We start from the raw sequence: 144,179 nt of genomic DNA, 5'->3' as shown, positions 1-144,179 counted from the left end.
AATCAGGATGAAGTTATAACTCGTAACCGCTGCTTCCCTGTATTGTTTTTGGTGCATTTGCAGCACTGAAGGGACATCTCTGGGGTGCAAGCCTGGGCACTGTATGAAGGTCCTGGGCTGCCTAAACAACAAGATCCCTCTTGTCTCACTGATGTGGTCCAATGGAAAGCAAAGCCAGTTTTCCTTTGGTACCAGCTTGGCTGCAGGGCTCTTTTTGGGATTTGTGTAGGGTTGACTCACGAAGAGAAGGCAGTGGAGGTTTGGGTCAGAGTTTTCCTACTCCTAGACAGGCTACCTTCCCAGGTTGATGAGCCCCATCTGCCTCTCATTTCCCTCTACCAGCTCATGTGCCACTTTGACCATTGAACCCACTATGGGTCTTGTCCACTCAATCTACCGAAGCCTGTCTTTGCAAGTATGTAACTCACCAAGGGTTTTAGATCTATCAGCTACCCTCAACTGGATTAGCTGGCTAGTTGAAAATAAATGAAAAGGGCCCATCATTTTGCTCTGATGAAGTTTGCCATGAAATTAGCCCCCCCTCCATCTTCTATTTCAGTTTTGTGTCCAAGAAATCCCTGCTGGCAACCAGTAAGAAATATGTCTTTCACTCAAAAATAGTTCCACTGTGATTTGCTTGGATGATCTTTCCTGCTTTTTAGTTTACCAGCAGCGTCTTCCAGCCCCCCCCCCCCCAGCGCACTAGTCTCTGCAAAAGACAGACCGTTTTTCTTTGTTAACATCAGCCGTCTGGGAGTTCTGAACTCTGTAATTCATTGTTAATTCAAGAAGCAACCACTTGAAGTGTTAGAAGTTGGAAAACAAACATTCCGTGGGTTTTGATGATGGGTTAAACACATTGGCTATGTGACAAAAATAATCTATTCAACAACAGTGTAAAAAGAGGATCACATTCCAATAAGCAGTAAAGGCCTGCCTGTCGGTTTCCACTGAAGGCTCCAAAATTGCTTAGTTGCATCCACAGGGTATTATTTGAAAAGCCCGTGTCATTCTGTAGGTAATACTTATGCTGTTCGCTTTCCAGAATTGCTCGCTGGCCTGAGAATTTAAATGTTAAGGTCCACCCAGTCTCCCTTAGTTTTTAGATGCCTGGCTTTAGGTCCTGCAATTTCTTTGCAATGTTAGACAATAGGCAGCTAAAGTCGAACCATTTCCTGCCAAGTCCCATTATGCCATTAGGGGTGAGCAAACTCTGGCCCATGGGGCAGATGTGGCCCATAGGGTCTGCCTATCTGGACCACAGGGCCTTAACATCTGGACCATGGCTGTCTCCCCCTCCTTGTCCTGTCTCTGTGCTTGTTAAGAGCAAGCAATGGCAACAAGAGGGAGATGGTAGGTGTGGTAGAGGTAAGAAGCTGGGGAGGTGATTCCAAGGGTGAATAGATAAGAAGATGGAGAGGAAGGTGAACATCTGCTGAAGGAGGGCCAAAGGCGCTTGAACACGAGTCACTTCCATGAGATGCTTCTGCACACATGGATGGAGCCAGAGTCAGGAGCTGGCATCATTGGGCATCTATCATGGCTTACACCCCAAGCATGGTGCTCACTGTTGACTCTGAGGAGTCCATGGGCTCTGCTCCTCAGCCTTGCTGCCTCTTCAAGCCCATGAGCTGTGGCTATGCAATGTGAAGGAGTAGCAGCTGGAGGTAGAAGTAAGATGAATGGTCAGTGAAGGCAAAGGACAAGAGGATGTCAACGATGACAGTGGCAAGGAGGTAGTGGCAAGGAGGTGGGCCTACTCAGAGCACCTTTCCCAAAGGTTTGCTGAAATCTAGGGTTCATTCTACAGATAGGTTTGGGTTCTTGGGATCATAAAGCAAGTTGTCATCACATGATGGAGCTTTCCCAACTCCCTTCCTGCTGCAATCTCTTGTGGTCACGCTCAAATTCTGCAGAGGGGCAGAGTTGAAGTATGCGATGCTCCTCAAGGGTCCAGCTTCACAGAAATGGTGAAAAGGCTCATTGGATTCAAGCCAGCATACTATAACCTATTCCTATTGTTATGAGTTTGTGGGTGCTTGATAGACCTTTTAACCCCTGCAGGTGTTGGAATATAAACCAGGCTATCTTCTGGATGAGGTTATTGCCTAGAATGATGGGACATTAAGAAAACAAGGCAGCTCTGTGCCAGATGGCAAATGGAAGGAGGAGGAGTTTGAGTTTGGATTTGATATCCTGCTTTATCACTACCCGAAGGAGTCTCAAAGCAGCTAACATTCTCCTTTCCCTTCCTCCCCCACAACAAACACTCTGTGAGGTGAGTGGGGCTGGGAGACTTCAAAGAAGTGTGACTAGCCCAAGGTCACCCAGCAGCTACATTTGGAGGAGCGGAGACGCAAACCCGGTTCCCCAGATTAGGAGTCTACCGCTCTTAACCACTACACTACACTGGCCCCTCCTCCAGCTCTGAGATAGTTAGAAGGACAAAATACAGAGTTGTTACGAAAAAGGAGCAATGCTGCTGAGTGCTCCAGATGGCTGGAAAGCCAAACAGGAAGCTGATGTTATTGGATTGTACCGTGGGAACCAGGGACAGTCTGTAAAGTGCACTGAGTGCCGGATGTTAGCTCAGAGTGTCACATGACCCTGTACTGGAAGTACATGGGTGGAGTTATTCTCTCTCTCTGCAGCTGGGTATCAGAGGGTACAGACATGTTTCTCTGTACTGAGGAAAGACAGAAATAAAGGCATGTAAATACATTTCTGTCTGTCTCTTTCCCCTCCCTGGGGATGGCAGGGAGTGAGGGAGGAGGAGTGGCTGTGTTCTTCTTTCACGTTTGAAGAAGGATCGGCCGATAAAGACCTCGCCTTGTCTTGCCGGGAGTCGTTGACGGGGGGGTCAACAAGGATTCAAGCCGGGCACCTGGAGGGTGGCCAAATTCCTCTGAAGACAGGGCTTGATTCCAACATATGGTAGCAAAAGCTGCTGGTTATCTGATCCATGGGAATCAGCATGAGAGGTGAGAGGTTGATGGATCGTGTGCCATCCTCTGCACCAAGGAAAGAAGATAACGTCTGAAATTGCAGCCAGAAGCTGAACAGACGGCTGGCCCCAAGAGGGGGTGTTTTCCAAGCAACGGAGCCCCAAAAAGGTATGCTGAATATCGGGCTAAAAGTGTGAATGCAGATTGATTTATTCTCTGGTTCACGAGAGCTGCGTTTGGAAAAACAGCTCTGAAAGAAAGGCTTACATACCAGAAATTCCTGTGGTAGATAAGGATTCCCGTCCCGGGGAAGGTTGCTAAGCAACGACAGTCGGCAGTGGAAAACTACTGACACCTGGGGCTGGCTCAGTCAGAGCTGGGAAAGCGAAAGTTGTTTTGACTGTGAGACTGTGGAGATTGCCTGCCTGCCTGAGTGAGAGGCAGAAAAACAGCTCAAAGGAGCTTTTGGATTCTAACTAGCTCGAGAGTGAAGAGCTGAGACTTGAGTTCAGCATGGATGCCAAGAAGGGGGGAGTGCCCCTGAGTGCCGTGGTTCAGGATGAACACAGCCGGCATGCTGCACTGGAAGTAAAGCACAGGGGGAGGGAAGAACGGAGTTCTAATTCCCCCACTGATGTTGCTACTGGAGAGGATGCTGTAGCTTTGAACGTTGTCCGATGTTACAATTGCGGACAGGCTGGGCATCTTCAGCGGAGCTGCAAGAAGCCACGCCAGCCGAAAGGAGCGAAGGGCCGCTCAGCAAAGCCTGAGGCGTCAGGCAAAGGTCATACCAAGCCTATGGTGGAACCTGCAAGGGCTCTGATGGCGAAAGGAACCACGCCAGATGTTGGGAACTCGTTTGTAATTGACACTGGATGTAATTTTCATATGTCCCCGCACAGAGGACTCTTTTCGACGTTTAAGAAGCAAAGCTTCGCTGTGGAACAAGCCAACGGTCAGAAGCTGGAGGCGACTGGGGTTGGATCTGTGTATCTTAAGAGTCTGAACTTGACAATACACAATGTTTACTTGGTTCCTGAACTGAAGTTCAATCTGCTGAGTGTTTCGCAGATTGCAAAAAAAGGACTGAAACTGTCCTATGATGATAAGGGCTGCGAGATCTTCAAAGATGGAGAGTTATATCTTTCTGCCAGACAGAAAGGTGGACTGTATTTGTTGGACTTTGAGCAAAGTGATTACATGGAATGTAATTCTGAGTCTAACATGATTTCTCTTGCAGGTGTGACCAAAACGAGCGCCAAGAAGGTGGCCAGGGTCGACAGAGCGTTTCAGCGGGTGTATGCTGATGTGATTGGTCCTCTAGAACCATCTAGAGGCAATGCAAGATATTATCTTGTGTGTGTGGATCATTTCTCTAACTTTGTCTGGGTTTATGTGTTAAAAAAACCACAGGAAGCCTTGGAAAGGTTTCAGGAGTTTTGTGACAAAGTTAAAGATATGCATGATGCTAACATTGATTGTCTTTTGACAGATGAGAAGCAGATTTTTCTTTTACAGGATTTCCAGAGGTTCCTGCAGAAGAAGGGGATCAGACACAAGATTGCTGTTTCAGCGGAAGCGTGGAACAGGGGTGTCTGTGTAAAAGTGAACAAAGAATTGCAAAAGGGAATGAATGCGCAATTGCTTAGTTCACATCTGCCACATGAGTTCTGGGCGGAGTCACTCATGTCGTTTTGTCATGCATGGGTGAGAAAGGTTTCAAAAGAGTTGGGAAGTTCTCCTTTTGAGAAACTGTTCCTGAGAAAACCTTCTGTTGCCCATTTCAAGGTTTTTGGGTCTCATGTGAGGACAGAAGCTCCAGGTGGAGTAAAGAATGCCAGAGGCATTTTTGTGGGATATGAAAAGGGTCTCTACAGAGTAATTTTGTCTGAATCTGGTCAGGTGATTCTTACAAAATTTCTAGAGAGTGCTCCTGAAAAGGAGAGAGTCATAGTGCACACATTTCCCACAGAGGACGATTCAGATGATGATGATGATTTCACAGAGTACAGTGGTACTGAGAGTGATGACACTGATAGCTCGGAGAGCTCAGTTGTCACAGTCATTGAGAGGAAATCTCACACAATGGATAGACCTTCACAGGTGAAGGATGAACCACTGTTTGCTAGTGGAACTGGTTCTCCTAAGAGTCCTGAGACTGAACCAGTGAGCAGAGAGGATCAGCACCTCATACGTAGGTCTGAGAGAGTTACAAAGGGTCAACCACCTAAGAGGTACTCAAAAGAGTTTGCTAACTTAGCTGTTGCATGTGTTGCTGTTGTAAACAACCGAGGACAGGTTGGAGCTGTGTCTAAGTCAGAGACAAAGACACAACAGAGAGTTGCTAGCCAAGGTAACGCAGATGCACTCATTCCTTGGAAGCCAAACAACCAGAGAGGTACACTGGGGAAACCAGTGGCGGGTAGTTCCAAGGGTGGAACTGAAACAACAGGGGAGTGTTATGTGTATAACAACTGTTTGTTTTCTTCTCTGGATCACGCTTTGCTTGCCGCAACATGCATTGATTCTTTTGGGGGAGGTTGTTACGAAAAAGGAGCAATGCTGCTGAGTGCTCCAGATGGCTGGAAAGCCAAACAGGAAGCTGATGTTATTGGATTGTACCGTGGGAACCAGGGACAGTCTGTAAAGTGCACTGAGTGCCGGATGTTAGCTCAGAGTGTCACATGACCCTGTACTGGAAGTACATGGGTGGAGTTATTCTCTCTCTCTGCAGCTGGGTATCAGAGGGTACAGACATGTTTCTCTGTACTGAGGAAAGACAGAAATAAAGGCATGTAAATACATTTCTGTCTGTCTCTTTCCCCTCCCTGGGGATGGCAGGGAGTGAGGGAGGAGGAGTGGCTGTGTTCTTCTTTCACGTTTGAAGAAGGATCGGCCGATAAAGACCTCGCCTTGTCTTGCCGGGAGTCGTTGACGGGGGGGTCAACAAGGATTCAAGCCGGGCACCTGGAGGGTGGCCAAATTCCTCTGAAGACAGGGCTTGATTCCAACAAGAGTTCCATGTTAAAAATGAGTTTGAAAGAGTTAGAAGCAAGACAACAAGCAGAAAGAGATAACCGCGCCAGATCTCTGCTTGAATCCAAGGCTGTGGCTATGGGAGAAACTAGTCTCTTTTGAGGTGTTGATGCTGTTAACCCCTTAATTGCAGGCTCGGGTTGTATGTCTGTGTAAATAAACCATGTATCATAAAGACACTGCAGCCTGTGCTCTGCTTCATTTCCAAAAGGAAACATGAACCCTGGGTGAGCACCTGAAACTCTCATCACTCATCACTCATCACTCATCTCTCATCACTCAGAGATTGGGGTGGCATGCAACAATATGTAATAGGGGCTAATGATATTCACAACCAAGCTCAGTCAGAAGCTATTTTAAGGTGGCCCAATAGTTTATTTCCTTGGAAGAATTTTAATTAAGATCTGATTCACGTGGCCAACTTTAGACTGAGCTGGACTGCACTTTGGGGACATGAGGAAGTTTTAGAGGTCACTGCAACACTAGCACCTACAATTCAGACTGATGAACAATGTCAATCCAGTTAATCAGGGAGAAGCCAATCAGATGATTACATAGCACAGAAACCACTTCTGTGACTGCATAGTAACCACTCTGTAAGTGAAAAGCCGCGGCTGCTAAGTAGAGTGGGAGGGAAGGGGTGGAGTTTTGTTAGGTCAATGGAAGGGTGCCCCAATCAAACTTAAAATGGCTCAGAAACAAGCCAATATATTTCTCAAATTTTGACGGCAGGCATGAATAACTTGATTGGTTTCTGAGCCAATTCATTCCTATCCAGGGAGACCTTGCCCATGGCCTGTTCCAACTGCATTCTGTGAGTTTTGTAGCTGAGCAGAGATTTGAACGCTAGTCTGGCTCCCCAGTTCTAGAATCAATTAATTGGTACAATTTGTCAATTAAAAGTACTCATCACAAATTAAAATCCACCCCATGCCAAGTACTGGGAGACTTTATATGCAGCCTCTGCAAGACAGTTGGTTCTCATGAGGTCCTCCACATTTAACCCACAAGGCCATTTTGGCCAGTTCACATGTCTGCCGCAACCTATGTCATGGATGGTGTCATGTGTGGGGCAGATACAGCTGCAGCTCAGCCAAAAGGAGTTTGCAGGCATCAGCAGTCAGCTGACCAGTGGCACCTGCAAAGTCCTGTGCATAGTACTCCACAAAGCTCTTTGCAAGTCCCAATGATCAAATGTTTGGTGGTGCTAACTGAGAGCGGCACTTTGAAGTCCCATCTATCAGCTGCTTGTTGGGGCTTCAAAGCACCGTGCATCCCACTGGGTGAAAACTGGTCACCTGATGTCTCAGCGATGTCACTGTGATGTCAGGTAATTGACAGGTGGGTGATGCCACCAAGTTGTGAAGCTTGGCCCATGGGAGATAATTTGGAACCAATTCTTCAGCAATGGGCTAGCAGAAACGGATAGCAATGGGGAGCCAGGGAAATTTCTCTGGCTTCATTTGAGCCAAAAAGCAGTTCAGGGCTTTAAAAGCCTACCTGTCATTTGCAGGATGCTTTTATGAGCTGCTGCATAGTCCATTTCTGAGCCTGGCTAGTGAGAACTACACATCTACCCCTTTTAATAAAAAGGTAAAGGGACCCCTGACCATTAGGTCCAGTCGTGACCGACTCTGGGGTTGCGCGCTCATCTCGCTCTATAGGCCGAGGGAGCCGGTGTTTGTCCGCAGACAGCTTCTGGGTCATGTGGCCAGCATGACTAAGCCACTTCTGGTGAACCAGAGCAGCACACAGAAACATCGTTTACCTTCCCACTGGAGCGGTACCTATTTATCTACTTGCACTTTGACGTGCTTTCGAACTGTTAGGTTGGCAGGGGCAGGGACTGAACAATGGGAGCTCACCCCGGTGTGGGGATTTGAACTGCTGACCTTCTGATCGGCAAGTCCTAGGCTCTGTGGTTTAACACACAGTGCCACCCGTGTCCCACCCCTTTTAATACACACACTTAATTCCTCTGTAACTGATTACAGTGAGAAAGGATCTTTGAGTTAGCCCCTCCCATTGCTGTTTGCTGCTCATTTACTCCAGTCCTTCTTGGTAAACTAGGTAGTTTAATCATTTTTCCTCTCGCCAATTTTACGTCACTTAGGAAAAACATTATTACGCTCCACCTCTCTTTTATGTATTTCTAATTATTTTCCACCCCTCTGATTGCACCAATTAAGGAACGGCATCCTGATGGCTCTACGGTAGCCTGGGATTCTCATTCATCACGGCATTTGCTCTGCCTAGTTAGAGCCTGCGATTTCTTTTGCATTATGATTTGAAATAATTCAATACAAAAGTAATCTGAAGTGGGTAAGAATCAATAAGGATAGACATTGTATTAGTCAGCAGGGCAGCTGAGCGGCTCTCAAATCTACTTAGAAATGTTTTGCCGTGCGAGGAAAAGCCGCCACTAATTTAGCAGTCGTAACAAGGAAAGCCTGGAGACTCCAATTAGGGGATGTTGTCCCCTTGAGGGGGCGAGGGGCTGGAGGGGCTTTTGATCCCATCCAGCAGGGTTCCTCTTCTGACCTCTTGCAACCTTCTCCTGGGGTTTGCAAATATTTTGCTCTCGGAGCAGATCTGAGACAAATTTCATAAATATTCAGCAAAGTGCTCACATTTTCAATTTCAACCATTCAAAGTTGACTGGGAAATGGCAAACGCAAAGATCTGCCCTTGAATTTTTGAGTGCCCATTTTCAACTCAAGAAGTCTGAGTTCTATGCATGTTTGCTCAGAAGTAGAGAGATGGCCAGCTATGGATGGGGTTGCAGTCCCCTGAAGGAAGCATATGAGTAGCTGAAAATACTCATTAACCCATCTATGTTGCTTGAGGCACAGGTGGCCATGTTGTCTAAGAGTGTATATTTTCAGCTCTTGCTACAACCCCTCCTGCACAGCGATAGCCTAGACACAGTGATCCATGCTCTCGGAACCTCCATATCTGACCATTGCAATGCCTTCTACATGGGGCTTAGCTTAAAAATAGTACGGGAGCTACAACTGATGCAGAATACAGGACTGCAGCAAGGCTGCTGGTACGTGTCTTCTCCTTCTTCTTCTTCTTCTTCTTCTTCTTCTTCTTCTTCTTCTTCTTAAATTTTCATACTGCCCTTCAACCCTAGGTCGCAGGGAGGTTCAGATCAAAGAAAAACATGATAGAAGCACAAAATACACAACAAGAACAAAACAAACCAATACCTGCCCCCCCCCAAAAAAACCCCATGGGTGCCTAAATGGTGCCAGGCAGGCCTCCCTGGGGAGAGCACTCCACAAACAGGGAGCCACTGCCAAAAAGCCTGTTCTTGTGTTGCCAACCTCTGGACTCTCGTGAAGGAGGCACATGAGGAAGGGCCTCAGATGATGATCACAGGGTCCAGATAGGTTCACATGGAGAGAGGTGGTCCTTGAGGTATTGTGGTCTTGACTCATTTAGCACACATTATGCAGATCCATAAAGATCTGCACTAGTTTCCAGTTTGCTTCTGAGCCCAATTTAGGGGTGTGTGTGTGAGATTGACATATAAAGCCTTGAATGACTTGGGCCCCCAATATCTGAAAGAGTACCTCCTCCCATAATGAGCTGCCTCAATGTTTCATAGGGGAGTCCCTATTAGCCATACTGCTGCCCTATGAGGTTTGAGGTGCAGCAGATCATGAGAAGACTTCCTCCGTAGTGGCCCTCAGGTAGTGGAATGAACTTCCATGTGAGGTCCACACATTTTGACAAAATGCTACTTTAGCCTGCAATAGACCCTCCAAGTGTCCCTATTTTCCTGGGACATCCCTGATTTAGACAAGCTGTCCTGGTTTCTGATTTGATTCCAGAATGTCGCACTTTTCCTTAGGGTGTCCCTATTTTCATTGGAGAAATGTTGGAGGCTATGGAGTTATCCGACCCCTGAAGGCAATCCTGCATAGGGGAGATTTGTTAAATGTTGAATGTTTTATTATGTTTTTTATGTATGTTGGAATCTGCCCAGAGTGGCTGAAGCAACCCAATAAGATGTGTGGGGTATAAATAGTAAAATTATCATTATGGAATGGGACATCCCTATTTTCATCGGCGAAATGTTGGAGGGTATGCTGCAAGACATATGTCTTTATCCAAGCCTTTGGGTGACTGGCTGTTTCCTCACCTGCTGTATCTCTGCTCTGCTAATTTAGTTGTTATATTAAGCCAGCTATTTTTAATTTTGTGGTATTGAAGGAATGGGTTTCCAAAACCCAAAACTGACTGTGCAGGCAGTTTGAAACTGCACCAAAATCCCTATTTTTCCTTAGCTAAAATCCATTAACTTGAGCTCTGAGCTCAATGCATAAACAAAAGCCCGGCTGTATAGACAAGTGCTCAGAGCCCTCTCCTTTATCAGTTGTGACGGCAACTATGGCCTTCACTGTACCAGTAGTAGAACAGAACAGAGAGAAGACACGTCTGTGCTTTATCTTACGTCCTGGACACACTCTGACACACAGACCCAATCTGGGAACAGCGCCAGAGCGTGTTCCCGGAGATGATGACCTATTCTCCCAGATAAGAGTAGGAAGAGGAAGATCCTTTTATGGTCAGGAGTGCAGGAAGGAAATCCCTTTTATGGTTAAGAGTGCCAGAGCAAGAACATCTGTGATGTCAACCTGCGTATACAAGCTGACGTGACTGGGGAAGGGGGAGAGGGTGTCTGGAGGATATATATACTGCATGAAACTTCTCATTTCTTTGGACTTGCTGTGGACTTGATCATGCAAGTGCCTTCTGCTATCCGGAGAGCAGAATAAACTCTTTCTTTGAACCAACTCGGTGTCATTTGACTTCCTTCTTCCTGTCCTGGAGCAACGCAGACCCAATCGGTGAACTCCAATAAGGCTACAGTGTTGATGTTCATTCTTCTTTGCTTTTAATTGTCATCTTGGTAACCCAACATTTGGTGATGGGCGGAGCATAAGCACAAATAATAAAATAATAAAATTGCTCCATAAAGCATCCACCAAGTGTCCACAATAAAATCAGCTGATTGGACCTGTGCTCCTGGAATTTTTAGGACATTCTGGTCTTTTCTGTTTGTTTAAAATCCAGCAGACCAAAGGCTAGCATCCATAAGAGCATCAAGAAATGCCCTGCTGCTTCAGGCCATGGCCCATGGATTCCAGCATTCAGTTCTCACAGTGGCCAGTTGGATGCCCATGAGGAACAATAAACATTACCTGAGGGCATCAGCACTCTTCTCACGGGGTTCCCAGCAAGTGGTACCCACAGGTGTACTGCCTCTAAGAGTGGAAGCAGAACATTGCCATCATTGCTGGTAGCCATTGATAGCATGATCCTCCATGTGATGGCCTGGGATTTGGGCTCAGACTCGGAACCAGAGGGGTCTCAGTCTGCACCGAATCCTTTGCCTCAGGCATCACTTGAACCAAGTCTGGGGCCTGATCCTGAAGAGTCCCAGTCTGCACAGGTTCCCCTGCAGCAAACACCAGCTGGGCCGAGTCAGGGGCCTGAGCCTGCCCTGGCTCCAAATGTGGGGATTACCTCGTTGCCTTCAGCTGGGCCATCACTTACAGCTGAGGCAGCCCCTGGGTCTAGTAACCCACCGACGTCTCCTTAGCTGCAGAGACTAAGGTCTGAGAGAAGGAGAGACCTGAGTACTCGCAGGAGGAGTGCTCGCCTTCGGGCAAAACAGGGAGGTGAGTCACCGGGGGATCAGGACCAGCCATTACCCCGACAAAGATAAAAGGCTTTCGGACCCTGCCCCAGGTTGCGGGAGCAACATTGCTGTATGCCAGATCCTGCCTGAGATCCTGTACCTGTCCTTGCCTGGTTTCCTGTCTCGCGCTCTGCCTTGGCCCCATCAGACTGACTCCTAGCAGAACCTTCGGATTCTGACCAGGACCTGGACTGTGTTCCTCGGGTTACCCCCGGGGCCAGCACACTCCATGAGTTTGTCTCACCCTATTTTCTGCCTTCCAAGTCGGCACCCTCCACTACTGTGAATGTGGTAGTTTGACTATGTACAGTAGGATGTTGACTGGCATCCATCTGTCCCAGGAGACAATGGAGGAACATGCCTTTGGAGTTGACATCAAACTGTCCAAAGGTTACAGTGCCTGCTGTAGGGACTGATATGGGAGAGACACGTTATGTTGCAGCTGGGGCAGAGGAAGGCAATCGGTTGTGCTGATACAGACGCAGTGTGACATTTCTTTTCTCTGTGCTCCTCCCAGAGGTCATTCTACCTCTGGTCACTGCTAAGGATGCATTACCTGACTGTCTGTTTCCAGGCACTGTGGTCGTCTGCAAGGGATTCCCACACAGTGGGGTTGATGTTGCCAGCCAACAATTTCACAATCCCAGCATCTTTGTAATGCACAGCTGGTGTGCCAAAGGGCATGGTGCCTGAAGAGAACATGCCTGCGGTTCCTGGCATCTTCTGTAGACATGACCAAGCCAGCATAGAAGAAATACTTCAGTTTGTCTGCTGTGAATCTTCCAACATTCAACGTCATTGGATGTCCCTGAGTTCTAGTATTACAGGAAAATCCTTTGTAGCACACATGATGATGGGATCATAGTGCCCTTTATGCTTATTTACACATGGCCAGCTTGCTTCAGGGGTGATGCCTCAGTGCTCTCAAACAGCCTCCCTCTTATAAGGTTGCCTCCTGTCATTCCGCCGGCCCATAAAGCATTTCACTCCAGATGCTCATGTTCATCTGAAACTGCCGTGCAGACCAGTCCAACAGCCACCTAGATGCAAGGCTGAGCAGCGGCATAAGTACCATTTGTTTAATAGGCTGCAATGATGCTAAACAGAAGAAGATTACTTTTCAGTGAAAATGCTGACATGCAGGACTGGTCTAGTCAGCCGGGGGCAGGGGGGAGGGGGAAAAAGAAAATAGAAAGTGAGTGAGTTTCCAGCCTACAAATCTATAATATCTCTCCTGGTCCAGAGCTTAATCAATCCCCAACCCTCAGAACTAAAATAGCTGTGATTTATAAGTTTCCACCATCCTTTTCCTTTCTCTCCTTGCCACATGCCTCCATTGCCTTCTGAAGAACTCGTAGCTTTTGCATTTTTGACTGCTATTCTCCAGGAGTCTGAATATTTGTGAACCCACACCACCTCTCCCCACTTTATCCTAATTACATTCGCTGCCAAATTCCACATAAAGTAGAATTTTTTTGGGGGGGGGATTCAGGTGCGGTGTGTGGATGGAATATGGGATCAAAATCTAGGGGGATTTACAAGCATGCATAATGTTGGCAGCCTGGATAGCTCAGTTGATTCGAGCATGGGGCTGATAACACCAAGGTTGTGGGTTTGATCCCTGCATGGGACAGCTGCATCTTCCTGCATTGCAGAGGGTTGGACTACAAACAGGGGTCAGCAAACTTTTTCAGCAGGGGACCGGTCTACTCTCCCTCAGACCTTGACTACGTATATTTTTTTTTTGGGGGGGGTGAACAAATTCCTATGCCCCACAAATAACCAGAGATGCATTTAAACAAAAGGACACATTCTACTCATGTAAAAACACACTGATTCCCAGACCATCCACAGGCCGGATTTAGAAGGCGATTGGGCCAGATCCAGCCCCCGGGCCTTACTTTGCCTACCCAGGGACTAGACAATCCTCAGGGCCCCTTCACAACTCCACAATTCTATGATTCCATAACACTACTCAGGGATTCCAACTGGTCTTTGTGCTTCTATGTGTGTGGTTGGCCAGGTAGATGCAACCTGTGACCCCACAAAAGTGGTGAAATAACTGAGGTGGGACACAGGTGTTGGTTGAAATCAGGCCAAATCTTTATTGCAGGCTTCCTCAACCTCGGCCCTCCAGATGTTTTTGGCCTACAGCTCCCATGATCCCTAGCTAGTAGGACCAGTGGTCAGGGATGATGGGAATTGTAGTCTCAAAACATCTGGAGGGTTGAGGTTGAGGAAGCCTGCTTTATCGCCTACGGTGGGAAGCTGGGTTGCCATAATAATAAATAATAATAAATTTATTTATATCCCGCCCTCCCCAGCCAAGACCGGGCTCAGGGCGGCTAACACCAGATATAAAACAATTGATTGAAATACAACTAAAAAAAACAAGATTTAAATACAACATTAAAATGCAGCCTCATTTCAGCAGAAACTCAAAAACTTTTTTGGGGATGAAAATATCAAGTCTTCACCAAGGCTAGCTATCCAGACTGGTCCTACGTGGGCCAGAAAAAAGCCAGGGAAGTCCCCAAGTAGGAGTTCCATCACAGAAGGAAAAAGGAAAAAAGAAAGAGGGGGAGGGGATCAAGTTAATTCCAAGCCAAAAGCCAGGTGGAACAACTCTGTCTTATAGGCCCTGTGGAAAGAAATCAGAACCTGCAGGGCCCTGGTCTCATGAGACAGAGCCATGGCAGTAAAGCAAGGACCAATTCCTCATTCCTCTCAGTGCTTGCTATAGAATGGCCCTCCGTTGGGACTGGGAAATGCTCAAATACCCTCCATGGGAATCACCTGGCATTGAACCCTGACATGGTGCAAGAAGGGTGTCTAATAATAATAATAATAATAATAATAATAATAATAATAATTTATTATTTGTACCCCGCCCATCTGGCTGGGTTTCCCCAGCCACTCTGGGCGGCTTCCATAGAAACCAAAAATACACTAAACTGTCATGCATTAAATACTTCCCTGAACAGGGCTGCCTTAAGATGTCTTCTGAATGTCAGGTAGTTATTTATCGCTTTGACATCTGATGGGAGGGCGTTCCACAGGGCAGGCGCCACTACCGAGAAGGCCCTCTGCCTGGTTCCCTGTAGCTTTGCTTCTCGCAATGAGGGAACCGCCAGACGGCCCTCGGCGCTGGACCTCAGCATCCGGGCAGAACGATGGGAGTGGAGACGCTCCTTCAGGTATACTGGGCTGAGGCTGTTTAGGTCTTTAAAGGTCAACACCAACACTTTGAATTGTGCTCGGAAACGTACTGTCTAAGATGTCACTGTGTGACCAGAGTGAGAGATGCCAGCCAGCCAGAGACCCTAACACAAGCTTAAGACTTGCCTTAGCTGTGGCATACTAAGGACGAAGAAGTCAAATCAGTAATGATAAAATAGGCACAAGATATTGGGCATAATATTGGGAATAATCTTGGGGAAAATTATGGAGGGAAGACTTAAAATTGACAGCGTGCTGTGCATTGAAAGAAAACTACAAGGAAATGATGTATCGGTGGTATTTAACACCTGTAAAACTAGCAAAAATGTATAGAACTGCTTGCAATGTTTGCTGGAAATATAAGGAAAAAGAAGGCTCGTTCTACCATATGTGGTGGACGTGCAGGATAACAAAAGCAGACTGGGAAATGATTTACAATGAGTTGAAAAAAATGTTTAAAATTACATTTGTGGGGAAAAAACAGAGGCTTTTTGGTTAGGCATTTTAGGTACAGAGATTCCGAGGGAGCAGATACGACTATTCATGTATGCGATGACAGCAGTGAGGATACTACTGGCCCAGAGATGGAAAGAAGATAAAGTTCCAACCAGAGAGGAATGGCTGATGAAGATGATGGACTATGCCAAAATGGCAAAACTGACTGGGAAAATCAGAAACCAGGAAGAGAAGAATCTTAAGAAGGAATGGGAGAAATTTATAATGCACTTAAGAGAACACTGTAAACAACTAAAAACTTTGGCAGGATTTGAGTAATGCTTGTAATGTACGAAAAACTATGGAAAAATGGATTATTGTTGTTTTTAACAAATTAGAGAAAATAAGATAAGCAGGTGAAAAAACAAAAAAGGTTGACAATGGTAACCATGGAAGGGCAGAGGGAAGTCAAGGGATTCAGAGAATCCTAAATGAGGAGGTGAACGATGTGTTTGAATTTAAATTTGTTATGTAAAACTTAGTAAAAAAATATTTTTTTAAAAAAGATTTGCCTTACCAATCCTCCCCTTCGGCCCCCTTTCATGGTCCCCTTCACTATGCTGGTTCTGCCCAATGCCATTTCTGCCCAAAGCATTAGCAAAGTGCTCTCAAATACCACATGCAAGAATGAGCACTCACACTTTACATTGTGGGTGCACTTTGCAGGATTGCGCGTGGTGCTACAGTTCCCAGGGAGCTTACTGGCAAACAGGGGCTGGCTTGCCTCTCAGTGTTAATTTTTGGAGGTTCACGCCCAGCCTCAGTAATCAAGTTTCTTGCTGGGAGGTGGGGCCAGCCCCATTTATAAATAGGGGGTGGAGACAACCATAGGCAGGCAGTCGGCTCTGGAGATATACCCTCCCTACCCTCCCTTAGTTTAATGTTTCTTGTTTGCAGGTTAACTTTTTTCTTCCTGTTTAGCGGGAGCTGCTACGGTCTTTGACTGGTTGCTGTTGAAGGACTGGGAAGAAATTTTCCTGCATTGGCAGCTTTTGTCTTCCCTGTAGCAATTCATCACAACTTTGGCGGTTTATGGCCTTGGGTGGAATCCTTTGCAGTGGTACCTCGGGTTACAGACGCTTCAGGTTACGGACGCTTCATGTTACAGACTTATTAACTCCACAGCCAGGTCTTTGGAGTATAGGGAATGATGATCAATATGGATTTTTATTTTTTAGTTAGCCTCTCTGAATATACTTTGAGCGTCTCAAGACATAAATATATTTCCAGTGCATGCCACATTGTGATACATGAAAATGTCTTTCTTATTTTGCTTCGCCTGTGGCTCAGAAAAACTTGAGGAATTTAAGCAAATCCCAGAAGTTCTACATTTTCTATGCAAGTAAAACATTTTGGGCAAACGCAGGCATATATATATATATATTAGGAACTTGTATTATTCTATTGCGCTACTTCCCAACTTCAAAGAAAACAAAAACCAAGGAGCACATTGCAGCCAGCTCCTAGAGGGAATCAAGCTGTTCCAGCAAATAGCATTTAAATGACATGCCCAAAATAATAAGTAGACTTTTGAGATCAAATGTGAGGTTCACCTGTGCCTGATTATTTCCCTAACATCTCCCTATTCAAAGCCAATTCTGGGCGGTGAATATGACCTTTAGCCTAAAAGAGAATTTTCTGCACACAACATATCTCTTTTGGAAAAACATGTTGGATTCCCCCTCCCCATTCAGACAAAGAGCTGAATTCATATTGTGGAAAGGGAATGAATGGGGAAGCCAGCTTTAATAGCAAGCTTCAACAGGAGAATCTGCTTTTTTCATCTTCCCTTGGTGCCATCATGCCAATTCTTTCCCTAGAAGTCAAATCCTTCTCTTGCAGTTGTCTATGTGGAATACGTGTAGGATTTTCAGAACTGCTAATCTATTGCACAAACATGTTCAGCAGGGGAGGGGGCTTGTCTGACCTTAACTGGAAGGGGGTTCTGTAAAACTGGGCCCACAATACTAAATGCAAGTTTTCCAGGGGATATGAGCTATGCATCCAAGCTATGGGAGACCACCAGCATGAGAACCTAAGACAAGCCTGTTGGATCAGGCCAATTGCCCATGTGGTCCAGCATCCTGCTCTCACAGTGGTTGATCTGATGCCTGTGGGAAACCTGGAAGCAGGACCCGAGTACAAGAGCCATCCCCCACATTAGCTTCCAGCAACTGATATTCAGAAGTAGTACTGTTTCCAGATCATGACTAGTAGCCATGGTTAGCCTTCTTCTCCATGAATTGGTCCAATCCTCTTTTAAAGCTACCTTAGCTGTTGGCCACCACTGCTTCCGGTGGGAATGAATTCCATAGTTTATGTGCTGCATGAAGAAGTAAGTTCTTTCATCTGTTGTTCATTTTCCAACAGGCAATTTCATTGGCTGTCCATGAATTCTAATTTTATGAGCTGGAGAATCACAGAATCATAGAATTATAGAGTTGGAATTGACCCCATGGGTCATCTTGACCAACCCCCTGCGATGCAGGAATCTCAACTTATAGCATTCATGACAGATGGCCATCCAACCTCTGCTTAAAAATTTCCAAGGGAGAAGAGTCCACAACCTCCCGAGGGAGACTGTTCCTCTGTCAAACAGCTCTTAGTGTCTCCCTGATGTTCAGTTGAAATCTCCTTTCTTGTAACTCCTGAAAAGAGCAGAAGGAAACAAGCTTGCTCCCTCTTCAGTGGGACAGCCCTTGAGATATTTGAAGATGTCTATCATATCTCCTCCCAGTCTCCTCTTTTCCAGGCTAAACATACCCAGCTCCTTCAACCGTTGCTCATAAGGCTTGGTTTCCAGACCCTTGATCATCTTGTTTGCCCTCCTCTGCACATGTTCCAGCATCCAGAATTGAACACAGTACTCCAGGTGTGGTCCAATCAAGGCAGAATAGAGTGGGACTGTTACTTCCCTTGATCTGGACACTAGACTTCTGTTGATGCAGCTTAGAATAGCATGGCTCCATCTCCTTAATCAACAGTGGCTTCCCCAAAATACCTTAGGGATCAGGCAGGATATGAGAACATAAGAAGCACCTGCTGGATCAGGCCAGAGGTCCATCTAGTCCAGCTTCCTGTCCTCCCAGTGACCAACCAGATGCCTGTGAGGAGCCTGCAACAGGGTCCCATTTTCCCCACCAGAAAACCTTTAAGCTGGAGGTCTTGGGGACTAGACCTCAGCACTCTGCATGTACAAAGCTCTGTCACTGACAGTGAGCAACTGCATGAAAGGTAGAGAGCTCAACAATGTTCCCAGATGAAGTCTTGATGTAGCAACTCTTTACTCAGCGCTAGAGTTGTTTAACCACTGCACTGTGCAGCATTTGTTAATACTAATACTAATACTAATACTAATACTAATACTAATACTAATACTAATATTAGGGCGGCTAACACCAATAACACCAATAGGGACATGGGTGGCGCTTTGGGTTAAATCACAGAGCCTAGGACTTGCCGATCCGAAGGTTGGCGGTTCGAATCCCTGTGACGGGGTGAGCTCCCGTTGCTTGGTCCCTGCTCTTGCCAACCTAGCAGTTTGAAAGCACGTCAAAGTGCAAGTAGATAAATAGGTACTGCTCCGGCGGGAAGATAAACGGCATTTCTGTGCACTGCTCTGGTTCACCAGAAGCGGATTAGTGATGCTGGCCACATGACCCGGAAGCTGTATGCCGGCTCCCTCGGCCAATAAAGCGAGATGAGCACCGCAACCCCAGAGTAGGCCATGACTGGACCTAATGGTCAGGGGTCCCTTTACCTTTACCTTTACCACCAATAAAATCACAGTAAAAAACATAAGGGGGGGCAATTTAATATACAGGTTAAAATGCAATTTAAAATGCAGCCTCATTTTAAAAGTAGCCCATAAATCAAGACCATAAGGGGAGGGAAACATAAGGGTCAGACTGAGTCCAAACCAAAGGCCAGGCAGAACAGCTCTGTCTTGCAGGCCTTGCGGAAAGATGTCAAGTCCTGCAGGGCCCTTGTCTCTTGTGACAGAGTGTTCCACCAAGTCGGGGCCAGTACTGAAAAGGCCCTGGCCCTAGTTGAGACCAATCTAACCACCTTGCAACCTGTGACCTCCGAAATGTTGTCATTTGTGGACCTTAAGGTCCTCCATGAGGCATACCAGGAGAGGCAGTCCCGTAGGTACGTGGGTCCTAGATAGTTCCCATACCTTCCATTATACTGGGTGAGATTGTTTTGCAAAAATGGATATATTGGACAAAAATGCACATGGATATGCACGCATTAGAATTGTTTCATGCTACAACGCTGATGAAATTTCACAAGGACTCTTACAAAATATGTCACTAACTGGTGTAGGAATGTGGAGAAGTGTAAGATTGGAAAAAACGAGAGACTGAAATGGACAGATCCTCACCCTCCAATGTGGCTAGATTACTTGGGGCAGGGGAGTTCAGTTTGTTGCCAGTGGGCAACTATCTTCAGTGTGGCACATGGTGGCAAGGGAGGCTTTCTGGTACCATGACTCAGGAGCAAAAAGGCAAACTTTCCCTCCCTGCACTGCATTCCCAGTAAGAATCTTCCCAGCTTCTGCAAACCTCGGATGCCCCACACATTCAGTGCAACCTGCACTTTGGACAGCCTGGTGCCTGGGAATCTGCCACCCCAGGCAACCTATTGTACTGCCTATTAACAGCAGCAGGTCTTGAGCATGCTCAATATGAATAGATGACTGGAGTATGAGAGAGCGAAAGAATAGGGAAGATGAGAGAGAGAGAGTGTGTGCAGCCTTTAGAGTGTTTGATAATACGGCCCTTAAGAGTCTTTACACAGCTATCTACAAAGTAAAGGAAATTATATACATATACACACTCTCTTTCAAGGGGGTTGGATATGAAAATTTCCAGTGTTTTCCTTTTGTTGGTGGGTCATATATTTTGCAAGGGTTTTTTATAGCACTGTGTGGGATTAAAGAGGTTTAACTGCCTGTGACTGAGCACTGGGTTGTTTGGCTATTGTGTAGTGTTGCATAAGATCACAAAGCAAATATCATAGTACACCAAAGACGTGATTGCTTTGCACTTTGCATATTCCCTCTGTGTATAGGGCTGGGATTCTTCCTTCCTTCCTTTTTCTTCCCCTTTTTTCTCTCTCGTTTCCATGCATAATTCATAGCTTGCAGCAGGCTGTTCCAAGGAGCTGGTACAGACCTTTCAACTGGAAACGAAAGAGCTACAATGTGAACACACAAACCGATCCTTCTCATATGCCAAGTCTGAAAATAATACCCCATGCAAACGAACAATTTCAATGTATTTGTACATTACCATATTTTTCAGTGTATAAGACAAAGCTTTTTGCTAACAAAAAAAGAGAGAGGCAAAAATTGGGTGTCGTCTTATACACAGATAGTGAATGCAGAAGGGGGGGGACGTGTAATTAATGGCAGCAGCGCTTGGGCGGGTGATTGGTGGCTGCGGCAAGGCCTGCTGGCGATTGGCTGCGGCAATTGGGCAGGTGATTGGCGGCTGTGGCGAGGCAGGCAGGCGATTGGTGGCTGCGGCAAGTGGGCAGGTGGGCTGTTGGTGGCGGCGAGCGGGCAGACAATTGGCGGCTGCAGTGAGGTGTGTGATTGGCAGTGGCTGTGGCAAGTGATTGGCAGTGGTGGGCAGGTGGATGAGTGATTGGTGGAAGTGACCTTCCCTCCCCAAAGCTAAACAACTTAATTTCTTAATTTGGGGTTAAAAAAGGGGGGTCATCTTATACATGGGGGCGTCTTATACATGGAAAAATGTGGTAATTTTCTGATGCATTTTCCCCCTTTTTAAAAAAATCTGCAAAATATGAGATGGAACGGACTCATGACCAATAACTGAAACAGGCTGGTTCATCCCCCAGCTACTCTCTTATTGACAAATGCAAACTTTCTCCTGTATCTCTAAACACCAAATATATGATGTCATGTTCAAAGTCTCACTTCTCATTTTCTTTTCATGGAACAACCTGCTTTCCAATCTATTCCCATAAATTTCTTCTTCTTTCACAATCCAGTGTGCCCCCCTTCCCTTCCCCCCCTATCCTTTCCTTCCATAACATACACCCAAGAAAACTCAGTTTGTCAGAAACTAAATCGTTTTCTGCGAGATTAAAATGTAAATGGTTATACTCCACTTTTCAAATGGATGGTTTATGCTTCACTTTGGATAGTGGGAGGAAATAGAATTTTTACAACCCCCTTGAAACGGCTGCCACACAGGTGCTTCAGTAAGTTGCTAAAAACCTTGATGTATAAATCCTGTGTCAGCAAGGGCCATGGAGCAAGGTTGCTCCCCATTTATGGGGATATCTGGCATTTCAAAGACATTTCATGTGAAGGAGGACTTCAGAATTGCACAAGCACCTACCTGCTTTCAGCTTCGAAGCAGACACAAGAGTTTATGCAAACATTCTTTCAGCCAAACCAGAATCAATCCCTACAATTTTTATTTATTTATTTACTGCATTTGCTGTTGTTGTTTTTAAAAAAAATCAGCGGACATTGATTTTCAGTGGTTAGTGTGAGTGTCAAGTGAATCTGCAGGCTTAAATTTTCAAACAAGAGAAGCATGAAAGTAATTTGAGCCTAATATATGGAAACATTGGGGGGAAATAACTGTTTAGAGGATACACTGAGGCACAGAATATCTGCAAATAATAATGTGGTAGTGGTGGTGGAGGAGGAAAATTCTGGTTCTGGATACGGATTTCTAGCCAAGATGAATTGGGTTGTCTAGTTCACACATTCATGATCATCACTTGACTTCTCAGAATCTGTTAACTCAATACTTGGGCCAGATTCCCACATGGATGCCTCTCACTTGATGACTCCAGCCGTCATTAGCTGTTTCAATAGGCCACCACAGATCTAACATCACAGATGAGATGTGAAACCAATGAAGTTGGTCAATGGGCAATGAAGTTGGTGGTGAAGTTGGGAAGACCATTTCTCTGAACTTCTCAAGGGGTGGAGAAAGATGGCGGTCTGCTCACATGTAGCAGTGAAGTGAGCAGATTCGGTTTTTCAAATGAAAACCGAACCAATTTTCCCCTCCAACCAAAGTCTCCCCATTTTCTTCATCTTGGAATGCCCTGGTTGCAGCATCATTTTAGGGCTTTTGAGAGAGAGAGAGAGAGCTGTTTCCACAAAGCAATGGAGATCCCCACTGGTCTCTTAATTTAGGTCTAGTTTATGAGGTTCACTTTCCTTTTGCTTCTTCTAGTCCACTTGTCTCCCTGAATATATCTTCAATCAGATACCAGGGATGGACTTGGGTCTTTCAGACTTCAGCAGTGCCCTCTGGGAGGCCAAAATTTGGCACCCCTCCTGCCTCTCACCTTCCATTCTGCTCAATTCAGTATGTCATAGCTGCATCACCCTGCGGCTCCCCTTAGGCTCAATGCCCAGTGTGACGGAACTGGTTGCACTGCCCTAAATCTGCCTCTGCAGATATCTTGGCTTAGATTGCCACCGATAAATAACTTGATTGTATAACAATAACCCATCAGTTGAAGGCCAATGTACTAAATTGCTATGATCTCATTTCTTTGGAAGAAATTTCTAGAAGATCTTTGGAAGATTTCAGAACAGGTTTTTGGGTTTGTTTGTTTGTTTGTTTGTTTGTTTTGTTTTTTAAAAGGGTGGGATTATCACGGAACACATAACTGAGTGCTTATTGCTGAGACAAGCTTCAGAGAGGATGTTTTGTGGCACTTGATAGTAAGCAACGATCCAATCAACACACATTCCCTGTTTGCCACTCTTAGGTATCTATCTCCACAATTTTGCCATTTTGCCCATAATTAATTTTATGGCATACTGAGTACCCTGACAATGTTGTACTGCTTGCAGCCAATTAATTGGGGAATGATCTGCAAATTAGTAACGATTAACAGAAATTACAAGGTGAACCATCTTAACAGAACATCAGGCTAATAAGCCTCTGATGGGCAATTTCCATTCAGGTGGAAGCTGTGAGTTTCTTTTGTTTATCACAAATGACTTCTTTATTTATTCGCACTGTTATTTATAAAGCTGGTCAAAAATTCCTGTCCTAGTTTGCTCAAAATATTCTCCCCTTCCTGCAAATCATCAGATTGACTTTCTGCTACTTTCTGCTACTTTCTTCAGGACGGAAAAATAAATTTCTCAGGATTTTCAAAAGGGAGTTGGTAGTTTTCACTGGGGAGTTGTACCATCAACACTTATTGGAATGTACTGGGAAAGATGCAATTCAGTGTCATATGGCACCACTCCCAAGGCATTCCACCTCAGTCTACCCTCAACCAACCCAAGTCTGCCTGTGTCAGGGACTGACTAGATGATGAGGAGTGGTGGGAAGGAAAGCCTCAGAGGAAGAAGGACCAGAGCCAGGGGATTGGTGGTGGGACACTGAAGACAGGTCAGAGGATGAAGATGGGGCAGAATGGTTGGATGCTGGACAAGCAACAGGCTTAAGTGAGAGAGAGGAAGAAGAGGCAGAAAGCACTGCAGATGCAGAACAGGCAGCTAAGGAGGAGAAGGGGACAGAGATTGCAGCAGAGTTACAGGAGCCATCCGGTCCTACTGCATCAAACTATTCTCCTCCCTTGTCTCCAAAGGAATGGAGGACCTTGCATGTAGCATAACAAAGAGCACAGGGTCCCCCTCCTCAATGGAATTTAAAGCTGCTTGGAAAACATCTGGATGAGGAGGACATGTAGAGGGACGTGGGAGGCACAGATCATCAGTTCTGGCAACTGCTTTACTGGGAGCCAGTCTTGCTGGTAGGTTTTGCTGTTTGTATTCTGTTTCCTTGAATAAAGAACTAATTTGACTCTGAGTATCTGTGCTGACCTGCAGCTGAACAAGCCCTATCAGCCTGTCTTCTTATATTCAGCCAGCCCAGGGGCTGTCAGCATCTTCCTCCTCCTTAGTCTCAGGGTTGCCCTTGTAGAACTCAGCAGGGAAGAGAATGGGGATAAAACTAGAATTAGTTGGCTCTGCTTGGCTATTGGCTCTGGCTCCACTGACTGTTGGTCTCCCTCCTTCTACCCTGCCCACGGAGTCCGCCTGTTGGAAGCAAGCCCCACACTGCCATTTTGGGTAGCAAGGGGGTCCCAAGCTACCACATCACTCCCAGGAGAGACACGTGGCTTGGGCATGCTGCAGGACAGGCCCCATGGTAAGTGCCGTCCCCCGCGGTGCGCCATTTTGTCACCCCCTCAGGGATGGCACCCAGGGTGGGCTGCACCCCCCCTTCCTATGCCCCTGCCTGCTAGTCCCAATGGGTAAAAGTGACCACTGGTTGTTGGGAAGCTGTGCAGCCAGCCATCTACTACTGTGAGTGGAAATATTTAAGAGTTTTCAAAGCGGGGGGGGGGGGGGAATCAGAAAAAAAAACCTTGGCCACTTTGTGTGGTCAAGGAAGGTAAGTATGATGGCCTGGGACTCGGGTTCGGACTCAGTCTGCATCGGATCCTTTACCTCAGGCATCACTTGAACCAAGTCTGGGGCCTGATCCCGAAGAGTCCCAGTCTACACAGGTTCTCCTGCAACAAAGACCAGCTGAGCCAAGTCAGGGGCTGGAGCCTGCCCTGGCTCTAGATTACCTCATCGCCTCCAGCTGGGCCATCACTTACAGCTGCTCCACTACCGGTTTGGTTGGGGAGGCTGAGGCGGCCCCTGGGTCTAGTAGCCTACTGACTTCTCCCTAGCTGCAGAGACTAAGGTCTGAGAGAAGGAGAGACCTGAGTACTTGCAGGAGGAGTGCTCGCCTTCAGGCGAAACAGGGAGGTGAGTCACCGAGGATCAGGACAGGCCACTACCCCAACAAAGATAATAGGCTGTCGGACTCCGCCCCAGGTTGCGGGAGCAACATTGCTGTATGCTAGATCCTGCCTGAGATCCTGTACCTGTCCTTGCCTTGTGTCCTGCCTTGGCTCTGTCGGACTGACTCCTAGCAGAATCTTCAGATTCTGGACCAGTCCTGGACTGCGTTTCATGGGTTACGCCTGGGCCCAGCACAGTAAGCAATAACCCTCTACTGAAATATCCCAAAAAATTCTTTTCCATCTGCATGATTTTCCAGGAGGGTTTCATTCTCCACTACTCCACCCCCCTCCAAAAAAAACCCTGAATGGTTGAAAAAGACCATCTCTAGTTATTTAGAACTGGGATAGGAACTGGATTATTCAGTGTTAGTGGTGCATGAGTAAGTCCCTCTGTCCTACAACCCTTCACACCCAGTAGTAATGCAACATTTAAAAATAACACACAAACATCCCACCACCTCTAAGGTCCCTTTATTAGGAAAAAAATACTGGACAAAGGGAGTGGGTTATTTCCATTTCAGCTGATCACGGCAGTTTACAGACCGATCTCCACTATTATGAAAGCAAAACCAACAAGAAAACTGGGACACTTTCCATCCAAGATGGCGTCTTCATGGTTTCCATTCAAATCATTTGAGTTTCCATGGGGATCCAGCACAAGCCCCGTTGAAATGAATGAAATATGTGCAGTGCTTAATGGAATATTCCTTTGCTGAGTAACCCACCTGATAATACACTTGCAGATAAAAACAAAGCAGTTTGTTTTTCAGAAAATGGGCTTAAGATAGTGCTTTCTTGGCCTTGGTCCCAGTTTTAAGGTCAGCGACTGGGACAAGCTGAAGCCTTCAAACTCCCCTCAGCATCTTTAAATAGCCCATCTCTGTCCTGCACCTGAAACATCACTGGTCTTGTTTTGCTGCCATTTGCTTTCCCCCCTCACGTCGCCATCCAGTGATATATTCCTCCCTTAATGGTGCAGTGCTCATAAACCGCCTTGCCCCCATCCGCCAAGCAATGCTTTCGACGGGGATTGCAAATTACATATTGCCTTTTGCATTAAAACCAAATGAGTTCATCACCGTTTTTAAATAAGGATGTCATTTGTAAATGCTTTATTCATAATTAATGGAATTATTACTGGATGCAGACACATTTTTCATCTCTCTAATATCGGATACGTTGTAAAACGCATTAGTAGAAAGTTTTACTGACTCGTGCTAGGACAACTCTGCTGCAAGATGCATTATGCAACGTTCTGACATTGATCCTATTCTTAGGACAATGTACATGCACGGATGTAAAGTTATCATTCTGGCAATGAAGTGATAATTGGTGCCAAAGGTATTAACAGTTGGACAATGCTGGAAATGTACAAGTCAGCATTTCGAAAAAATAATATGGAGTCTTCTTGAATCATTAAAGGTAAGCTTGTTCTTCAGTGCCAATTCCAGTGTGTGTGTGTGTGGTTAAACCTCTTTTGTTGACCACCAGCATTATGCTTTTCATTTTAAGTTCAGAAAAGAGTAGTTGCTTTGGAAGACGATAATCAGGCACCCGCACAACATGAGCAGCCCAATGAAGGGTCAACTCCCACCCGGAATCCAATGTCCCCACTGTGGAAGGATATGTGGATCCAGAATTGGCCTCCACAGTCACTCGCGGACTCATTGTTAAAACCGTGTTTATGGAAGACAATCTTACCCAGCTACGAGTGATCACCAAAGACAAAAAAGAAGTGTGTGTGTGTGTGTGTGTGTGTAGGTGCTTGGATGGTTGGAAATAGCATAGGGGACATTGTATTCTGCCCCTCCAGCCTGCCAAATTAGGCCACAAAAACTACCCCTCCTAGGCACCATCTTAAATATGGAAACATTCAAGTTGCTCTCTAGAAGGCCTTCTGTGTGGATTTGCATCTCAAATGGTGCTTCAAATATGGAAGACGGAATGAGGCAGGGGGAGCGACCCCATTGTTTTTGTGACACTCTCTTAGTAGCTACTGTTTTGAGAAGACAATGACCAAAACTAGGGGGACTCAATGGATAGGGATTAATCCTTATCTTTTCCTCCTTGATATGAGCCATAGACCTTTCAGAAGATCCATATCCAAGATGGCGCTGGATGTAAGGGGTAAGGCTTTTAGGGAGCAAGTTGAATGGTCCCATTATCTTGACCATTTCCACAATGTTTTTTCCCCCTTAGAAATCTATGCATAGATTTGATAGAAGCCTGTGATGGTTGATGCTCAGGCACCATCTTGAATCTGGATCCATAAGGTGGGCAGACTTTCAGGTTTGTGCAATCTACTTCATTTTTTGCTAGAATCCCAAGATCCACCAACCAGGGCCAGGTGCAAAGACATAGAACTAAAGTGTCTGAGCCCAACACTTTGTTCTGAATACCAGAACTGGACTCCTAACCCTTCCATGCAAAAATCCAACAGTATAATTTGGAGCAGAGGAGTCATTTTGCTACTGCCCTTTTCAATTTTTTGGGAAACATTAATCCATGGATAAGCAAACTAAGGCCCGGGGGCAGAATCTGCCTTCTCAATCTGGCCCATGGATGGTCCAGGAATCAGTATGTTTTTACATGAGTAGAATGTGTCCATTTATTTTAAATGCATCTCTGGGTTATTTGTGGAGCCTGCCTGGTGTTTTTACATGAGTAGAGTGTGTGCTTTGGTTTAAAATGCATCTCTGGGTTATTTGTGGGGCATAGGAATTGGTTCTTTTTCTCTCTCCAAAATATAGACCATCCCACCACAAGGATGGTGGACCGGCCTCCTGCTGAAAAAGTTTGCTGACCCCTGCATTAATCACTCAAATATCTACCAGTGGATCCCAGTCTCACCAGCACTGTTCTAGGAAACTTAATTAAAATGGTACAAAGCACCAGATAACTTGTTGCAGTAACTCTGCCACACCTTCCCTTCCAGAGGATCCCTGAAATTACCCCGCATATCTTTAAGGGGAGAAAAACATGGTTGACTTGACCCAGCCTTCTGATTAGAACCAGGACAATGCTATGGAGATTCAGAATCACACCTGGAGTGTCCATTATCCAGTGAAGCAACTCTAAGAAGTTGCTAAAGAAGCTGGAGTTCTTTTAAGTAGGGTAAGGTCAAAATATAATCCACAAGTTTTTTTATGATTTATTCCCAGACATGTCATTCCAGAAGTTCATTTGGAACATCTGCCAATTGTAGTGACCAGCAGTGCCCAAATCTATTTACCATTTTTTTTTTTTGACCTTGTTCATTGTTTCCTCTGTCTGAAGCTTATTTGGCACTTCCTCTCCTCAGTGACATCTTCTTCTTTCTCTTTCCCAGAGAGAAATTCACCCCCATCAGGAATCACATAGCGAACAGGACAGCACCACAGTGCTAAATGGTCAATCAGATTTGATTGTGCAATGACTTCAGTGAGGGTGAATCAAGGCGATGGAGAGTGAGAGCATTTTCAACAAACAAATGTTTGTTCAGGAGTGCTGAAAAACCATTTAGAAAAGGAGGTTTTGGTTTTCTTGTCCTGCTGAGAATCTTCACAAAAAACAATCAGCTGGTTTGGGTCAGCCCAGATGAACACAATTTGTAACTAGGGGTCTGTGAATCTGTCATTTACAGTTTCTCATTAAATTCTCCCCATTTCTACAATGTGTGATTTTTTTTAATAATAAAAAATCCACATGCAAATTCAGAGTTTACTACAAATTCCTTGCAACATACAACTTTTGCATGCAATTTTACCGAATATACATTTTTTTGGCAGAGCAAATTTCCTTAATATAATACATCTGTTGTAGTTATTTTCACTAATACATACATTTTTATGCACACTTTGCCCCGGTATATACAGTTTTGTAAAAATTATTTGGCTGGAGGACCACACTGCCACATTCCAAAACATGTGAATTTTGAGAGATTCTGTGCTTTGGTCCCTGGAGTCTTTAGGATAGTGTGCATTAGCTAGGCTCTCCTTTAAATATAATGGTTGCCTTCTGTTTCAACTTTTTAATTCCTGCTGAAAACTTTCCTATTCCTTCAGGCTTTTGCAGACAATTAAGAATATACCTTTCCATAATCGTCAGTTGATTTTCATGGTTCTTACATGGTTTCTCTTGTATGGTTTTACATATAATTGTTGTAAACATGCCAATATTTTCATGATATATATATTAGTATAAAATAAAATAAAATAAAAGTTAACTAAATGCTTTTCCTCCCCCATCATGATTTGTGACTATCAGTCCCTCAATGCCAAGCAGTTCACAGCTGTGAGAAACTGAGTTTTATAGCCAAATACACATACTTCATCCTACTGGACTGGAGAATAAAGTCTACCCTTCTTATTTAATGATTGCATGGGAGAATAGCTGGGACTTATTCCTATATATGGGACGCGGGTGGTGCTGTGGGTTAAACCACAGAGCCTAGGACTTGTTGATCAGAAGGTCAGCGGTTCGAATCCCCACGACAGGGTGAGCTCCTGTTGCTCGGTCCCTGCTCCTGCCCACCTAGCAGTTTGAAAGCACGTCAAAGTGCAAGTAGATAAATAGGTACTGCTCCGGCGGGAAGGTAAACGGCGTTTCCGTGCGCTGCTCTGGTTCACCAGAAGCGGCTTACTCATGCTGGCCACATGAACCGGAAGCTGTACGCCGGCTTCCTCAGCCAATAAAGCACGATGAGCGCCGCAACCCCAGAGTCGGTCATGACTGGACCTAATGGTCAGGGGTCCCTTTACCTTATATTCCTATATATACACACAGTATATTAAATCTGGAAATGTGGAAAATACACCCCTCTTAGACTACTGCCTTGCTGTTGCAATGCCATCTTCTCCTCCACATTCACAAATGCATTTCTTTCCCTTTCCCGGCCTTGCATGTAAGATCAGCTGGTTCGATGGCTCTCCGATCCCAGCTCCATGCTTTCTGCTGCATTTCCTCCCTTCTGAGTGGAAAGATTGAGAAAGAAGCCTGCAGATGCTGATTGATGTTGGTTCAGAGGCTTATATATTATTATGAGAACACTGACAAGTCGTTTGACTGGGGGAACATGAATTAGTCAGATTTGTCATCCTCACTATGGACTGTGACAAGAAACCAATGCACTGAAGTGGCCTCCACGAGGAAATGCCTTAAACGCAGAAATTGCCTTCATACATTTTATTGGCAGCCTGCTGCAGTCATTGGCTCCCTCTCTCCCCCCCCCCCCCATTTCTTGTACCTCTGAAAAAAGAACAGCTTCTCATCCTTATATAACTATTTGCAAGAGTAAAGAGACGATTCAGAGATCCTCCTGCACTTTAAGGGCAATCAATTCCTTTCCCAAGGGAACTCTGGGAATTGTAGTTCTGCGAAGGGAACAGGGGAAGGTCTCCTAACAGCTCTCAGCACCCTTAACAAACTTCAGTTCCCAGGACTCCTTGGGAGAAGCCATGGCTTTTTGAAAGTGGTGTGATACTGCTTCAGGGGACAGTGCAGATGGGGTCCCGACCATGCAAAAGCCAGGTGTGTCTAAGAGCCTCACTACACACCCACCCAACTTTCTCCAGTCAGGCAAGTAAGCAGCATTACCACCGCTCAAGGACACCTTCCACCCAGGAAAATGTGTTTGAGATGCGTGTTGAGAAGAATCAGTGATGGAGGTGGTGTGGAGAGAGGGTCAGATGTCCTGGGGAAGGGTGCAGCTAGGAGAGAGTCCCAAGGACCAGAGAGAGAGGTTTGGAGGGCTGTATTCTGTCCCTGAGAGCTGGACCATAAAGAAGGCTGATTGCCGAAGAATTGATGCTTTTGAATTATGGTGCTGGAGGAGACTCTTGAGAGTCCCGTGGACTGCAAGAAGATCAAACCTATCCATTCTGAAGGAAATCAGCCCTGAATGCTCACTGGAAGGACAGATCCTGAAGCTGAGGCTCCAATACTTTGGCCACCTCATGAGAAGAGAAGACTCCCTGGAAAAGACCCTGATGCTGGGCAAGATGGAGGGCACAAGGATAAGGGGACGTCAGAGGACGAGATGGTTGGACAGTGTTCTCGAAGCTACTAACATGAATTTGACCAAACTGCGGGAGGCAGTGGAAGACAGGAGTGCCTGGCGTGCTCTGGTCTATGGGGTCAAGAAGAGTCGGACATGACTAAACAACTAAACAACAACAACATTCTGTCCCTGGACCTGAGGTTCCCCATCTCTTGCTTTAGAATAAGATAAGAAGACACACATACACACAGAGAGATGTACACAGATTCCTCTCTGTAAGGAGCTTACAACCTAAATGTCATTTGAGGACGAAAACACAAGGAGAAGACAGGCAGACACACGAGGAACAGATAAAGGATATGTGGAAATGGGCCTAGGCTCAGCTTCAGAAAGTGAATAGGACAAACATGCCTTTCACTGAGGGTAAACGTTTCTGTCAAAACAGAAAACTGGCAAGGAGTTCAGAGGTTGAAGCAACAGTTCACAAGAACCTCCATTCCAGTGACTCCCTAGAGCCCGGGCAGCAAGGCAGCCTTGCAGTTAACCGAAATGAGAGGATGATTTTGTGACATCTCCAGACAATGCCAAGATCAGTGGTCTATGAATCACCTCCTAAGTACCGGCGGGAGGGAGAGAATAAGCAAGAGGGAGAGGGAGCAAGCTCTTTAAAAGACAGTGTGTCCTTTTAAAACAAGACAATGTTTTCAGAATTTTCAGCTGACATTACACTTTCTGTGATTTGATATATGGCGCTGCATCTCTCCAGCCATTACATCATGTTGAGTGAAATGCACGTACATTTGCCCTTGGGTCTACGCAGCTGCCTTGCAGGAACAAGTGGCTGCATTTGAATGCAGCCTCCTGGACTTCATGCATTGATGGGGGAAAGCAATGGCGTAATGCTAACGAAGCAGTGCGTCGTTAAGCGGTGGCTTCTGCAGGAGGCAGTAATGGCCACCAACACAGATGGCTTAAAAAGAGGATTGAACAAATTCATGGACGAAAAGGCAATCAGTGGCTACTAGCCACAGTAGGTATGGTCTGCCTCTGCAGTTGGAGGCATCAAAGCTTCTGAAAACCTCTTGCAAGATTGAATGTATTGCCCTCGGCTGTACTTGAGGGACGACTGCTACAGATTCCACATGAAAAATGCTTATGTCCCTGTGGAGATAGCAGTACCGAATCAGTGGCGCATACCCTTCTGGCTTGCACTCTGTATAAAGACTTGAGAAATGAGATTATCACCCCTCTCTTATTGTCCATTCTGGGTCGCCCAACCACTGCCACAGTGTCCTTTCTTCTGGCAGATCAAGAGGAGGAGATGACAGAAAAGGTTGCAAGGCTTTTAGCTGGGGCAATCAGAATAAGGTCCATTATTTGACTGCTGATTCAGGACCCTAAAGTGCATTTATATATAATCAACTTTTTATTTCTGTCCTTTGTATACTACATTGCTGTTTTGTTGCTATGGCCGATGGCTGACGAAAATAAAGATTCATTCATTCATTCATCTGAAAACCAGTTGCTGGAAGCCAAAGGAGGGCAGAGTGTTCTCATGTTTGGGTCCCACAGACATCTGATTGTTGCTAAGAGAACAGGATGCTGGACTAGGTGGACCACTGACCTGATCCATCATGCTCTTCTTATATTCTTAATGTGGAAAGTGGTGTTTCCTTATGTATAAGGGCTACCTTTGAAGGAGACTCAGGAACTACAGCTAATCCAGAAGGTCCAAGGTCCAATCCGGAAGGTCCAAGGAACTCATCCCTGAAACCCTGCAGAACTTCTGCCAGTCACCACAGGCAATACTGACCTCAGTAGAAGACAGCCTCTTGTGTTCCTGGTCTTGGAACTTGGTATATATTGCAGTGGAGTGCAAAAAACAAATAGTCTGGTAAGACTGCTGGCTGGAAAAAGAAACAAAGAAATATAGAGTTTACTACTCCTGGGAAACAAATCCATTCCGATTATTACCTTATATATGGTCATCATGGAGTCAGGAGGTTAACGAAAGATCGAACACGAACCAACTAGAAGAGGAGGGAGGCAGTAAAACTTGAGATAAAATAATCTACAGGTATCTACAACCTATCTTTCCCTTGCTGCCTAATCCCTTTTTAAAGCCATCTACAGTGGGAGCTATCATCTTCATCCAGTAGTAGCCCCTTCCCTTTTTGTGTCCTCCCTGCTGCATAGCATCTAGTCTGGCTCTCAGTCACCTGCATGAATAATACTTAGCATTTACAAGGTGCATTTCTGACATTCAAAGTGTTTCATGCAGAGTAAAGGTAAAGGGACCCCTGACCATTAGGTCCAGTCGTGATCGACTCTGGGGTTGCGGCGCTCATCTCACTTTATTGGTCGAGGGAGCCGGCATACAGCTTCCAGGTCATGTGGCCAGCATGACTAAGCTGCTTCTGGCGAACCAGAGCAGCGCACGGAAACGCCGTTTACCTTCCCGCCGGAGCGGTACCTATTTATCTACTTGCACTTTGACGTGCTTTCTGTCGGAATCTCAAGCCCTAATCAGTCAGAGGAATTGGCCACTCTCCAGGTGCCCGGCTTGAGTTCCTTGTTGATCTCCCCCGTCTCGGCTCCCGGCAAGACAAGGCCAGATCTCTATCGGCCGATCCTTCTCACGAACGTGAGAAGAACACAACCACTCCTCCCCTCTTCCCTGCCATCCCCAGGGAGGGGGAAGAGACAGACAGAAATGTCTTTACATGCCTTTATTTCTGTCTTTCCAGCAGTGCAGAGAAAACATGTCTGCACTCTCTTTACATCAACAGCAGAGAGAGAATAACTCCTCCCATGTACTTCCAGTACAGGGTCATGTGACACTCTGAGCTAACATCCGGTGCTCAGTGCACATAATAGACTGTCCCTTGTTCCCACGGTACAGTCCCAAAACATCAACATCCTGTTTGGCTTTCCAGCCATCTGGAGCACTCAGCAGCATTGCTCCTTTTTCGTAACACTTTCGAACTGCTAGGTTGCCAGGAGCAGGGACCAAGCAATGGGAGCTCACTCTGTCGTGGGGATTCGAACCGCTGACCTTCTGATCGGCAAGTCCTAGGCTCTGTGGTTTAACCCACAGCGCCACCCATGTCCCACAGTGCCACCTGCGTCCCTCATGCAGATAAGACAAATAAAAAAGAAAAGTATCCTGTTTGACTCCAGACAGGAAGTTGAGGTTGCAATATAACACACACACACACACACACAGAGAGAGAGAGAGAGAGAGAGAGAGAGAGAGAGAGAGTTTTCATCTGAGACAAATAAACAATTCAAACAAAAACAAAATGGTCATTACATATTATAATTCGACTTCCCTGCCCCTCTTTCTGCGGTTCCTTATATTTACTCTTTCCCCCCTGCATTTCCATATTTTTCCCATCTGTTTCATAAATGTTTTTTTTAAAAAAACTGCACGTTTTTACATTAATCCTGCTAATGTCTTGATTTTTTTACAATAAGTTTGTAAATATTCAGTAAATGATTTCCATTCCCTATTAAAGACTTTGTTGTCTTGAGTTCTAATAAGTTTCGCCATTTCTGCATAGTCCATTAATTTCTGTAATCAATCTTCTCTCGTCAGGACTTCTTCTTCCTTCCATCTTTGGGCAAATACCATTTTTTGAGGTCGTGGTTGCATACATAAATAAGTTTTTATATTGTTTAGATAACTTTGATCCCACAATTCCCCAAAGAAAAGCTTCTGGGTTTTTTTTGTATACAAATGTTTCCCAGTAATCTTTTGCCTTATTCCAAATCCAGCATTGGCCAATGTATTCTCAACACATCTAAGCGCCGGCATAAAAACTTGCAAGCATTATATATATATATTTGTCTCTGAGGTCTGCCCAGGAAAATTCTTCTTGGTGATGACAGAGGTATGAGGAGAAGCAAATAAAGGAAAGGAAGGTAAAGTAGATGAAGGCAAATTTTAGTGGTGAACCTCATATCATCCTAACTCCTTATTTTCTTCATAAAACCAATGGGATGAATGAACTCTGAGCCAAGGTCTGTGTTTCCAACCACAGCTAGGTTGCTAATAAAATAGCAGAGATGCAACCTTAAATATTATCTAGCACAAAAAATACGGTAGATGACCGAGGGCCAGTTTTCTAGCTACTAGAACTGTTATAGCCTGGATTCCCTCTGTGCTGATGGGGCAATACCATTGTCCTTTCCACATCTGTCCTTCTGAAAATGAGGCAATGGTAAAGCTGAGTCAAAAAGTTCTGCTGTATCTTTTGGGGGGGAAATTGAAGGTGGTGGCAGAGAACTGGGATGGGAAGTTTTCCTAAAACACCTCTTGGCTTCGCGTTTTCACTGCTACTACATGTTTCAATGTCTTACCAGAGGCACCTATGATGCTTCCAAGAATCTTGGTCTCTGGCACTACTATTTCCTTCCCTGGAGTCCCCTAAGTTAAGAACACTAGAAGGGCTCTGCTGGGTGAGGCCAAAAGCCCTTCTAGCAACCCAGCACGCTGTTATCTCCATGGTCAACCTGATGCCTATGGGACCTGAACACAACTTAAGATTCCCAGCGACTGGCATTCAGAGGCATTGCCTCCAACAGTGGCAGTGGAAAATAGCTCTCTCCAGAGAAGCTTTCCTGAATTTTGGGTCTCTGGGCATTATTGGACCATATGTCTCATTAGTTCTGTTGGCTTAGGACGATGGGTAGGGGGTGGGCTGAGCAGCTAATTTTGACCTTTTTTGGTATCATTGGTACCCAGTCATGGGCCCAACAGCTTATAGGAATCCAAGGTTGGAGAATGCTGCCCTACAGTGAGGGCAGGAGGCTTTACCCTCATTCTGATTGACTTTGTGATGATGCTACATTATCATGCAGCAACACCATCTATAGCTTTATCACGAAGTCAATCGAGAGTGAGGGCAACATTTCCTATCCTAATTTAAACCAGGGGATCTGTGAGTTGCCAGCCAGCCAGCCTCTAGGGAGCATGGCCAGTGGCGATAAGTCCTTGGCTCCCAAACTTTTCAAAATGCTCCACTGTGGTCTAAACCACTGAGCCTAGGGCAGGGGTCAGCAAACTTTTTCAGCAGGGGGCCGGTCCACTGTCCCTCAGACCTTGTGGGGGGCTGGACTATATTTTTTGAGGGGATGAACGAATTCCTATGTCCCACAAATAACCCAGAGATGCATTTTAAATAAAAGGACACATTCCACACATGTAAAAACATGCTGATTCCCAGACTGTCCAGGGGCCGGATTTAGAAGGCAATTGTGCCGGATCTGGCCCCTGGGCCTTAGTTTGCCTACCCATGGCCTAGGGCTTGCTGATCCGAAGGTTGGAGGTTCGAATCCCTGCAACGGGGTGAGCTCCTGTTGTTTGGTCCCAACTCCTGCCAACTTAGCAGTTCAAAAGCACGTCAAAGTGAAAGTAGATAAATAGGTACCACTCCAGCGGGAAGGTAAATGGTGTTTCCATGCACTGCTCTGGTTTCGACAGAAGCGGCTTAGTCATGCTGGCCACATGACTCGGAAAAACTGTCTGTGGACAAACATCAGCTTCCTCGGCCAGTAAAGCGAGATGAGCGCTGCAACCCCTAAGTCGTTTGTGACTGGACTTAACTGTCAGGGGTCCTTTACCTTTAGCATGGGAAGAAGTTTCATGTGTGGATTTCTTTTACCTGCTTTAGTGCTTATGCTATTATTCCAGGGGAGTGTGCAGGAGCTGCTCTGCAGCAAACTCCAGTCAAAACTTTGCAGGAATGAGAGATCGTCTTGTTTTCATTCTCTGCCAAATGTTGCAGATCTCAGGTGACTTATTTCAGAGCAGTCGATGGGGCTGTTCTAAAATAAGTGCTCTAAAGATTGCCTCCAAAGTCCTATAGGTCAATCCTTTGCATTTTCTAAGGCTTATAGGCAGACAGCTTGAGGAGAAAGAGATACAGGTGTCTTTCAAACATTTACCTTCAGCTGGGGTGGTTGAGACTGGCAAAGGCTGAAATCCTACCCACATTTACTTGAGAGTCTAAATCAATACATGTTTACATAGAAAGAAGTTTAACTGAATCTAATAGGATGTACTCAGTTTAAACTCAGTTGAACATATTTCTATGTAAACAAGCATCAGTTCAGACTGTAAGAGCATTTTTGTACATGAGACTCATGGAGCAATCATATGCATGTATATATCATTGAGTTCAATGGAGCTTACCGGTACTTCCTGATAAGAGTGCATGGGATTGCATCCTTAGACTGGAGACAGCTTGTAGAGTTGAAAAGGGTTGACTTGAGAGAGTCTCTGTTTCCTACGATATACAATATAAAAGGTAAAGGGACCCCTGACCATTAGGTCCAGTTGTGGCTGACTCTGGGGTTGCGGCGCTCATCTCGCTTTATTGGCTGAGGGAGCTGGCGTACAGCTTCCAGGTCATGTGGCCAGCATGACTAAGCCACTTTTGGAGAACCAGAGCAGTGCACAGAAACACCATTTACCTTTCTGCCAGAGCGGTACCTATTTATCTACTTGCACTGTGACGTGCTTTTGAACTGCTAGGTTGGCAGGAGCAGGGACCGAGCAACAGGAGCTCACCCTGTTGCAGGGATTCAAACCACGACCTTCTGATCAGCAAGTCCTAGGCTCTGTGGTTTAACCCACAGCGCCACCCGTGTCCCTCGATATACAATATACATACCTGTTTACCGTATTTGTCATGTTGCTTCCAGTTAAACAGGTTTTTCAGGCTTTGGAAACAATATAGAAACCTGAAACACCTGTTTTCTAGAGAGAAAACTTGAATGACTGTATACGACACCAGCAATGATTCTTCTTTCAAATTCCTTCAACTCTGAAGAAAATATTGTCAGTCTCCATCTTTAAATTGCCCCTGACGTTTCAGATGATGATATGTGAACAGTGGTTGTTCATGCAGAAAAGTGCAAATCTATAATGCAAATAAGCATTGCAGCTAGCATGTTCCATTCACATTGTACTGAATGAAGCAAGACATAAAGCTTTGAACCACATATGTGAGAAGACCTGGCAGCACTGCCAACAGATGTATTCTCAGACATTACATAGAACATAGCCCAAGTTGAAATTCATGTCTAGATTTATTTCTTGCATTTATATCCCACATTTTTCTCCAAGGAGCTCAAGATGGTATACATGGTTCTCCCCCTTCTCATTTAATCCCCACAACAGCTCTGTAGGGTAGGTTAGACTGGAAAGCAGTGACTGGTCCAAGATCACCCAGTGAGCTCCATGGCTGAGTGGGGATTGAACTCTGGTCTCCCAGGTCCCAGTCTGACACTCAAACCACAACACCACACTGGCTCCCAGTGGTGGATGGGAGAAAGGGGGAGAAAAAAGATGGGGAAGAAAAGGGGGGGTGAAATTAGATGGATTCATAAGTTACACAAAGGATCCAGGAGTTCCACACACTCTGAATGCTGTTCTGTTGGGTGGGTGGTGGGGAATCCCAAAGACATTTTGTTAATACAGTGGTACTTCGGGTTAAGTACTTAATTCGTTCTGGAGGTCCGTACTTAACCTGAAACTGTTCTTAACCTGAAGCACCACTTTAGCTAATGGGGCCTCCTGCTGCTGCTGCACCTCTGGAGCACGATTTCTGTTCTCATCCTGAAGCAAAGTTCTTAACCTGAAGCACTATTTCTGGGTTAGCGGAGTCTGTAACCTGAAGCGTATATAACCTTAAGCATATGTAACCCGAGGTACCACTGTACTTTTATTAGGCTCAAAAAGACACAAAGCCATGCACAAGTTTTCAATTTCCCCAGAACTTCTCATCAAGCTGGATGTTAAGCAAAATTTGGAATGGGGTGGGGAGAGAAAGCATGACATGTTTCTGTCTGTAATTGATAATAGTCTTGTGATAGAATTTAGAACTTAACTGTGATGGAATATAGGACATTACTGGATTGACCTCACTAGGTGCAACACATTATGGTCCCTGTCCTGGGTCCTGAAATGATGAAGCTTGGATTAGAAAATGGAAATTTAGGAAGCTGCCTTATACCTAGTCAGATCACTGGTCCATTTTGCCCAGCAATGCCAACACTGATTGGCAGTGGCTCTCCAGAGTCTCTGACAGGAGTCTTTCCCTGCTCTACCCAGACACACGGAGACACCAGGGATTAAATCTGGGACCTTCTGCATGCAAAGCAATGTGTTCTAACACATAGAGCCCTTGCCCTCCATTGGCTTTAAATATTAGCTTCCCAAAAGGAGGACTTATGATGCCAGCTATCTCCATGGACAAACCTTATCCAGCTACAAACCAGCACTTTATATAGCTCAATATGAAGGTTTTCTTAATAATGATGCTTATTAATATAAGAGAGACAGGGGTTCACATCTCCTCATATTGCTGCTGTTTTTACAACATACTGTTCACCAGTATTGTTTATATACTGTTAGTATCCCATGGACTGCAAGAAGATCAAACCTATCCATTCTTAAGAAAATCAGCCCTGAGTGCTCACTGGAAGGACAGATCGTGAACCTGAGGCTCCAATACTTTGGCCACCTCATGAGAAGAGAAGACTCCCTGGAAAAGACCCTGATGTTGGGAAAGATGGAGGGCACAAGGAGGAGGGGACGACAGAGGATGAGATGGTTGGATAGTGTTCTTGAAGCTACCAGCATGAGTTTGACCAAACTGCGGGAGGCAGTGGAAGACAGGAGTGCCTGGCGTGCTCTGGTCCATGGGGTCACGAAGAGTCGGACAAGACTAAATGACTAAACAACAACAGTATCTCTGGAGGGGTCACATTTGCTGGAGAAATTCAAAGCAATTCCCCCCCCAAGGAAGTCAAGATTTGCATCAATTAACAAACAGTTTCATTCCAAGGCACTGATTTGCTCCTTTTCCATATTTCCCCTGCATAGTCCAGCACATCATTAAACAACCCTCTTGCTTCTTGGTCCAGCTATGCCACTCTCTTTCCTCTCTCCTTGCTTTGGCCAAAATCTACGAAGCATGCTAATGTTTTTTTTTAACAATGCCTGGTACAGTCTCTTGAGAACAGGTATTGGTTTGCTCATGTCCTGCTTTCAGCACCTCCACCTTCAAATGGAAGCATCAAATCCAGATCCCAGATGGCCTTTAAAACAAATATTTGTACAGTGCAACACTTTTCTTCTCTCTGAGTCATTCAAAGAGACGTATAGTCACAGACAACATACGAGAAAGGTCAAATCTTCTCATGCTCTTCAGACAGAACTGATCAAGGGTGCTCTGAGCCCGGCTTCAGCTGGGGACGGCGGGATATAAATAATCTATTATTATTATTATTATTATTATTATTATTATTATTCCAGACTCTTGCTATTTTGGGGTGGGAGTCAGTCACATACTGGCTGATTATGGTTGCACAATCTTAATTGGTTGGGAGGTCCTCTGTAAAGAACCTATTTTCCCTGAAGGAAAGTGATGGGTAAATGAGCTGGAATGAGCTGTGGGATAACGTATCTTAGGAGACTGGTCCATTTGATAATCATATTTGATAATGCCTCAGAATGGGTGGAACCTAAACTGAACGCTAAAGCAAAGTAACACAATTGATACAAGCTTTCTGCATGGAAAAGGTAGGAGCTGGAAAACATAGGAGAAGGGCAGGCGACCATGACTGCTTCAGATATTAGAAGTGTATCTTATTGTGTATGCTTGACAGTGACACTCTGTATGTGAGTTGTAGTATTGTTGAGTATGTGTGGTTGACAGAGGTAATGTTTGAGGTAGTGAATTATAGGAGTGGCTGTGTGAAATGAGTGAGACCGGTTGGATGACAGTATGTTGTGGTGCTTGAAATTTTCTATCACACTGCTGATTATATTCATTTTATATTATGTGTATGAGCTGCCCTGGGAACCACCCTGAAACCTGCAGGAATAGGGCGGTATATAAACTCAATCAATAAATCAATTTATGTATATGGATTTTGGCTATGTGTTTTGTTATGTGAATAATTTGATGTGGGGTTTCTTTTGTTTTTGTTTTTTGGTACTTATTGTGTATGTGAGCCACTTCAAGATCTTTTAGTCTATAAATAGAATTTAAAATTTAAAAAGCAAAATTTTAAAAAAAATAACTTCTGGATATGCAAGTACAGATGTGTTGTGCGTGACTTCATACGGTTTTGCAGAAGAACCTAGCCCTGATATCTCAAATGAACAATTCACCCCATCCCTGCAATTATCGCTGGAATTATTGCTATGCCATATGAGAGTACATTGTGAAAGTCTGAAACCACTAAATGCACAGAGCACCTTCTACTGGAATTAATAGGGTTTTGTATCTCGTAAACAAGGTGCACTCCTTGAAGCCCACTTCTGCTCTTTTGTTTAAATAAATGGACTTGGCCGTCACGGCAGTGATTTAATGCTCTGGGAGACGCAGGATGTGAATGAGTGTTTGCGTGCAAGCTTTCCATTAAAAACAGCAATGTGCAAAACAAATAAAAGGCTTCCTTAATTAAACAGCAAAGTGTTTCCATAAAGTCTGTTGTTATGAAGGGCTGCATCAGCCTTCCCCAGCCTGGTGTCTTCTAGATGCCTTAGACTACAAGTCCCATCAGCCCCAGATAGCATGGCTGTGCTGGCTAGGGCTGATGGGAGTTGTAGTACAAAAAAAAATTCAAGAGCCCCAGGTTGGGGGAAAACTGGTCTGTAATGAAAATAGGCTTGATGCTGCATATGTTTAAGTACATTTTTAAACCTCATTGATTTCAGTGCAAAAGCGTTAGGTAAATGCTTATTTATCCGATCGAATTCACTGTGATGTAAGAACCATGAACCAATCTTGCTGACCGTGGTGCAGTTAGGTAATTCTGGACTCTGGATTTAATGGTCCTACTGTGGAAATAGGGAGAGCTCTTTGGTGGTAATGCATATTCAGAATATGGCAAGGCAGCTGTTTTTTCTTCATTTGAGGATCCTCCTGGTCATTCTATTTAGGGTGGTCCTGGAGCTCTTCTCCAAATACCTACCTCTATAGTACCAGTGATTGCTGATAGGATTAATGTAATAACCCTGCCTCAATGAATCATGTTGGAACAGAGAGGAACTCAGAATACATGAATGACGATCCAGTTGTTTTGTTTGCTTTGGGTAACCCCAAGAGATGCACAAGTTGTGGATCAAAGACAAGAATGATATATATTAATTTGTAGGGCTGAGCACAGCTTCCTCACTCTGGGGCCTGATGTGGGATTTTAGGATGGAGGCCTTGTACACTTGGGGAAGGGGGAGACAGCTGGCCTTTATCTCCTCCATCCATCTACATTGCCTGATTTCTCCTTTTGATAGGGTTTTTGGGTGTCGGATTTGCTGAGAAGACTGGATAACTTTCCCTGAAAGACAGTGAAAAGGAGCCCCCTGAATTTCTCCATGCTATTTTGGGTAGTGAAATTGGGTGGCGGCATTTCACTTAATATTCTTGACCAGGGAGAGGGAGGCAAAATACTTTAATCCTCCCCCCCCCTCAGAATCTCTCTTAATGTTGAATGAAACACTATTGTTAGTTTATAATGAGGGGAAAAGGCAGTCCCTGGCTAAGAAGGAAGAAATGAAAGGCAAAGAAGAAGCAGCAGCAGCAGCAGAAGAAGAAGAATAAGAAGAAGAAGAAGAGGAAGAAGAGTTTGGATTTGATATCCCACTTTATCACTACCCGAAGGAGTCTCAAAGCGGCTAACATTCTCCTTTCCCTTCCTCCCCCACAACAAACACTCTGTGAGGTGAGTGGGGCTGAGAGACTTCAGAGAAGTGTGACTAGCCCAAGGTCACCCAGCAGCTGCAGGTGGAGGAGCGGAGACACAAACCCGGTTCCCCAGATTACGAGTCTATCGCTCTTAACCACTACACCACACTGCCTCTCATAGGAGAAAAACCCATCATTTCCCTCAACAATGTTAAAATAATAGGAACCAATACTGAAACTGGATCCAGTATTGATTGGCTTAATCCACTCTGGAGGAACTCCGGGCCTGTAAATTTCATCCACTTTGGCCAAAAGGTGAAAAAGTTTTAACAGTTTTTCGATTCCCCATTATAGTGAATGTGTAGCACAGAACTGCATTTAAATAGAGTGGCTCAGAACCTGAAAGTGATTAAAGGGAGCGGAGAGAGAGCAAAGAGCAACACAAAAACAGACTGATTTTTATTTTTAATGCACAGATACAAGGCACATATTGGGGCCCCTACTATTTGAAATCCTTTCCACTGGCGGTGTAAACCTGGCACTGTCTGATGTGGCCCCTCACCTTGCCCTATTTAAGGACTCCTGTGGCCTCTGTTGCAGAGCTGCTCAGAGATGGAACACACACAGAGTTGCTGTTTGGTTGATACTGCTGTGTCACTCAAGGCAGAATGCACCTTCAAGGCAGCCTGAGGCTGCGGGTGACCAGTGAACCAGTTGACACACATAACCCTGTGGCAGCCTTCACCAACATGGTGACTTCCAGATATTTTGGACTACAACTCCCCTCATCTGCACGTGGCTGAGGGTGATGAGAGCTCTGGTCCAAAACATCTGGAGTGTACTAAGTTGGGGTACCTAAGAAAGAAGGCCTCCTGAGATATCTCTTGAAGCAGCAGGGCCATTGTAAGGTAATGAGGGCAAGCGATGCTCTATCAGAGGCCTATGATTCTATGACTGACACAGAAGAGAAGCTATACCATAGCACTGTTCAGTCAGTTATGTTTTTGTCTGCTGAGATCAAAGCATTAGGTAGCTTTCTTCATGAATTAGCAACCCATTTGAGGGGTATGGAGCTTTGAAAACATCTCGTCTCCTTACCTTTGGCACAGTGTGGTGCCCAATGCCCTTTTCAATAATGCACAAAGACTTTGGGGGCATGTACAGTTTCCTTGTTTGTAAACTGGATTGCTCTCCAGCTGGGGCCTTAAGGCTACCCATGATCTGTAGAGCGTATACCAAGGCCTGGAAGGAACTGGTCACGTGATAAGGTCTTACTTTCTTTCCTGCCCCCCACCAACTCAATACAGTTCGCTTTCTAAGTTGCAGAAACTGTGCCTTCAGCTCCCTTCTCCAGTCTTGTTGCCCAGCCAGCAAAGAGGTCTTGTGAAGTCAAAACACTTCATGGGAAGATGGGGCTGTTACGTCGAAAGATAAAAGCCATACAATGGAGCTCAGTGGCTTGGGGGGATTCCATGACCTCAGTAGGAGGACAAGCTCTGATGGGGGTGGGGAGTTTGGCGTTCAGCTGGTTACATGTGTTGCAGGTGATGTGATTTAATAAAGACATGGTTTTGGTGCAATGCATGAAATGGAGGCGTAAGGAACCTCTAGCACAGGGACTGAATGTGGCCCTCCAGACCTTTCTATCTGGCCCTTGAAACTCTTTCCAGGACATGTCCCCACTTCCAAGACAACAATGCTCTCCTGCCCTGCTCAGTGTCTCATACTCTCCAGCATTTCTCTGATGAAAATATGGACGTCATTAATAATAATAATATGGGACGCGGGTGGCGCTGTGGGTAAAACCTCAGTGCCTAGGGCTTGCCGATCGTATGGTCGGCGGTTCGAATCCCCGTGGCGGGGTGAGCTCCCGTCTTTCGGTCCCAGCTCCTGCCCACCTAGCAGTTCGAAAGCACCCCTAAGTGCAAGTAGATAAATAGGTACCGCTTTATAGCGGGAAGGTAAACGGCGTTTCCGTGTGCTGCGCTGGCTCGCCAGAGCAGCTTCATCACGCTGGCCACGTGACCCGGAAGTGTCTCCGGACAGTGCTGGCCCCCAGCCTCTTAAGTGAGATGGGCGCACAACCCTAGAGTCGGACACGACTGGCCCGTACGGGCAGGGGTACCTTTACCTTTACCTTTAATACTACTACTACTACTACTACTAATAATAATAATAATAATTTGTACTATTTATACCCCAGCCATTTGACTGGGGTGTCCCAGCCACTCTGGGCAGCTTCCAACATTTTATTATTATTATTATTATTATTATTATTATTATTACTATTATTATTTTACAAATAATGGCTGGAGAGTTGGAGAGTTGGATAAATCCATACCCTCCAACATTCCTCTGTTCAAAATAGGGATATCCTAAGGAAAAATTGGACATTCTGGGATCAAATCAGAAACAAAGATGGCTTCTGTAAATCCGGGACTGTCCCTGGAAAATGGGGACACTTGGAGGGTCTAGTGCTTCCCTTGAGTGTATTGGTCTGGCTGGAATGTATCATTGAAGTATGATAATGCTTGGATGGATGATGAAGAGAGCTGTTCATGTGTGGAGTGAGCCACTGTATGCAGATTTGCATCCACTACTCTTGTTCCCCAGCACCATCACCAATGTCCTGTGACCATCAGAAGGTTGCACATTAGGGAATGCAACCCTTGGGCTGAAAGGGGTTGTTTAATTCTGTTTCGGCACATCTTGCTCCTTCATTCCTGATTAGAGGGACAAAAAAGTCTGTGTCTAGAACCTTAATCCAGAACCTGTTGCAGGTCACACCAGTCTTGGAGGGAGAGTTTGAGAAGAAACGAGTGCTTGGTTTTTGAATGAAATGGATTTGTGCCTTTGTGAATCCAGCCTTCCGACACCAGGTTTCAATGACACCCTCACTGGATCCCTCAGAACTGACTGCCTCTCATTTTGTGCTGTCTCTTTGACTCCCTTTCCCTCATGTACATGAAAAATATCAAGGGGAAAGACCATAGCTTAATGGTAGAGCATCTATTGTGCATGCAAAAAGGTCATTGGTTCAATTCCTGGTGCCTTTGGCTAGGGATGGGACTCTAGCTGTATGGAGCATTGGTAATGGAGAAATTCATTTCAATGTGCATTTTAATGTGAAACTACATAATTTGCAGTTTCTGAAGCAATATGCAAATGGAAACACAGGTATCCTTCTAAAATCTGTACAGTGGAACCTTGGTTCTTGCACACCTTGGTACTCGAACATTTTGGCTCCCAAACACAGAAAACCCAAAAATAAGTTTTCCGGTTTTTGAACGTTTTTTGAAAGGTGAACGTCCGATGCGGCTGTCGGCTATTGTTTCCGGAATGCCTGCCCCGATCATAGCTGTCAAACTTCCCCTTTTTTGCGGGAAATCCTCTTATTCCAGGGCTGTTTCCCGCTGCTTCCCGTGGCTATCTCGGATTGCTAGATATCCTGTAGACTGTCCCCAGGACAGGTGAGGCTGCTGATCCCTTATTTTCAAATCTGAAAGTTGACAGCTATGGCCCCAATAGGAAACCGCACCTTGGTTTTCAAATGTTTCGGAAGTCAAATGGACTTCCAGAACAGGTTATGTTTGAGAACCAAGGTACCACTGTACTTCTTTAAATTTTGCAGTCAGTTCTGAAAGCAAATAATGTGTACATTAGGGGAAAGTCTGCATAAAAATCCATACATTAGTGAACATAACATATAAAATACATTACATTGAGGAAAACTCCTTGTGGAAATGTGCATATTAGGAGAAAATTGGTGGTGAACTTTAATGAGGGCATTTAAAAAAAAAAACCACTCGTGCACAAATGTTCACAAATCTAAGATGGAAAAAGGAGAAACCAACATTGACAAATCCATTCATCCCAAACCATTGGTCTTACTTTAGATAAGGTGGCCTGTATCTTGGGCTGGCCTTAATGTTTGTAGTTACTAAATGCTGATGTTTGCCCTCACTTTATCCTCAAATCTCATTTTTAATTTAAAGCTTTCTCCCTCTCTCCCCATCCCTTTAAGAACAAAAACATTTTTTTATTTCGTTACTTGGCATTTAAAATATATTTGGCCTCACCTGAGAGAGCTTTCGGCAACTGTGTCATCAATTTTTCTGCAAGCACCGAAGTAGCTCTTGTCTGTCATACCTGGCACCATGACAGAAAAACACTTTAACTATTGTAACTTTGGCTGAATCAAAGGGGAGAGGGTTGTCACAAAGACTGGTCTCAGAATTGAAAAGCACATCACTTTCAGTGATTTTTCTGGAATTGCTTTGCTGCAAAAAGGATTAAAGTGGTGGCCTATTCACAAAGCTGTGCTTCCTCTCATGTTCCTGGTTGGCTAGTATCACTTGTGTGACCTGTTCAGGAAATATTGCCCTCACTCTAAATTAGCTAAATTTTGCCTCTAGTGATCTGTGCCCTCACTCTAAGCTAGCTTAATTTAACCTACAGCGAATTCAGGCGGTAGCCAAAGTGGAATGGCTGCACACATGAAAGCTCAGTTGGTTCAAGTGTGGTGCTGATGATGCCAAGGTTGCAGGTTTGACAGATACATATTCCTGCATTGCAGGGGTTATACTAAATGAACCTCAGAGTCCCTTCCAATTCTATGATTCTGTCATTGCATTTTGGTATCTCCAATGAGGTTTGATCATCCTATGAAGGAGAATGAAGCCCTAATCAGGGCTGAAAATGCCACCAAAGAAACAACAGATTGGTTTGGGAGAGGGGGGAGGGGGGAGGGAAAGAAAGAAAATGGTAGTAGAAGCCTGAACATTCACAGCAATAAGAAGTTATTCTCAGGAAATAGGACTGCTGAGCAGATTTTTTTTTTTACCCTGAAAAGCAAAACAAGTGAACAATCAAAGCATCCCTAATTGTAACCTGGTTGTGATATCATGAGCAAATTGGAAAAAAAATCAGTGCTTTCCAATACCGCAACAACCAAACTTTAGTTTTGATGCTTTAAAAAATGCATGATTCTAAATTTAATTCCCCATATTGTCTCCTTCTGTCAGTCATGTGTCATTAAAGGTAAAGGACCCCTGGATGGTTAAGTCCAGTCAAAGGCGACTATGGGATTGCGGCGCTCATCTCACTTTCAGGCTGAGGGAGCCGGCGTTTGTCCACATACAGCTTTCCAGGTCATGTGGCCAGCAGGCCTAAACTGCTTCTGGTGCAACGGAACACCATGACGGAAACCAGAGTGCATGGAAACGCTGTTTACCTTCCCCGCCACAGTGGTACCTATTTATCTACTTGCACTGGCGTGCTTTCGAACTGCTAAGTTGCCAGGATCTGGGACAGAGCAAAGGGAGCTCACCCTGTTGTGGGGATTCGAACTGCCGACCTTCCGATTGGCAAGCCCAAGAGGCTCAGTGGTTTAGACCACAGCGCCACCTGCGTCCCACTATGTGTCACTAGCAAACTCTGAGTGGCAGGAAAATTGGAACGCCACTCCTGACACCCAATGGTACCTATCAGTAGTGTTTGAACAATCCATCGCTGAACCTCTTTGGATGAACAGACTGCACTTTCCACTGAATGAAACATTTGTAAAGAGAAGGAGAGTTGTCTGAATCCACGCTGAGCCAGGCTTAGAAAGAAAAGCCCCCAACAAGTGGTCTTGAAGGCCACCCTAAAACATGACTGGCTCCTTTAATAGGCTTCAAAGTTTTATTTATATCCACTTTGAATAAGTGCAGCTGAGACTTAAGATCGACAGATTTAATGACAGCAAGCTGGCACTCGTCCAAATCTGCAAATAGAGCCACTAAAACTCTTTGCAGCTATAAAATTTGTTTAATGCAAGAAATCATAACCTGCCTCTCTTCCCCCACCCTTCCAAGCCTGGCATTTTTATAATTAGCATGAGGAGAAATCTCCCTTTCATCCCTCCAGAGGAGCCAGTGTTTTATGGATCATTCAATGAAAAATGGAAGTAAAGATTTAATTTAATTTAATTTTTTCTTTTTCTTTTCTTTTTTAAAAGGGAGTTTTTAAAGCCGCAACTTTGGGTGACATTTAAATCAGATATAGGACTTTTATTTCTTATGTACTTATTGCATTTCTTTCTTTTTTTAAAAGAAATATTTATTAAGATTTTACAAAAACAGATATACAAAAACACATAATAAAAAAACAAAAAAATAAGAATAAACACACACAAAAAATACAAAAAATTAAAAACAATTCTTTTTCATAATTTAAAACTCATTTGCTTGTTTCTTTGACTTCCTCACACCTCCCCTTCTTGTATTCCCATTTAAATAATCAAATCAGCAAATCCTTTAACTCAGTATTTTCATCCATTATCAATTCATTTTTGCATATTCTTATTAACTTTGTTACTAATACCACTTATTTCCAATCCAACGCCATTTTAATTATTTTTTTTACCTATTTATACCCTTCTTCCATATTCTTAAAGCATTACAGCTGGAAACCACTTAATTTCTATCCAACATCATTCTAACATTCATTAATTTTGCAATATTTCTGTAGATAGTCTTTAAATTTCTTCCAATCTTCTTCCACCGCCTCTTCTCCCTGGTCCCGGATTCTGCCAGTCATTTCTGCCAATCCCATATAGTCCATCACCTTCATACTTATTGCATTTCTACCCCATCCTTCCTCCAAGGAGCTCAAAATGGTGCATACTTCTCTACATCCTCACAACAATTCTGAGGTTGTGAGACAGCAACTGGCTCAAGGTCACCCAGTGGGCTTCATGACTGAGCTGGGATTTGAACCCAAGTCCCAGTCCAACACTCTAGCTCCTAAACTACAAACCACCTCCCGCCAACATTGTATCAGATTATGTACACTCATAAATGGGGGTATACAATTATTCCTCTCTCCACTTAGATACATGGGTTTGGGTACTGCAAACCTTGCTACCTTCCCCAGAACAGTTGAACCACCACTTCTTGAAACATCCACGTCACTGTGGTATGCATTTGCCTAAGAGCCAAAGATGTGAGGTGGAGGTAGGGCAAAGCACAGCAAACCAATGCCATGTGTGTTCTGCACAATGCTATGAGAAAATGGTGGTGGGAGGCGAGTTATATCTTTTATTTTATTTGTAAAGCTTTATAGAGACTCAATTAGAAAACTCTTAACAGGTACTGTAGCATCTTAGTCAGAATTCCCAAAGGCCAACTGATGCAATGGGGCAGCCACTTGGATTTTATCCATGTGGGACTCAGCTACATTAGTCAAAAAGGAATGTTTTGAATGCATTATAAACATGCAACACCAGATGGCGCTGGAGAGAGGAAAAAAATTGATGCAATTTTTACATAGTGGGTTTTTTTTATTTTGTTCCTGTGTGCAGATCCACCCGTGGTTGCCCCATTGAAATATAAACCTGGGATGGAACATGAACTGTTTTGGGACAGTGGGAAGCCAAATGACCATGGAAAGCCCACGAGAAGGACATGAGCACAATAGCAACTCTCGTCTCCCCACTTGTGATTTTCAGCAATTGGTATTCAGAGGCATGCTGCCTCCAGCAGAGAAGGTAGAACACAGCTGTCATGGTTAGGAAGCCATCCAGTCTTCCAGGCCAGAGCAAAGTGGTGAGCTGGAAGTAGGGATAGGGGAGAAATTTGATTCTGTTCATATTTAAAGGCAAACCTACTTCGTTTGTGCTTTCCAACACAACACACAAACCTAAACACAGACATCCTTTGAAACTTTGAAGTGCAGTTCTCTAGCTAAGTAACGTGTACAAAAATGCATATACTGGGGTAAAGTGTGCATTGAAATGCATGTATTAGTTTTTTTTAAAGTGCAAAAACTTCAGGGAATATTGCATGCAAAAATGTATATATTTGGAGAAATTGGCACTAAAATCCTGATGAAATTTCATGAGGACGTTTTAAAAACAAAAAAACAGCAAAGAGATGTGGAAATTTGCTGAAGTGAGCTTAAGACGGGAAACATGAGAAACAAGAGAGCAACCAAAATTGACAGATTTCCCATCCTTGACTGCAAGCATTTTTTTAAAAAAATCCACTTCCAAGTCAGGCTAAGCTTCGATTATTAGGGCTCTTGCTTGAATAGCAGTTAATGGCTCTTGTTTCTTTGGCTGATGGAGGTCAGTGCAGTGCAAACACACCAGCAAGGTTGGCTCTGCCAGTGCTTTTGCACCTTGCTACCTTTCCTCCTAAAGGTTCGTATAGTTAGAGCTATGGTTTTCCCAGTAGTGATGTATGGAAGTGAGAGCTGGACCATAAAGAAGGCTGATCGCCGAAGAATTGATGCTTTTGAATTATGGTGCTGGAGGAGACTCTTGAGAGTCCCATGGACTGCAAGAAGATCAAACGTATCCATTCTTAAGGAAATCAGCCCTGAGTGCTCACTGGAAGGACAGATCCTGAAGCTGAGACTCCAATACTTTGGCCACCTCATGAGAAGAGAAGACTCCCTGGAAAACACCCTGATGTTGGGAAAGATGGAGGGCACAAGGAGAAGGGGACGACAGAGGATGAGATGGTTGGATAGTGTTCTCGAAGCTACCAGCATGAGTTTGACCAAACTGTGGGAGGCAGTGGAAGACAGGAGTGCCTGGCGTGCTCTGGTCCTTGGGGTCATGAAGAATCGGACACGACTAAACAACAACAACAACACCCTTCCTACTACTACTGGTGCTGCTCCCTTCCAGTAAGCAACAGAGACCTACCTGCCAGGAAAGTGGCAGAGCAGGTCTATCCTACCCAGCAACTCACTTCTGTGTATGCCTCACTATATCCACTGAGCCTGAAGGCTATATGAGAAATATTGCAATTTAGGCTGTAGTCCCAATCCCATTCACCTGGGATTAAGGTGCATTGAATTCAGTGAGACTTACTATGGAGTAGACATAATTAAATTGCAGTTTTAAGAAACAAAACAAAAATCAACATAGAATCATAGAGCTGGAAGGGACCATGAGGATCATCTAGACCAACCCATGCAATGCAGGAATCTTTCGTCCAATGAGGGGCTCAAACCCGCAACCCTGAGATTAACAGTCTCATGATCTACCACCTGAGCGATCTCTCATTTTAAGAAAATAATTGCTGTGTGTGTTACAATCCTAACACACTTTCCAGTGAGCACCATTAAATTAAGCGGAGCTAACTTTTGAGTTGCCACGCGTAGGATTGGGTCTTTAGAGTAACATACTGGTGCCAAAAGAGCCTTGGAAAAAATCAGTGTGTTCTCAGCTGTCAGTCTTGCTGATTAAAATTGGCTTTAGCTGATTCATCTACTGATTAAACCGATTAAAGCTTCTAGCCCTACTTAAATACTCAACACTAGATATAAGAGCCCTGCTGAAACAAGAATTAAATTCACAGCGTCTCATCAAGCGGCGGCAGCAGAGTAACCAAAAGGGGGGGATGGGAAAGGAATATAACTGGATTATGATAAGCAAAGGGAAAAATGCTGACTCTGTCTTTCTCTCACTCTCTTATTCTTTTAACTCCTAGGTTTATTACCTATCCTTTGAACTCTTTCCCCCAAAGAGGCATGAAAAATTGAGAAGTGTGGGGAATACACAGGATCTCCTCTTCAGATGCAGGTGAAAAATACATATGTAGTCATTTATTTACTGAAACCAGGAATGATCGTAATGAGACGAGGGAGCTGGTCTCGTTCAATTGCCTCTGTCTACAAATGAAGGTGGGAAGACGCAGGGAAGGTAAAACCTTCTGTACCAGGTTGTTGAAAGCTGCGTCTGACGCATGAATGGGATGGGGTGTTGGAAAGGTGACCAGATATAGGGATGCCTACCTTTTCTGCCAGTCCCTGTCATGAACAACGGCTTGATCTGCAGATATTCAGAACGTAAGAAGTAAAGTCACTCAGAGAAGATTTGCACTGAAGGACAGCCTTGCAAATTCATCAGTTAAGAAGATCACTGCTAGATCGGGTGACCAATTACATATCTCCCCCAAAAAGAGGACATGCAGCGCCAGAAAAAAAGGACACAGATCTGCACAAAACGTGTTAATTTATACGCAAAGCTGTAAATTTAGAAATAATGGCTAACAGAAATTCGTCTTGCCATTGTGGGGAAGACTGCAACCAAGGGTGGTTCTGGACAGTCTGCTATTTTCAGGTGGAATTCAATCACTAACTGACAAATCCAGATTCCATAAATATACTTGATTGGGTGGTCTTGTGCAAGAAACCCAATTCCTCAAAAGGCCAGACTTCTTGCAGTATAGAAACTGATGGGAAAATCCAGTGGAAAGTGTGAGATAACATTCGGTTTGATGTGCCATCTAGCCTCCCCATGAACAAATCCTCACTAAGTATCCAATGCTGTCTAATTGCACTGTAAACTTATCAGGATGAATGTTCAAGAAGTAGCTTGTCGAAGAAGAAGAGTTTGGATTTGATATCCCACTTTATCACTACCCGAAGGAGTCTCAAAGCGGCTAACATTCTCCTTTCCCTTCCTCCCCCACAACAAACACTCTGTGAGGTGAGTGGGGCTGAGAGACTTCAAAGAAGTGTGACTAGCTCAAGGTCACCCAGCAGCTGCATGTGGAGGAGCGGAGACGCGAACCCGGTTCCCCAGATTATGAGTCTACCGCTCTTAACCACTACACCACACTGGCATCCCAGGTGACCTGTGTTCTTACTCACTCTGGTTTCCAGGTGTGAACAGCTGGCTTGCAGCTCTTTATCTTTAAAGTGGAATTGGGTCAAATGACTCTTTTGAACAGAGGACTGTTGTCCAACAGCCCTTCAAATAGAGGACCACAAAATAGGACATCTTGTCACCTGACTGCTGGCTCAGACCAAAGTCCAGTTTCCTGTGGTCAATCGTAAGCCTCTCAACTAGTGCTACAGTGAAATTTTCTTCCCGGTTTTTTTTTAATCAAGCATTCTCCATCAATTAATAAAACTGCAATGGAAAATGATTCAAAGAGAAGGGTGAACAGCAATGGTGAAATTCTCATGGGCGGGATGCAGAGTTTGGTTTGAACTCCCCTTACTTTTGAGGTGGCTAAGGAGCATTGTGAATGCCATTTCTTCCATTCTGCAAATAATGGAGCCCTGCACTCTGCAACCTTCCTGAGTGCCACACATCCTGAAAACTTGTGATGTTCCTTGGCTGTGATTTCCTGTCAGCGCTGTAAGGTGGGGAGACTGCCCACTGTATGCCTGGCAGCTGTTAGTTGAAAAGAGACATATTTTTTTTACTTTTAAATAACTGGGCACATTTCTTCTTCTTCTTCCTTTAAGTAAAAGGGAGGACTTCTTTAAAGCACAAGATCAGCTGCCATCTCAGGCACTGGGAGTTGGCCCTCCCAGTGCGTCACTGATAGCCCAGGAAAGACATCATAAAGAAACATATCCCATGAGGCTTCTTCATAGCAGGAAGGACAGGCAGCCAGGGAGGCTGCAAGCCCAGGAGGAATGTTGAATGGAAAGGAAAGCACATACACCACCCGCAGCCAACTCGAAATGCTAAGGTTTGCATAACCTCACTCAATGAAATGCTAAAGAAAGGTAAAGGTAAAGGGACCCCTGACCATTAGGTCCAGTCGTGACTGACTCTGGGGTTGCAGCGCTCATCTCGCGTTATTGGCCGAGGGAGCCGGCGTACAGCTTCTGGGTCATGTGGCCGGCATGACTAAGCCGCTTCTGGCGAACCAGAGCAGCGCACGGAAACGCCGTTTACCTTCCCGCTGGAGTGGTACCTATTTATCTACTTGCACTTTGACGTGCTTTCGAACTGCTAGGTTGGCAGGAGCAGGGACCAAGCAACGGGAGCTCACCCTGTCGCAGGGATTCGAACCACCGACCTTCTGATCGGCAAGTCGTAGGCTCTGTGGTTTAACTCACTGCGCCATCCACGTCACTTTTAAAGAAATCCTGTAGTTCTCTATAAATGAAGAAGAAAAATGGAAGCCTGCTTCACAGGGGAAGAGCACATGGCTGGCAGATTTTGACAGCTCTGTCTTCCCTGAATTTGCCTAAACCCTTTTCAAGCCAGCTAAGCTAGTTGCTGCCAACTCAACTTGCAGCAGTGAATTGCAGGCTTGATGTCGTCATAGCATATCCTCCAAACGGATGGAAAAATCTGTCAAAATCAGCTTCTCCCAACCTCTCACTTTTTCCATTCTAAAGTTCATTCTCTACATTTCAACATCAGTTTGCAGTGGGGTTGTATACGCGCGGCCACTGAGCCAACTCTGACCCAGCCCCGAATTAATTGGGGTGGCGGTGCAGCTAATGTTTAATTAGGGTTTAAGCATAAGATCAGGAGGGGGGAAGTGGCAAGTGCAGTCCTAATGGGGTCTGTTTCCCCCAGCATATTCCCCCCTGGGAAATGCAGCCAGGATAATTGCACCCTATGCTCACCAGTTGGAAACAGTGCTCTGCGTTTACCAGATCACCTTACCTCTGAACAGATTCCTGGGAAGAGATGCACACAGCCCAAGTGCAGTGTGGGGCTATTTAATTTCATTTGTAGGGCAGGTGTAGGGGCTGGCTTGGCTGAAATAGCCTCATGGGACAAATGGGGAGGACAGTTAGATCAGATTAGGCAAATGGGCTGGAGGTGCCCGACTACTGGTGTATAGGATTGTAAAAGGTAAAGGTAAAGGGACCCCTGACCGTTGGGTCCAGTCGCGGACAACTCTGGGGTTGTGGCGCTCATCTTGCTTTACTGGCCGAGGGAGCTGGCGTACAGCTTCCGGGTCATATGGCCAGCATGAAAGCCTCTTCTGGTGAACTAGAACAGCGCATGGAAATGCCATTTACCTTTCCGCCGGAGCAGTACCTATTTATCTACTTGCACTTTGATGTGCTTTCAAACTGCTAGGTTGGCAGGAGCACGGACCGAGCAACAGGAGCTCACCCCGTTGCAGGGATTCGAACTGCCGACCTTCTGATTGGCAAGTCCTGGGCTCTGTGGTTTAACCCACAGCACCACCTGTGTCCCTTATAGGATTGTGGCCTTTATTTATTAGATGACCCATATATATGCAGCAGGCACCACTTTACAATAAGAGAGATTTCTGTGAGGGTGAAGGGAAAATACCTCTTCTAAAATTCTACCATCTGCAAATCTATCTATCTATCTATCATCTATCTATCTATCATCTATCTATCTATCTATCTATCTATCTATCTATCTATCTATCTATCATCTATCTATCTATCTATCTATCGATCATCTATCATCTATCTTTCTATCTATCATCTATCTATCTATCATCTATTGTTAAGTGTGTCATGCTATTCATCAGCTGGATGCTGTCTTAATTGATTAATCCAGGTAACTAATCAAATAAAGTCCGTAACTCTAAATCCAGGGCGTCTGGCATTACTTATACTGCAAAAGAAGGAGCCAGCCTGCAGCAGCTCCCATGCCATAAACGCTCCATAGGAAGGTGAGCCTGAGCTTCTGCAAAGCAGTAGGCAAAATGCCAGGCCAAAAAGATGCCGTGATTTCCAAGAGCAGAGAGGAAAATGATGACTGCACCTTTAAAGGCAATAGTTGCCACTTGTCCCCTTCCAGGGTAATCACCAGTTCATGTGGAAAAAGAGGCACCTTGTTTGCAATATATGCATATAGACATAAATTTCACACTTCGTTAGCCTTAGGGTTCCCAGAAGGCTCCTTTGCATTGCTGGGGTGAGAGAAAGGAGGAGGGGGGAGAGAGAAGGATATGACCTTGCAGAAGCTTTGTTGGTGTCTGTCCGGGGATGAGGCTGAGAGGATCCATCTTCTATTTCTTGTTCTGCACAAGAGATTATTGTCTGCAGCTGCACCGAGCAGCCCACAGGGACATCTTGACACTGTTTGTGATCTCACGAGGAATGCCAGGGTCAAGCGTAAAATGGCTGTCAGGGAAGGTTAGAGCTATGTCAACACAGAGAGCGTTTGGCTGTACCCAAGGAATGCATCCCCCAAAGGTGGGTTGTTTCCGCCTGTGTACTACAAAACAACATTTCCCTACTCTTAGGTGTCATTGCGATCCCTCTTGCTGTTCCGGCTTCTGAGATTCAGAATATTTTTTTCTTGTTTTCCTCCTCCAAAAACTAGGTGCGTCTTGTGGTCTGGTGTGTCTTATAGAGCGAAAAATACAGTACTTCCCCAACCTTCAGAGGGAGTCAATGGTTTCACCTAGTGAGATGTGTTTTCGAATATGCAGATAAATCTGAATTTCCATGTGGGTGTTTTTTTATCTAAAAAATCAGAGTGATGCACTACAGACTTACTTGTGATCACTTTCGAAACTGTCATTGGCCAGGAATAGACTGATTACCTATATCTATACCTAAGCATTCACCTCACTCAGGTGAAACAGTATTGACCAATCAAGTGCATCCTTGGGTCCAATGGAGACAGCCATGTTTCCTCTGAAACTTCTTTTACTCTGATACTAGTAATGTGTCATAAAATAAAACATGGGGCATTCTCTGTCCCTTCACTTGATTGCCTGCCATTTACGGAGGTGTGGAATTTCGGGACATAATGGTATTGCTCTAATTGTTTTATTTCATGCTACTGGGAGACTTCAGGTGGCAGATTTTTAATTTTGTTTTATTTGCTTTTGACATCAGCCACAGCTCCTGTAATGACGTTTCATTCCATCCTCAGTCCCTGTGTTCAACGAGACAGAAAGTAGGTGTACAAAGGATTTCAGGCTGCATTATAGTCTTATCATCTTTGGCTGGGAAAGGAATCCTAGAGCCCAAAATGGGTTGTGATAAGTTGGGCTCTTATCATTATACTGTCATCCCTCCTGAGTGAGAATGTTTTGCTTAACGTATCCTGACAGGCTGGGTGGAGGGGGGATACTTCCCCAAAACCGCATTGTAAATCCGAAAGGGAATTGGAAGCAGGATGCAAATGGTCGAAGGATGAATAGGGTAAAGTCAAGAGCAGTGGTGGCTACCTGACCTTGCACTTTAAAAGGTAAAGGGACCCCTGACCATTAGGTCCAGTCGTGGCCGAGTCTGGGGTGCGGCACTCATCTCGCTTTATTAGCTGAGGGAGCTGGCATACAGCTTCTGGGTCATGTGGTCAGCATGACTAAGCCGCTCTGGCCAACCAGAGCAGCGCACGGAAATGCCGTTTACCTTCCCACCAGAGTGGTACCTATTTATCTACTTGCACTTTGACGTGCTTTCAAACTGCTAGGTTGACAGGAGCAGGGACCAAGCAATGGGAGCTCACGCCGTCGCGGGGATTCAAACCGCCAACCTTCTGATCGGCAAGTCCTAGGCTCTGTGGTTTAACCCACAGCGCCACCCGCGTCCCTCGACCTTGCACTTTGCTGGTAAATGTCAGTAGTGGGCTACTGGCATACCCTCTATGAACCATTTTTAACAGGTGGGTGGGGCGACACGCCAATCTCACTTCAAATGAAGATTTGGGAGCACACTCAGAATGGTGAGAGCCATGACTGCAGAAGAAGAACTTTGTACCACCTGCACTGCCGAAAGCAGGGCTTGCATTCTGTGACTCATTCAGAGCAGAAAGCCAGCCCTGCTTGTGGCAAGGATTGGCTGCAACCAGGAGCTCCCAAGGTGAGCTCCTGAATGGGAACTCCCCAATGCAGCCAGTCCTGGCGGGAAGGAGGGGAGGGTTGCATTCAGGACCAAATTCTGTGCCAAAAGCAAGTTCTCAGTCGAGAACTTCTGTGTGTAGCCAATCCCATGGCAGGTTTGCATTCGGAAGTAAATTTAATTTCACCATAGAATGCAAGCAAGCCCTGCTCACACCAGGAACTGGCTGCTAAGTAAGATCTCCCAAGTAGAAAACAATGGTGCCCAATTTAAAAGAGGCTGAATGCAAGCCCAGCTTGCAGAGGAACAATTGAGTGTACACTGTAACGATAGCTGACATTGTACCTGCCCCACACCTGATGTCAAATGATATTAGGTGTGGAGCAGATGGAAAGGACTAGAGATAAATGGCTTCATGGGTCCAACTGGGAATCCTCATATGGCCCAGAGCCCCACTCTACAAGGTCAGCCTCCCACCAACACATGCAAATATGTGGGGCTAACCTTGTAGAGTGGCAAAACAATGGCCTGTTTTTTGCTTCTTAAAATGGATGCAGAGAGCTGCAGAGCATCTTCTCCCCTCCTGTGCTCCAAACACCTTCCCCGAATCTGCTCCAGAGGGTTGAGGAAGAAAGTGCAACGTGGAAGGAGTGCAACGTGGAAGGAGAGGGGGGTAAAGTCCCACTAAACAGGTGTAAATTCTGGCATTGACATGGAGTTTGCAGGAATGACAAGATGGTTACAGGATGAGGACAGAAAGGGCAAATTCAAAAGATGGGTGTGCTTGTTCCCACTCACCTCTGATTGGCCTAGAAATAAAGTGAGCTTGGTTTTGGGGGGCCGGAGGAGATGGCAATTATTTTCTGAGCCAAACGGAGCCCCTTCTCATCAGGTTTCCTTTACTATGAAGTACCCTCCCCTTCCTCTTTAAGTCTTACCTGGTTGGGCAGTGATGCCAGGAGCAAGGTCAGCATTCAATTGCAGTAGTCCTCATGAGAATCCCATCTCTAACAGATCACCAGGCATTCTGGCTGTACTATCTATTAGCACACTCCGGATGCCAGGACACCAGGAAAGGGAGGCAAGGGCAAGGGGAACAGACCTCACTCCACAGGTACACCTATACAGTGGTACCTCAGGTTAAGAACTTAATTCGTTCTGGAGGTCCGTTCTTAACCTGAAACTGTTCTTAACCTGAGGTACCACTTTAGCTAATGGGGCCTCCCGCTGCTGCCACACCGCCACTGCGTGATTTCTGTTGTCATCCTGAAGCAAAGTTCTTAACCCGAGGTACTATTTCTGGGTTAGCAGAGTCTGTAACCTGAAGCGTCTGTAACCTGAGGTACCACTGTATCTGCCAAATCTTGGCCAAGGGCAACTTTAAGGTAGAGGTCATCAGCATTTTGTCTTGGGAACCACCCTGAGATCTTCGGATGCAGGGCAGTATTTAAATGTAATAAGTAATAATAATAAATACATAATGTTTTAGGTCCATAGGCACATTTGGGTTTTTTTGAATGAGTGCTGTAGATGCCACCTTCACTGGTCATTTCTCTCCTTCTGCCCTCGATCACCCCTGCCCCCATGTGGCAAAAGAGAGAAAACACACATGTATGTACACCTCACTTTTCCAAGGGATATGGGTAAAAATTGGATCCAATAGAATCGAGCTGAGCTTTGAATAGAACATAGAGCTACAAGAGGAAATGGGGAACACCCACTCTTCCAACTTCCTACTTCAGCTCTATGTACTTTTTAAGGGAGATAAAGAAAAACATTCTCACCCTTTCATGACTAAGGAGTGAGTAAGGGGAAGGGATCTTCATGGGCACCAAGGAAAGACCTCAAGGGCACCATTATACCCACAGGTGAAATGTTGGTGGTACCTGTCTTAAGGGTAAGAGGAGGAGGCTGTTAGTCCAACAACTCAGGAATTCTTCTCTGGTTCAGATTTCAACCCAATACAAAGAATGTCAGGATTTTTAAGAGTTCCTCTCTCATTCATGATGGGCTTTATACAGCTCCCAATGTTTGTTTCTGATCCTCAGCTCAAAAAGAACTTCACCAGCATCCAGTTCTGAGGTCCAATCAAAGATACTGTATGGTATACGCTCTTCTGAAAGTAACTTTTAGGAGGCTTGGTCAAAATGAACCTGAGCAGGCATCCTATCACAAAAGGAAACTCATTCTGCCTCGGATCTCCAAATACGAGCCGCTGCACACTGCCCTACAAACCATCTGACTGAAGGCATTGCCAGATTTAGAATAGTGTTGCGGTGGGACATTCGGGGAGCTTGTTTCAGGTCTGGTAAAAGGAGAAGATAAAGGATAAAAGAGGAGAATGCTGGCTGAGTTTAAAAGCCATTAGTCAGATTGCACTTGATGTTCTTAAGTGCTAGTCCCCTTACACTTCAGCAGACATAACACTGTGTTCTGAGCACACCAGCCAAGTTTGCATTGCCACAAGCAAAAACTGGATCAGCCACCGAAAAGGTAGCATTTCCGACTCATCCACCTTGCTGTGCTTTCTGTCGTCAGTTCAGCTGCTAGAAGTCTCTGCAGAAAGAAGCATTAACCGAGATGCAATTTTACTGTGTCCTCAGAAGGAGAAAGGAATCTATTTTTTTTCTTAAAAAAACCAAAACCACAAATAAACCATCTCAGGGTCAGGAAAGATTTATCCCAGCCAAGAGTTTAATCCAAAAGCTCTGACTTCAATGCCCGGCAGATGCATGATGTGGACAAGGCAGGCAGACTGCCTGATGGTCGAATCATCAAGTTGTGCCTGGGCAGAATCCTTAATAGTTTAGCTGCATGGCAAGAAAAGGGCTTAAATAACATGGGATAGGAACGAGAGGAGAAAAAAGTGCAGATTTAAAAGGGCGAGTAGCAGTGGACTTGGAGGAATGGCAGAAGGGATTCTGTGAACGCTTGGAGGTAGGTTTCACACTCACCATTTCACCTAGTGGTAGGGATTTCCAGGGCAGACTTTTACAGGATCATTTTGCTTGTCAGGAGAGAGTGGGGGCAGTGTGTTGGTAGTTTTTGTAAAGGTAAAGGTAAAGGGACCCCTGACCATTTGGTCCAGTCGTGGTCGAATCTGGGGTTGCGGCGCTCATCTCGCTCTATAGGCATAACTAAGCCGCTTCTGGCGAACCAGAGCAGCACACGGAAACGCCGTTTACCTTCCCACCGGAGCAGTACCTATTTATCTACTTGCACTTTGACGTGCTTTCAAACTGCTAGGTTGGCAGGAAGAGGGACCGAGCAACGGGAGCTCACCCTGGTGCCGGGATTCGAACCACCAACCTTCTGATTGGCAAGTCCTAGGCTCTGTGGTTTAACCCACAGCGCCACCCGCGTCCCCGGTAGTTTTTGTAATAAGCATTTAATCCACAAATATATAGATTGAATAAATGATGAAAATTCACTGCAAAAATGCATTATATTAGACAAAGCTGCTTTGCAAAAATGAGTATTCTAGGACAAATTAACACTCAAATGCTGATGAACTTTCATGATCTTTTTTTATTATTTAAACAAAGAGTGCAAACAGATCTGGAAATGTGGAGAACTCAAGTGTGGGAAAAATGAGAAATTGAAATTGACATCTTTGCCCATCTCTCTTCTCATGACTTAAACAGAAGGAAGTAAAGACGTGTGCTCTGGTGTATCATTGGCATGGAAGGTAAAACCCTGCTGTTAAAGGGAACAATTTACAAAGTAACATCACAAAGACTGACTCTGCTCAAGAAATGCAGGATTAGCAATTAGACTGTAATTTTGTCAACTGCTGAAAAAACAAACCAGACCCTTACCAGATCCCCTTTCTTTTTCAGCCTCCTAGATTAACCTTTACCAACTTTGTGTAATTCAGATGTTTTGTGCCGGCAGAGACTGATGGGAGATGTAGTCTAAAACATCTGGAAGGCATTGGGTTAGCAGATGCTGGTCTAGACTCTAGGAAAGTTAGCAACTGCCTTATCTCTACAGAGAACTGATTGTGTGTTGTCTTTCTAACATACATGAAACTGTGTTAAACTGCAGAGCACAGCTGAAAATCAGAATGGCAATCTTGCCAGAAGTTTCATGTGTGACTTATAGCCCACACTTGGCTGGCGCCATGGTTCAATATGCAAGGGTGAACCTCTCTCGATTCTCACAGTGTTAGGCAGTTTACGGTGCCATACGCATTTTATGCATTTCTTCCCGGAAGGGAATATATATATATATATATATATATATATATATATATATATATATGTGAGCAGTTAATCAGTTCTCCATCAATAAGTGATGCTTCTGGAAATGTAACTTTACTGCAGATTTCAGGGAGCTGTGTGGCAGCCTCAGATCATAAACCAATGGGATCTGTATACACACACACACACACACACACACACACACACACACACACATTCACACTATAGCTCAGTCTGCATTCAACAGGCACTGTTGCCTGCTGATCATGTCAGTCAGGGTTCATTTGCATATTTGGCCCTTCCCACATGAGCAGGGTGCCTTGGTTTGCTAAGCAGTCTGCTTCTTCCAGACAAATTCCAGTGTGCTATTTTTTGACCTTTGGGGGTTTTAATTTAGATCTGCTGTCCTCACCTGGCATTTGTTATTAAACCGCTTGAAGATCAACCAAAGGTCATGGCCATCCTATCGCTTGTGTTTTTCCGCCTTCTAGGATAGTGCTGAATCAAACTTATGGGTCTGTTGTTCTCCCCCTTGCTTTTTTTATTTTTTTAAAGAAGGAAGCATTATCATATTCTGAGGCTGTACAGAGCCGCTGACAATAAATCCAAGGGAAGTAGGTCCCGAATTTTTAAAGAGGTTTCCCTCCGGGAATGTCAATTACTTTTCTCTCCCAACACTGCAGCCATTGTCTCTGCCATGAAATGCAGCTGCTGTTTGAAAAATGCAACTGCTTTGATATCATCGTTCATTTTGCACTCAGAGCTTGACATGGAGGGAGGGGGAGCCTTTTGAAAATGACTTTTAAGCACAGATCCTGGCTCCTCAAGCTTGCATAATGCACGTTCTGATCACAGGTCGGCAAGAGCTGATTCACACACTGGGAAGGCTGAGGAGGAGGAGGAAAACTAAAGGAGAGTGGCTCATTTGCACCGTCAGTGTAATGCATCATAGAGCTCAGGATATTAGATACATGAAATCTGCAATCCGATATTTGTGGGGCCACCCTTGAAGACAGTTCAGAAGCTGCAACTAGAGCAGAATGTTGCTGGCAGATGGGTGACACCTGGCTTGAGAGCAGTACATGTGAAAAGGATCTAGGAGTCTTGGTTGACCACAAACTTGACATGAGCCAACAGTGTGACGCGGCAGCTAAAAAAGCCAATGCAATTCTGGGCTGCATCAATAGGAGTATAGCATCTAGATCAAGGGAAGTAATAGTGCCACTGTATTCTGCTCTGGTCAGACCTCACCTGGAGTACTGTGTCCAGTTCTGGGCACCACAGTTCAAGAAGGACACTGACAAACTGGAACGTGTCCAGAGGATGGCAACCAAAATGGTCAAAGGCCTGGAAACGATGCCTTATGAGGAATGGCTAAGGGAGCTGGGCATGTTTAGCCTGGAGAAGAGGAGGTTAAGGGGTGATATGATAGCCATGTTCAAATATATAAAAGGATGTCACATAGAGGAGGGAGAAAGGTTGTTTTCTGCTGCTCCAGAGAAGCGGACACGGAGCAATGGTTCCAAACTACAAGAAAGAAGATTCCACCTAAACATTAGGAAGAACTTCCTGACAGTAAGAGCTGTTCGACAGTGGAATTTGCTGCCAAGGAGTGTGGTGGAGTCTCCTTCTTTGGAGGTCTTTAAGCAGAGGCTTGACAACCATATGTCAGGAGTGCTCTGGTGGTGTTTCCTGCTTGGCAGGGGGTTGGACTCGATGGCCCTTGTTGTCTCTTCCAACTCTATGATTCTATGATTATGATTCTATGATTCTATGGTCAGAATCGCATCACACTGGTTCTGAAGGATCTGCAGTGGTTGAATATGTGTTACTGAGTCCAATTCAAGGTGATGAAGTTAACCTATGAAGTCCTAAATTACTTGGGACCAAAACACTTGAGGAAGTGACTTGAGGGATGCATAAGTGGCCACCCCCACAGACCGACATAATTGGGCTGGTGGAATGCCACCAGGCAGAGCAATCCTAAGCCAGCAGAATTTACACTAGCTTACATGAAGCTAGTGTAAAGTTACCCCTATTCCAGACTCCATTCAGGAGCGGGGTATGCAATCCGCTGGGTGGCCTTGGTCATACTACCTTCTCTGCCTCCCAGGGTGTTGTGATGTTACAGTGACTATTTCTCAAAGTCTTCAATGCTGATTGTCAAATTCAGAAGGTGTATCGGGAACATTTTTGGCCATCTGGGGGCTATTTGTCATCAAAACACACAGGGTAGAGTTGAAGAAGGACTCAGACTCGCTATACCCCTAGGGTACAAATAGCAGGAATGGGATATATGTTTTATGATGTGGACCAGGCTCATAGTCTTGATTTGGCCAGACCACACCTGGAATACTGTGTCCAAATCTGGAGACCACAATTTAAGAAGGATGTTGACAAGCTGGAATGTGTGCAGAGGAGGGCAACCAAGATGATCAAGGATCTGGAAACCAAGCCTGATGAGGAATGCTTGAAGGAGTTGGGTATGTTTAGCCTGGAAAAGAGGAGACTGAGGGGAAATAGGGTAGCCATCTTCAAATATCTTAAGGGCTGACACACTGAAGAGGGAGCAAGCTTGTTTTCTCGTGCTCTTGAGGGTGGGGAGTGGATTCAAGCTACAAAAAAAGGGATTCTGACCAAACTTTTGAAAACAACTTTCTGACAGTAAGAGCTATCTGGCAGTGGAACAGACTCCCCTGGTGGACTCTCCTTCTATGGAGGTTTTTAAGCAGAGGTTAGATGGCCATCTGTCATGGATGCTTTAGCTGAGATTCCTACATGTGGGGGGTTGGATTAGATGAGCCTTGGGCCCCTTCCAACTCTAAGATTCTATGATTTTATGCTTGTAGGACCTGCGCAAGAATATTCAGCAGACTGATATTGGGATTCAGATGTCAACAGAAACAGCACCTAGCGCCCGTGATGTATGGCCCAAGGAAACACACTTCAATGTACATGCATCACATTTGTTACCCTGAGTAAACAGAGTTGTCTAAGGCACATTACAATTGCGCTCTTATGTATAATTTAAAGTAGCAGAGCTGTCTTAATTTCTCTAAATTGCAGTGACAATCAGAACGCTCGCAGGGATATTGCTAATCTTTTTTTTTTTTTTTTTTGGCCCTGTTGTTGATCAACAATGAAACACTTTAATTACCTGTTCAGAAACAGCATTGTGTTGATGGATTAACAATAGACGGGCATATTTAAAAATGCAAAAGCAATCTATCTGTGTGTATTAACACTGGTTAGACAGTATGGCTGAGAACGAGACTGGGCTCTTATTGGATGTCTTCTGAGTGATGGTTTAAAAAAACACCCAACCAGGGCAACAAGCTTGAATTCATTTAGTAGTTGGCAGGAAATTGCATGATACCCTGCAGTCTATCAAAAAGGGGGAGGAGAAATAAGTGCAAGGCTATCTTCTCTCACCTATGTGTTTATTTCTGTATTCATATATATATTGTTGTTGTTTAGTCATTTAGTCATGTCCGACTCTTCGTGACCCCATGGACCAGAGCACGCCAGGCACTCCTGTCATCCACTGCCTCCCGCAGTTTGGTCAGGCTCATGTTCATAGCTTCGAGAACACTGTCCAACCATCTCGTCCTCTGTCGTCCCCTTCTCCTTGTGCCCTCCATCTTTCCCAACATCAGGGTCTTTTCCAGGCAGTCTTCTCTTCTCATGAGGTGGCCAAAGTATTGGAGCCTAACTTTTATATGCCTGTTGCCTTTGTCCATGGAGTTTTCTTGGCAGGGATACTGGAGTGGCTTGCCGGTTCCTACTCCAGGTGGATCACATTTGGTCAAAACTCTCCACTATGACCTGTCCATCTTGGGTGGCCCTGCAAGGCATAGTTCATAGCTTCTCTGAGTTATTCAAGCCCCTTCGCCACGGCAAGGCAGTGATCCATGAAGGGGATATATATATATATATATATATATATATATATATATATATATGGTATATCAACTGCCTTATACTGTGCATTGAACAGATTTGTTCTCTCTACAGGGTTTCTATCAGGGGCTTGAGCTTGTAGAAACATAACAGCCTGATGGATCAGACCACTGGCCAACCTAGTCCAGGTTCAAGCCCTGGCATCTCCAGTTAGGGCACCCCTTACCTGAAAGCCCAAAAAGTCACTGGCAGGCAGTGTAGACAGTACTAAACTGGATATACCAATGGTCTGACTCGCGACTCTTATGTCCCCATGGTATATTGACTCTGGAGGCCCAGACCTTTCCCCAGGTATCTCACCCTATCTTCCTATCTACCTTTAGTTTGCCAGTAACCTCACCTGTCCTTCTGCAACCATCCTATTCCAACCCCTCTTTGGACTGTTGCAATGTACGAGAGCCCCACAGGAAGCATTCAGGAGTCAAGCTGGGTTTTCGGTAAGGCTTTATTCAGCTGCAGTCAAAGCAGTCTTGTTACATTCAGGATACACAGCATACAGGTGGAATTACATTCGGGGAGAAGCCGTCACCTCTTCCCACCCCTACCAGCTGAAGCGGGAAGTCAAGCATGCCTCTTTATACCAAATGGCAATGGATCAGGTAGGCAATGCCCCATGTCTCGTGATGCTTAGTCATCACGTGCTGCTGAGTCAACATTCCCAATTAGCACAGTGTGTTTAACTCCTTGATACCCACAACACTCCCAACATGGGCTTCATGGTTCTGAACAACTACAGTTCTGTCTCTAGCCACCTTTGGAGTTCTGCCCTTGGTCCTGGCACACAGTGGTGTTGCATCCTTTATTGGCACCCAGGGCATCAAGGTAAAGGTAAAGGGATCCCTGACCATTAGGTCCAATCGTGACCGACTCTGGGGTTGCGGCGCTCATCTCGCTTTATTGGCCGAGGGAGCCAGCGTACAGCTTCCAGGTCATGTGGCCAACTTCTGGTGAACCAGAGCACCACACGAAAATGCCGTTTACCTTCCTGCTGGAGCGGTACCTATTTATCTACTTGCACTGGTGTGCTTTTGAACTGCTAGGTTGGCAGGAGCAGGGACCGAGCAACAGGAGCTCACGCCGACCTTCTGATCGGCAAGTCCTAGGCTCTGTGGTTTAACCCACAATAGGTGCCAGACCTTAAACTCTATTATGAATCAGCAGCATTTTGCTGGCTGAAAGAATGGCTGCTTCTTGAGAACACAGACATTTTGGATTTAGAAGGTTTTAATAACGTTTTTGGGTGGCATGCATATCTGTGGTATGACAAGGTTAAAGCACATAAAGCATTTAAAAACCACATTGTCAGGAAAGCATTGTTTAATGTCTGGATAAGATATAAAGATCTACTTGAAAACAAAACCCCAAGGTGGTTATCACCGATGGAAGCGAAGGCTCAGAAAAAGCTCAATATGGAGGCTAAATGGCCAAAATATTGGGAGATTTTGGAACAAGAAGGAGACAAACTGAAATTGCAGAGTTTTGAGAAATTAAAAGATAAAGTGCGAGACTGGCTTCATTATTATCAAATAAGGGAGGCTTACAATTTGGACAAAAAAAATGGCTTCCAGGTGGAAAAATCAAAATTGGAAACAGAACTGCTAGATCCCAAAACTAAGATACTTTCAAGAATGTATAACTTGCTGTTGAAATGGAATACTCAGGATGAAACGGTTAAATCTGCTATGATTAAATGGGCACAAGATGTTGGACATAACATTATGTTTGCTGACTGGGAACAGTTGTGGACCACAGGTATGAAATTTACGGCATGTAATGCCTTAAGAGAGAATATTATGAAAATGATATACAGGTGGTACATGACACCAGTCAAGCTTGCAAAAATCTATCATTTGCCCGACAATAAATGTTGGAAATGTAAAGAAAATGAAGGTACATTCTTTCATCTTTGGTGGACGTGCCCAAGGATTAAGGCTTTCTGGGAGATGATTTATAATGAAATGAAAAAGGTATTTAAATATACCTTCCTGAAGAAACCAGAGGCCTTTCTCCTGGGCATGGTCGGCCAGTTGGTGTTAAAGAAGGATAGAACTTTCTTCATGTATGCTACAACAGCAGCAAGAATACTCATTGCAAAGTATTGGAAGACACAAGATCTACCCACCCTGGAAGAATGGCAGATGAAAGTGATAGACTATATGGAATTGGCAGAAATGACTGGCAGAATCCGAGACCAGGGAGAAGAGTCGGTGGAAGAAGATTGGAAGAAATTTAAAGATTATTTACAGAAACATTGCAAAATTAATGAATGTTAAAATGATGTCGGAATGAAATTAAGTGGTTTTAGTAGCAATGTTAAAAAGGAGTATGTAAAAATGGATTGTTAACAGGTGAAAATGTAAAGTTATAATATATTAAGATAAAGAATTAAGATAAAAACAAAGAGGGAAAGGATTTGCTGAAGTAACCATTTGAACTGGAATACAAAAAAGGGAGGTGTGAGGAGGTCAGGGAAATAAGTGAATGAAAGGCAAGATATGGAAAGATGGATTTACTTTTAATTGTTTTTATTTTTTCTGTATTTTGTATTTTTTGTTTCTTTTTTCTATTTCTATTTCTTTTTTACTTTTGTAACTCTTTTTGAAACTCTAATAAATATCATTTAAAAAAATAAATAGGTGGGACCAAGGGCTGAATGAAGAGGGTGAACAACTTCCGCCATGCCAGCTGAACCCTTGCAGCCATGACTGCCAGGTAGGCACAGAGCATGGGTCACACTGTGCCACAAGCCCACCTGCCCGTGGGCTTGTGGGGGGAGCCTGGCCAACTGATGTGGCCCTTTGCGAGCGCATCCCCCCCCCCAGTGCTGGCCAGGCAGTCATTCAACAAGGGGGCTAGTCATTCAGCGGCAAGGCCAAGCCAGGCTCTGGGGCCCAGAGACCTCCGGTGGCAGGCAGGATGGGAATCCCTTCATTGGGGGCACCTAGTTTGCACCCCCTCAAAATCATGCACTACGGGCCCCCCTGGGGCTCCCCACACTATGCCCCTGTCCTGACAGGAATCACAACTGATGGTGTGCTTTGCTGACTCTGGCCCAGTGTTCATATTTGCAAATATCCCACCTCCCCAACCACCCATAGGCTGGGAGCCAAGTCTGACTGTGCTTTACCACTCAGCAATGGTCCCTCTCTAAATGAGCCCAACAAACAAGGTGATAAATGAGAGGAGTGCCGTGGTGGATTCAGAAGCTAACTAATGAGACCTCCGCTTGATACATAAGACCAGAGGGAGCATCTGTAAAGAGAATACAAGGAATAAGGCTGTGTTTGCTTTCGTAGATTTCAGGAGTTGATAGTCAGAAGGAACGGACTGCTGAGGCTGCAGTGAAATTCGACATGTCAAGATGTATTTTTGCTTATTCTAAGCACAGGAGGACAAGATAGTTTTTTTGTATCTTTCCAAATGGAAGGAAGCGAGCCTCACTTTTGATTTACTGTACCATGGGGTGTGTGGGTAGGTGTGTATGCACACACACACACACACACACACACACACACACACACACTCTATCTTGAGAAAGAAGTTCACAAAAGTCCTCATTTCATTTTAGGGGAACTCAGGGTTCATTTCACTCATGGACAATTTCCTACACTGGGAAAATGGCCCAAACCTTCTCCTTCCAGCTGGTTTTCACCAGAAACTTCTCCTTGACCACTTCCCCTCCCTTCTGCAGGGTTGTGGGCTTGTTTGTGAGGCAAACTCAGTTCCGGAACACTGATGGGATAAGATGCAGCTGAAGGGAGGGAAAAGCAGCCGGCAGCAGAAGGGTTAAGCACCCGAGTGTTCCCCCCTCCCCCCCTCGATTGCAAAGTGATCCCTCCTGAGGGTGCTTTTCAACAGGAAACAGGCTAATGTTGCACATGGCCACAATATAACATTGCTGTGCAATTCATCATGAAAGCAAACAGCAGAGATTCTATCTCCTCTCCCTGTCTCTAGCCATATGCTGTTACCCACTTGCCACTTCCTGATTCTACCTCCCATTAATAGAATTTGCTTGACTTGGTGGATGGTTTGAGGGGGATAGACAAGGCCAGGATGGAAGTATCTGAGCAAATCAATTTCCTTGTACTAAGACTTCATGTTAGTTGGGGGGTAAGGATTGGGAGTCAAGGAAAGATTTGCAAGATGAACGAGAGGTGTTGAGCTGAAAGGAAATCTTAAGTTTACCCACAAACTTCGTATCTGAAATTTCTAATGGAAATTGGCCATCACAGTTTGAAGATCAACAGCCACAAAAGACAGAATCAAGGTTCAAGATGGCTTTATAACAGATTGGAGAACTGGGCCATAACTAGCAAAAATTCAATAGAGACAAATGTAAGGTTCTACACTTAAGGCAGGAAAAACCAGCTTCACAAATATAAAATGGGTGACACCTAGATTGCCAGAAGTACATGTGAAAAGGATCTAGGCATCTTAGCAGACTACAAGCTTAACATGAGTCAACAGTGTGAAGCAGCAGCAACGAAAGCTATTCTAGGCTTGATCAACAAAAGTATAGTATCCAGATCTATAGAAATCATAGTACCACTCTGTTTTGCCTTGGTCAGACCACACCTGGATTACTGTGTCCAGTTCTGGGCACCACAATTTAAGAAGGTTAAATTTAACAAGCTGGAATGTGTGCAGAGGAGGGAGATCAAGATTATCAAGGGTCTGAAAACCAAGCCTTATCAGGAACTGTTGAGGGAGTTGGGTATGTTTAGCCTGGAAAAGAGGAGATTGAGAGGAGATACATCAGCCGTCTTCAAATATCTCAAGGGCTGTCACGTGGAAGATGGAGCCAGCTTGTTTTCTCCTGCTCTGAAAGGTAGGACCTGAACCAATGGATTCAAGTTACAAGAAAGGAGATTCCAACTAAATATCGGGAAGAACTTTCTGATGATAAGAGCTGCTCAAGAGTGGAACAGATTCCCATGGGAGGTGGTGGACTTTCCTTCACCGGAGGTTTTAAAGCAGAGGTTGGATGGCCATCTGTCATGTATGATCTAGTTGCACAGCTGGGGGTTAGACCAGATGACCCTCCTCCAACTCTACAATTCTATGGTTGTATGATTTGCATGGTTTCTAACTATTCAATGGGATGTATTCAATGGGTTACACAAATGAATGCAGTTAGTACAAAAATTATTAAACGCTACTGCATGCCAGTTGTCAGATATCACCAAACACCAATTACTTGCTGTTCTGTGTGCTCACATGCCACCAAATGCTTGTTGCCGCATATCCAGTGTCATCAAAGATGGAAATAACTGGATGTCAATTGCTGGTGCTGAATATTGAATTTCCACCCAATACTGGGCAAATATTCACACCTTCAGAGAATATCTGGTCAGAATTCACAGAAGGTAATTAGCTGAAGATTTCCATTCTAGAGAAATGGCTCCACATATGTGTTGGGATGGGGTTTGTTCCATGAATGTGGAGTTGCTCTAATGATAGCATTGGATTTGAGATAAGATTGCCACTGGAAATGTACTGAAGAAGATCCATAGCTCAGTGGTATAGCATTTGCTTTCCATGTAGAAGGTCCCAGGTTCAACGCCCCACATCTCCAGTAGGGCTGGGAATGACCCATCACTGAGACCTTGGAGAGTTTCTGCTACTCACTATAGGCAACACTGAGCCAAATGAACCCATGGCTTTACTCCGTATAAGAGAGCTTCCTATGTTCCAGCGTCAAGTACAAATCCCACACTTTGAAAAGTTGTTCCAGTTAAAGAATAATAATGATGATCCAGGAATAGAAGAATTGTGGCAGTGCTTCCCCCAGTAAAATGAGGGGGAAATTGGCAAGTCTCTCAGTAGAATTCCTTCAATTTGAAAGACAATGATTTGCAAATGATCCTGTGATCTCTAATGGCAGTTTCTGCAGTGGTTTTATTCACTCGATCAGTGCAAAGCATAATCATTGCTGGAAACATCTGCAGAAGCGTGTGCATAATGGAGAGGCATCAAATCAATGAGTCAAAACATTAGAAAATAAAAAGCCGGCTGAACAAAGCATACCAAAATTGTATCGTCTATCACCTAATACTAGTTTTCCATCCTCCTTATTGAAATAATATATCTGCTGGCTGCTTAGTACGCTGCTGCCTGCTTCTTTTCATGTTCTCAAAGTGTTTTTAGGGAAGCACTCAGAATATAGCCACAGAAACACATCTTTGAAGTGGCCGGCCGTCAGTCCTGGGATGGAATGACAGGTGTCAAAACAGCCACTGCAAAAAGAACAAAAGGGGGTTGCAAGAAAAATAATAATCCTTGCTTCTCTTTCCACCATATCTAGATGAGTCTAAGCTACAACATGACAGCACTACAACACATGCTTTTCAACCCCTGCTCATTATTCTTACATTTATATCTCACCTTTCCTCCAAGAAGCTGAATGTGGGGCACATAATTTTGCTCCTCTTCATTTTATCCTCACAACAACCCTGTGAGCTTCAAGGTTTTGTGGGGTTTTGAATCCTGGTTGCCCAAGTCCTAGTCCAACAATATAACCACCACACTGACTATCGTATCACTGGAAGCTGCTGGCAGGGGTGTGGAAATGTCAGGAAGTCTTAGGACAAGTTGAGTAGGACATTTTGGGGACCGAGAGTGCAGGAACGCCACACCCGCACACCCACACCCCATAATGGTTGGTTCTGCCCTAATCTAAAGCAGCTTACCCCAGCAAGTTGTCCTCTAACCGCTTTGGACAACAACTCCCATAAGCTCCAGCTAGCATGGAGAAAATGGTCAGATAAATCTTTTTCTCCCTCTCTCATAATACTGCTATTGGTACAACCAATGAAGCTGTTGGAAGATTCAGGGCAGACAAGAGAATGAACTTCTTCACACAGCGCATAGTGAAATCATGGAATATGCAACCCACAAGAGGCAATGATGGCCAGCAACTTGGATGGCTTTAATAGTGGATTAGACAAATCTATGGAGGATGGACAAATCTATGGACTAGATAAATCTATGGAGGCCATCAGCAGTTACCAACCTTGATGGCTAAGTTCTACCTCCACCATCAGAGACAATGTGCTTTTGATTTTCAGTTGCTGGAAACCACAAGAGAGGGGGAGCGATGTTGCTTACAGGCTTCCCATAGGCAACTGGTTGGCAACAGTGAGAAGAGGACATTGGACTAGATGGGCCTCTGAGCTGATCCAGCATGGGTCTTCTTAAGATGATACAGTGGCAAATGACAGGGAGCGAGAAGGTGAGGAGGTGGGAGAAGATCAGGGTGCTGGGGTGGCACTTGGGAGTGGCTGCGATGGCAGCAGAACATATTGTGCTTGCATCTATCTCTTGAGCACCCTGGATTTCTGCCTGACTATGTCCCAGGTACTGGCACCCCACCAGGAGGTATCTATATTTCTCATTTCCTCCTGTTTTTTCTTTTTTAACCTGCACCATTGGGGGGAAATGATTGCTGGCTTCTGGAAACAGAAAGAGTGGCAGGAGGCTTGATGAAAAAAGCGATACCTTCATCCCGGTGACACATAATGCATTCTTCCCCTCTCAGGAATGTGTGACACCTGCATTCTCTCCCCTCCCCCAATAGCTCAGCTATTGAGTTCGGCTTTTTGAAAGCAGAAATCTGACTCCAGTAGAAGAGACATCTGAAGCTGTCTTTCCCGCCCCGCCCTTGCATTTTCAATCGCTCGCCCTCATTTTTACATACCATTTTGCTATCAATTCAATATTTTTATACACCATAAGGGGCACTTTGCAACCAAAGACTGAATTAGCAGATGAAGTATTCTTTATTAGTGGCTATCTGATGGAAAATCATGTCAGTTTTCCATTTAAGAGATGGATCATCGTTATTCGGCGACTGACTCAATTTCGTCATGATTAAATATCGTCAGCGTGAGGCCTGCTCTCAATAGCCGTGATCTGGAACTCAGCTGCAGCTGACAAGGCTGCTGGGTATAAACCACAGAATATACCAGGTGAACGACTTGGTACCTATTGAGCATCTGCCTCTTGGCAAAGCTGGATTTGCCTGTACACTATGTGTGAAATGGCTTTGACCTCTCTGCTAATCCCAGTCACAATGCATTCTGTGAGAATTTGTTTCAGCTTGTCTGGAATAAAATATGGATGACCTAGGATTGGATTGCCTTTACGATTTGTTTTGTTTTGTGCTTCTTGCTTGTATTATGTAGAAAGCCACCTAATACGTGGCGATAAGAAAAAACTGAAACCCTCCACAAATGTGCCGTCCTGGGCAGGGCTGCACCAGTGTGAGAGTTTTCTCAGTAGGAAAGGACCTTGTGTGTCCAACCAGATGGCCTTTATATTATGCATTCATCATCACTTGTCTTCTTGATGGTTGTTGGCATCTATCTATCTTGGGAGACAATGCAGTGGCCTTCAGGAATGAATTCAAACCACTGTGTTAGCAGCACCAAAGTGACCTCCCTGGGGTGCAAGCCTAGGCAGTGTGCACAGAGGTCCTTGGCTGCCCAGATGACAAGACCCCCCTCTCAGCCTCACTGATGGGGTCCAAAGGAAAGCACAGCAATATGTTTTGCACCAGCTTGGCTGCAGGAGTTGCCCGAAGGAGATATACAAGGCGCCGTCCAACCGTCTTAGGGACTCCACTCTGGATTTGTGTAGGGTTTACTCCTTAGCCGTTTGTTCTCCCAGAGATATCCCACAAGGCAGAAGAGGCTTAGGATCAGAGTTTTCCTTCTCCTAGAAGGGCTACCTTCCCATGTTGTTGAGCTCCGCCTGCCCCTCGTTTCCCTCTACAGTACATGCAGAAATGGCCTTCTTGCCGTTGGACCCACTTCAGATCCTCTGAATCTGCTGCAGCCTGTCTTCACATGCAGGAGAAGTCCCCGACTCACTGAGGGTTTGAGACCCATTAGCTATCCTCACCTGGTTTAGCCAGCCAGGTGAAGCCGTTCCTGGCATGTGACCACTGTTCCATGCTGACAGCTTCTAGGAGTCACAGGTGAGAGCTGAGTGTAAGGTGGGGACCAAAGGTGGACAAACTACCCCAGAAGGAGCATAATATGTCCCCCACGAGAGGTACTACCCCTCCCCTAACACCCCATAAACCCCTCATGATGGTATTGGGGCAGTTATACAGGACTGTGATGATATGCATGGGTTAATTAAGTAGGAGTGGCTTGCCTGTATGTGTGTGCATGGGGGAGAGTGCATGAGAGTGTGTGGGGTGGCCTCACCCATGTCTGGCTTGTGTCCAATTATGAATGCTACTGTCGAACTGATAAGTGTTAGCCACCCTGCTTTAGAGCAGCATGGGAGCAAGGAAAGGAAGTGGTCACAACCAGGCCATTCTATTAATATGTAGACAGTGCCGTAATCCCAATTGCTGCAAAGGAATTTGGAATTCAGCCTCACGTCCCGGAAAATTAATAATGCTGAGAACATCCTGATGGCCAAATGAAGTCAATGGACGGCTCAGGTCTTCAGCATTTCTTCGAGTCCATTCCTGAGCACCAGCTGCTTGCTAATGCAACCGCGCAATGCTTTATGACAAGATGTCAGCTGTGCACATTAAATGGAATATCTGGCAAGGTGACTCCTGAGCAGAGTCCCGGACACTGGGCACATTCCGCAACAGGACTGCATGGCAATCGATAGGAGAAATTCAGCCATACTTGTGAGCGATTGGGTCTGATGCAACCTGAACTCTCAATGATGCCGTTGGGTTTTTTTGTTTGCTGGAAGAACAACTGCAACACCAGCACACTCAAGTGAACCAAGCACATTTGTTTCAAGGAAGCATCAGTTGGCAATTAAGTGCGGGTCTCAGCCATCCCATCGTTTTAAGAAATATTTCAAATTTGGCACTTTGCACTCTGGCAGGATTAGTGTAGCCACATGGCATCTGCTAAAAATATTGTTTTTTCCTGGCCCAGCTTTCTGAGCAGAATGAGGCTGTTCTACCTAGCTAGCTAGCCTTTTTTTTATTTCTGTCCATGTGCCTGAGCCATCATTACTCTGAGGTAGGGCTGGGAGATATCTCGTTTTCAACATCATGAAACACTGTGATATACCAATATATCATGGTATTTGAAATGAGGATGGGGTATTAGCTGGCTTCTCATGGTTTTTCCCACATTGTGATCACACACATATCATGATTCACAAGTCAAGTCAAAAATTATGAAACCGATATCACAAGATGGACTCCAAACCAGTTTTGGATCATATATCGCCCAGCCCTAACACACATCATGATTCGCGATATATCGCCAGGTCAAAAATTATGAAACCAATATTACGAGATGGACTTCAAACTGGTTTTGGTCAATATAAGGTGGGGCCATACCCAGCCGTACTCTGGAGAATTGTAGGAAATTAAGAAGGTGCCTAGACTGAGCTGCCCAGTGTTACTTGGGGCAATGTCACTAAATCAAGCCCACCACAGCCAGTTGACAGAAGAGGGGACCCACTAGAGAATACTTTGATCAGGGCTACCTGTCTGCATTTGAGTCCTTATTCTGGTAAACCAGAAGAATTTTAGATACTACCAACCTGGAAAAACATTTCAATTTAGGATTTGCTTTACATGTTCAGTTGTGAATGAGAGGTTGAATTTAGATCGGGGGCAGGGAACCTCTTTCATCTTAAGGACCACATTTCCTTCTGAGCAACCTCCCAGGGGTCATATGTCAATGGTGGGTTGGGCCAGAGGCAAAATGGGTGGAGCAATTAATATGTGGAATCTCCCTTGGGAGGTTGTGGACTCTCCTTCCTTGGAGGTTTTTAAGCAGAGGTTGGATGGCCATTGTAATGGATGCTTTAGGTTAGATTCCTGCATTGCAGGGGGTTCAACTAGATGTGCAGGGGAGGGCAACCAAGATGCTTACGGGTCTTATGAGGAACAGCTGAGGGAGCTGGGTATGTTTAGCCTGGAAAAGATGAGAGATGATAGGCATCTTCAAATATCTCAAGGCTGTCACATGGAAGCATGAATACGCTTGTTTTCTTCTGCTCTAGAGGGTAGGACTCAAACCAATAGATTCCAGTTACAAGAAAAGAGATTCTGACTAAACATCAGGAAGAACTTTCTGACAGTAAAAGCTGTTTGACAGTGGAATGGTTTTCCTTGGGAGGTTGTGGAGTCCTTCCTTGGAGGTTTAGAAACAGTGGTTGGATGGCTGTCCATCATGGATGCTTCTGTTGAGATTCCTGAATTGCAGAGGGTTGGATTAGATTGATCCTTGGAGGTAACTTCCAACTCTACAATTCTATGATTCTATGTATTTTTACCTTTGTACGGTAAGCTAGTACCCACTCTCACACACATCTCTATCCTCCATCAAGGCAAGCAGAAGCCATTCTCAGAGATCAAAGACAAATTCCATGCAGGCAAAGACCTGTAAAGGTGGTGTGTCTGGTCCAGAGAGAGAATCTGGTGGCCCACATTCAATTCCCAGACCATCCCTGATTTAGCTGAAGGAAGGGATCAATAATTCCTTACAAGGTTAGGGACACTTGATTCAGTTGTGGTATGTGTAATATATATGTTTCCACAGCAGCTCACAAAATTTGTATAATCAGCATGAATAAAACATTTCAATTAACTGTTCAAAAAATGCAGGGCATTTCTTTTTAAGGGCAGATGAAAGCAGCAGGCTAAAAACTAAAATATAAGAAAACCGACCCGGAATTTAATCTGGCAATCCAGATCAAGGCTAAGTCAAAAAGGCAGGCATTTTTGGGCAGCATCTAAAAGCACCTCCCTTTGGGGTAATTTTCGGTGATTGCTTTGAAAGGGGTCAGAAGCGCCTGGTTATTCAGGCAGCGCTGCCATCACTCTGAATAGCTTTGTTTATCTCCAGTGACATCAGCACTTAGCCAAATCGAGGTGTCTTCACATTCACCGCATGATCCCTAATTGGCTGGGATCGTTTGTGTGACTAATTGAAAAACTGATGCAGGAATGACACACACAAAATAATAATAATAATAATAATAATAATAATAATAATAATGGTATTGAAGCAAGTGTGGATAGGAGAAGTAGTAACAGAAAATGTGGGTATGAGTATTCAACTAAGTCCTATTCAGAGTAGACCTACTGAAATTAATGGGTGTGATTCAATGTTGCACTTTTCCAATTGTTTCATTGTGGCTTCTCAGATGGATTGATCCCTCTTTCTTCACCCTGTGTACTTTTCTGGGGTTATCCCAACCCCCTCCTGAGCCAATTTCAGGGGTGCAGAGGAGGAAAGGCAGCCAAAGCCGATTCTGCCCGTGGAAGCCCTTGTGCTGGGCTTTTGCTGACAAGGCTGATTAGATGAATGCAGGTCGGCGGTTTGAATACCCGCAACGGGGTGAGCTCCTGTTGCTCGGTCCCTGCTCCTGCCAACCTAGCAGTTCGAAAGCACGTCAGTGCGAGTAGATAAATAGGTACCGCTCTGGCGGGAAGGTAAACGGCGTTTCTGTGCACTGCTCCGGTTCGCCAGAAGCGGCTTAGTCATGCTGGCCACATGACCTGGAAGCTGTATGCCGGCTCCCTCGGCCAATAAAGCGAGATGAGCGCCGCAACCCCAGAGTCGGCCACGACTGGACCTAATGGTCAGGGGTCCCTTTATCTTTACCTTACCCAATGAATCTAAGTTAGTCATATCCATTAACTTCAGCAGGACTACTCTGAGTATGACTAGTACTGAATAACACCCTATGATGCAAAAAGTATATATATATATATATATATATATATATATATATATATATAATGTAAGAGGTGTTGTTGTTTATCCACCTTCACCCAAAGATCCCAAGACAGGCTGTGACAATGTAAAATGCGACATTAAGAAATGTCTCTGAAAATTACAAAAAGCGCAATAACAAAAGATAGGGGAGGCCTCAAAAATATACATCTCAGGCGTCAAAGGTGTGGAAAGAGTGTAAAGTCACATGTCTTCAGGGTTCGCTGAAAACTGTATAATGAAGTTGCCAGGTTCACCTCTGTGGGGAGGGAATTCCACAACTTTGGGGCTTCCAGAGAGAATGTCCTGGACGGGGGCGTAGGAAGGGGGGTACAGGGGGGGCGGCTCGCCCCGGGTGTCATCCTTGAGGGGGGTGACAAAATGGCACACCGTGGGGGGTGGCACTTACCGTGGGGCCTGGCCTGCAGTGCGCCTGAGCCACGCGTCTCAACCTGGGAGTGACGCAGTGGCTCAGGGCCCCGCTGTCCAAACGGCAGCATGGGGCTTGCGTCCGCCAGGCAGACTCCGTGGACAGCTTGCCGCGCCACCCCCTAGATGGATCACTGCAGTGCCCCCTTGGGTGGCTCGCCCCACCCCTGCCGCTCCGGGTGTTGGAGCAGCTAGCTATGCCCCTGGACCTGGATGGTCATGAAGGTAATTAGAAGTGTTTTGTAAAAATCTATCAGAGTCCCTCTTTACCAACTACCACTGATACCATGGTAGATTATTTGTACATCTGGTCCAAAGTTGTTTACTTTGACTGGAAACAGCTCGCCAGGGTCTAAGGAACAGGTCTTTCTCATGGTTTACCACATGACTTCTTAAGTCTGAGATACCTGGAACTGAACCTAGGACCTTCTGCACCCAAGCAGGTCCTTGACCACAACACTACCATACCGTCCAACATTTCTCCGATGATAATAGGGACATCCCATTCCAGAATGATAATTTTACTGTTTATACCCCACACATCTTGTTGGGTTGACCCAGCACTCTGGGAAGCTTCCAACATATAAAGGTAAAGGTAAAGGACCTCTGACAGTTAAGTCCAGTCGCAAACGACTCTGGGGTTGTGGCACTCATCTCACTTTACTGGCCGTGGGAGCTGACGTTTGCCCTCAAACAGTTTTTCTGGGTCATGTGGAAAGCATGACTAAGCCACTTCTGGCGAAACCAGAGCAGCACTTGGAAACGCCATTTACCTTCCCGCCAGAGTGGTACCTATTTATGTACTTGCACTTTGACGTGATTTCGAACTGCTAGGTTGGCAGGAGCTGGGACCAAGCAACGGGAACTCACCCCGTCGCAGGGATTTGAACCGCCAACCTTTTGATAGGCAAGCCCTGGGCTCAGTGGTTTAGACCACAGTGCCACCCACGCCCCTTCCAACATATATAAAAACATAATAAAACATTGGGGGAGGGAACCCTTCCCTATGCAGGATTGCCTTCAGATGGCTCTGGGGTTGGATAACTCCATACCCTCCAACATTTCTCCAACATGCCTTAGGGACATCCTAAGGCAAAGTGGGACATTCTGGGATCAAATCTGAAAATGGGACGGCTTCTCTAAATCAAGGACTTCCCTGGAAAATAGGGACACTTGGAGGGTCTGTACCTGGGACCATCTGCACCCAAGCAGGTCCTTGACCACAACATTACAGGCCCACCCCTTGAAGTCATGTGCTGTCGCTACACCATTATTTCCTGGAAGGGCTGTGTGACATGCAGGCAATACACACTAGTTCCCCAGAAATCACACCTTGGGAAACCGTGTCCATTTGAGGCTTGTCAGAGTGTGAACATGTCCATTCATTTATCTTTTTTTCCTCTAATAGGAACACTGGTGTTACACCAGTATTCTGCTGCAACCACAATTGCCGCTTGAAGCATGAAGCAGTTCTCAGAAAGGTTGCTATTACCATATCCTTGAAGACATGTGAAAAATTACATCTACCAGGAAGTGGTGAATAATGATCTTTACCACATGACAGGCCATTCCCAAGACCATTTGCAATGTAAAAACAGCTGTGGCCAGTGAGGTGGTGTGCTAGGACACAAGAGACTGCCATCACTGTACATAGACTGACCATGAATAGGGCTGGCAGCTCCTGGTCCATGGCTCTTTTGCATACTTTTACCCTTACTTCCCTTCCCTTCCATTTCTGCATTGATCTTCTTTTAAAAAACAAAACAAAAACAAAACCTATTTTAAACGTATTTAAATGTTCCCCAGTGACGAACATACTGGTGAAGCAAAGCCCCACAGCCAGCAGGACTGTACTCTCTGCTCAGGAGTTGGTGAGCTGAGGGTTCAGTCCTGCTCAGTTTGATTGTATGCACCTGAAAGCCCTTTTGCAAGAAACTCCATGCTGTTCTTTAAACGTCTGAAAACTGGAGGTTCAATGAGTAGCATGAGCTGTTTGAGAGCCCTTTTTGCAGACAGCTCCTCTGAAAACTGGAGGTTTAAAGAATGGCATGGGGCTGTTTGCAAAAGGGCTTTCAAGCAGCCTCACACTGTGTGCCAAAGTCCCAACAGTTGGGCTGTCAAAGGGGAACATCACCTGACATCCCTATGATATCTGCCTGTAAAAACTGGCTTTCCTGTGGGTGGAGGGGAAAGGACCTGGCCCACTGACCAGAAAAGGTCCTCACCCTCAGCCTAAACCAAAACCAAACGACACAAACAAAACAACATAAAAACAAGATGCAGGCTTCAAAATTGGTGTGATGGGGAAAGGGGAGGGTGACACCTTTTCCAGCTCAGTCTGGCAACCTGGTGGAATATGCACTGGCCCAAATAGGTTGTGTGAATCAAACTCTGTTTTAAAGGCTTGTTCCCCACCCCCACCCCCCTCAGGTTCAGGTTAGGTGACCCAGCAGTAGTCTCACTCCTAAACTCAAGCTAACTTAAGCCACCATACAGTCTGTCTGCTCCCTAATTTAGGATCTTTGATGGTCACAGGTGGCGCTGTGGGTTAAACCACAGAGCCTAGGACTTGCCGATCAGAAGGTCAGCGGTTCGAATCCCCACGACGGGGTGAGCTCCCATTGCTCGGTCCCTGCTCCTGCCCACCTAGCAGTTCGAAAGCACGTTAAAGTGCAAGTAGATAAATAGGTACCGCTCCGGCGGGAAGGTAAACGGCGTTTCCGTGCGCTGCTCTGGTTTGCCAGAAGTGGCTTAGTCATGCTGGCCACATGACCCGGAAGCTGTACGCCGGCTCCCTAGGCCAGTAAAGCGAGATGAGCGCCGCAACCCCAGAGTCGGTCATGACTGGACCTAATGGCCAGGGGCCCCTTTACCTTTACCTTTAAGCCAGTATTTCTCAGAAGAGAGTTTTCTGAGAAGAACTATTGGATAATTCCACAACCCTCCAAGAAGATTTGGTGAAATGGCCCTGCTCGCAGCTGCCCTCCAGAATGCACCACCCAGAAATAGCATGAAGAATTTGGGGAGGCCACTTTTGCTGAACCCTAATCTGGAACAAATGACAATATAATGCACCGATATGGAGAAATCACTGCTGTAAATCATCCTGTTGGAAATGGGCTTCTACAGTAACCTCTCCCACTCTGGAGTTCATCGCATCTGATACATAACAAATAACCACATGCCTTATTAAAGCATTTGGTTAGCACGGAGTCCATTTTCTGCCTCCACAAGTAAATTATAGACTTACAAAGCACCAGTGTCGCCCAGTGGAAAAATGCAAATTGTCCCAGCCTTGTGGCAAGATTTACAACCTTCCTCTAAGTGGGATATTTATTATTTAGCCTAACGGAGCCCATGAAGGGACCTTGCAAACGCCGCCAGTCCAGAGGCACAAGAGGGATATTCAGCAGAGTGCTGGGAATGTAAAAAAGCCCCGCGCCGAGAAGATCACTCATATGATCAGTCCTATCATCACATTTGGTGATGAATGCTCCCAAAGGAGTCACAATTCAGCCGGAAAGATGAAGAAGCCCATTATATTTACTGGTAATTTTTTAAAAAGAGAGAGAGGGAGAGAAAAGCAAACAGAAACCAAAAAGAGACGGCACATTTGCTATATCCAGATAGGCAGTGTGCATGTTTCAGTAAATACATATGCACCTTATGAGCAGCTTGTCAAGCTATGTATATTTCATGGCCTGTTAAAAACATCTTTGACCGGAGAGCTGCAATATGTAATGTCAGCAGAAACTCTCTTTTGCCCAATGCATCACAATGCATCTCCCCCTCTGATCATGCGCCGAGCGTAGATGGTGCTCACATCATATAATTTTTAATGTCTTTAGCCATCTTCAGCTTTGTATTCTGATAGCCCCTTCAGGCTATATGTATGTCAATGGCAGCTGTGAGCAAAGAAGGGAGGAACTTCTGTTCAAGCAGTTTCCATCGCTCGGCATGGAAATCTGCTCCTGCTTCTGGGTTAAACATCCCCCTCGAACATTGCATCTGGTTGCACTCTGTAGTTTTATTTTTCCCCTCCCCTCCCCCCTTCAGATGGATTTATGAGATGCAAAAAGAGGACATGTTTTTTTACAAACAAAACTACGCCAAAAAAATGGCTGTTCTTCCCCAGAAATCTGGTGCAAGGCATAAGGCATAAAAGCTATAGCGGAAGACCAGATCCCCACTGCAATGGCCACAAAACTTATTTCATGCTTAGCCAATCAGCCATCCACACCTCTAGTCCTGGTTCAGCACTTGCCCCCCCCCCCCCCGTGCTGTCCAACCATTGTATGTTCAGTGGAATGAATGGTTTCCATGTTGAGACCAATGTTTAAGGACATAAGAAAAGCCTACTGGATCTCCTCCATAGATCTGTCTGATCCTCTTGAAAGGATATATATATATATATATCCACACACACACACAATTGTCCAGTAGCACCTTAGAGACCAACTTTGTTCTTGGTATAAGATTTCATGTGCATGCACACTTCTTCAGATACACTGAAACAGAAGTAACCAGACCCTTATATATAATGGGATGGTGGGGTGGGGTTTTTCTCAGAAGGGTCTAGGAGATGGGTGATTGATTCAATGGGTATGGTAAACCTGTTGATGACTGTTAACGACTGCAATTAGTCCTACAGGGAAAAGCAAGGGATAGTATGCAGATGGTAGTGGAAGACAGGAGTGCTGGCATGCTCTGGTCCATGGGGTCAAGAAGAGTCGGACACGACTAAACAACAACAAAGTATGCAGATGATTAGCATATGTAATGAGACAGGGATCCAATATCTCTATTAAGACCAGGTCTCTCCATAGTTTTCAGTCTTGATAAGTTGTAATTCAGCAACTTCTCTTTCAAGACTGTTTCTGAAATTCTTCTACCAAGACAAACTTAGTTGGTCTCTAAGGTGCAATTGGACAGTATATATATATATATATATATATATATATATATATATATATATATCGACTGCGTCAGACCAACACAGCTACCTACCTGCCTCTTGAAAGATATCCCTGCTTCCTGTGGAAGTGTGTTCCATAGTTTAACTATGTGCTGTGTTAATAAATTAATAAGAGCCAGTGTGGTGTAGTGGTTAAAAGCGGTGGACTTGTAATCTGGTGAACCGGGTTCGCTTCCCTGCTCCTCCACATGCAGCTGCTGGGTGACCTTGGACTAGTCACACTTCTTTGAAGTCTCTCAGCCTCACTCACCTCACAGAGTGTTTGTTGTGGGGGAGGAAGGGAAAGGAGATGGTTAGCCGCTTTGAGACTCCATAGGGTAGTGATAAAGTGGGATATCAAATGCAAACTACTTCTTCTTCCTCCTCCTCCTCCTCATCATCATCATCTTCCTTTTTTCCTGTCCTGAATACCCCAATCTTTCTTAACCCTATCTTTTCAGAGAGAAGAGCCCCTTCAGACCTTGCCCTGACTGTACAAAGGTCTGAAGAGGGGCCTGTATGGGATATAGAGGAAGGGCTTGTCTGTGCCTGTCTGCTTGAAGTTCTTATGTGTTCAGATTCCCAAGAAGACATAAACCCCGAAAGTCCCTGAAAGCTGGTGCTCAGAAACATGCATTATGTTGTGCCTTTTTAAAGTAAATATTATTACTATTTTTAGCTTTTATTCTGTTTTCGTTTTATGTTGATTTTAATTTATGCACTCCTTTTTTTGTAAGTCACTGTGGCATAATGACTAGTAAGTGCAATAAATAACCATTCTTTTCTAAAACTTGCCTTTCTCAGTTTGGCTTGGTTTCACTTTCTGGGAAAGCATTTTGGCTTCCTCTTTCTCTTCGCTCCCTCCAGCAGTCAAAGACGGGGCCGGCTGAAGTTTGCCCCAAACACGCAATGCTGACTTCACGGAAAACATTAGCAAACTCATTGTGTGTGACATTTTCTATACATCCACCTGGTGGCTGGCGTGCAAAAGACACCCCCTCTAGTCGGAAACATAATGTGATGATAGGAAAATATGGGCTGAAGAAGAAACCACAATACTTCTTCCCCAGCCACAGAAAGACACTCTTTATGGCACACCATAAAGGTAAGGGACTGACTCAGGCAGCAGGATCCACTGGGGTGGAAGATCTCAATGTTGATCTTTCTCTCCCCCCCCCCCCTTGTTCATGATATAGCTCTTCCCTCACCCCTTCTCCTCTGTTAGTGAAGGGAGCATCATTTTGGGGTCTGCTTCACGGGCCGCTGTGGTCTAAACCACAAAGCCTAGGGCTTGCCGATCAGAAGGTTGGCGGTTTGAATCTCCGTGACGGGGTGAGCTCCCGTTGTCCCTGCTCCTGCCAACCTAGCAGTTCGAAAGCACATCAAAGTGCAAGTAGATAAATAGATACCACTCTGGTGGGAAGGTAAGCGGCGTTTCTGTGCTCTGCTCTGGTTCACTAGAAGCAGCTTAGTCATGCTGGCCACATGACCCGAAAGTTATCTTGCAGACAAAAGCCAGCTCCCTCAGCCAGTAAAGCAAGACGAGCGCCACAACTCCAGAGTCGTTTGCAACTGGACTTAACAGTCAGGGGTCCCTTTACCTTTACCAGGGGCCAAAATGTCTTGAACCAGCCCTGTGGGACCCTTGGCAATGGGAAGAAACTGTGGGGATTTGCCAAGCCTTCCTTGTAAGAACAGACCAATGCTTAGCTCCATCTGCTCCAAGTTTCTGGACAGGTATCCCACAATGCCAAGCCCTGACATTGGGCACTGCCAGTTTTGAAGGGTGAAGTGTATTTTTAATTATTCATTTTTTTAAATAATGCTTGCATGTTTCCCACAGGCATCTGTTTTGCCACTGTGAGAACAGTATCCTGGCCTGATCCAGCAAGCTCTTCTTGTGTTCTTATTCCAGGGTCCACTATTAATGATTTTGTCATTTTCCCACAGGGATGTGAAACTTCAGGCCTGGGACTTGAATGTGGCCCTCCAAACCCCTCTAACTGGCCCTTGGGAATCTTCCTATACCACTCCCTCACCAGCAACACCATCTCTCTACTGGGGTACACCAGCCCTGTTTCTCACCATCCTTGAATGCTTTTGCCTGGCTGGAATGTGCCCTTGATCTCTGCTAATACCTTTTGCTAACTGGTTGGAAGGTAGAGAGGGCTGTGTGTGTGGAAACTAGCCTGTGGTAGAAATGTAATATGTGTTTGTTGATGCTTACCACGTGACTCCATGCCGTGGGGTCCCGAGCGTCCATTTCTGATGGAGACTCATAGCATGATGGGACTTGCAAATGCTTCCCATTTTCTGTTGGCATTCCTGTGGTGACTGTAATGTAAGATATAGTCCAGAGATGGGGAACTACAATACACCCCATCACCACCAATACCACCCAGATATCTCTATCCAGCCACTTGGTCTCTTCCCAGGACATGCTCCTTTCCCAAGGCCACAACTCTGCTTCACTCTCTCCTTGAGTACTTTTACCTAGCTGGAATGGATTGCTGGTGATAATGCTTCTTCCTTGCATGGATGGAGGAACGAGAGGTGTAGGAATCTTTTGCATGACCCTCACCCTGCAAAAGATTCCCTGCCTCCAAACTAGCCTTACTCTTGAGTAAGTGCACTTAAACAGTTGCAGCTTTGGCCCCGTGGTCTAGGAAGCAGAGGACAAACTTCTGGCAGCTTGCATTGTGGTGTATTTTGGCTGATAGAGCTGGTGGCCACACTTGGATTTTTGTGATGGTTTTACTCTGTATTGTGGGGCATTACAGCACAGGGCAGTTGACTTGGATCAGGGAGAGCTGCGTTCAAATCTCAGTCCACTGGGTGATCTCTAGCCAGTCACCACCTCTCTGCTTAGCCTACCTCAGAGGGCTGTGAAGAAGAATATCAGGTTGTTCAACACACCAGAGCCCGACTGATTACATATTTTTGTCACAAATAGACATCTAAGTGTCTCAAACAGACCAAGAACAATTCATTTTGCCCTTTTACCAAGGTGTTTCATGGGAGGCTAGGGACTAAAAAGAGGACGTGAGAAACTGAGCCCTTTCTCCGTCACCACAAAGAAATAAATGGCCTTCCCAACTGGAGCCCTGCTGTTGTAAACATGTACTGTGGAGCAGAGGAGTCTTCCCACAGATGGACTTTTGATCTGCTCCACCTGGGCTCTTTGTATGACCTAACTTGTGTGTAGTGAGCTTGCCCAGTATACTGCAAGGATGAGGAACCAACGGCTTTCTAGAAATTGTTGGACTCCAACTCCCATCAGCCCCAGACAGCCTGGCCAGTGACCATGGATGATTGGGAACTGCAGTCCAGTGGCATCTGGAAGGTCGAAAATTCCCCCTCCACACCTCTCATCCACTGTGGCAAGATCGCATCTAGGTTACATTCATTCATCCAGAGTAAAATCTATTATAAAAGCATCGTCAGATGTTGATGTTACAAAGTGTTTCATCTTCAACACTGTAAAAAGGAAACTAGCTCGCTCTTTCTTTTTTAGACATTTAGGAAATATAACATTTCTCGAGTCTGATGAATGTGCTTCCACATGGGTTTAGATGTATTTCTTATGAGTAAGCAGGTTCCTCATCAATTCTTCATGTGTCTCCTTCTCTGCTGAAATGATTATTCGCAATTAGCAGCTAGTTATGCATAAGAGAGGACAGACTAACTTCAACATCCCTACTTTTGAAAAATGTTTCCAGGGTGATTTCATCTCATATCACCCCGTGAATGTAATAGGGTGTTTCTGATGTACTAAGTGAGCATGATGAACCAGGAACCTCAACAGAAACTTCATTGTGATGAATGGAATTAGCTCACCTGGCAAACAACTGTGTAGGGAAGACCTGGGATTTGTTGCTGTCATCATGTGGTTGTTACACACACACACACACACACACACACACACACACACACAAACCTCCCTGTGTCAGGACATTTAATTATGGGAATTCCCTCTAATTGGCGAGTATTCAATGCTGCTACTCAACTTCACAACCCAACTGCACCCTCAAGCTCTCCAGAGGACTGGGGAATTCCCTGAATGGATTGTTTTGGGAAAAGGACATGGAGAGGAGGAGTAGGAGGAGTCCTGTTGCATGAGTGGAATTTCATTCATGAAGCACTGGATACAAACTCACTGAGTTTTGTTAAGACTTAGCCAAAATCCCCCTGCTCTGGGCATACAACTGGCTTCAGTGATGGGTTGTCTAGGGGTCCCTCTAGGTTGGCACCAGCCAGGTAATGAGCTACACAGAGTTCAATAGTCATTGTTTCAACAGAGATCCATTCCCTAGATACAGCTCCTCCCACATTGGGCAAGGGGAAGGAGTCATCGCAGCAGACAAGGCCTTTGTTGAGGATTGAGCCACAGCCACTGAATCCCTAGCAAGGAAAAGAGGCCTATAAGCTGGGATTCGTATTTGCATTCCGATGGCCTGTTACACCAACAGCATTTGTAGCTTGTGATAGTTGTATGGATTTACGATAAAGTTAGGAAAAGATGACACTCGGTTTACTTTCCCCCAATCATTATAACATGAGAAAGTGAGTGATTTTCTTTAAGCCATTAACATAACATCAATGCTTATTACAGCCAAACAGGGCTTTATGCCTTATGCCAGGTGCCTATGAGTACCAGGTCCACTTAAAGAATAACAGGGAGAAAAGGAGAGACTGATTTTCGGAAGAATTTTTTCCTGGAGAAATGCCCCAGGTGCTCAGTTTCAACAGCATCCCATTGACTGGATGACCTATGGATCTTAAACCAGCCCACAATACTTAGAAGCTGTATTGTTCTACTAAGTTAGGAAAGCATCAACTGGTGGTCCACTGGTGAGAGCTGTCAAGTTGGTGAGGGTCAGGGATGGGACTTGTTCTGTGGTGGCCCCACCTATCTAGATGAACCTCCCCAGGGAAATCCACATACCCAATTCTTTGTTGCCCTTCAGGAGAGGCTTGAAGACTTTCTGGATCTTTCTGGCTCTTCTTATGTTCTTGTGAAAATTTTAATGTCGCTCTATTGTACTCACTGCTGGGTGGTGGTTTTTGGTTTTTTGTATAGTGTAAATTATCGTTGATCAAATTCTGAGCTCCTTTGGGAGAGCAGATACCCCCAAATGCAGGCTATCTAGAAAGATAGATAATAACTAACAAACAACATTGCTTACATGGTAAGAGCAGGGCTCCTTCTAGCCAACCTTCCCCAATCTGGTGCCCTCCAGCCAGTGACATCAATGGTCAGGGAGTATCCAGTCCAGGAGTTACCAACATGGTGCCCATGGGTGCCAGCCTGCCCACCAGCATCTCCTATGGCACCTGTGAAAGGTCTCAATAAATAGTCCCTCAAAACTCCACAGTGCACTACAGCAGGCATAGGCAAACTTGGCCCTCCAGATGTTTTGGGACTACAACACCCATCATCCCTACCCTAGCTAACAGGACCAGTGGTCAGGGATGATGGGAACTGTAGTCTCAAAACATCTGAAGGGTAAAAGGCGGGGTACAAAGAGCTTCTGTCTCTTTGTTTGTATGTCAGTGGGAGGTATAGGTGCCTTTCCCTCTGTTGATGAAGGGCAAGCTGGTATGACTGTACTGTTTTGTGATCAAGTCTCTTTTTTTGCTCTTTTAGATGGGCCAGACTTTGTGTGTTAGCCCGCAACCCCACAGCAGCCATTTTGTATTATGGCATGCCCCACCCATGGCAGCCATTTTGTGACTCACACCAAGCATTCCAAAGAGTCCCCCAACTCCAGAGGTAGACCATTCCACTGCCGAACAGCTCCTACTGTCAGAAAGTTCTTCCTGATGTTTAGTCAGAATCTCCTTTCTTGTAACTTGAATCCATTGGTTGCAGTCCTACCCTCCTGATCAGGAGAAAACAAGCTTGCTCGATCTTCCATGTGACAGCCTTTATAATATTTGAAGATGGATATCATATCACCTCTCAGTCTCCTCTTTCCCAGGCTAAACATACCCAACTCCCTCAACCATTTCTCATAAAACCTAGTTTCCAGACCCTTAATCATCTTGGTTACCCTCATCTGCACACATCCCAGCTTGTCAATATCCTTAAATTGTAAGTCATAAGTACCCTTCCTTAGCAATCTCCCCCCCCCCAAAAAAAACACCTCCTAAACATTTTCGCTGTTCCTGGTAAAGGTTATCCTTTTGTGCCATATCTGTATTGGCCAGTACTACTCACCGTGGTGGAATCTACACACATATAAAAAAAAAACGCTGTGAAAATGCTTTTCTAAAAAAAGTTTTGAAAAATAACCTTGAATTTTGCATAGCCCAGTGTCGCCATCTAGTCTCACATTTGTATATTGCACTTTGCAACAACACATTTAAAACGTTTTATTTATATAGCTGAGTCCAATATCCCAAATGTGGCCTTATCATCTTACCATATATTTTATATAAAGGTTTTGTGATATTTGCAATGCATTTTCGTCCCCTTTTCTGATAATCCCCAACACAGAATGTGCCTTTGTTCCTTTTGATTTCACAACACCATTTTTTTAAACTGAGCTTTCCACCATTATATTTTTTAAAAAGGCAAATACCATGTCTCTTTGCATGGTAGCCACAGCGAGCTTTAGACTTCATCAGTAACTAATAGGAATTTTATTTTATTTTTTGCTCCGTTTTCCATCACACACTGAATCTTGCCTGCTGCTTCATCCCTCCGTTGTGCTGAATTGCTGATTCAACAGTAAAGGCCCCCTTTTTGGAGAGGTGGGGAATTGTTGTTTTAGAGGGGAAAAACAGTTTACAGAAAGGGAGCATTGCATGAAAATGTTTCTTTATTAATCATTTAAAAAGAATCAAGACAGAAACAGTGTAGCACAGAGAGCTCTTTTTATGAACAGAGCGCTTTAACATGGCATGGAAACTTGCGAGCGTGTGCTGTTAAAATATACAGTTCTAAATTACCACGCAGATCAATAACAGTAGGAAGATGGAGATTATCAATCTCTGAGTGGCCTCAGTTACATGGAATTGACTGGCAACCACATAATGACTTTGGGCCCAGCCCACCCGTTTAGAGCTAGGGTGATAGATCTGTAGGTGCCACTCATCATAATTTCCTTATCGACAACGTCCATAGCAGCCATTTGTCTTCTGCTTGTCTCGGTCCACTTGGAGCACTTCATCCTTCAGAGCCGCCTCTGAGAGCGTGATCAATGCGCAGCTACAGCTGGTTGAAGGGGACCAAATCCATTGAACAGTTGATTTGGTTCCATTTTACCAGCTTTAGCAAAGCATTCTGGGCCTCGTCACGGGAAGCTTAGAAGGGATGGAGGGGGGATCCTTAGCACCTCCGAAGACGATCCAGCAGCTCCGTCCTTTAGCAACTGAGGCTGTGCTTCAGTGGGAGGGTTGAAATGGACAACGCAGACTTAAGTTCAGTAAGGAAGACCAGGAGGGAAAATGATGCGCATGAAGGTGGAACCTTAGCTCAATCTGGCGCATGTGAGGTCGAGGCTCCCCACCCAAAAAATCTGGAACAGAGGGAGTGTGGCTACTGTGAGCAAAAGGAAAGGGTCGCCATGTTCCTCTTTGGGGTGAATATTTGGTGCATAGCTGTAGCCTTTAGCATGTAGCACTCTGAAGCCGAATGGTTAACTCCGCTCTCCCAGCTGCAGCATGTTTAAGTTCATAGGAAATGTAGGCGAAGTATGTTGAGAAGCGTTATGGCCAACAAAGGCTGGAACACAGGATAGCCCGCTTAGGATTAATTCCAGTGACCTTTCAGTTGCTGTTATGGAAAATGATTCCAGCAGTACCTTGTGGTACCTGAGATGTAAAATCCATACCTTACAGCTGCTCCTGCCACACAGGCTAATACAGCATGGCAGACTTCTCCCTAATTGCTCCTCATATACCATTTTGGGTGCAGCAATGTGAGGCAGACTCCTAGACTCGGCCATATGTATTAATGAGGCGGGATGCCAAGCCACAAATGCAGATCAATGCCTCACAACCATGTGGATGGTTTAGCTTGGGGAAAAAAACTGTGTTTTTGGAGGTTACACAAAAGTGTGTGTGTGTGTGTGTGTGTGTGTGTGTGTGTGTGTGATCTTATCTTTGTTGTGAGAGTGTGCTGCACTCACTACTGCTTTTTGTAAGTAGTTTGCTATGGTGGAAGGGATAGCATGACGGACTTAACAAGGCAAACACATTCAAAGTGTACGACTTCACCCCCAAAGGATCCTGGGAACTGTAGTTCATTGAGGGTGCTGTAAATTGTAGCTCAGTGGGGAGTAAACTACAGTTTCCAAGCTCTTTTGGGTGAAGTCACATGCTCTAAATGCATGGTGTGTGCACAGCCCCGGATTCAAAAGCGTGTCTGAATAGGACTTCATTTGGTGACCTTCAGCCAGTCGCTACCTCTCTGGGCAAACTACTGTGAGAATAAAATGTTGCTTGGAGTGAACAAGGGTGGGTATCTGTGTTGCAATAAATGACTTGATGCTGTAGTCACCAGTTGTTGAGAAAGTTGTGTGTGTGTGTGAATTTGCCTTCAGTCCCAATGAAGCCACTGGTTCAAATCCTAGTATTTCTTACTAATCTGGGATGCAGATCAGACAGAGGGTTTTTTAAAAACGCATTCACACCAATGTTTCCATTCAACAAGTTTAATAGCTCATGGCTTGCATTTCCTATATCTCCCCATACCGAAGGTTAACAAGGAGCGGGGAGAGGTGAGCGAAAGAATGGAGGGAAGGGAGGAAAAAGGGAGGGAGGAGTCATTGCATTTTGATACTGGCATCCTACTTTCTCTGATTTGCGGCTTGGAGGGAGAGGGGAGAAGAAAATCAAGACGTGATTAATCGCAAATAAAAAGTTTAAAAGAAAGATGTGTGAGCTTTCCTAAGCATAATACGATACATGGCACACTGCTGAACTCAGGTTGCTGAAATTGCAGCCAAGGCAGTTTTTTATCCCTTGTACCTGGGAACGGCTTCTCTCCCAGGGCTCTGCTGAGTTAAACCCCATTACTGGAAATAAATGGTTTCGTCATCGCTTTTGTGTCTCCCCCCCTCCTTGCAAGAAGTGGGGAGGGGGGACACACAGCAGCATTTCATCGTTTCTGCCATGCTGTTCAATTAAAGCCTGACTTAATTTCATCCAGGACTGTCAACAACATCTTGTAAAAACTAGTGAGATATGTAATTCTTAAAAGCCTGTTGAGGATGAAAACAGTATCAGTGGGGAGATAGCATGTTGGGGGGAGAGTCATGTAAATCATAGAATTGGACAGGGTCTAGCTGATCCTCTTTTCCGTAAGTGGGGGACCTGTGGCCCTCCAGGTAGACTCCAAAATGCAATCCAGCAACATCCTCCAGTCCTCCAACCCCTGCTCTAATCTAACCTTCTGCCCTGGATTAAATATCCTCCATCTAAATTTTTCCAAGGCTGCTCCCTTCTATAGCACTTCTGTGGTGTGATAACTCTCGCTTCCCCCATGTACAAATTTGCCATTTTCAGTTTCTTTCAGCTACTCGTTTTGCCGCCCCTAAATTCAGTTTTCCCCACCTCCAAACCAGCCAGTCCAGTCCTGGGAGTCTGCCCGAGCACCATGGTCACGCCTGCATGTGGACTTCGCTGGCCCCTTTCAGGGGAAAACATTCTTCATAGTGGTGGACTCCTACACCAAATGGCTGGAAGTCGCACTGGTACCGTCCACTTCTACGTCCGCAGCCATCCGGGTACTACGCAGGCTGTTTGCAACCCACGGGCTCCCTGACACTCTCGTCTCAGACAACGGGACTGCATTTACGTCAGGAGAATTCCAAACCTTCACAGCGCAGAACGCCATCCGCCACATCCGTTCGGCGCCATTCCACCCTGCCACCAATGGCCAAGCAGAACGCATGGTGCGGACCACCAAGGACACCCTTCGCCGCATGACGCAAGGGGATTGGGAGTACCGCCTTGCCACATTCCTTCTAGCACAGCACAGCACCCCCAGCTCAACGACTGGCCGGAGCCCCGCTGAACTACTAATGGGTCGGCACCTTGCAATCAGATTGGACTGCCTTCACCCTGATAGAGCTCAGGATGAGGTAGTGGTGGGGGAAGGCAGGAACCCCTGGACCTTCGAGGCCCAGGACCCAGTGTACGCAAAGAATTTTGGGGCAGGCCCTGCATGGGTACCCGCCACAGTCACCAGGGTCACTGGCCCCGTGTCGTACGAGGTGCTAACAGATGGGTGGCAATGCTGGCGCCGCCACTGCGACCAGATACGGCGACGATTCCCGGGAGAAAACCAGGAGGAGGAGGACAGGTCACAGGAGTCCCAAGGGAACAGTGGGGCAGTGAGGCCCATAGAGCAGCAGGGGCAAGCAGGAGAGGCAGAATCAGTAAATACAGAGAGGACCCGTGAGGCCGAAAGGACACCGGAACCAGAACCACGACTGAGCGAGCCGGTTGCGCCAGACCAAACAGCCCCATCACAGCCAGCATCCTTGGAACACGAGCCAGAACCTGAACCCCGGACCAGGGAACACCCCAGGCCGCAACGCACACGTAGGCCACCGGCGTACCTTGAGGACTATGAATGCGACCTCCCGGGCAGGACTGGAACTTAGAGGGGAGGGGTGTTATGTACTGAGTTGAATAGGATCCAAACTGCAGCAGTCTGATTGGTCCTAGAACAATAGGATCCAAAAGGCAGCAGTCTGATTGGTCCTAGAACAATGCAGCAGTATGATTGGTTGGCAGGAACCACCCAATCATGCTCCAGATAGAAGTGAATCCACAACCTGATTGGCTTACAGTAGAATTCTGGAATTAGCCAATCATGTGCAGCCCATTGTGTAAATAATGTATATAAAGCAGATACTTTGAGGGGACTTTCATTTTCATTCCTCCTCACCACTATGAGCTGAATAAAGAGCATGAAATCACTTTGCGACTCTGAGTATATTTCAAAACCAAACAAATTTCTCTTCCCTCGATACTTTGAAGTCCATGATTATTTTTATCCTCAACTGCACTGAAGTCTACATATGTAAAATTCAATTTACTCACGTTCATCTTGCCTAGTTTCTTTCCATCCCTCCTGCTGTCTTCCCACAAATAATATATATATTAAAAATAGGTTCCTTTGTCTTTTTTCAATGCACAATGGAATATACTCTACCCTGTTACACATCACTGCTGTTACCAGTACTAACACTACTGCCAGTACTACTAAAAGTACTACTACTAAAAACAATCTGCAACCAGCAAAGTTATTCTGATGCTTATCTGCTCTTACAGGGAAAAGCGAAACCGAGAGGAGATATAATAGCTTTGAAAGGAGAGCCCTACAATTAATTGAATCATGTTATTTCTAGATACTCTTTCAAGAGAGGCCCAAAGTCAAGGAATGAAATGAAGACCTAGCCGAAGTAAAGATATGAAACAATTCAGCCTTTTTCTCGAGTCGTTTGGAGAACCAAAGGATTTAATTAATCACATTTCCATGCAAGCAGAGTGGTAATTGGAAGCATGCGGCCTGAATCGTAAAAAAGAGGACATGGAACGTGGATGGGATGTGCCTTGGAAAATGAGCAATTACTGGTCCGTAATGGTCGGATTAACACTGTGAAAATGCCCTGCATAGGCTGGGAATACCTGGATGACCTCAGCGTCTTGCAGGCGGTCTAAGAACTTCACTCGGAAGCTACAGCGGGAGAGAATTGTGAGGACACGAGGCAATCCTGGTAGCCGATGAGTAAGCACCAGTTCGCCACTCTCATAAGGAAGGACAGAAAAGGGCCCAAGTAATGTATTTGAAATCAATGGGAGAGTTGGCGAGAGAAAGTGTGTGTATGTGTTGTAGCATTTGTTTAGCTCTCTGCAATGAGTTATGGTTGAGGGTTCCCTTTTTGGAAAAGCAGTCGCACCCCCCCCCTTGTTGTTCACCATTAATCAAAAATAATAATGTGCTTTCCACCAGGGAGACCTTAGTGGCAAAACTGCAAATAGCCACTGAAGGCTTTGCAGTTTGTTACAAAGGGCTTCCGTGCTGCTACCTTTTGCCTGCAGGCTGAGCATTCGGACACGAGAATGTTCCCTTGGGGCAACTATTTCCTTATTACAGTTTGCCAAGGTATCAGGAGGGGGACTATATATATATACATATATATATATATATATATATATATATATATATATATATAAAATCGCCTACTTTAAACAAATAGAGTATATAACAAGCCAGCTCAAGAAATATCACCTGAATGGGGACAAAAAAAAAAAGACACAAATACACACACAGACGTAGCATAACCGCATATCTGTAAGTAATGAAAATCCCAACAAAAAGCCTCGCAGAACCCCTGGAAGAAGATGGAAGGGCCTTAGCTCAGTGGCAAAGAATCAAGCTTGCAAGCAGAAGATCCCAGGGTTCTATATGTCAGCTTCCTATGTTCCTAGACTTTGCTGAGGTTTGAGGTTTTCTGCATTCAAGCGGTAAATATATATTTTCCTGAAATAATTTTTTTAAAGGCATTTCTGTAATTTGGGGAGAGATGGCCAGTGCTTGCCCTCAATGGGCTTGTTGCACTGGTCCGAAGGTGTTATATTTCCCCCTTTTTTCTTTTTTATTGATACACCAAAAAAGAAACAAAACGAAAATACAAATGGAAATATCGATAAACACAATATTAATTATAAAACAATAAAGCAAAAATGGTCTTTAGACTATAGACCCAACCTCCCGTCTATTCCTTATTTCAGTTATATATTGCTTGTTGCCAGTACACACTTTTATTTTAAACTGACTAATTCTTAGTTTATCTTAGGTCTCGTATCTTTCTCAAAGCTACTACTGAAGGTGTTCATAGGCCATCACAGAGACTGCAATGGCAAATGGGTCTGTGTGTTTGTGATCTCTTCACGGTTTGGAGGCCCGAAGTACTGGTTAGAGAGTTTTGCTAGGACTGGGGAAACCAGGTTCAAATTCCCCTTCTGCTATGAAGCTCATGAAGCCACGCCCCTCTCTCTCTGCCTAACGTACCTCACAAGATTGTGAGGATAAAGTGGAGGTGGGGGAAAATGATGCATGCAGCCTTGAGCTCACTGGAATAAAGACAGGTGATAAATGTAATCATTCAATTAATATGAAAAAGGTGAGGACATAATACCAAGGACTGGAATGCACCCAGCATAAGCTGGAGAGAGTCATCTTGCTTGTTTCTAACTTGGGGCTGTCATATGTCCTCAACAACTTTGGGGTATGCCTAACAAAAGCTCAACAATTTTGGCGTTTTCCAAACAAAAGTGCAATAACGGCGGATTCCTTAAAAAGAAGCTCAACAATTTTGGGGTTCTCCTTAAAAAAAAAAAAGCTCCACAACTTTTGGGGTGCTCTAGTTTTTACTTTTTGAAATGTGGCAACCTTATTTTAACTTTTCTTTAAAAACACAGAAGAAACAACTCCTTTTGCCAAGGAGTGACAACCTCCCGTTTCACACACCAGCAACTTGATGCCCTTCTAAGCTCATTTTGAGGCCTTGATGATGAAAAGCAAAATGACATAGGTGGTGATTCTGGAAACAAATGTGGGCACCTTTGATGGTGCAGGAAACAGAACAGAACATTCAGGTCTAGAAAGCTTCACAGAGGCAATGCATATACATAGAGCTCCACAGCCATCCTATACATCCCCCAAAACAATCTGCTGTTGACCTGCAACCCAGGAAATCAGCCCCTGTGCAACACTGCAAACAACTCTAGGAGATCTGCATGGCTGAAAAAGTACAGAGTATTTTTATGCAACTGTTCTGTGGCTTTATGCTGGAATGCAGGAACAGTATATGTGCACTGGTGGTTGAAAACACAGCAAAATTCCCTCTCTGGGTCCATCTAAAAGTGTAATGGCAAATGAAGGCCTGGGAATAGGACCACGGACTCTCCACTCACTGCAAAATGCTTTGGGGAGAGAAGAGGATTGTGCTTAATCCTCCCCATCTCAACAACCCCTTCCGCACAGCTACTTTTCTCCCAACAAGGTTTTCCAAAGCCATGAAGATCACATAAAGCGGGGAGGGAGGAATATGACTGGTGGAAGCAAAAAATTTAAGCACCCCAAGCCACCATTTCTCCTCCAGCAAATCAACCCCTCCTCACTGCTACTGTGCCCAGCCCAAAGCTTGCTTGCAAATATTCAGAACAGCCCTTATTCTCTTAAGGCGACACATTATTTTATTCTATTGCCTCTTTGGTGCTGCAGCAAACAACACCCACGTTTCCAGAGCTCACCATTAAAAGAATTCCCAAGAACTGCCTAACCCAAATTCCCCAGAAGGACTCAAAACCCAACACCACCAGTTGTTAGACTACAACTATCTTTGTGAACCTTAACTCCCATCAGCCTCAGTCACCAAGTTGGTGAAACCTGGGATAAAAATATATATCACCTTGACTGTTTTGTATCTTTGCCAAACAGGTCTGGCAACATGTATTTTAACCAGGGATGAGAAACTTGGTTAGTTCCGAGGCCCTCATTGGAAATCTATAAAGAGCTTGATGGCTGCACCTCATTTGCACATTGCAGCAGCATGCAGTCAGCATTATTTGCGCACTTTCACAAGCATACCACATGCTGCGCGACAGCGAGCAAGCGCACTGTGCTTATTCCGCAAAATCCTGCAGTTGCCACTCTCAAATGCAGAAACTGCAAGCTGCTAACACGATTTCCGTTCTGAAACCTTTTGTCATTCTGCTGATGTGTTCATTAGAATACAGAGGTGACCGGATGAGGCTAGATAGACCAATACAAAGACCTGACTCAGTGCAAAGCAGTGCCTTACATCTTCTTAATATGGCCTCCATATTGCAGATGGACGGGGGAGGGGCTAAGGTTCATAGCTTGCCTATGGTCACCTCATGAGTTTGAGGCAAAGGTAGCTTTGAGGCTTGGGCTTCCAAGTTCCTAGCTGAAGTCCTATGTGCGTCAACAATGTTTAGGCAACACAATGACCATATAAATATGTAATAGACAATCTTTATAGAATTCCTTCAAACGATAACATGTACTCTTTTTTCATTACTGTTTGTATTACAGTGATATGTCATGCAGTCTGTAAAATTTTATTTTCAGTTTATGATACAATTCTATATTCTCCCACCACACTGGTGAAGATCTGCAAAACAACAGTCAATATCCAGAATCTCTGTTCAGTGTTGGACATTATATTTGCTGAATACACAAAGCTTCACAGCTTATCTTCCATCGTACAAAGTTTGGTACCTCGCTTCATTTAAAGATTTTCAGAGACTTTGAGACTAAGATTTCATTTCGAACTTGTTATTGATTGAAGGAATTCTATAAAAATTGTCTATTACATATGTACATGGTCATCGTGTTGCCTAAACATTGTTGACATTCTCTTTTGCAACACAGGGGTTTGATTGAAGTCCTATGTGCAGCTTCCTAGGAGGAACACTGACTTTGAATAAGTATGCGCAGTGTTTCTCTGCAAGACTTTTAGCCACTCTGTGACAGTGACTCTCATGATATCAGCATCAGCAGACGAGGAGATTCATTTCTGCTTTGGACTTGCATTAGGATCCCGGTGCTCTTATCTTCCTCTCTCTTTCCCTTTTCTCTCCACCGCCCCCTTTTTTTTGTCTTCAAGCCAAAGGATCACAAATTGTCATCGCAAATCACAACATGTCAATATCGCTAATGAAGCAGAAGATTCCCAGCATGCAGTAGAATTAAAGAACATTGAACCGCCAACCTGATGTCTTTCTCTCTGAATAAAGGGAAAGGGAACCTTCCCTCCCATACCTGGAAGCTGTTTTTGTGGGGCGGGGGGAGCTGTGAAGGAACAAAACTGCTGACCTTCAAGCTACTATTCATTTCAAGCACAGATGGCTCACATTTGAGGCAGTTCTGATATCCGTCATCTGGATAAAGAGATCATTTTCCCCCCTTCCTTTTTGGATCAAACCCGTTCACAGTTTATCATTGGGGGAATCCAATCAAAACAACAATGCTAAATATTGATTCTTTTTTTACAGCTTTATCTTAATGAAGTGCACGTTCCTCTAGTAATTAGCTTTGAGAAGTTTTCTCCAAGTTAATGTGGTGTTTGATGCTGCTAAATCTGAAGGAGTCCTGCCACAGATGAAAGGGTCTTTGATAACCCAGACAATCTCTTATCTCTCCCTTGTCCAAAGAGACAATTCACCAACAGAACTGTGAATGCAATGCAGATTATTCAGCCAGATTGCAATGGCGGCGCAGTAAAATTCTGCAGAAACTGCTGTGGGCCACATTGAAGCCCCACTGCAACCCTTTCCAAGTGTTATTTCCACGTAAGTTAACAGCTATGGGGCAGGGTGTGTTGACAGGCATGCTATCTTGGGATGGGGAAGAAACATAGCTGTCAACTTTCAGATTTGAAAATAAGGGATCTGCAGCCTCACCTGTCCTGGAGACAGTCTACAGGATATCTAACAATCCAGAATAGCAGCGGGAAGCAGCGGGAAACGGCGCTGGAATAAGGGACTTTCCCACAAAAAAAGGGGAAGGTTGACAGCTATGGGAAGAAATCTGAGGCAGTTCGCATTTAAAGGTGAACCCCCCACCACCACCTCTTAGAAACTTCAGTAATTAACTGGTATAGGAAAAGCCGTGATAAATAATAGAATGAATAATAATAATTTTTTAAAAACCAGCACTTTCCAAAGCAATATGCAACCTGAAACACACCCATTCTTCAAAATTCACACTTTTACGAAAATTGCAGTGTCGTTCCCCAGCCATGCGATAGGTACAACAGATGCATATACTAGGATATAAAGTGTGCATAGAAATGCATATATTAATGAAAATAATAATAACAAACTGCATTAGGTAAAGGGAAATTGCTTTGCCAAAATGTGTATATTGAGAGAAATTCACGCTAAAGTGCTAGCCATTGGGTTCATAGTATTGCATCATTTGTAGAATCTTGGAATCCAACATAGCTAGAAAGAAAAAAACAGTAAATTAAATAGATGACTTTTTGTTGTTGTTAATGGGAAGATATTGTTGAGGTTACTTTTAAAAAAAAAAAAATAGTTCCCAGGCATGTAACTAAAATTATTATTTCTAAAAAATCTAGCAACTGCATCTTTTTCTGATCCCATGAATAGGAAGTTAACCATCCAGGTTTTCTGTTTGTTTGTTTTTTAAAACACCAACTAACAATCTAAACAACCAGAATAATATTAAGCTTCTGACTGCCATGATGATTAAGGTTTGGAAGTATGGTCCTCTCTGTTGAACAAACTGCCCACTTCCAGAACAGAACAGATTTGTCCTGGGATAAATAGCTTGCATTCAATGTTGTGTAAAGCAGGTCATTCCATCATTGCAGAGACTTCTCCCAGCATAATGGAACAATCTCCCTCTCTCCTCCCTCTGTGCACTTCCTAAATCTGTTCTGTGGGCGCCAATCCCCAATCCCCCAGAGCACATTTGGGGGTGGCATGGGGTAAATGTGGGAAAGGAGGGGGGATCCCATTGCATCAGTGCTAATCCTTGCACGAGTGCAACTATAAGAGCAGGTTGACAGTGGAACAGACTATGGCGAAAAGTGGTAGACTCTCCTTCTCTGCAGGTTTTTAAGCAGAGCTTGGATAACCATAAGTCAAGGTGTCTTTAGCTGTGATTCCTGCATTGCAGGGGATTGAAATAAATTATGCTTAGGGTCCCTTCCAAGTTCTATGATTCTATTTCATACATACCGCTTAATACCTCCCAAACATACATGCAATGACTGAGTGATTTATTGTGTGCTTGGGGGCTTCAGGGTATACACAGAGCTCCTTCCATCACAAGTGCTTTCCCACTAATTCAATGGATCTGGTCTGCATGATTGTCCATTTTTAAGTTTATGACTCACCAGAACACACGGAGCTCTGGATCAGGGTGAACGGGTGCATAACCTGTGAATTTATAACCGTGAGTCGCAGGCATAATTTGTCACGTCCAACCGGGAGTTCTCAGCATGATGGGGAACCATTTTTTCAAAAGGCACAGAAGCACACCAAAGCTATTTTAAAGGCCCTGCACACCTACATAATTAGATAACGCTTAACATGTGTGCATCCGATGGGCCATCGTTTATGTGATAGGATCCATCAGGGCACAGGAGCTGTCATTGCAAAGCCATGCATAAGCTAAGCGGAGAGCATTTCGGGCAAATACATCTTACTCCGGAACTTTATCTACATCAACATTTGCTCCAATTATAACTAATTGGACACATATTGCATTTTCATAGCATCTAATTTTCTATTGATTTTAACAGGGCTGCTGCTGTTTTGTCGAATAGAGCAGTATCTGGTATCAGTCGCTGTTTAAAAATGCTGAGTACACTGCCCTGGATGGGATTATGCAGTCAGCAGATGTTTGAAACCCCTTTAATTGTTTGCTTTATCAAATGCAGAAACTGTAGTGGCAGTGAACAGTTCCTTTGCTTTTATCGTACCTTAGCTTTTACAAGGGAGGGGCAGAGGCAGGGAGGAGAGAGAGAGAGAGAAAGAAAGAAAGAAACAAAGAAAGATGGTTGTGAAGAAGGATGTTTCAGCAAGTGATTCTTTGCAAATTCCCCTGCAAACTGAACTGACCCACACCCTCTCAACTAACGGAATTGGACTGCAATTATTCTTCAGATTTCACATTTCACTGTATTTTGCGATGCACTCCTTGGCTCGGAAATGTACCAAAATGTTTTTAAGTGTATATTAGATTTAAAAAACATTTATATGGATTAAAACAGAATTAAAATATAACCGTAACACCTCAGTCAGCCGTGAAATACACTTCACTTGAACAAACAAAGTCACTTACGCTGTGTTCCAAAGTCCTGCAAGAGCAGATGTAACTTAAACTATGAATGAACCTAAAGTGGAGGAGATACACCTATCTGAAAGCCTTGGGTAATAATGCTCCTTGAGGTACTTCCTATTATTATTATTATTATTATTATTATTATTATTATTAATATACCGCCCTATACCCTGAGGTCTGAGGGCGGTTCACAGATTGAAATCAAAATATAAAACCATAAAGTACATAACCAAAACACAGTCATACCTCAGGTTGAATGTGCTTCGGGATGAGCACGTTCGAGTTGCACTCCACGGCAACCCAGAAGTAACGGAGCGTGTTACTTCTGGGTTTCGCCGCTTGCGCATGTGCAGAAGCGGCAAAAAGCAACGCGCACATGTGCAGATGTGCCGTCGCTGGTTACATTTGCTTCTAGATGCGAACAGGGCTCCGGAACGGATCCTGTTCACATCTAGAGGTACCACTGTAAAAACAACAACACAATATTTATCTGAGGATCTGGGTCCAGGGAATTTTCCTTATGGACTTTGGATGGAAATTCATGACTTTGTTCCTGCCCAGCTTCCCAACAGTGCTTAGAAGGGGTGGAAAAAAGGTCTTGGTGGACTGCAATCTAAACGGGCTAGCAAACCCTTCTGCCACAGAGCCAGAGAGCCATATTGGCCACTGCCCTAAGAATAATTGCAGCTGGAATTCCATGCAATGCTTTCCCTAAGTTGAGTATTCAACAGGGAGTTCATCGCTTCAAGAAATCTCCAAAATTACTTTGTTGTAGGGGAAAGATTCAGGATGCAGCTTCAAGCAACCAGTTTGAGGCTTCAGACTACACAATATCTTTTTCTGCCCTTAAGCCATGGGCTTCCTCCTTCACTGCTTTCACTTGCCCATGGTCTCCTGTTCTAGGAATCTGTTCTGCTTATTCTTTCTTGCTGCCCCTTAAAGCTAGAACACATTCAAAGTACACCACAGGGTACCACTTATTTGCTCTGCTCAGTCAATCAGGAATAGGGCAGAAATTCGGTACATTTCATATTTTGATGCCAATAGACCCGATTCCTTCTTCCTAAGCCAAGGAAACCGAAATGCAGCTGTCCCTTGGCATCTTTTGCTTTCCCAAATTCGGTATCTTTTGCTTTCCCAACTCAGAAATGTGCACCTCGAAAGCATGCATAAAAATGCAGCTATTGGTGAAAATAGCATACACAACATTTGTATTCTCATGAGGGAGAACTGCTTGCAAAAATATGTGTGTAAGCAGGCAGAATTGCATTCAGAAATGCAATGCTAGGATAAATGTGTACTAAAATGCTGGTGAATCCGCTTTTTTAGATATATAAAAAATGCAAACTGAGGCAGAAATGTCATGAACTGAACTTTAGAGGGGGGGGGGAATGAGAAACAGAGATTATGAAATTGACAGATTAGTCTATTTCTATGTTCAAAAGCATTTCTTATTTATTTATTTTAAAAACCTTCTATGGTTTAATCCCTACTCAACCGAAGCAAAAAAGACATTTACTCATATTTATCATTGGTCCCCTTACTGCAAACTGTCTGTTGCTTCTCTCTCTGTCTCACTACTGTTTCCCCCTTACCGAAATATATACTGTAACCTCCATGGGGGCAGAGACCTGTCTTTTTGCTTCTGCTCCTCGTTACGCTGATGACACAACAGCAATTATAATCACAACAAGTTAACTCAGAGCAGTCACCCAATTAATTCAGTTACCTCTCATTCCAATCTAGAGACTCGTTTCAGAAGCCCCCCCTCTCTCTCTGTCACACACACAAACACAAAATTGTGACAATTATTAATTGTTTCTGGAGACCTTTCTCAAGTGCAGAGTACTCTACAGCAATTACCTCCAGTTTTTAAATGTAAATGGCTTCCTGCTGATTGTATCGCAATGACTTTTAAGAAGCGGTGATTTGCCACCTGATGAATCTTTAATCCCATCTTTTGGTTAATTATTAAAACGAATAACAAAATATCTTGGCCCATAACAGAAAGAGGCATGCATTTAACCATGCTGACTAACAGCCTGATCCTAAGACGTGTCGCACCAGCAGAAAAGTCTTTCGCATGATGCGAAACAGCTGCTACACTCATAGATGGAAAGCGCAAATAAAAAGCCTCTAAAAGTGTTTTTGTTTTTATCTTGTATTTTCATGTTGCGAACCTCTCTGAGATCGGCGAAGTAGGGCGGTATATAGAAAGATAAATAAATGAAATAAACAATGGCTTTAGCGTGATGTCGAATTCCACCCGTTGAAATTAATTGACCCAAGTAAATCTTGTCTATTAACTTCCATGGGTCTACTCTGAGAAAGACAACCATGGAATACTGTCCTGTTAAGGTTACAAGAAAAGGTACTTGAAAACTGCTGATTCCGGGGTCCGAACCCAGAAGTTTCTGCAGCCAAAGCCACTGAGCTATGTTCCCTTTTCTCAGAGGGCAAAGGCACCTGGTGCAGGGCTTCCTCTCTGTATGCCGATCAAAATGCAACATGCAATCTCTGTTAATTCCACTGGAGATTATGTGCAAATAGAAATCCACTGCCCCGTGATTTGATGCTTTAACTCTACACCAGCCCAGCAAGGCCTACGCAAATCAAAGAAAATTTTGCTTTTGACTTCGTTATTATCTGTTTTGCTTAAGGACAAATGTCTGGAACAGAGAGAGAGGGGGAAATCAGAGATGACTTTTCAGTGCTGACTCAGCCAAGCTGCACAACGAGAAGAGCTAAGACCCAACCCATAACTTCTGAATCTGTTCAAAAGGCTTATTATTCTTCAACGCCGATAAAACTTTAATACCAAGATGCTCAGCTTTTTAATAAACGTGTCAACAAAAGAGCAAAGCAAATTGATGGGGGCCTTCCCAAGGAATAAATTCCCATTTCAAACAGTCCAGAGGAATGCAGAGCATGAAGTCAGGAGGAGCCTAGACGATGGTTTTGCTGCCCTTTGCAAAAATAGCCAAATGGACGTTTCAGTCTCATTACTTCCAAGAAAGCACCTGCCCTAGTTAAAAAGGCAATGTGATTGAATAAAACGTATCCTAGGTCACAACTTTGAAAGAATCATAATCACAGGAAGGAGCGTATCTTCTGACTTTAAATTAATTAAGAAGATGTGAGTTTTCATTAAAATGATACATGCAAAAACCTGCCCCCATACTCCTGCCCATTCAATAATTAATAGTTAGACATTGTTCAGCAAGGAGTGTACAAAACTGTGGGTGGTATTCAACTATCACTTCCCAACAGTGCAAGGATTTACGTTTGCGCAACAGGACTTCAACCCCCTGCTGCCTCCCCCCCCCCAAATCTATGCACCCTCCCCAAATCTACTCCAGAGAGTTAGGGGAACCCCTATAACAGATTTGGGGGTCATACATGGGAAGGGGGAGAGAATGGTGTTGTACAAGCGGAAATCTTTGCTCTGACAAAACTGTGCTCTATTTTCACATTTTCTTTGGGGTCTGCATTCTCCAATGTGCTTTGATTGGTTATCCTGATTTTTGGGGAGAGACCATACCTAGAATGCTAGGAACCAGCTTAGCTGATCATCAACACCACAAATTAGATATTTTTGCACAAGCCACAGCAAACCTTGAGCTCACAGACTACCTCTCCTTCTTCACTGCAACATTTCATATGTTGGTATGTTAACTTACTTTGTTTCGAATAAACCACAGTTTCCTGAGCTTGTTTGGAACAAGGAACTGTGATCTGTTCTGAAGTGGGAGCTTCATAGCTCCTCCTTATACTGCGGCTTGCTCATGGTCTTCTGAGCCATAGAAGTTCTCAGGTTTAAGTCCTAACACCGATGACTAAAAAGTTTACGTAAAGCATGGATCCTTGTGCAGCAAAACAGCACACAAGAAGGAGGTAGCAGCAGCCCTAGGGAAACCCAACCAGATAGTCTATAGAAAAATATATTAAGAGCTTAAGGGAGGAAAGTCCTAAGTCGGAGAACTCACAGATACAAAGAGGACCAGGCATGCTCAAAGGCCATACAATGCTGGCTGTTTGTTGGAGGAACAGAAAAATGGGAAAGAGAGGGAATGAAATGGAGTATTCTGGGAAAGGGTGTGCTAGCTGGAACCCTGAACAGGAGCATTCCATGTGGAAACGTTTTGTTCCTAGTCCTCTGTTTCGATCCTTTCTATCTATACTGCATCTCCCTCTTTCCTCCTTCTGACCTTCATTGCAGTTTCCTTTGGCTCCTCTCCTCCCTCCACAAATTGCCTGCCACTGCAGATGAGTTTCTGTCCATTTTGTGTGACCAGGTTTTGGCAATAGTGATAGAGGGGTCCCTGTGCCCTGCACTGCAATGTACACCCTTCTATTCCCTGTAGAGCTGGAAGGAAATGGAATGGGAATTGGAAAGTCGGCAAAGTTAGCATGCTACCAAAACACACCCAAAGCTGTTCTTCATCTCGGAAACAGCTGGTGTTCAGCAGCAGTTGCTCAGACCTGGTCGCCCCAATGCAAACAAGGATGCACATGGCGTACACCTCAAATTATGACATCTCAAACGTTTGGAAAGGCATTCAGGACTTAGAGCTCAGGCATTAGATTTGAAAAGCCGAGATCTCTGGTCTTTGGAGTATCAGCATAGAGATCTGCAATGTGAATAGGAGTGACCAGTGCAGTGAGGCAGTGCTGCATATCTGCTCTTCAGACACTGGTCTTGGATGGGAAGGGGCAAGCGGTCTGGAACTCCCACCAATATGCCCATGCAATCTTGACCATGCCGTTACATTGCGCTCTATGAAAACACCACCCATGTAAGTGGTGGTGGTGCCAGTGTAAGTAGGGCAGCTCTATAACCAGTGGCGGACCTACATTTGGGGGCCCCTGAAGCTTGAACTGTCATGGGGGCCCCTTCGCAACCAGCAATGAGGTCTGGGTAACCACTGTTACCTTCTTCAATGGGGTCAGATCACCACACCTTTACAACATCAGTGCTACTGACTCTCAACCTTTGGGACTGTTGATCTATAAACAGCAAAAAATAAATCAATTTGAGTCATGTGATTCTAACTGGGTCTAAAGGTAAAGGTAAAGGGACCCTGACCATTAGGTCCAGTTGTGACCAACTCTGGGGTTGCAGCGCTCATCTCGCTTTATTGGCCGAGGGAGCCAGCATACAGCTTCTGGGTCATGTGGCCAGCATGACTAAGCCGCTTCTGGCGAACCAGAGCAGCGCACAGAAACACCGTTTACCTTCCTGCCAGAGCGGTACCTATTTATCTACTTGCACTTTGACGTGCTTTCGAACTGCTAGGTTAGTAGGAGCAGGGACCGAGCAACGGGAGCTCACCCCATCACAGCAATTAGAACCGCTGACCTTCTGATCGGCAAGTCCTAGGCTCTGTGGTTGAACCCGCAGCGCCACCCGCTGACCCCAAAATTTTAAACAATGTGACTGAAGTCACTTCTGGGGCCTGTCTGGAATTAGAGCCCCTGAAGCTGAAACTTCATTAGTTTCACATTAGATCCACCCTTCCCATGATGCTGTCCTGCAAGGAGGCTGCTCCTCCATTTCAACAAGTCACCATGTCCTGCAAATTCATTTAGGCTCTAATAGGAGCATAGGAAAGGGCTTTATCTTCGAGTTAGACTACTGGCCTATCAAGCTCATCAGAATGACAGGCACTGGCTCAGTCTTTCTGATGCACAAGCCTTCTGCATAAAAAGCATGTGTTTTACCACTGGGTGTAGTTGCCTACAATTTCACCTAGACCAGGCACAGTCCTCCACTATCTTTACTCCAGCAGACTAGAGACTCTACTCCCAGCTCCACCCATGTACACAGAACCAGCTGAGATTCTACATAGCTCGGCAGGATACCACCATTGTGGAGGAGGAGGAGGAGGAGGAGGAGGAGGAGGAGGAGGAGGAGTTTGGATTTGATATCCCGCTTTATCACTACCTGAAGGAGTCTCAAAGCGGCTAACATTCTCCTTTCCCTTCCTCCCCCACAACAAGCACTCTGTGAGGTGAGTGGGGCTGAGAGACTTCAAAGAAGTGTGACTGGCCCAAGGTTACCCAGCAGCTGCATGTGGAGGAGCGGGGAAGCGAACCCGGTTCACCAGATTACGAGACTACCGCTCTTAACCACTACACCATACTGGCTCTCAAGGCAGTGGTGAAAGTGGAGGGAGACACCAGGGTAGTGGCTGTTGTAAGTGAATGCACCTATGTGCCCACCGCTGCTCCTCCAGTGCTTCCCCACCTTTGCCCTGCCCCATTCCCGACCTGGTGAGTGGCAGGGCTGCTACATCCAGAAGGGCCACATAACATTGACAGCTCACCTTGCAAACCAAAACAGACACAACTGGCACAATACAGAGTTTTCGTTCCACTACAGCGCAAACTTGCTCCTTGTCTATGTCCACCCAGAGGCAAAAGGGTTCAGTGGTGCATGCTCTAGTTATCTCCTGCTTGGACTACTGCAATGCGCTGTATGTGGGGCTACCTTTGAAGGTGACCCAGAAACTACAGCTAATCCAGAATGCGGCAGCTAGGCTGGTGACTGGGAGCGGCCGCCAAGACCACATAACAACGGTCTTGAAAGACCTACATTGGCTCCCAGTACGTTTCTGAGCACAATTCAAAGTGTTGGTGCTGACCTTTAAAGCCCTAAATGGCCTCGGTCCAGTATACCTGAAGGAGCATCTCCACCACCATCGTTCCACCCAGACACTGAGGTCCAGCTCCAAGGGCCTTCTGGCAGTTCCCTCGCTGTCAGAAGCCAAGTTACAGGGAACCAGGCAGAGGGTCTTCTTGGTAGTGGCTCCTGCCCTGTGGAACACCCTCCTACTAGATGTCAAAGAGAAAAATAACTACCAGACTTTTAGAAGACATCTTAAGGCAGCCCTGTTTAGGGAAGCTTTTAATGTTTGACACACTATTGTATTTTAAAATTTGTTGGAAGCCACCCAGAGTGGCTGGGGAAACCCAGCCAGATGGGCAGGGTATTAATTATTATTATTATTATTATTATTATTATTATTATTATTATTATTACCACCACCGGTGTAGTAAACCATGTTGCACTTTATCAATGGCCAATATTCAAAGAACTGTGCAATGTTCCACATTTCCCTATGACAGAAAGGCAGATTTGCAGGGACACTATGATAGTGTTCACAGTTGTTCTGCCATACTGGTTCAGGTGGAAATGACAGCTGTGCTCAAATACAGAAAATGCAACGTAGTAATCAAATAAGGAGCTGCCATATACCGCATTATGTCATAGGACGGTCTAAAATATTTCTGGCTATTCAATGCAGCAGTGGCTCTTCAAAACACCAGCCAGATACCTTTCCTACAGAATCTTCCCTGCTAGCTAAGATCTGGGGATGCTGCAAATTTAACCCAAGTCCTCCTCCGTGAAAGCATGTATTCTGCTTCCGAACTTTTATCCCCAGTGGCAGTGATCTTAATACAGACAACGCCTCCCAAACAACCAGCCTTTTCAAAAGGTTATCCAGCACAGATCTAACATCAAGACAGCCAGTTTCATGAGAACAGGAACCGGAGTTGATTTATGAAAGTGTTTTGGACGCAGTGCAGTCAACATTGATTGACTTCTCCAGTGGATTTTGATAGCTTGACCTGGTCTTGTAAATTATCCTACGTATGGCCATGTTACCATAAAATACACTGTGTCCTGAAAACGCTTCAGAAAGTGAGTGGAAGGAGTGGCTGGAGTTAGTCACCATCTGTATTTGTTCCGCAGCATTCAGGAGAGCAGCCCGAGAACACGCCGAGAAATCCATAGGAAATGTCAGTCGCGTAAATCAGCCATGGGGCTACCTTCCTTCAGTGACAGCTCTCCTTGACATCTTCACTAAGATGTAGGCTGCCTTGTTTGGAGGAAGGGCTATAGCTCAGTGGTGGAACATCTGCTTTTCATGCAGATGGTCCCAGTTTCAATCCCCATTATCTCCAGGTCAGACTGGGAGATTCCTAGGGAGCCACTGCCAGCACTCAGTGTAGACCAGGTATCCCCAAACTTGGCCCTCCAGATGTTTTGGGACTACAATTCCCATCATCCCTGACCACTGGTCCTCTTAGCTAGGGGTGAGGGGAGTTGTAGTCCCTAAATAGCTGGAGGGCCGAGTTTGAGGGTGCCTGGTGTACGCAATACTGGTCTACATGGGCCATTTGTCTGACTTCATGGAAGGCAGGTTCCTGCTTACAGCTGTGCAGAATCTCCTTCCTCCCCCTGGGAAATTTCACTAGCCCTTTTGCATCCTTCGAAGCCTTTCGTGATACTTCTCCCATCCTAAGCAAAGCCCTATGAAGCTCACTGTTGGTGAAGTTCAACCAGAACTTTAGTCCCAGGCCTCACCAACATTTCCTGCTGCATGTTAGCATTTCTCCCTCAGCCCGGCACTTGGAAATGGACAAACTAGTGCTGGTGAGAGGATGATACCCACCCACAGCACTGGTTGACTAACAGCTTGCCGTAATGTTTTCTCAAGAGGGGATATTTGCTAGTATTGGGCATGACTGTAGCAGCCCTCTGCAACTGGCAGTCAGTGGGACGCTGCCTCTGAACATAGGGCTGGTCAGCCCAGTCCCACATCCTTCTCATGATAAGGTGCCAAGGATGGGGAAATCTGTCAATTTCGGCTTCTCTCAGTTCCCCACCCATAACTTCTGTTGTCCACATTTCCACATCTGTTTGTGGTGTGTGTGTGTATATTAAAGCCCTCAAGAAGATTCATCAGCATGTTAGTGCTCTTTTCTCCTAATATACATAATTTTTGCATGCAGTTTTGCCTATTGCATTTTGTTGCAAAGCAATTTTCATTAATATAATGCACGTTTTTGCAAAGCAATTTTCATTAATATAATGCATGCTTGCATTTTATTTTCATGGATAGATTCATTTCTTTGCACACTTTACCTGCTTACATGCATTTTTGTACACATTACTTGGCTGGAGAACTGTGCTGCAAAATTCAGACAAGTGCAAATTTCAGAGGATGGCTAGCCTTTCAGTTGTTTCAGAAAGTTGTTTGGGAAAGTGCAAACTGGTTTAGTTCACCTTCAAATGCAAACTGAATTAAATTTCTCCCCCCTTTGTGGGTCCCACTGCAACTACTATGGAGCAAGCAGAGGATTATCTTTGAAGCAGGGTCTGTGCACCTTCCTTTGCTGACGTCACTTCTGCAGGGCTTACGCACACACACACACACACACACACACACACACACACACACACCTCCCTTTTCCCTGCTTAACTTTTGCTTGGACCTATGCTCTTTCCAAAGACTGAACCTCTAACTTTTAACATCTCCGCCGAAGAAGTTAAAAAAAGAACGGCCGGTCATCCCAAGGCTCCAACTGAGAACGTGTGACTTTCACAATCGGGCTCTGGTGTCCTGTCCTTTTGGAAATGAACTTTATTCTCGGTCGCTGTTAGCTCACCGGATTCCTCAGTCCCTGAAATGCCTCTGCTGATCTGCCTATGTAAGGCCTTGGCAGGAGTGGCTCCCGTCCCCACAGCTGTTTGGTCACTGATCACATTGCACTTCGACACTCGGTTATCAAGAGGCAGCCTTGCCCTACTTGATTGCCCGGATGCCTCCTGAATACAGTTTCACCAGAAGGGCAGCTGAGAATGAAGACTATTTATATCAGCTGTTCCATACTCCCCTTTGGACTCATCTGAGGGTCTCTCTGGGCTTTTTTAGATAGGGTGAGACGCTCTGTCAAATACTGGCCATATCTGGGCATACAGAGACGCTTGCAAATCCAACACCCGGGTTTATTAAAAAACCTAACATCTGTTCAGGATGTCAGTTGCCTTGACAATACAGATAGAGAGATAGACAGACAAACAGATAGATTCCCTTCTCTCAAATCACTATTTTTTATAAAGGGTTGGTCTATCTAAAAAAAAGAAATTGCAAATAAAATAAATCCCTCCCCGCTACTCAATTGGTTTAAAGTAATGTTTCCCCTCCTGTTTAAATACTGCTTGTCAACCCACTTCATTCCCATTTTGAAGGAAAGTGGGGTCCTCACATGCCATATTTGTACATCTATCTAACAACTTTCCAGAGAGTGGCTCTGTTAAGCAGGTGCAAATAAAGATATGCGGACTAAAAGCCCGGATTTGGTTAAAGGGAGCTTGCAATAATGCGCTAAAAGCTTGCTGCTGAAAGGAAGAAATTGTGAGATCTAAGGCCAGATAAAAATAAGATATGGATTTTGATGCATCTGTATCTGTCTGGAACATACAATCAGGCTGTGCATCGTATATAGCAAAATCGCACATTATGCCATTAGCCTGGCTTTCAGAGTGACACAGGGTGAAAAGGAGGGTTATTGTACTGTGCACAAGCGAGCAAAAAGAGATTGTACATGTAGCCAAACTGCATCCTGCTGACTGATGCAACTACGAGAGAGTCAGTTCTTCTCACCGCAGGGATAATTTGCCCCTTTGCTAAAGTTTGCCAACCCCTTCCCTTCTGGATTTTCTCTCCTTTTGTGAAGGAGGTTCCTTGCCCTCACCCTTGACTACCACTGTATATGAGAGTCAGTTTTCTGTATTTCTTTTCCCTGCCTCGGTTTTTATAAGGCGCATGGCAAAAAATACTGGCGATACAAGTCTTTGCAATGTCAGAATGGCCAGATCTGAGTCTGAGATCTTAAGCTTCTCAAAGTTAAGTCCACCTTACACCTGTTTCAAAATTATTGCAAAGGCTCACTTTCCAGTGAGGAGCAAAGGCCAACACCACAAGGTTGCAAACTTAACATGCGATGGGAGATGTCATTATAATGTAGTTATAATTCCATATACCGTATTTTTCACTCTATAGGACGTACTTTTTCCCCTCCAAAAATGAAGGGGAAATGTGTGTGCGTCCTATGGAGCGAATGCAGGCTTTCGCTGAAGCCTGGAGAGCGAGAGGGGTCGGTGCGCACCGACCCCTCTCGCTCTGCAGGCTTCAGGAAGCTATCCGCAAGCCTTGGGAGTATATCTATATAATCTGCCTGTTGCACTGCCAGTAGCATGCCCATATACATTCTCCGGGTTTTGCTCATATTTAGGCCCAGTCCACACGCAACTGTACACCACCTGATTAGCACAGATCAAATATTCCAGATCACTTTGATATCCCCTCATGTCACCTCAAGCATGGTGCTTTTCAATAGAATTGGCTCAAAATGCTCAGTTGCAAGTTGTCGAGAGCTGAGTAATCAAGTGTGAAGCAGTCTTGCTGCGACATCCTGGGCTCAGTCTGTGTCTAGCAGTCCTATCCTCAGAGCTAATGCTCACATCAAACATTTACTGCAAATTTTGTATGGATTGCACAGCCAGGTACACTGACTCAGTCAGGCAGCCTGTGTGGTCATGCTGTACTTTCAAACACTGCGGAGGAACCCATGACAAATTATCAATGCAAACAGATCTGGGGCACAAGGTTACATCCAATGGTAGTATTGTACTAGCGGGAAACACTAGACATCTGGTTTTCACCCATTCCCACCTTCTTCCACTGCAGCCTTCTGCAAGCCCCTCACAAATAAAGCTGATCCTAGTGACTGGGGAACTATGGAATATGACACGGAGGGCTGCTTTGAGTAAGGGGGAATCCCCAAAAATTGGGTGCCCTACCTTGCCCAAGTGAAGGCACTTTCTATTTCTGCAAAGCCACTGATGGATACAGCCTGTTATTTCATATTTCCCCTTTTCTAATTTGCCCTTTGATCTTTGTCCCAGGAAAAGTTTGACAATCCAGAGCTATTAAGCAACATAAACTAAAACTCACAGGCAAACAGAATTAAATTGTGATAAGATAATTTGCTATTGTCTTCCTAGAAATAGCTGGTTGTCTTTTCTCTCTCACAAGAACTGGTGCTTCTAAGTACTACACCACAATATTACCAAATAACCAGATGAGAATCTACACCATCATCCCATTATTTATTTCAGATGTTGATACCCCTCACCTTTCTACTGAAGGCATGTGAGGCAGCTAATGAAAAAGCTTAATAATGATTGACCACATGATCATAATCAAACAAATAACATAGCATAGCTCTCAAAAGTTACTGCTAAGGGTAAGGAACATGGTTAAGGGGCCGGGAATTAGCTTTGCCTCCAGAACATCTCCGTTTCAGCACCTAACATCTCCAATTAGCCGGTGCTGTTGAAGAATTCTATCTGAGACCCTGGAGAACTACTGCCAATAAGAGCACACAGGGCTGGGATAAACGGCCCAGTGATCTGACTGAGTACAAGGCAGCTTCCTACGTTGCTCCTGAAATGCTCGGCCAAATAAAACCACTTGCCACCTGAGTTGTAGAAAACTGGGCACCAGTGGTTGACTACAACCAAGTTTTACTAAGATAGTCATCGGGACTGAGCCTTTTGGGCTTGCCGATCAGAAGGTCGGCGGTTCAAATCCCTGCGACAGGGTGAGCTCTCGTTGCTCGGTCCCAGCTCCTGCCAACCTAGCAGTTCGAAAGCACGTCAAAGTGCAAGTAGATAAATAGGTACCACTCTGGCAAGAAGGTAAACAGCGTTTCTGTGTGCTGCTCCGGTTTCAGTGTTCCGTTGTGTCAGAAGCGGCTTAGTCATGCTGGCCACATGACCCGGAAAAACTGTCTGCGGACAAATGCCGGCTCCCTCGGCCTGTAAAGTGAGATTTTATGGGAGAGTGCCCCCTTCCAACCGGGTGCCACCTCTGAGCACACTCAAATTACATATGGCTTTGAAAGGGGACTTGCCCAATTCAAGGAAGACGAAACTGCCAATAGCTATTAGTTGGGATGGCACTATGCTACCTCCAAGATTCGAGACAGCACGTCCAATGACTATCCAACTGAGTAGGAGAGTGATATTGCTCTCATATCTAGCTTGTGAGCTTCCCAGAGGCATCTGGTTGGCTACCGTGAGATGCTGGACTAGATGGACCTCTGGTCTTCTGTTCTCACGTGTGGTAGAAATGCATTTGCTGCTCAAAATGGCTGGGTTCCCGCTTCCTCTACACCATTGAATTTGGAAATGCATTGTATGAGGACATGTAGTGCATTCCCCTCCTTTCAGTCAATAGCAGCTGGTGTTGGAGGAGGAAGCACCCAACACAGGGAAGACTTTCTTCCCTAACTAGATGTTAAAGAGAGAGGAGGGGTTAGGGCTGGATGAGACACGTAGCTGACATTTCCAGCAGCAAAACGAGCATTCCCCATAACATTTTCATTTAGAGCCTGGGAATCCGCAGGTCAGCAAAGAAGCTAACTCACATAGTCAGCGCAGGAGTCCCATTGATACATTTATGTTCCTCTTCTAGAAGCGGGAGAAAAGGAGAAGCGGGTGGAGGCAAAAAAAATGAAGAGCGGAGCAAAGAAAGGAAGAAGATAAGGAAGAATGTAAGCTCTTGAAATAGGGAATGAAAGGAAAGCAGAGAGGCAGGAGGAGACAGAGAGGGAAGACAGGGAGAAAATGGGAATTGGCAGAGGATTCTGCTAGCTAATTGGCTAAAATGGTTATCCCATGCCACATGGAAGATCTTTTTGAAACTTAGTTATCACAACGATGACTACAGAATCCAAGATGGACTGATCAGTTTGTTTCTGGTCTGTCTCAGTTTCACCAATAAGCTCATTCCATCCGATTCCCACATTAATATGCAATTTTTTTAAAACATACACAAGAAATCACATTTAAATATGTGTTTTATCGCAAAAATACATATTTAAATAGGCAGTTAATCTCAGTGTACACATTTCCAAAAATATGTTATTCTAAATTACACATCTTCAGCCAAGGCCTGTACTGCGCAATTCAGACAGGTGCAGAAGCTGAAAGATAAACAACGTTCCCATCTACACTTTAACCCCAAAGCTGCAAATCAGGTGGTTTCACAGAAACTGAATTCCCCAAGCATACCTGCACGCTAGTAAATTTTGAGCTGCAGGTTCTTTAAAGTACTTCAGCAAATCAGTGTGAGCTAATGTTTAGCCTTATCATTCCAAATTCCACCGGCCAACTTTTTGTGTGCGTCGAATTCACAGTGCAGTCATTTATCAATGTGCAATATGAGGACTACCAACTACTGAATATTGTCAGCATGTACTTGCCAAACAGAGTCATAGGACAGATAACAAAAGTTAGAATGCACTGTGTTTTAATTTGTAATAGAATCAAGCACTGTCTAGGTTTTTGCTTAATTTAAGCACCACCATCATCCATTTTTGCAAAGACAGAAACTAACCCTCCTTTCCTCAGCATACTTACTGAGAAATGAAACCCACAAATCTAGTAACACATTTAGGATCAAGGTATGATAGGAAGTCAGTGATATGGCAGATTGTGAGGTCACCTTTGTACGCTAATAGTATGTATCCTTTTTATCTTATTGCAAACATTTTTAAATGTCGTTTTTAGACTTTGGGGGCTTTTTTTCTTACAACCTCATGAACTTCAAAAGCAACCTGCACACTGCCCTATAAAGCTGACAGTTTGAGATGAAATTTCGACTAAATTCTGCACACTATTTAGACAAGAAAACACTAAAGGGACTAGTTTGCTGCCATACCAGTTTCTGCCTGAATGTTGCAGCTTAACCGGTTTGAAAAGCAAAGTTCGGCGGTATCATGGCAGAGGAAATGGGGATCAACGCGGGAAAACAGCAAGCAATCGCTTGGTCTTCTTGAAAAGATTTAAATACACCGCGTGATAAAATCATGTCCTTTAAAGCCATGCCATTCAACACCCCCCCCAACGTATGAATGGCTTGCATCAAAGCCACGGTCTCTGCTAGCTCGGAGGAAGGATATGAACCAAGACATTAATGGCGGGTGGGTGGAGTCCTGTCCTTTCGTGCGGCCTTCCTCTTCCTCAACCCGTCTCAACACGAGGGAAGCCCTGCCCAGTTAAGTTGGGCTCTAGAGCAGAGAGTTTCACTGCACTGCAGTGCTGATCTATTCTGCAACCAAACGTGCACGCGAGCCCAAACCCTGAGTCAGCACAATTCTCCCCCCCTCCTTTTCGATTGGTTGGTCTGAGTCCCACATTTTCCATTTGTGCTAAAGTGGCAGCAATTAATGCATCCCTACAACCCCCCCCAAAAAACCCCAGACACCTCCTTCCCAAAGAAAACAACACTATCCTTTCCCCCTTCGAAGAAAGACACAGATATTCCCCCCCAATCCTCAAAGACCTAAACATTCCAAGCTTCTTTCATTATAAAATTAATTTATTGTGTGTCTGTGTACGCGCACATGCAATCCAAGCGATGCTCACTGTGATCGACTTATGCTGCAGCAGCTAAAATATCTGTCCTTCAGGTCAATCTAATCATGCTTAATAGCAGTTTAGTCCTCAATGCAACATTTTTCACATTCGCTCGACAGTTTTAAGTAAGACTGCTGATGCACTCCTTTCTTAGGCTTGTTTTATTATTATTATTTTTTTAAAAAACCGGGCCGGCGCATGCACAGAGATACTTGCGCAATAAAATGCTTTATTGCTCTTGATGAACGCACTATTAAACTTCAATTGCAAGCTGCCATCTTCTTTATTATTATTATTTATTTAGAAACAGGGTGTGGAAGTGTATTTATCTGGTCACCTGACTCCCAAGGGCTAAGAAGAAATAAAAACATCTGCACACATATTGTGTCAGCTTAAGCAAACAAAACCATTCACAAAGTTGCACCGAAAAGCCGGCAAAATAGCCACTGTATATTCAAGGACTCTCTCCCCCTCCAACCTTACATGTAAAATGTTCATTTATGGATTTTATTTTTTATATTTTTTATATTTCTAAAAAAAAGTCTGGATTTTGTGGGGCATAGAGTATGAAAATGTAACTAATTTGGTTCAGTGGATTTACGGCTTTTTACAATCCTCAGAGCTACTGTTTTTCACAACTGCCTCTTAAAACAAAATCCTCGCTTAGTTGTTTGGATGACAGCTCTCGAATTTCTCAACTTGTCCTGATGGAATGACTTTCCTCGCGCGGCTGAGCTGCGCCAAAGAACTTCAGGAACGACGCCCGTGATAAAGTGAGCCGGACTAGGTGCCTGTCTTTTGCCTGTTTGTTTTATTCCATTATTTTTTCCTGAGTGGCTCCTCTCATAATTATTTCACAGGGGAAGGAGTTTGGAATCAGCTGCATTTTGAACAGCAAAAGGGGGGAGGAAATCCAATGAGGGGAGATCAGCAGATCTACAACGGAAGTCATAAAAAGAAATTCAAATCCCCCAAATGGGCCATTAAAGACAATGATAAAACTTCACTTCGGTTCAATCCATTCCGAACATTTGTTTTAAAATTACCCTGTATTTATTTTTTTCAATTTCATCCTAATGCATCCCTTAAAAAAAAAAAAAAGCTCATAATTAGAGGGCCAGAAAACTAAATTAAAAATACACACTACACGCAGGCTTCTGTTAAAAATGATTTCTACCTAATTACACCTTTCAGGCTTCCTTCCTCCATCCTCTTTAACCCAGTTGTTAAAACACCTAAAAAGGAAAGCCCCCCAAATTTGCAGCTGCCAACATATTTACATACACATTTAAATCTGCATGGTTTAGTTACTCACTTCCTAATGTGATTCCCTTTGATTAACAAGCATATTAATTCAGAGGGGAGAGAATTAAAAGTAAATCAAAATGGCATTGAAGATGCATTTCGCTCAAGTAAATCAGCCCTGGAAATCGAGCAATCCTTAAAAAATAAAAGCGAAATGAATATGTCAGTGAAACCCACGTTAAAAGAGAAATGTGACCATCAGCTAGGGTGCATAGAAAGGTCCCCTGAAAGGACTGTCCCTTATTCCAGAATAATTGCAGTTCATGAAGAACATAATGGCCGTCTTTCAGCACTCTACACAACAGAAGTCCAGAGCTCTGCAGTTTTCCTCCTTTTCAAACATTTTGCACCTATATCTCATGGAACAACAGGCAGATTCCCAACCCCCAAAGCAAGGTGTGGCCCAGAGGGATGAATCTCGTTTTATATTTGAGACAGTGACAGTATTTGTCCCTCTTTTAAATTTAGTGTGCCCAGACAAATGTCGGTGATTTATAGCCCAGGGAAAGCTGCAAACTTAAGCCTAGGAAATATCATTTTACTGCTCTGCCAAGGCTAATTCCAAAACACTAATGCTTTAATTTTAAACACCACATCATCCCATAAAATGTTAATGCTAAGCAGGGACTAGGGGTCTTTTATCGCCCTGAAATAGTTTAGCAGGCTCAAAGGTCTGCTCCTCTATCAGTGGCAGATGACTTCAGGGAAGAAGAAATAAACATTTTCTGGAGGAAAGAAACCAGCAATATGTATGGTATATGTTCTAAGGAGTGATGCAGAACTACAGAGTTATAGAATTTGAATCCAAACCAGTTTAGCTGGATCAAATCAATCCTAAAGTTAAATCCAACTAAGTCATACTAAGAATAAAAGGTAAAGAAACCCCCTGACCATTAGGTCCAGTCGTGGCCGACTCTGGGGTTGTGGCGCTCATCTCGCTTTATTGGCCAAGGGAGCCGGCGTACAGCTTCTGGGTCATGTGGCCAGCATGACTAAGCCACTTCTGGCGAACCAGAGCAGCTCACGGAAACGCCGTTTACTTCCCGCTGGAGCGGTACCTATTTATCTACTTGCACTTTGATGTGCTTTTGAACTGCTAGGTTGGCAGGAGCAGGGACCGAGCAACAGGAGCTCACCCCGTCGCGGAGATTCAAACCGCCGACCTTCTGATCGGCAAGTCCTAGGCTCTGTGGTTTAACCCACAGTGCCACCGGCGTCCCCATACTAAGAATAGGCCCATAGAAATCAGTGGGCTTTATTAACTCAACCCCGTTTATTTCAGTTTGTCAACTCAAAAGATGACTCTTTGTTTTTCTGCTTTTACTTAACTGGCGTATAAATCAGAAATCCCCTCTCTGCCCCCTAAATTATCTCATTAGGCAATCTTAGGCAAGCTACTCCCTCTGTGCTTCAACCTTCCCGTACGCAATAAGATATTCCGACCTGCCTTACTAAAGCTGCTGTCATGCACCTGTAGTGTTTTTAACAAACCCGCACACCATATAAATCCCAAACATTATTATTGATTCTATGCAAATCTACCTAGTAAGAAAACTCACTGAAATCATTGGACCTTACTTCCACATTATAGGCACAATTTGGAAAAAGTTAAGGACTTTCCAGGGGTCTTAAGAGCAGTTAAATTATTTGGATCTGTGCTTTCTTTTATTGGAAGTAAGTCTTCTTCAGAATTAAGGCCTGTGCTGATCCACATGCATATGTGTGTATGAGAGGGAGAAAGACAGAGAAAAAGGGTGTATCCAACTAAAATGTCCCATCAGTCCAATGATTTCTGTTCTGTGAAACTTCCCCCGTCTCCTTTCCTCATGCATGTCCTAGCCCATCCCAAATCTGTTCCAGACGGTCGGAGGAAAACCCGGTACTCTTTAGGGCAGGCATAGGCAAACTCGGCCCTCCAGATGTTTTGGGACTACAATTCCCATCATCCCTGACCGCTGGCCCTGCTAGCTAGGGATGATGGGAGTTGTAGTCCCAAAACATCTGGAGGGCCGAGTTTGCCTATGCCTGATTTAGGGGGCAAGTGGGGAGAGGATGCTTGGGGAAAGAAGGTGGGGCAAGTTCCAGAAATACTTCCACTTACTGAACACAATACTTAACGCTAAAATAGGTACAACCCAAAGTTATGGGCGGGCCACTGTGCCAGGCTGGTGTTTTGCATCCACCATAGTACATCACAAATTAGGTTGCCCTGTCCTAAAATCAGAAGGTCCTGTTTCTATGACAAGTGTAGCCACAAGGCAGACTGAGGCAGCCGCCTCAGGTGGCAGAATCCAAGGGGCTCCCGCTGCTGCCACTGGAGAAGCAAAGAGAAGCAGCAGCAGTGGCTTCTGATGATATCTTACAAGAGCCCCGTGCGATCTTGTGGAGTCCTTTGTGCAGTCTCAAAAAGAAGAAGAAGAGTTTGGATTTGATATCCCGCTTTATCACTACCCTAAGGCGTCTCAAAGCAGCTAACATTCTCCTTTCCCTTCTTCCCCCACAACAAACACTCTGTGAGGTGAGAGGGGCTGAGAGACTTCAGAGAAGTGTGACCAGTCCAAGGTCACCCAGCAGCTGCATGTGAACGAGTGGGGAAGCGAACCCGGTTCACCAGATTACGAGTCCACTGCTCTTAACCACTACACCACACTGGCTCTCAAGGGGTTCTGCTGTGATCTCCCCTGAACCTGGAAACTGCAGGAAGCCACAAGACCTGAACCTGGAAGCCACACAACCCCGCTAAGCAAGGCTTCAGGCCAGGGCCTCAAGATAAGGCAGGCGGTGCACATCATGTACAACAACTTCCTTTTTTTTTGCCTCAGGCGGCAAAACAGGATCGGACGCCCCTGAGCATAGCTCAGAGTGTTAAGCCCTATCAATAAGGTGCTTAATTGTCTCCAGAGTGGGTCAATGGCAAGGAAGTAAGCGGTGTATCTAGTCAAGAGTGCCCTGCTTGCTCAAGAAAGGGGTGGTTTGATTTGTTTAGAAAATGGGGCAATCCACTGCGGCCAACCACAGTCCCTAGATTTCAAAAGAGGAGGGCTTATGCCCTCCCACTTTATGATAGACAGCCCATGCCTCTGCAAGAGAGAGAGATACAAATGGTGGCTTGGCCACATGCAATTTGCCTTAGACTTTCCTGAAGCTGCTAGGAGAGCGAAAGCAGGGTAGTAGATGGAAGACTGTGAGTCAGCTCTCTCGTCTCTGCCCCTCTCCTGCAGCTTCCATCACCATTTGCCAATTTAGCTGCCTAAACTTAGAGCGAGAACTTGCTATTCAAGCCAAAGGTCACCCCTTTTGGCAGCCTAGCGTTAACCCAGATTACTGCTCCCTCTTCCACCTGTTGTAGGCTCCAGAGAGGCTGGCATGAGTGGGATTCTCCTAAAGAGCAAAGGGCACATGATGCCAGGATCAGCAAGGCCATTTGCCTTCCCTGGTCCACTGCCAGCACATCAAAACATTTTTTTAAAAAAAGAAGAAAAGAAAGAAAGAAATGTACTTTCTAGATCTCTGCAGTAGCTCGAGCTTTGGCTCCGGCCCAAATTCATGTTCTCATCCAAATCAGTGCATTAAACAAAATCTGATTGGCCGCCGTTAGAGATACCAGCCTCACTATTTCTGCAGTCACATCATCGATACAGAATTTGCAAAAGAATGAGAGGGGTGAAAGAAAGAAAGAAAGAAAGAAAGAAAGAAAGAAAGAAAGAAAGAAAGAAGCCTTTTCACAATATTTGTTGAATGAACTACAAGATAAAACCCACTTCTGGTGTATTTGGGGAAACATTTATCTAATTTCAGCACCAACACCCACTTATCATCGAGTTTCTGCTATCCACTTAAATCCCCTTCCACATAAGCATGTAACAAGTGACAATGGGACTTCCATTGAGTAGATCTGGGTAAGGATTTGGGGGGAGGGTGGGGGAGAAGGATGCGCTTCAAAACCCTGCTTTTCTCTTTTAGCAGCACCAAACAGCACACGGAGCTAAGGTTTCCAAAGACAGCATCTGTCTGCTGCTTGATCAGCATCTCAGAAATGGGGCGGTGGGGAGGGGGGGAGAGGAATCAAGACATCAGGACTCTCATGGCTTGTCAGATGGCTGTGTGGCGTGCAGCATCTTGGCAAACTAAGAATAACTTGACGTCAGACCTGCAGGCATTCCACTTGAGAAGACAGTACGGTGCCACCGGTGAAATAAGTTAAGGAAGAGTTAATATGTCACACCAGGGGGAGGTGGACAGTGCGGCCTGTCACTTGATTCAATTCACAAAATGCAGTTCTTTGAGGATTTTAGGAATTTTATCGCATATGACAGGGGTCCTTTTTTGGTTGTGGCGGACAGGTGTTAAGACATTAAACAGACAAGAGAGTTATAATATCAAAGGCCCAGCAAGAAGCATTCAGCCCTTTTGACATCCCTCTTTTAAAAAATAAAAAGTAAAAATTTTGCAAATGTGTTGTGGTGACAAATAAAGCTGCAAAGCTCCATCGGCCCCTGACTATATCCTTTTTAAATACCAAACCCCCCCAAAATACCAATGGAATAGATGGGGAAACCTGCCTGAACCACACGTATGCCCACACCCTCTTAAAATAAGAGGCATGTGTGTAATCATGCACCTACTCAATATCCTACATTCTAAAGCAGAAGAGGTCGGTATGAATTTGCTTTTTACAGGCTGAAACAAAAATAACTTTTAAACCCAGCAAAGGCGGAAGTTTCCGAACTCTGATTAGCCCTAAAAATGCCATCCGTGTTTCCAAAGCCGTCCCGTTGCTCAATATGCCTCTATCACGCAAGACGCATGCACATATCCGCACATATAGATTTGGGGTGTGTTTTCTTTCCTATAGGATATCGAGGTCCGTCTTCTATGTGGAAAGGGAGCCTTGCAAGCAGGCGAGGAAGGAGGTCCCCTAACCCTGCTTCTTTTCCCTCTTCTTCATCTTCTTCTTCTTCTTTAAGGAAAAGAGAGCTTGGGAAATGAGAGCGAGAGCCCACAGAAGTGGACAGTGAGCTTTCCTCTGCTGTTGCCTTTCAAAGCCCATACCGCAGTCAGCAAATTGAATATTTAATGTCCTCCTGATGAACACTTCCACCTGCTGACACAGGCAAAGTGACAGAACAATACACGCGCTGGAACACGACCATCAATTGACTCCCCAGTCAGTCTGCCATGTCAGGCATTAAATTAAAAAGAAAGAAAGAAAGAAAAAAGAGCAAACCTTTCTCTCTCTTTTAAGACATCCACACACACATGCACACACCACATTAGCGCCATTGCGAAGGTCCGTACCTGAAATACATACTTCTTTACATTCCATAGTTTGCGAGGTTCATATGGGCATATAAAGAAGTATGTCTCTCAAGCAGGTAGTTTTCGGGATGGGCATCTAAGAGGCTCGCCAGGTAGAATCCACAGCGCAAGGAGGTCTGAAAAAGAGCAGGCTTCTCCGCCTTGCCTCCCCATCCCACCAGCTGCCAGCTTGCACAGACAGAGATGTCCACCTACCTTGCCTCTGACTCATCTCTGACCATCCACAGAGACCTCTGTAGAGGCACCTTCTACCCCTCCTCCTCCCCCCACAAGAACAGGACAGGACAATACAGTGTGCAGGAAAGGGGTTTTCAAGCAAATTTCTCAACAATTAATTTCCCCACATAGTGGCACAATTTATTTCTTTTAAATATATATATATATATATATATATATATATATATATATATATGCAATTATAAACAGTTGTCTGTGTTAATCCAAAAGCCAGCACAGATTTGCAAATCCACACACCTCAAGAAGGATTTTTTTTCCCTTTTAAAACCATATTCTAGAAACTTTCAGCTATCATAAATATGCCCAATGCACATTATAAGGGAGTGAAGAAAAGGTTTAATTTCTTTGCACATGCACTCAAGTAGAACATATATCTTCCTTCCCTGTCGGCATATTATATATAAATACAGTCCATGCTGGCTCCCTCCTCCCCACCCCCCCAACACACTTTTAAACAAAAATGTTCAGCACATCCACAGATAAAAAACAAAGAGTCCACTTTATATACGTAGCAAATCAACACATTCCGTACAGCGGGTGTAAGACAGCTCATCAGATGGAAAGAAGAAGAAAAAAGCTCACACACTCAAATACAGGACAGACCCCCCCAATTTAGTCAGTGCAAAAAAACCATAAGAAAAAGGAGGGAGTTTCTTTCTTACCTCAGGTGTCCACTGATATAATTTCCCCCCTTTTTGTAGGTCACCGTAAATGAGTCTCAGCCTGAAGGATAGGAAACCCATAAAAGGAAAGGGCTTGGGGGTTTTCCCCCCCTCTCTTTTTTTTGGTGTGGAGGGGGCAGTGGAGATGAGTTTTTTCCCCCTCTAAAGTATCTTCTGGTTGAACTTCGTGACATTAGAGGATGCCCAAAATAGACCTGAGGACAGGCGAAAATAAGACAGAGAACAGGAGAAGCCCAAGGTGGATGGGTGGATAGAGCTGTTGAGTGTAGGCCGGAGTGGAAGTCGGAAGAGCTGCTCCTCGGAGGGTGTGTGTGTGTGTGTGTGTGTGTGTGTGTGTGTGAGTCTCCATGTGTGTGAAACCTTGCCTCTCCCTCCTGTTTGCATCAGGCGGTCTCTCTCTCTCTCTCTCTTCACTGGTTACCTCACAGCCACTCTGAGCTTTAAAGCCCCCTTAACAATGAGGTCCGAGTAGCACCACTGAGAATGACGAGTGCACTGAATAGGAGACTATTATGAGCAGGATTTAGACATCCAGCAAAGCAGGAGGTCACACTGGGTGCATAATGCTCGTTCAGCATTGCTGTAATGGTGCGCTTCGCTTGCCCACTCACCTGCTCCATCTGACGGCTACCTCTCTCTCTCTCTCTCTCTCTCTCTCTCTCTCTCTCTCTCTCTCTCTCCCTTCTCCCTTCTCCCTCCCTCCCTGCCACCAGCCTGAGCCATGCAGATCAATACCAATTTACAGGCAAATGCAGAACGGCTGCCTTAATGTTAATGAATTTTACCATTTCTCACAGTCTTCTAATGAACCCTTTAAAGAGGGTTTAAGTAAACTTAGCAAGTGGCAAACTAAGCACTTTGGAATACTTAATTGTATTGATGGGTCTTTGCAACCCCACCCTCACAACCTCCACGGTGCATTTTAAAAAACGCAACTGTGTTTTTTTAAGCATCCCCGTTTTCTCTAGAATCTTCAAATCAGTGGTATTATTATTATTATTATTATTATTATTATTATTATTATTATTAAGCAAAGCAGGCACCCTCATTCCACAAGTCAGCCAAAGCAGGAGAGTGGTTTTGTCTTGCTCAGATACATTGCATCATTTCTGTTTGAATATCTTCTACTACTACTATTCTTTTTTAAAAAGAAAGCAAGAAAGAAGCAGTAACAATATAGCAATTTGATAATTCCTTCATTTCCCTAGCTTTTCTTCTACACCTTCCCCGCCCCCTACCTGCACCCCCAAAAAGTATTCATTTCAACTGCGGCCAATTTCCTACGGTCTGGATTCAACAGAAGGGAACTCCCTCTGGTCTAAATGCACCAAGGCAGTGGAGTTAAGTTGACTGAGATGGAGATAGCGAGAACGTGTCCTTTGCTCAGAACCCAGCAGCAACTACCCAGGGGGGCGGGGAAAAGAATCATTCTTATCCAGAGCCACAGAGGCCTTTGTGTGTCTTTCTCCTTGATCCAATAATAAAAAGTGCCACGTAAAAAATAGCCACAAGTGGATGGCGACAACCCACTGTGTTTATTTGTCTATTTGTTCCCCTCCCTCCCTCATTAAAATTACTGCAAAGGACACTTGGTTGCCTCCCTGACTCTTCCCTACCTGCCTGTACCGCTTTCTCCTCACAAATGGAGCATTTGCTAATTGGCAACTAGGGGAATTCCCTTTGCGAAAGTGCAAAAGGAAAGAGCAGAACCCTCTAGATGCAAAAGGGTTAGGGGACGGCAGTTCCTCTTTATGAAACAGCACAGAGGCTTTGTAGAAAAGTCACCTCAAAGTTTTCAAGTCTGGCTTTGGATTAATTCAGTAGCCATTTGCTGCCGTTGCAGAGGTGCTTTTCTGGGGTGGGAGGAGAGATGGGCAATTTGTGTTACGTTCACTCTTTGCACAGGGTTTATTATTGCCCAAAGTGCTTGTCTCTAGGTCTTTTCCCTTTTCTTTTAGCACAGCAGAATTATATAGCTCAGCTGCTGCTTTTACATTTAGTCAGGGTTATTTATCATTTTCACACCCTCAAGGGTAACAGAGGGCAAGTGTAGTTCCTCACGTTCATCTAGAGTGCTCAGTTCATTGATAGTGGGGAAAACCCTGCATGATAAGAAGGCGAAGGAGTGTGCAGAATATCTGGGGAAGAAAGGCACACTCTCTCTCTTCTAAAACAATAATTATAAGAAGGAGAAGGGCTGAGGAGGACACTGAAGTCAGGGTGAGAGTTGGCTGCTTGTGGGTGTGGTGGCATAAAGGCACCACACGCCCACCTTCCATTCAGAGCTTAGCTCCTCAACCCCCAGAGAGCCAAACTGCCAGCCTCCAATATTTGCAAAATGGCCATCTGCGTCCAAAGGTGCAACATTCCGGAGGAAGTAACCGGTGGGAAAGTTGCAAGCGAAATGGAAGGTTACTAAACCTGCCCTGAAATTGAGTGCCTGTTTCTTATTGGCTCGGTTTTCAATGTTAACAATGGTATTCTGAGCAAAAGGAGAAAAGGGGGAAAGAAAGAAAAAGCGTGATAGAGCCAGTTCTGGAGAAACAGAGCAATTACAGTGACAGCTTCTCTGACTACGCAATTGCACATTATTGCTGAGTGTTGGGAATTCATTCTTCCTCTTGCACACATGTACAGAGAGCGCACTACAGAAGAAGAAATGTGGGGTGGGGAGAGGAGGGAGGGAACATTGAGAGACAGAGGCTGCAATCCCTTCATGCATTAACTCAGGAGCAGTCCTGCTGGAGTGGATGGGGCTACTCCCCGGTGTGTGATCCAAAGATCACAGCCACAACGCATGGAATAAGTAGTCATTATATAGACAGAGATCTGGAACACATGCATATTGGTGTGCTGAGATAACAGACACACAACTATGGTGACACAAATACATATGCATAAAAACACTCTCTCTGGGGAGGCAGCGATCCTGCACTCGCCTCCTTTTGCAAAAGTAATCTTAAGTCTGTGGCGCTGAAGCATTAAACACTGCACATGCTTTTTAGGTATTTATACAGATGATCACTTACATCCTCGACATCAAATCCACAGTGCATTCTTGGTTATTGTGTGACTTTAAAAGTATGCATGGGGTGCCATCTGACTCCCCATACGAAAGATCATCTTCAAGGCCAAAGAAGAAGAAGAAGAAGAAAAACCCAAAACTACCTAGGAGGTGCTCTTAAGTGTAACTTGCATTTCAGTATCTTTGCCTCACCAATGTACCTTTCCTGGCTACGGGCGTTTCTCCCTTCACCCTAGCCTCCCATTTTGATTACCCATAAATCATGCACAGGTAATTAATGATCACAACCTTGGCATTTCAATGGTTAATCACCGCAGCATTAAGATCATGGCAAGTTAGGCTAAGTTTAACCACCTTGTATCTCCTCTCTCTCTCTCTCTCTCTCTCTCTCTCTCTCTCTCTCTCTCTCTTCCTCCCTCCCCCAACTTTTCCCCTCCCCTGGCTCAATATCATTACAGCTTACAGCCACTAGCTTTTAATATCAAAAGATTTCTTTTCCTCCCCCCTCCTCCCCCCCACCCGCACCACCACTTTCCCCAGCTGTCATTAGCCAGCTCATATCTGAATGAGGCATTTAAAAGGTTGGTTTAACCTTGCAAAATGACTGCATGTCAAAGTTCTAGCATTTCAGTTCCGATTATTCTAGTCCACTGCTTGCTCTGCAGTTTAGCCCCCCCCCCCTCTCCCTGTGCTTTTTTTTAAAAATGCGGAGTGTGTGCTACAGCAATAGAATAACAACAACAAGAGGAAAGAAGGGAAGGGACAGAAGAGAGAGAGAGAAAAGAATCTGAAAAATGCCCTAACGCTAACCCACCCCCTGTCTGAAAGCATGCACCGATTATGCCCCTTCTGCCAGATCTAGAAAGCATGCATTTTAAGTGCACACAGAGAGAGACAAGTTGGATGCATGCACAAGGAGAGTTCTGCAGCAGGTCTCTTTAAAACAAAGCTAAGCTTGGTGCAGTTGGAAGGGGGGGGGAGAGAAAGAAATAGGGGGAGAGAGAGAAAAGAGGGGAAGGCAGATAGCAAAAAGGGGGAGGGGGAATTAAAAAAAAAAAAGACATACCAGTTAGAAGATTTTCTGTTGCAGCAGTGGAAGTCACCAGAGCACTAGCTGAAAGCTGAATCAGCTTTCGAGAGTTAGGGATGCATAGAGGAGGGTCATGGAATCACAAGGTAATAATGCGTTGCATGCAGCAGCCGTCAGCCTTTTCCTTAAAGCTAATCTCTAATGCAGGAGGGGAAAGGGAGAAAGTGCGGCCCTGTAATGGTATTAGACCTCACTTGAAAAGAGAGAGAGAGAGAGAGAGAGAGAGAGAGAGAGAGAGAGAGAGAGAGAGAGAGAATTGAGGCAACCCCACCCCACCCCCAGCCATCTTCCACCCTCTCTCTTCGCACACAGAAACACCCACACCCCACACCCCACCTCACCCCACAACAGGCACTACTACTACATCACTACTCCTCCTGCAGCATCTCCGGTTAAAGGTAGAGAGGGAGGGGAAGGCTTGCAAGCTTACAGCTGAGGCTGGAGAAACAGAGAGAGAGAGAGAGAGAGAGAGCAGCAGGAGAAGGGTGAGCAGCAGGAGTTCAGAAGAAGAAGAAGAAACCTCCCATGTGCAGGCAGTCGGACACCTCCAAGTGGGGTGGGGGGGGGAAGGCTGTCTTGTTTCCAGAAGTCTTTCCTGCCCTCTATTCCTCTCTCTTCTCCCCCCGCTCAACACACCCTCTCGCTTTGCCCACCCACCCCAATTGCCCTTCCCCAAAAGGTCAGCCTGAGGTAGAGGTCAGGATGGAACAAAAGAAAGGAAAGAGGATTTGGGGTGGGGGGGAGAGAAAGAGAGATTTGAGGGGGGGGATCTGCACGCACTCGAGAGGTGCAGGGCAAAGCAAGCTGATCAGGAAACGAGTCCACCTTTCCAGTGCTTATATACCCGGCGAAGCATCTGAAACATGCACTCGAGGCAAGTGGCCCCTTCCCCTGCCATTCCCTCCCTGACCATATTTAGTCAACCATGGCAAAAAATAGCCTGCCAGCTGGGGATGGCCGAGCAGGGAGTATTTGCAGTTCAATCCCTGCTCTCAGCCCATTGACTACTAGCCCTGCAGGGTCCTGACTCTGCCTCTTTTTGTATACCCCCCCTTACCTTCTCTCTCTCTCTCTCTTCTTCTCCTCCCCCCGCCCCGCACCCTCCGCCCTCCACCAGCCCGACGTGCCTATTTTTAGCTAGGCCAAATAAAGAGCCCACTCGGCTTACCATTCGCGGTCCATCCCATGGCATCACTAGGCCCTGGCTATGTATGGTCAGCTGTTGCTCAAAGGCTGATATGAACAAGGGACAGGCCGGTGCTTGGCGGTGGCGGGGGGAAGACGACTTTGTGGTGACCACCTGGGGCTCCACCTCTTCCTTAGGTGACCCCCCCATATGGCAGAAGGCCGGACACTTCTACGGTTGCTTGCTTTCTGTGGGAGGGAGGATTTGGGTGGCTTCCCCCCAGCGCCGCATCGCTGCCGTGCATCAAAATGAATATTCCAAATGATAACATTGTTATTTGCTACCATGCAGCAATTAAAGACGCAAGGATCTTCCCCTCCTCTGTGGCATCTGCACATCCTTATCCTGTCCCGGCGCCTTCATTCTTTCCTTTTTCTCTGTCTCTCCTGCCTCCTCCCTGGATGAAAACATCTCCAGAAGATGTGGCCAAGGAATTGGCGAGGGGGGCGGGACAGGAAGGCATTTATTTCTATGAAAATTATGTGTGTGTTTTTCTGTTTGGTGTTAAGGACCCTTGAGTCAAATGTTATCACATGAAGGTAGCCTACTTAGTAATGAACAAAAACATACGCGTTTATACAAAGGCACACACAAACACAAAGCACTTTCAAAAGTAACATTCTGTTTCTACTTGCAACCAGGAATAGGGATTTGGATGGATCTGTCAATTCTGGTTCCTCTTCATTTCTCTTTTTCGTTTTCAATCTAAAGTTCAGTTCTCCACAATTCCACATCATTTCATGATTTCTTTCAAAATAAGTTCTCGTGAAAATTCACCAGCATTTTAGTGCAAAATTATTATTATTATTATTATTATTATTATTATTATTATTACTTGTGCCACGCCCATCCGACTGGATTGCCACAGCCACACTGGGCAGCTTCCAACAGAATATAAAAAACACATGATACATCAGATACATCTGCTTGTATGCATTTTTGCCCAATATACACATTTTTTTGCAAAGCGGAGGTCTCTAAAATAATGCACCTCTCTATATTATTTTCACTTAGGTATGAATTTCTGTGGACACCTTACCAAATTAAATGCATTTTTGTACGCTTGACTTGGCTCTGCAAAATTCACTACAAAATTCAGAGAAGCTTGAATTTCAAGTATGTGAATTCGGTAGGTTCACCTTTGAATGACTAGGACCTCAGAGAGCCGGGTTCAAGTACCTCTTTAGCTGAGTTATTGGGCCAACTGCTATTCCTCAGCGCAGCCAATCTTGCAGGGTTGCTCTGGGGACAGAATGGGAAGAGTACCATGTGTGTCGCCTCGAGCTCAAAGGAGAAAGACAGGATATAAATGAAAGAAATGAATTTCCTCTTACTCCTGGCAGGTGTACTTGCAGTTTAACCTTTTTGCCATATTATGTCCTACACAAAAAGAGAGGACAGAGTAAGTATCAGAACGCTCTCCCTGATTGGTTGTGCTGTGCAAGCTGAACATCATTTCTGCCTATCGCAGTTATTTCAGCATCAAATGGTGACATGGGTGGGCATCTACAAAGGGCCCAAACCATACCTTACCAGTGGGTGCTCTAGACCTGCTGCAACAAACAGGGAGACCCAGAAGGTGGGTCATGGAGGGTATATTGCCCAAGGGCCCTCCAAAACCTGGAGATGACTTTGCTCTCATCTAGCCAACAAACAAAATGGTACTGTACAGGGGGTAGAGCAACAGACCAGGGAGGGTCTTCTCATGGGTAAGGTAAAGGTAAAGGGGACCCCTGATCATTAAGTCCAGTTGTGGACGACTCTGGGGTTGCGGCGCTCATCTCGCTTTATTGGCCGAGGGAGCCGGCGTACAGCTTCTGGGTCATGTGGCCAGCATGACTAAGCCGCTTCTGGCAAACCAGAGCAGTGCACGGAAACACCGTTAACCTTCCCGCCGGCGCGGTACCTATTTATCTACTTGCACTTTGACGTGCTTTCGAACTGCTAGGTTGGCAACAACAGGGACTGAGCAACAGGAGCTCACCCCATCGCGGGGATTCGAACCGCCGACCTTCTGATCGCCAAGTCCTAGGCTCTGTGGTTTAACCCATTAATTCTCATGGGATTAATGGTATATTTCCCCAAGACACTTCTACTGTAATGTATTGCATATCAGGTGGACTATGGATGTCTCACTAGATAGGGAAGAAGACCACCAAGTCTTCCTGTCTCTCACTGATGGACAAAGAACTGGAACTATGGCTTTGGTTTCTATACTTTTATCAATATTTGCATGCGGGTACTGCCATTATGCATACTGTATCTATGGGGCAACCGCGTTGGAATGCTATGTACAGCTGTGGCTGCATCACTTCAAAAATGGTGTTTTATTGCTGGAAAAGATACAGAAAAGGGCAACCAACATGATCAAACAGATGGAGCAACCCCCACATGAGGAAAGCTTTACAACATTTGGAGCTTTTTAACTGAGGAAAGAAGGTAAGTTAAGGGGCAATATAATAGAAAGTTTTATAAGATTATGCATAGGGAATGTGGAGAATTTCTCCCCCCTTTCATAATACCTGAACCCATTCAGATCATCCAATGAAGATGATGGTTGGAAGATTCAGGACAGAGCAGAGCTCTTCTTATGTTTTTATATGTATCCTGAATGAATGTATGGAAGCTGTGGTCAAACAGTTATGGGTTAACAGACTGAAGCTGAAGCCAGACGAGGGTAGTGTTTGAAAGTTCTCCATGGGTCCTCAAGGAAGCTGGTTTACTGTTTTGTCCTCTAAACAAGTTAAGAGTAAATAGCCTCCCCAGAATTCTCCATCCTTTTTTTGTGAATGAAGAATGTGTGCGAAAGAATTGCAGAATATTTAGAATATTATCTGGCGGTGGGGAAAATTCTTCAACAGGTTTGGAATACCTGAAAAAGTTTTTTTCTCCATTGAGAAATTGAGATCTGCTTTATGGAACTGTTGCTAGTTCATATTGGTGGCTGAAGGAAGTGATGGGCTTAGAACTCGAAGGCGTGGGGGCCAAGCCCATTAATTCCTTCAACAATATTAAAATAATACATTATTATTATTAGTATTAGTATTCTTTGGTGATCACTCATAGCCAAGTAAGATTGTCTTCCATGAACACAATCTTAACAATGTGTCCGTAGGTACCTGTGGAGGCCAATTCTGGATCCACACGTCCTTCCGCAGTGGGGACATAGGTTTCTGGGCAGGAGTTGATCACAATGAGGGTTTTCCAAGCATGCCTTCCTCTTAGCACGTTTCTCCCTTTCATTCTGAGTTCAAGCATCTTCAAAGCCCATGACACCTTTGGTAAAGGCTGTTTTCCAATTGGAGCTCTTGCAGACCAGTGTTTCCCAGTGGTCGGTGTTTATACAACAGTTTTTTAGATTTGCCTTGAGAGAGTCTTTCAACCTCTTTTGTTGACCACCAGCTTTCCATTTTTAAGTTCAGAATAGAGTAGTTGCTTTGGAAGACGATAATCAGGCATCTACACAACATGACCAGTCCAACAAAGTTGATGTTGAAGAATCATTGCTTCGACACTGGTGATCTTTGCTTCTTCCAGTACACTGGCATTAGTTCACCTGTCTTCCCAAGTGATATGTGAAAATTTTCGGAGACACCATTGATTTAATCTTTTGAGTTGGAGATGGCATTTATAAGTGGTCCATTATTAAAGTTATGCTAGTTTATCTACAGGCAGAGAAGTGCACCCTCCTGCCCTCTTATGCTCTGTAGATGGTTTTGGTTCCCCACATTTGGAGCACCCTTCCCAGGGAAGCTCACCTGGTGCTCAGTATCTTTCCAAAGCTTTTTTATTAGCCTAGTCTTCCCTGCATATCAGCTGTGTGGTTTTAATCTGATAGCTTTTATTGCTTCTGCTGGTGTCAGTCTTTTGACTGCTCTGCTATAATGTTTTACATCTGATTGCAAATTGCATATATATATATATATATATATATATATATATATATATATTGTATGCTGGCTACTCTGAGAACTGTTGGCTGAATACCATTTCCCCCCACTATGAACAAATCAGATATGCTTATGGAGAGAGTCACTGAGGGCCAAGGAAGGAGCATTTCCCTGAACAGGGGACAAGATTATGTATTGCGGAGCAATGGGGTGACACTCCCTGTCTTTACAATGCATGCCGTGAAAGCAGTTTCATTGCCCTTCGCAGGTGCCAGAATCCAAGGGGCATCAACCAGCTGCCTTAGCAACTGGGGCATATTCCCTGTCTTGCCATTAAACTTCCTGCAATGGGCAGTGAAGGAAGACCACACACCACTCATGTCACTTCAGAATTGACTCCACACTCCCTCCTTTCCAACGGCTGCATCTGTCCATTTCTTCCCCTGGAGATCTTTCATAAGTGTGATCTACTCATGTAAGCCACATAACCTGTAGATTTTGTATCCAACTAAAGCATTGCAGCTGGTTTGCCTGGGAGTTTAAAGGATCCTGGGTCATTTGAGTTAGAGGAGCCCAGAGCAAAAACCTTGCACACTTACCTTCCAATGTTTTATCTTGAGGCACTCTAGTTGTTTTGGTCTACCATGCTGACTTCTTTTTCAGGCTAACCTTGATCAGAATTTATGAGCAGAGCAGAATACTGGCAACCAGTATATGACTTGAAGCCTGGCAACCATATATGACTTATAGGGTTTTCTAGCTAGTTTTACCCTCACTCCTTTAATTTAGCCCCTGCTTCATTCAGTTCTCCTCCTTGGTTCCACTCCCCATGCCCCCTGATTCCTACTTCCCAGAGCCCCCAATTCCTCCTTTCTATGGGCCTCTTGTGGGAATGTTCAGGGAGGCAGGAGAGGATATATTGTTTATTGATATCCCTCCTAACTTGTGCTAGCAAGTTCCTTTACGTAGCAGAGTTTCACATTCCCCTTTTAAACTCACAGCAGATAGCTGGTTGCAGGCTTGTGTAAGCCTCTCACTATTAGGTTCCTGGTAAGTTCCCTTATATCCCTCTTAAAAGAATAAACACACCACAATCTTGTGTAAAGTAAATAAAAGTAATTTACTCACATCCAGTTCACAGCTGGATTCCTGAATGCAGACTTAGTTACAAAGTACAGTATATACATGTGGAGCTATCCCATATGGGGATAATCCCAGCGTCCTCTGTTGGCTGGAAGCCGACAGAGCATCTCTAGCTAAAAAGCTGCTCCAACGATGGAGGAAGTCAAAAGAGAGAAAGAGAGACAGTGTAGCATGCCCTGCGCTTTTGTTACTTGGACAAGCAAGGTCACGTCCACCTCTAGTCACATGCAAAGGAAGCATGTCCTAGCCAGGAGGAGACAGGAAGTTTTCGACTGGCTGGACCGAACATTCCCCTGCATGTCCACTCTAGGAAAACAAGGAATGTTGTACTTGACTGCTACTTATGTATCACATCCCACACCTCTGACCTCTGTATCCATCACTTTCAACTTGGGCACCTCCACTGCCTTAACTTCTGCTTCTTTTTCCCCTTCCCTACCATGCCCACTTGACCATGTCTCTGCTTCCCTTTCTCCTCATTCTGCTTTCTCAACACCTTCTTTCCTTTGCCTAATAAATCTCCTGTTTGCATTCTCATAGAATCACAGAGTTGGAAGGGATACCCAAGGATCATCTACTCCAACCTGCTACAATGCAGGAATCTCAGCTACAGCATCCATGACAGATCCAGCCTCTGCTTATAAACCTCCAAGGAAGGAGAGTCCACAACCTGCCAAGGGAGACCGTTCCACTGTCAAAAAGCTCTTACTGTCAGAAAGTTCTTCCTGATGTTTAGTTGGAATCACCTTCTGGAAAAATTGGCTTGAGTCCTACCCTCTGGAGCAGGAGAAAACAAGCTCGACCCATCTTCCATGTGACAGCTCTACAGATATTTGAAGGTCGAATATACCTGAAGGAGCATCTCCACCCCCATCATTCTGCCAGGACACTGAGGTCCAATGCCGAGGGCCTTCTGGCGGTTCCCTCGCTCTGAGAAGCCAAGTTACAGGGAACCAGGCAGAGGGCCTTCTCAGTAGTGGCACCCACCCTGTGGAATGCCCTCCTGCCAGATGTCAAAGAGAAAAACAACTACCAGTCTTTTAGAAGACATCTGAAGGCAGCCCTGTTTAGGGAAGCTTTTAATGTTTAATAGACTATTGTATTTTAATATACTGTTGAAAGCCGCCCAGAATGGCTGGGGCAACCCAGCCAGATGGGTGGGGTATAAATATTATTATTATTATTATTATTATTATTATTATTATTATTATTATTATTTATTAAGCTATCATATCTTGTCTTGGCCTCCTCTTTTCCAGGCTAAACATGCTCAGCTCCTTCAAACACTCCTCATAAGCCTTGGTTTTCAGACCCTTGACCATCTTGGTTGCCCTCCTCTGCACACGTTCCAGCTTGTCAACATCCGGAATACAGTGGTACCTCGGGTTAAGAATTCGTTCTGGAGGTCCGTTCTTAACCTGAAACTGTTCTTAACCTGAGGTACGACTTTAGCTAATGGGACCTCCCTCTGCCGCCACACCGCTACCACACAATTTCTGTTCTCATCCTGAAGCAAAGTTCTTAACCCGAAGTACTATTTCTGGGTTAGCGGAGTCTGTAACCTGAAGCGGCCAAAACCCGAGGTACCACTGTAAATTGTGGTACCCAGAACTGGACACAGTATTCCAGATGTGGCCGTATTAAGTTTCTATTCAATGATGTGTTTAAATCCCCCACCTCATGTTATTCTTCTAGGGTAGACAACTGCACATCCAAACTTGGATAACGTTGCAGTCCACTGATGGCTAGGTAGACTTTTGAACAAGGATTTCAGGCCAGCCCTCTCCTGCCCATAGGAGTTTGGAATCTGTAATCATGCAAACAGGGAAGAGACCAGAAAGAGGGGATTCATCTAGTTGCTGCTATTACTTTTTTAAATGCTTCTGCACACTAAAGTAGCACGGATTGTAATTTCCTAGAGCGGGAGGGACATTGGAGAAGACTCACCCCCAGGGAAAGAAGTTGCAGATTCCTCAAACGCAGCCCTGCACTTTCCTCTTCCTTTCTCCCTCTCTCTTATGCTTCCCAGTGATACTTCCTGCCAGTGCTAGCAAAGCACTTCTGGAGGAGAAAGCAATCAGACATTTGCTTACGCTCAGACACGTGGAACATCATTATAGAAGATAATGAGAGATGTATTATGCCTCCAGTGATGTCGCAGTTCCATTCTATCTTGAATTTATTGAACTTAGGTAGAGCTTCTTAGGAGGCAAGGGAGGCAATACAGCTTCACTGTCCCCAGAAATCCTTGGAGCAGGTCTCCGCCACAACCGAGTCCCAAGTGGATCTCAACCTCCTCCCGAGCTTAAGAGCACTTTGGAGATTTTTGTTCGCTTGTCATTGAATACCCTGCATTTCCAGTCCCGGGAGATGCCCAAGGGAGTGTGCACAAATGCGGAACACTACAAAACAACCAAACAATTTCAAAACACCCCAAAATGAAATGAGAAAATACAGCACTCGCAATAAGAAAAAGAGGAGGTGTGGAATGGAACATTAAAATCTCCACGTGCATCTTTCCAGCACACCGCGGGCTCATGTTAGCATGCTGAAAAGGCCCAAATGAAGCACAAAAGTAAGCAGTGATGGAGCCAGGTGGGTCTCCTCCAGACAGGCATTCCACAACTGTGGTGCCACATCAGGAAAGGTACCACCTGGAGTGGTGCAATTATGGAATTTTAGACGGTGGGTCATCTGTTGATGGTGAGCATGTATTATATCACATGAAATTATCTTATATGGCTGTCTTTTTTAGGTGGGAGTGTGTAATACAGTGGTACCTCTGGTTGCGAACGAGATCCGTTCCGGAGGCCCGTTTGCAACATGAAAAGAGCGCAACCTGCAGCAGTGCATCTGCGCATGCGCGGGTTGCAATTTGCCGCTTCTGCGCATGACGTCATTTTGCACTTCTCTGCATGCACAAGCAGCAAAACCCGGAAGTAACCCTTTCCGGTACAGTGGTACCTCAGGTTACATACGCTTCAGGTTACAGACGCTTCAGGTTACAGACTCCGCTAACCCAGAAATAGTGCTTCGGGTTAAGAACTTGGCTTCAGGATGAGAACAGAAATCGTGCTCCGGTGGCGCAGCAGCAGCAGGTGGCCCCATTAGCTAAAGAGGTGCTTCAGGTTAAGAACAGTTTCAGGTTAAGTACGGACCTCCGGAACGAATTAAGTACTTAACCCGAGGTACCACTGTACTTCCGGGTCGCTGTGGGATGTAACCTGAAAGAATGTAACATGAAGTGGACGTAACATGAGGTATGACTGTACCACACTTCAAAATGTGCTTAAAGAAATTTAAAAAAATTAGGGGGGTGGCCACCAAGACACACACACACCCTCACTTTCCTGACTGAGCCTGTTTATAAATCACTTGCACTTTATGGACTATTCCTGTGGGTTCGCTGATGAGATGCCATTTATTTCATTTGTTCATTTTCAACAATTTCTATACTGCTTTATATATAAAAATATCTCTAAGAGGCATACAGAAAACAACAACAGACAACTTATACAACAGCAGAGAGAGAAAGAGAGAGCTCAGACAGTAGAGCATGAGATTTTTAATCTTGGGGTCATGGGTTCGAACCCCACATTGGGCAAAAGGGAGTTGGGCCAGATGACCCTCGTAGTCCCTTCCAACTCTACAATTCTATGATCCCATGAAATACTACAAGACCTCACACTGTAGCATGTACAAATGCTGCAGTAATGCAAATTCTGAAGAAATACAAGCCAATATCAATTCTTTCTCCCTCTGATGCACCTCCCCTCCTAGTATCCTTGAGATGTTCTTGGTCTCCAGCTCTCAGCAGCCCCAGCCAGCATGTCTAGTGGTCGGGGATGGTGGGAGCTTTAGACCAGCGCCATCTAGAGGGCAGCATGTTGGCTAACCTGTGCATTAGAGTCTTGACGGTTTACTCCGCTGTAATAGCGGAACTTTGGGCGGGGGAGCAAAGCAAGCTGGGGAACGCGATTCTTCTGCTTGTTCAAGGCACCGAGGAGCTGACAAGCCAAATAATAACAGCTCCTCTGGAATCTTTAAGAGTACATTAAACAAATATAGTGGTGGATATTTATAGACTTTTAAGAACTGCTGATGAATAAAGAGGCATTTATAGCCTTCTAAGCTGTTAGACTTCCATAATGTAAACGCTCCGAATAGTAATAACAGGGTGTTGGGTGGCTGTTTGGTGACCTCAAAGTCCAAATTGCACACCCCGGTTAGAGAAGACCGTGGACTCTTCTTTGTTTTCTGTGTCTTGCTTTCCTGTTGACCTTGTGCCTAGCTAGGTTAAGCTGGGGTGATCAGGTGCGGAGAAGAGATGCCACCCAGATTCATTACATCTTGGAACGGGATCTCGATCTCTGGGCATTGGGAGGCTCACCTCATATAGGCAGTAAGCAATGGGAAACACCATCACATGGGTTCTCAGGAGTGACTGATGTCATCATGACTTATCAGGAGAGAGAGGAGTGGAGCAGTGTTGGGATCAGCACTGTGTGAATGCACTGGCAGAGCCCAGCGCAATCCTACATTCCCACAGGGTACCCACACTGTGCCAAGCTCCTGATTTCCTCTTCTCCCTTCCTGGTCAGCAACTGCCTGTGTTCCTTTCTTCTGTCACTTGGCAATATAGCCATGGCATGGACAGCATCAGTTTTTATACTTGTTTCAACTTAATCCACTCCACTTAAATGTAGGGAGGAGTTGTGGTGGACCACGTGGTTACCCACTCCCCTCCAGGGGCGGGGGGCGGAGTCCCGCGTTGCGAGGAGGATCCCGGATATGTCATCAACCAGCCAGCCAATCCACTGGCTGGGGAGGTGTGGCCAGGACCCATTTAAATGGAAGCACGAGCCGGAGAGCCTCCTCTTGGCTTGCTTCCTCATTCTCCCACCCGCCCGCCCTAATTTGCGGGTTTTCTTATCTGGCCTTGCTATGGACCTGGTTGGTCGCAGTTGAGGGGCCTGGTAGGAGTTTTTCCACTTGGCAAATTGACATGGGCCATTTGGTTTTCACCTACCTCATGGCAATTGTCACAACTTTGTAAGGTTTTATGGTTAGGCATTGGTTGATCTTATGATGGGGGAGGGGAGGTGTGGCCATCACCTGCCCCTCCAAGCTTAAGGGTATTCCGTTAAAGGAACCCGGGGGTGTGGATCTTGTCCAAAGCCCGGGGCGGGGTTAGGGCCATGCCATGACCCTATTGGGAACCCTGGGGGAGCTTGAGTTGGTTTGTATTGATGGTGCTCCCCCTTCCAGTGGTTTACCCTTATCGGACTCTCTGCATAACGGGCAGGAGTCAGATATAGTCGGGTCAATCCAATGCCTAAGCCAATACCGCTCACATTCTGTAACCAATAAAGCTGTGGCCAAAATTTGCCCAATACCCATTAACTTAATATCCATGTCCTTGTGTCTTATTAATCAACAATGGGGTGGTTACGGGGTCTGGACACGCAAAGGGATGCCTGGTCTTTGTTCTTTGTGAATTCTGGTATTTTATTCATTGCATTTATTGATCCCTTACAATATTATAAGCATACAGACAAACACATGCATGCATTAAAACCAGCATTAAAAAGAAACAAAGAAGTCTAAAAGACAATTGTGCTTCTAAAAAAAACTGGGCCAAAGCATCCCACCTATGCAAAAAGACTACAGATAATTAAAAGCCAAAGGCCTGGTGCCTGGTGCCTACAGGTATGTAAAGATGACACCAGGTGAACCTTCCTGGAGAGAGCTTTCCACAAGTAGGGAGCCAGCACTAAAAAGGCCCAGTCTCATGTTGCCACCCTCTGGAGCTCCCATGAATGTAGGACACAAAGAAGGGCCTCAGATGATGATCACTAGGCCTGGGTCTGCTCAAATGGGGAGAGGCAGTCCTTGAGATTTTGGGGTCCTGAGCTGCATAAGACTTTATAGGTCAAAACCAGGATTTTGATTTGAGCCCAGAAACTAATTGTTGAGCAGTGCCATTGCAGTATGAGCAACATGCAGACTGGAATGTAATTACGGTAACCTTCAGATTTTGCACACCTCTGAATTTTGCAATGCAGTTCTCAGCCCAGAATTCTTTTCTTTTAAGTACCAAGATGCATATTTTTGGATAAAATATATTTATAAATGAGTATCTGGTGAGAAAATAGATTCCAGAAAATAGATTTAAATGCAAATATTACAATGTGTCTTTTTTTTTAAAAAAAAGGAAAAATTCAGATAACTACAGAAACATGGTGGAAAGGACTTCTGAATGAACATACTCAAAACTGACACATGCCAGGAACAGACAGGTCCATCCATCTATCCGCGGCTCCTAGACGCTTTTGGTCTTAGGGTCATAGTGGAAGTGAACTGCTCAGCCTCAGCCCAAATTCCTTTGGATCAGCAGTCTGGCATCGCGACAACCTCTAAGCCACTGAAATGCTAAAGCATTAAAATATATAGGCAAGATTGAACTTTAAACATATTACACACAAGATTTAAAAGAGGCGGAGGAATGAAGAGGCTTTTAATCATGTCAGCGTAAGTTGAACAACACACAGCTTTATCTCCCTGTTATTTGTTTTCACTGTATTCATAAGAGACTACTATCATAGCACTGAGCACATTTACCACTTATCACTTTCAAAGAGCTGTGCAAACAGTAGTCCATCTTCACTCCATTTTTTGTGCAGGATGTGACGCTGTACATGACTGGCCTCACTTTTGGCCAGAGGAGAGGGAACCGAATGAGGCAATGTACCAACAAAGAGCTTTAAAGCCCTTTGTGGCTTAGGGCCCTCGTATTTATGGGACCGTCTCTTCTGGTATGCCCTGCAGAGGACCTTAAGGTCCATGAATAATCATAGTTTAGAGGTCCCGGGCCCTAAGGAAGTCAGATTATCCTCCACCAGAGCCAGGGCCTTTTCAGTGATGGCTCTGACCTGGTGGAATGCTCTGTCCCATGAGACCAGGGCCCTGCAGGATTTAACTTCCTTCTGCAGGGCCTGTAAGACAGAGCTATTCCACCTGGCTTTCAATTTGAACTTAGCCTGATCTTTTATTCCCCTTCATCCCCTTTTTATGAAGATTACCCGCTCTGGGATCCCACAACTAATTCTCCCCTGGTCTCCTCGCTGGCCCAAATAGGACTAATTTAGCCAGCTAGCCCTGGTGATCATCTAATGTTTATTGGATGGATTTTCCCCCTAAATTGATGTTTGAATCCTGAATTTATTGTTATTCACGTTTTATATTGTATTTTATGCTGTTTTTTGTTGCATCAATTAAGTGTTTTGAAATTTATTGTTAGCCGCCCTGAGCGTGGTTTTTTGAACCAGGAAGGGTGGGGTATAAATAAAAATTTATTATTATTTATTATTATTATCTCGGGATCAAAACTATCTCATCGAAAGAGGTAGTGTGCCTCTGAATATCAGGTGCTAGGTATCGCAGGTAGGAGAGTGCTGTTGT

At 44.9% G+C, this 144,179-nt stretch overlaps 1 long non-coding RNA gene across 1 annotated transcript; it reads right to left on the bottom strand.

Moving 5' to 3' along the window:
- Nucleotides 1–28,449: 28,449 nt before the first annotated feature.
- On the bottom strand, nucleotides 28,450–129,944 carry LOC310764894. The gene is made up of 3 exons (XR_014549330.1): nucleotides 126,364–129,944; nucleotides 33,018–33,111; nucleotides 28,450–28,713 (listed from the first exon to the last, which is right to left on the bottom strand). It is a non-coding gene; the product is annotated as an uncharacterized lncRNA (long non-coding RNA).
- Nucleotides 129,945–144,179: the final 14,235 nt, after the last annotated feature.

The sequence above is a fragment of the Podarcis filfolensis genome (assembly GCF_964270895.1).
Source record: "Podarcis filfolensis genome assembly, chromosome: 6".
Lineage (NCBI taxonomy): Eukaryota > Metazoa > Chordata > Lepidosauria > Squamata > Lacertidae > Podarcis > Podarcis filfolensis.
Note: the sequence above shows the minus strand (reverse complement) of the source record. Positions and strands in the feature narration are given on the sequence as shown.